At 42.8% G+C, this 144,179-nt stretch overlaps 1 long non-coding RNA gene across 1 annotated transcript; it reads left to right on the top strand.

Annotated features, from left to right (window-relative positions):
* The first annotated feature begins 35,234 nt into the window (after window positions 1-35,234).
* LOC115096275 lies at window positions 35,235-112,922 on the top strand. The gene is made up of 3 exons (XR_003858014.1): window positions 35,235-35,337; window positions 110,456-110,541; window positions 112,604-112,922. It is a non-coding gene; the product is annotated as an uncharacterized LOC115096275 (long non-coding RNA).
* The last annotated feature ends 31,257 nt before the right edge of the window (window positions 112,923-144,179 follow it).

Consider the following 144,179-nt stretch of genomic DNA (forward strand, 5'->3'; position numbering starts at 1 on the left):
CATTATAGCAGGGTAATAATTCTACAGAAAATATGAGAAGGGAGCAGTAACCAGTGAGGTGCGAAGAGCATTAAGGTTAAATGTAATATTTAGAAGGAATATGTGAGCTATTGAATTTTAGATCCATGCTGTAGTTTTACTTCAGACTTGGGAAGCCTGGCGAGTTGGCCCCTGGCTTGCTGATGCTGCAGCTTTTTGGTAGTCCCCTGTGCAGAAGTCATTCTGTCCCTTCCCTGTGATGTTATATGAGCGAGACTCTTTAAGTGACCTGCTGCAGGGACAGGTTTCTTCCGAAGAGGCAAACCTAAGGGGGTTGCAACTTTGGGAGCTCTTTAGGGAGCAACTGGGGGACTAGGGGCTAGAGGTGTTGGGTGGGATATTCTGGTATTAAATGGATATTCTGTTAGCTGGTTTACGGCTTAGCCTCCCTAGTGAAAGTAGATTCGGTTTATGTGTGATAGTAAAGATTGTAATTTTTTTAACCTTTTGCCATATATTGATGGTAGAGGTTTTGTGTAATTCACCCTGTGCTATGTAGGATTGGTCATGTAAAAAAAAAATAAATCGGATTTAATAAATTAAATAAATAAATAAGTTGTTTTCATGTTGGGATATTGATGTATGTTGCACTCGGGGGTGGACCCTTGTCCTGGGGACAGAGATGGAACGCCTCCTGAAAGGGAACAGGAGGTAACTGCCCCCAGGGGGCGGAGCACTGGAGGAGACAGAGGCTGGGAAGAGCTTCACCACTGGAAGCCTGAGGTCCCCTCGGGAGGAGCCCGTAGGGACCCGGGCCACTTGGACTTAGGTGGGCCTCGCAGGATCTCCTAAGAGAGTGAAAGTCCGGCGTGCTGACGGAGACAGGGGGAGCGCAAGCAGGTTCAAAGGTGGCTGCTGTTTGGAACAGGGAGAACCAGAACAGAGTTGGTGATGACAAGGCAAGGAACAGAGCCAGAATCTGGAGACGAGGTCCAGGCAGGCAAAGGTCAATGTCCAGAGGTCAGTCCGAGGAATGGTCAACAGAGCAGAGGTCAGGTACTGGAGGTCAGACGAGGTCAAAGGCAGGCCGAGGTCTTGAGGCAGGTGGCAGGCAGGCAGGCAGGTCAGGAACAGGCTGAGGTCTTTGAGGCAGGCAGCAGGCAAGCAGGCAGGTCAGGAGCAAGCTGAGGTCAGTACCAGTAAGACAGTCTGAGGGTACTACCCGAGAAGACAGACAGACGAACACGGGAACAAGCAAGATGCAGGAACAAGTCAGGAACAATACTGGAACAGAAGGAGCCTAGAACGAGACTAGGAACAAGCAGGAACAAGTACAAGCGCAGAGGCAATCTCAGAACAAACTGACCCGATTGCCAAGGCAAAGAAGTAGAGACAGGAACTTTATTATATCGAGGAATCAATCAGGGCGTGCCACGGAGCTAGACACGCCCTTCGCCCTACATGATTCTGGGCAGTCTGCGTGCGCATATGGGCGTGGCTAACATGGCCAAGGATGCAGAACCTCGGCGAGAGGCCTGGTGCGCAGTGGAAGGCCCGGCGACTGCCGCTGCAGGACGCCAGGGCCTAGCAGGACTGGCAACTAGAGATGTGAATCGTGTGATCGATCGTCTTAACGATCGATTTCGGCTGGGGGGGGGAGGGAATCGGATCGTCACGGTTTTGTTTTTGTAAATATCGTGTAAATCGTAAATCGGGGGAGGGCGGGAAAACCGGCACACTAAAACATCCCTAAAACCCACCCCGACCCTTTAAAATAAATCCCCCACCCTCCCGAACCCCCCCAAAATGCCTTAAATTACCTGGGGTCCAGAGCGGAGGTCCTGGTGTGATCTTCTACTCTCGGGCCTGCGGTGCGTTGTAGAAATGGCGCCGGTGCTACCTTTGCCCTGGGTCAAAGGTAGCGCCGGCGCCATTTTGTTTTTTGTCCCCCGACGTCAGGAACGTAGGAGATCGCTCCCGGACCCCCGCTGGACCCCCAGGGACTTTTGGCCAGCTTGGGGGGGGGCCTCCTGACCCCCACAAGACTTGCCAAAAGTCCAGCGGGGGTCCAGGAGCGACCTCCTGCACTCGAATCGTTTTGCCGTACGGCCGGCGCCATTTTGCGCAAAATGGCGCCGGCCATATGGCAACACGATTCGACTGTAGGAGGTCGTTCCCGGACCCCCGCTGGACCCCCAGGGACTTTTGGCCAGCTTGGGGGGGCCTCCTGACCCCCACAAGACTTGCCAAAAGTCCAGCGGGTATGGCCGGCGCCATTTTGTACGGCAAAACGATTCGCGTGCAGGAGGTTGCTCCCGGACCCCCGCTGGACTTTTGGCAAGTCTTGTGGGGGTCAGGAGGCCCCCCCAAGCTGGCCAAAAGTCCCTGGGGGTCCAGCGGGGGTCCGGGAGCGATCTCCTACGCTCCTGACGTCGGGGACAAAAAAAAAAATGGCACCGGCGCTACCTTTGACCTGTCATATGACAGGGCAAAGGTAGCGCCGGCGCCATTTCTACAACGCACCTCAGGCCCGAGAGTAAAACATCACACCGGGACCCCCGCTCTGGACCCCAGGTAATTTAAGGCATTTTGGGGGGGGGTTCGGGAGGGTGGGGGATTTATTTTAAAGGGTCGGGGTGGGTTTTAGGGTTGTTTTAGTGTGCCGGTTTTTCCGCCCTCCCCCTTCCCCCGATTTACGATTTTTGACGATAAATCGGGGGAATTCCTATTGTATCGCGCTTCTAACGATTTTTGACGATTTAAAATATATCTGACGATATTTTAAATCATCAAAAAACGATTCACATCCCTACTGGCAACTACCGCGAGGGAGGTCGTCCCGGGACCCGCTGTAGCACCATGAAGGTGAGTAGGCCCACGCGTAACAATATATTACCTGATTATGTTAATATAGTTTACTGAGATAGTTTCTTGATTAATGATATATTAATATATATTATTATTATTGTATTGTTTTATTCTTTGTAAACAGCATTAAGTTGCATGTTAGTACAAGGAAGGTGGTCTAGAAATATAAATTAACAACATATTGCTGATGAGACAGGGGCTGCTAAAGCAGCAATCAATAGCCAGCAAACTTTATAGATTAAAATTAGAAACATGCATGATAGATTTTAAGAAAGTACAGCGAAACCTGGACTTGAAGACAATCTGAAAATGCATACTTTTAAATTTTTGTGAAGTACATCTCTAGTGTTCATTGTAATTAAAAGTACAATTAAACAAAGTATATCAGGGTTCATATTTTTGTGAACTTGTTGCCTTTCTTCCTGAGAGCTGTTGCCTAGGTAAAACGTCACATTGCATCTAGCACATAGAAGCAGAGCCACCTACATAAAACCTGACATCACTCAATGTCCTCAGACCTATGGCTTCTTTTGAAAAATGTAATTCATTTTGTTTTTAAATAAATGTTTGCTAATGTTTTTTTTATAAGAACATCGATCAAAACAAAGCCAAGCTACTAAGATTAAATATGCAAACGTATTTACAGAGAGACATGTTCAGTATGGCTGGTGAATCAGAAAAACTTAAAATGGTGATATCAGGGCAAGTCTGCCTTTCCATGTTTAAAGCATACTATCAGGTGAAAGCACTAGGCCTCTGGCACTTTAAGTGAAGTTAAAACATCCCTGTAGGGATTTTTAGGACAGCAAACAAAACTAGTTTTTGATTCCTGATCAAAGGCATGTCTTTAGCACAGTCCCTTTGGCAACCATGTACAGACGCTAGGCCATTCCTTCTCGAAAGAGCTGTTCTTCCTTTGGAGTAGTTTTATTCCTCCCTTTCTGTTAGTAAAAACCCTTTTAAAGTTGACTGTTTTCCCTTTCAGATGTAAATATCTGTTCTGGTCTTTAAAACCAAGCCCTGCAGGCTTCTCTTGGAATTTTTATATCACAGCACAGTATAATGTTCACACTGAATTGATCTGCTAGTTTCTAAATCTCTCTTCCAGTTCATAAGCTGTTTTTGTAAACCCTTTCTTCCTCTGATTTGATGTACCTGAGGCCAAAGGGGGTAGATACTGTGGCCACTCACATCCCAGAACTCTGCCCCAGTGACCCTTTTTGCTTCTGAGATGGAACTACTTCAGTCAAGCTGATTAGTTTGTTCTACACTTGTACCTGCTGACTGCACTCCCTACAATACCAGCAACCTTGCTTAGGTTTAACCCCTGGCTTCCCGTTTAGTCTTTAAATGCAGGAAATATGCACCTCATCGTAATGCTAAATTTATATAATTTAGATTCCATGACCAAAAATGCTAAAGACATACTATTTGGTCTAATGAATGGTCTAGGACAAGATTTAATATGTCTTAATTTATAGAAAGGTTATATAAGTGATTTAAAATAGCATGAAAAGGAGCCTGTCTGATAACTCAGTTGTGGAGGCCTAGATTCAAGTTCCAGGACTAACTCCTGTTCATCAACCCATTGGAGTCTAGGAGTGTTTCAGAGGCCTTGATCACGGCCATTGAGAGGCAGGAAGTCCAAAGCAAAGCACAGAAGTGATACTAGCAAGTAACATTCAGGATGCAATGTAAACGGTATTAGGGGTTTGGGAACATGTCTGCTACTATGCACCTCATTTCCCCCTCCCCTACACCTAACGGGGCCAGCAGTGCTACAGACAGTTCATTACCTCCTATACTTACACAATCCGCAGCAAAACGCAGCGGCCAGGATCCTTACAAACACACGTTGTCAGGACCACATCACACCTATTTTAAAAATCCTTCATTGGCTACCCATCCAATATAGAATACTATTCAAGACTCTCACCATCATCCACAAATCCGTATACCAGCAATCCACACTCCAACTCTCCATCCCTCTTGAACTACATACTTCTGTAAGGCCGATCAGATCTGCCTACAAAGGTTCTCTCAAGGCCCCCCCTAACAAATCCTCGGTCAACAACTCCATTCATAAGCTAGCACTTTCGACTGCGGGTCCGCTCCATTGGAATTCGCTTCCCCCAGATATACGCCAGGAACAATGCCATCTCTCCTTCAGAAAGAAACTGAAAACCTGGCTGTTCACTCAAGCTTACCATTGAAGGAACTTTTTAGCAACCACAGTGACTCTCACCCTGACGGCTTTCCTAACCCCCCCCCCCCCGTCCCTGCCCCGCCACCCCCCCCTGCTTACCTCTCCATGTTTCCCCCGTCCACAAGATTTATGAACAATTGTGAATAATTGCCTAAGATTAACCTACAGCCGAGCTTAATCTAGCTGATTAGGTATCGCTTTCTTTTGTTTTTCATTGTTTTCAATGACCATTTTACCACTCTTCAGTTGTTATCGTTTTAAAATATCTTTCCTGTCCTCCAGCTCCCATGTTTTTCGCTCCCTGTTTGATGTAACTTTTACCTTCTATATAGTTGTTAATTGGTTTCCCCTGTTCTATTGTAAACCGGTACGATAAGACCGCGTATTGAGTATCGGTATAGTAAAAGAATTTAAATAAAATAAAAATAAAATCCGAATAGTTCAGAAAATACCACTTGTTTTATTCACAGATTTAGATTTTTATTTGTCAGATTTTATAGGATTAGCATTTAGAAGAAAATAAAAAAGTTCATGTCTCTGAAGCCTTTGCTACTTAGCATTGGTTTATATTAAATAAATCTATGCATCATTAGTGGATTGAAATGTGCTAAACCTTGGCCTGCTTAGAGTATTAATAAAGACAACTTTGGGAGACTCCCTTTTGTTTACCTCTTGAGCAGTCTCTGGCTGGAGATGTCGGGGACCGTCTCAAGGGAAAGAGCTTGCTTCCTTGATCTCCATACTGGCTGGGCAGAGGAGGTACCTCTCAACTCCAGGGCCGTCTCTGGCTTTGTGGCCAGTAGCTAGATATCAGGCAAGACTTTCCTCTCTCCAGTCTCCTCAGACACTCCATGTCCATCAGGTGTTCCTCCCTTTTTTCTTGTTTGCCCTTTCTTAAAACAGACAGCTGATGAATATGAAAAAAGTTCATGCATAGTCAAACAGTGGATGGATGGTGTCATCTCTGCATTTCAGATCACTTTTCCATAGGGGGAGACACTGCTCCTGCTGCCCAGCAATTCTGGACTGTGTATGGTTACATAAGAACTTAAGATATTGTTGCAACCGTCCCTTCCCGACGGCTTCACTCCACCTACCTTTCTTTCTTTGCACCTCCTCTTGCTGTGAATGGACATCTGGCTGCCACGGCGTCTGCCTGCCGTCCTCTACGGCGTCCCCGGACCGACTTGGGCGCTGCTTCCTGCCATGCTCCGCTGGTACCTTAGGGCGCGTGCGCTGCGTGGCCCTCACTCTTATTTCCTACTTGGCGTGAACCTCAGGGTCGTCCCCCTGTGATGACGTCACGCTGCCCGGATATTTAAAGCCTACAATGTTTGCTAGCCTTTGAGTTAGCAAGGGGAATCTTATGGATGGGATTCACTATCCATACACAGCTACTCTGCCTCCAATCTTCTATTGGACTCTTAATGCTAACGGGGTACCCGCTCCTCGGGGGCCTCTCTTGCTTTTCAGGTCGCTATCAGGAAACCGGTACTCTCGCCTTGAGGGCCCATGTTCCCTGACTCGCTGCCTGCTCCTACCTTCTCTTCTGCCTGGAAGGATTCGCTATCTTCAACACCAGTGAGTACTACCATCTTCACCTCAGAGCTGTTCCCTGGAACCAGGTACTCGCTCCTCGAGGGCCTGCCTCTGTTCCAGCCCTGGTGCCATCTCCTACATGGAACCACTGTGTGAGTACAACACCTTCAAGCCTCTCAGCTCTCAGGGATCAAGTACTTGCTCCTCGAGGGCCTGTTCTCCCTGTCCTGGGATTCTCCATACTGGGGCTTGTGCATATTCCACTGTACTCTTTATTCTCAGTTCTTTCCACTATAGCACTGCTACCGGAGGAGTCGCTGTTCCAGCACCTGAGGGATTCTAGCCCAGCCAGGCTACTTCTACTGCTCACCACTGCCACCTCTGGTGGCTTCACCACATTGTCTAATAAAAGATCAATCTCTGTGTTTGTGTGTCCTAAGCTGAGCCTGACCTGTGGCCCCTTGCGGGACTTCCTCCCGTGGGAGTGGTCAGCTGCCACAGTGTCCAAGGGTCCACCCAAACCTCACTAATTATAACAGATATGCCGTACTGGGTCAGACCAGGGGTCCATCAAGCCCAGTATCCTGTTTCCAACAGTGGCCAATCCAAGTCACAAGTACCTGGCAAGTACCCAAATCTTGACCAGCACTGTTTTGCCATGTCAGCAATTCTCTTAATGCAGAGGCAGTTAAACTTAAGATTTACATTATTTTTTATTTGATTCAAGAACATTTATCTGACTTTTTCCTGTATTACAGAATCATGGCTTCTGTCTTCAGATTTGGTATTGCTTAATCAGCTTTCTCCACTGGGATACACTGCCATTTCCCAATCCAGAAAGAAATGGCGTGGAGGAGGCCTCTTGAACATTTATAAAGATGAGTTCAAGACAGCTACTGAGGACTTAGGTGCTGACCCTCCATATGAATCTTTGATTCTATTCTCTAATGTGTTTAGCATATGCTTGGTTTACTGTCCTCCTGCCTTGCTTTCTCATGACTTATCACTGTTCTTCAAGCAACAGGTTTCGTCTAAAGCTAATTTGAACAACATGATCATCATTATAGGGGACTTTAATCTGCAAGTTATAGGTATTTCTGTTTAAGCTCAAGGTTCTATTTTCCTCAACATTCTCTCCTGTTTGGGGTGGGATCAATTGATCTCTTCAGCTACACACAAACAGGGCACTACTTTAGATCTCATTTTTGATAACAAAGCTATCAAAGACAAATGTGCCAAATCTCTTTTAATTTCTGCTGTCCCATGGTCAGATCATTTCTTGATTTACTTCAATTTCCCCATTCCTTCCACCATAACTATTTTGGATAGTAATCCTTGCGAAAATATTCTTCATAGAGGTTACATTGATATGCAAAAACTCACTGATTTAGTGAGCTCTAATTACAATATGTTTCCCCCTAATGATATTGAGGAGGGAGTTGCTCATTGGACATCCATCATGGTTGACTCATTAGACAAGGTTGCTCCGTTACTATCCAAACCCAAATTCAAGATGAAGTTTTTTCCTAGGTTTTCCCTCTCCATTAGATCTCTCAAACAACACTGTAGCAAGCTTGTTTTTGAAGAAACATTTGTACTAAGGACTCTTGGATTTTCTTTTTTTTTCATTTATTGTTTATTCAATTTTATAATTACAAACAAAGATAACTTTGCTTAGAAATTCAGCAGAAAGTTTATACAAAAGAAATATATTCCACCTAAGCAAACAGATACAGGAAATACAATAACTTTCACATTTTTCAGGTAATAATGTGAGAGAGAGATGGAACGCAAGAGGAGTATTAATTGAAAAACTATTAATGAAAGCAAAACTCTCCTGTAATACCATATCTTAATTCTGCGCGAGCATATCTTTTAATTCGTGGGGGTAGCCATCCTGGCGTTTAAGAACTCCCTTAAATGCTCTGGATTATAAAAGACATAAACATTCCCAGAGTATTTTATTACGCATCTTGCAGGATATCTCAAAAGAAATTCTGCACCGAGTGCACGAGCCTCTGGGCGCATTTTTAAGAAATCTTTCCTGCGAAACTGCGTTAGTCTGGATAAATCAGGAAATATACGGATTAAACCTCCGAGATAGGTATCATTTATTGCTTTAAAGTAATACTTCATAATTAATGCTTTATCATGCTCAGAATATAATGAAACAAAATAGACTGGTCTTTCCAGAACTCCAAGACCCGAACTTTCTAAATACTCAGACAAGTTCTCAAAGTCTCCCATATCCCCTATCAGGGATATCTGAATCTGGCTTTGTCTTTGTTTCAGGAATAGAATCTTCTTCAACGTTGGTACTTGCTCTTCTGGGATCTTTAAAATGCCCTTTAGATATCTTTAAAATATTATTAATGGTAGTTCCACAAGATTAACTAACTATGAACATTGCCACAAGTCATATCTGGATTAGTCATAAAAACCAACTTTATTTGAAAAATTCGTTTCTTTAAAACATTTTTTATTTTTTAATTTTTATTATGTGATTTTTTTAATTTTTTTAGAGACAGAAACCTCAGCACTGGTAAAACAGGTTAATTAACCAAGTTTTTTTTGAAAACCAGTATTTTCAATCACGGGTTTCTATTTGTCTCTCTATTTTTAAAATTCTGGTTAAGAATTTTTTTCTTATGAAAAGTGTTTTCAATTTTCAATTCCTGATGCAGTGTGTCATGAATAACTACCACATTATATTGCTTTAATGGTAGAGCAATTTTGCATGTGATTTTCACTGCTAAGAAGGCAATAGATTTTCACTAGTGCGGCAATAATAAATTCTGAACCGCTAGCCAACTTCTTATAAATTTCTTAGCGGCAAGGGATTTAAAGCCGCTAACCCACACACTGCTTATAGGGATTTTATCCAGAAATAATTTGTTGGTTTGAAGCCCATCATAACTTATTTAATCAAAAAAAGGACAAGACTTTTTCTTGAATTCTGTGTCCTAAAAATAATAGCACTTATCTTTTAGACTCGTGGCCATTTCTTTTTTTGTGCCTGAAGCGAGTCTGTGCCGAAAGTCCCCGCCAACGTTAACGTTTCGCTTAACGCTTCCTCAGGGCGAGTTCTGTGAAATGCAAGATATAAAGTCAATATTTCATCAGCGTATTTTTAAGCTGTCTTTACAAAATGTCATACTCAGAATTTATTATTGCCGCACTAGTGAAAATCTATTGCCTTCTTAGCAGTGAAAATCACATGCAAAATTGCTCTACCATTAAAGCAATATAATGTGGTAGTTATTCATGACACACTGCATCAGGAATTGAAAATTGAAAACACTTTTCATAAGAAAAAAATTCTTAACCAGAATTTTAAAAATAGAGAGACAAATAGAAACCCGTGATTGAAAATACTGGTTTTCAAAAAAAGAACTTGGTTAATTAACCTGTTTTACCAGTGCTGCTGAGGTTTCTGTCTCTAAAAAAATTAAAAAATCACATAATAAAAATTAAAAAATAAAAAATGTTTTAAAGAAACGAATTTTTCAAATAAAGTTGGTTTTTATGATTAATCCAGATATGACTTGTGGCAATGTTCATAGTTAGTTAATCTTGTGAGACTTAATTGGAAACTAGCTGGCCCCTATTTTTGTTGTCATTAATGGTAGTTCACCAACTGCCTTGGGAAAATTCAAGACCCTTATATTTAATTGCCTTAGATAGTTCTCCACAGTTTCTAGCCTCCGCATTGAAACTGCTTGTTCTTTCACAGACTCCACACTTAATTCAGTAAGTTGTTTTAAATCATTTTTAACTTGTGCTAGTTCTCTAGTTTGTTCTTCATTCTTTATCTTAACTTGATTTTCCAGGGAAGTTATTTTCAAGGAGTTTTCATCCGTTTCTCGGATATATTCATTAACTACCCTGGTCATCTCCACTATCAAATCCCAAAGGGACTCCATAGTTATTACAGCCAGTCTTATTACCTCAAGGGAGCATTTCAAGCCTCCCATTACCTCACTTTCTCCTTCTCCCGCTGATGATCTCTGCGGTGCTCTCTCGGCGCTCTCTCCAGTTTCCACCAGATTCCTCGGCATCGTGGAGGGAGGTAGAGAACGCTCCTGGTCCACTGCCTCATTGAGACATCCACCCAGTTGATTTGACACTGTGACACCATCCGCAGGCGACTCAGCATGCTCGGCATGGCTTGGAGGGGTAGCTCTCGGCTGTTCTCGCGGCTCTGGTGGGGTCAATGATATCTCCCCAGGCGGCGACGGTACTCCTGCTCCAGTCCCGCCAGCGGGGCTCAAGACCCCCAATTGTGGTATAGGCATCGCGAACTGCAATATTACATGCTGTCTGACTGGAAGTGAGGGCACGGGTGGGTATACCCTCACTTTACCTTTCCTCTTGTGAGGCATTCCAATTGTTTTTAGGAAAGGCAAAGAAAAACAGGAATATTTGGTAGCGTCTGCATCTGCGACCGCTCAGGAGCCATCTTGGATCTCTCTCCTGTGATCGGACTCTTTGCTTTTCTATCGATCTTTACTAACCTAGTATCATTCATCAATACAGGAGGCTAAGTGCTTTTTCTACTCTAAGCAGATTCATGATATTGGTTACAACCCAAAAGAACTTTTTAAGATAGCCAAACAATTGACTAACAATTCAACTTACTCAGTAGGTATCTCCATCAGTTCTTCTAATGGTCTTCATTGTAACAGTTTTCTGGATCATTTTAAGAACCAAGTTGACAAACTTTCTGCTTCTTTTTCTGCAGTACCTAACTGTAATTCACCTTCCAGATTTGAAGCTGATTCTTTCTGGAGTGAATCTGAATCGACCTTGATGTTAGAACTTCATCAAGTGATCTCCAAGTTGAATCCTGCTTACTGCACCCTTAATCCCTGTAGTATTTCCATCATGAAGATTATCAAGGACACTGTAATACCATATTTTAAAACTTTGGTCAACCTCTCATTATCTAAAGGTGTCTTTCCTAAGTCTCTAAAGAAAACCTCAGTTAAACCACTCTTGAAAAAATTCAGTCTTGACCCATCAGATCTAAATAACTATCAGCCTATTTTTTCACTTCCTCTTTTGGCCAAACAGATTGAAAGTGTTGTTCTAATCCAATTGACTGATTTAATTGAGGCTAAGCAATTACTAGATCCTCACCATTTCAGTTTCAGAAAGTCATTCAGTGCAGAACTCCTTTTACTATCTCTGCTAGATACTTTTAGAAGAGGTCTTGATTCTGATAACACTTACATCCTAGTCTCTTTAGACATTACAGCAGCCTTCGACACAGTAGACCACTCCATCTTGCTTTACCATCTACGTGAATGCGGTATGTATGGCCCAGTTCTTTCTCTCAGATCGGTTCCAACTTGTTGAATATGATCATAAATACTCACACTGGTCTGAAATTTTGATGGGCTTGCCACAAGGGTCAGTTCTTTCAGTTATTCTTTTCAATATCTATCTAGCTCCTCTATGTAAAGTTCTGGCTAGCCTGTGTGATGGGTATAAGCTCTATGCAGATGATATTCAATTCTTTGTATGAGTCTGCCCTTCCTGGAATGACTCTGTGGAGTTGGTTAACTTGTGTCTATCTACCATCAAGAGAAGACTGCTTTTCAATAAACTATCCCTGAACATCTCTAAAACTCAGTGTTTTGATCCAATGCACTTACTCCAAGATCTCTTGATCGTCAATTGTTGTTGAGAATACAATGTTTCCACTTCACTCTTGTATACGTACTCTTCTGCTCCCATGTCAAAAACATATTAAAGTCTGGCTTCTTCAAATGTCAAGTCCTGTGCGGTCTCAAACACTTGTTGGAAAAGTCTGATTTCTGGACTGTAGTCCAAGCGTCCATCCTTCCTATTGTCGACTTCTGTAACAATGTTCTCTTGGGATTACCTGTAGTAACTTTAAGACCCCTTCAACTACTGCTCAATGCTGCCGCTCATCTTATTTCTGACATCAAAAGATGCAATCACATTACACCTGTACTTATAGACATACACTGTCTACCTAATTACCGAATGGATTAAGTACAAAGTTGCAGTTATCACTTACAAACTAATTTCAGCCTCCATTACTCCATGGTGCAATGCACTGTTATATTTGTATTGCCCCACATGGCAATTTCGCTCCTTGAAAAGGGGCCTTCTTGACATACCCCCACCAGTCCACACCAGATTGTGCAGAACCAGAGACTGTGGTTTCTCCATTTTGGCCCCTGTTATCTGGAACACTTTTCCAAATTTTTTGTGCTTAGCGCACAGTTTAAAAACTTTCAAGATGCTACTAAAAACATGGTTGTTTAAGCAGGCCATTTATTAGACTTTTATTAGGCTATGATATGGTTGCTATGACTATGAATGCCTTCGATTTAAGACTAAGAATTTGCCTGCTGTTTTTTGTACTTTGAACTCTCCTATCTGTGTATATAGTTGGTTTACTCATATTGATTTATATTTATATCTAGTTTTCACCCCCCTGTTTAATGTACTCTATTGGTTATATGTAAGGGCCCCGCCCAAAAGTTAATCTTGTTCCGCTGTTATATGTAAGGGCTCCGCCCAAATGTTTTTGTTTTTTGTAAACCGATGCGATGTGTCAACGGATGTCGGTATAAAAGAGACCTTAAATAAATAAATAAATAAATAAGCATTTTCCATCTGGCCCTCGATTGTCCTTGTTTTTTGTTGAAAGGTTTACGTCATGTATAATCAGCATTTTATATATGTTTTTATTTGTACATCACCTAGTCCTATTTTAGGAGATTAATAAATGTATAAAAGATTAAGATAAACATTTTATTGATTGCTATCTCCCTCTCTCCCATTGAGGGGGGGGGGGGGGTCACTGCTCCTGTTTCATGCTGTCCTTGGATAGGCTGCTTTTCTGCTCTGGGGAATTAATTTTTTTTTTAGTTTCTGACCAGGCTGTCCTAGGGCCACTTACTTTTTTTTTTTTTTTTTTTTTTTTTAAAAGAAGGAGCTTATAGACCTTAAATTAACAAGCTGATATGATAAACTGGGTAGCACTGTTATGCTGGTCAAAGTTGTTATCGTGTTTCTCTTTGCTGAGACAATGTTTCTTTTTTGGAGCATATATGTCAGCATCCATCTTTTAAAGTTTGTGTCCCTTTGAGGTCAGTATTCATAGAAGGTAGAATTCATATTTTGTTGTATACAATGGTAAAACATCTGGTATCTCCCTTACAGCAATTATACTGTGTTCTGAAGGGAGTCAGGGTCTGAAGTAAATTGACAACTGTCATTGCAATGACTGGGTTGTAGAGGAAAATCAATAGGGCCTACGCAGGGAAATATCTCTGGTTGGCATGCTCAAAGGCTCGTAGTACCTCAGTTTTGATACTCCCATGCCATAAGTGGCTGTGAGCAGGGTTAAGACAGATTTGGACTAAGCTGGAAATTTAGATGTGAAGGATGGCAAGCTAGGATCCAAAAAATCATGAATACAGCATAAAAGCAGAAATGCAGACTACTGTAAATTTTAAAACATTGAAACCATTAACTTAGAATATTAGTTTATGCATATGTTTTTAATACAGAAATGTGTACAAAATTAATAACAATGGATTAAATTCAATAATAATTAACAGTCAAAAAAGGTAGCTAAATTCTACTGTGAAAGATGGCAAGGGATTCTCTTTCCTAAAATGAGGGCATGCTTGGTTAATTCTTATAATAAAATGTTGCATGAAAAAACATCTCTTAGGAATATCAGAAAATACTTGCCTCACAGGGAAGTAGGTCATATTTATAATACCTATCCCATTACAATATTTTAATAAAATCTTTTTATGCTAATAAATTGTAGCAAAAATGTATCCAAGAATCCATGCAATGAACATTCCCATGCAGTTGTATATCAAAATTTTAATGTAAATGTGCTGCCCTTGGAATGCAGTTTCTTAGCTTGTGTTCCTAGACAGCCAGTTAAACCCATTTTCACAGCCTCAGATACCACAGAAAATTCAGTTTTTGAATACCAAACATTTATTAGTATGATGAACAGTTCAACAATCACTGTGAATTGCAAGGAACTAAGAATAGCTGTACAGACCGCAAAGGCTGATTCAGCTGTAATAAGTCTCTGGAAGTCTGGTAGTCAGAGGAAGACAGTTTCAGCTCTAGTAGAAGCTGTGAATGGTGAAAAAATGATTCATCTAGAAGCTGGTAGGCAGGGCCAGTGGAACCACTAGGTGGCTGCCTAGAGCGCCATACTCCTGGGGGCACTGGTGATGGAGCCTTGTTTTTTCTGCCTGCACCAGCCTGAAAAGGAAGTGGTAGTGTGCCTGAGGGGTGAAATGTTTGCCTCATATGACTCAACAGAAATAAGGCACAAACACAGAGAAATTGGCAAAGGAATAAATATGAGCTTTATTCCTACACAAGAACTAGCAGTAATTTAACTCACAACACACACTTCCTCAAAAATTATAGGCAATGAAATCAGCAATATAGCAGCAAAGCATTCAGGTTTTATCTTAGCCTAGCAGATAACGGAGTATATAAATGCAATACCTTATGAAGAACATATATACAAGACCATCTAGGAGAATAGTGTAAAAGAATATTTATAGCAGGTACTTCCCTGAGTGATGACTCCCACTTTTCATCTTCAGTGATGTCTACAAAGAAAGGTGTTGGTGAGGGAGCTGGTGACATGTTGGCACTGTGATCATCATAGACAGATATCGGGTTGGTTGCCCACTGAGCGCAAAGAGCTACTGCCAAACCTCTTATATACCTCAATTGTGGAACTAATATTGGACTACCATCCAATTTTGGGATGATAGCCAAGCCTAGGTTAAAAATCTAGGGCTCTCTGACTGCGTGGACACAGTTTAGTTCCCTCTGTTCTCGGCCATTGTGACATGTGGGGTCCATAAGATATATGTTAGATATCACATGCACATAGGTGCCTCATCTCTCACTGAAACAGAAAGGTACTTCCTCATTCCTGAGCTGTTTGAACTTACTATAGTTACTTCCTCCTTTGAGGTACTGCAATATCTTCTTAATATCTCTTCTAAATATAAGGGAAAATATTTATATTTTGTTAAATAATTGGAAAGAAAGTATTAAAAATATGATTTCAGAATAGTTTCTGTATTTTAATCAGAATATTGCAAGCTATAGAAAGTCTTTTCAAGCCTATCTGGGCATGTGTTAAACTATAAATGGGCATTTCCTCTTTTCTAGGACCTCAGCAGGTCTAGGCAAAAGTCCAGTTCTGGGCATATAGCCAGGGATGGTCTATTTCCCTAATCTGGATGGTCTATTTTCCTTATCTATAGAGCCAGATGGGCTTTGGTGAGACTTGTTATTTCCTAGCCATCACAAGACTGTATGGTTCTAATGCCTACATGTCTCATTTTGGATCTGAGATGGTTGCAGAGATATCTTTTCTGTCATGGGAAAATACCTCTACATCATCCTAATATCACAAATGCAGTTTCATATGGCTAACACAAACTATAATATGTCTAATATTTCTGTATGAACCCTAATGAATGCTGTGTGTCTTTCCGCAACTTATGGTTTCTTACTAAATAAAACAATAAGCGATAACATTTCATTGTATATAAGCAAGCAGTATATATGTATGTGGTCCAGTGCAGTGCCTAAAGGGTTAATGCTTGATACAGAAATGGGGAAAAGCCTGTCTATGTTTAAAGAATGCTTAATCGTGCAAAGAGGAACAAACGGGTTAAATTTGATTGTACCCAGAGGAACAGTGTTTAATGTAAAGGGACAGAAAAAACCTCTCTGTGTTTTGAAGCTGTGAATCTTTCTGCTTGCTTCATGTTATTATAGTGATTAGTGCTTCCTGCTGCTTTGAAACTCTGCGTAAAACCTGAATGGCTATGTAGGGCATTTAATTATGTATCACCAACAATAAAAGGGTAAGACACAGGGAAAGAGTGCAAAGAAGAGTGATGCAAAGGGGGGGTGCTAGGGTCAGGGTGATATGCCCACCAAGTATAAAAGGCTATAACAAAGAATAGGAAATCAAAGAGCTAACACCTGTCAAACCAAAAAGACAGCTGGTGCCTGAAAGCCTTCCCAGCACTGCCCAAGATCCTCACCCCTGGGCAGTGACCACGTCTCTTGCTTGACAAGGCAATCAATTCAGAGATTTCTCAGGGAAGTAGACTGCCATTGATTTTGTACATATATATAGCTCAGTTTAACTTTTTATGCACTTAAGAACATAAGAACATGCCATACTGGGTCAGACCAAGGGTCCATGAAGCCCAGCATCCTGTTTCCAACAGTGGCCAATCCAGGCCATAAGAACCTGGCAAGTACCCCAAAACTAAGTCTATTCCATGTAACCATTGCTAATGGCAGTGGCTATTCTCTAGGTGAACTTAATAGCAGGTAATGGACTTCTCCTCCAAGAACTTATCCAATCCTTTTTTAAACACAGCTATACTAACTGCACTAACCACATCTTCTGGCAACAAATTCCAGAGTTTAATTGTGCGTTGAGTAAAAAGAACTTTCTCCGATTAGTTTTAAATGTGCCACATGCTAACTTCATGGAGTGCCCCCTAGTCTTTCTATTATCCGAAAGAGTAAAAAACCGATTCACATCTACCCGTTCTAGACCTCTCATGATTTTAAACACCTCTATCATATCCCCCCTCAGCCGTCTTTTCTCCAAGCTGAAAAGTCCTAACCTCTTTAGTCTTTCCTCATAGGGGAGCTGTTCCATTCCCTTTATCATTTTGGTCACCCTTCTCTGTACCTTCTCCATCGCAATTATATCTTTTTTGAGATGCGGCGACCAGAATTGTACACACTATTCAAGGTGCGGTCTCACCATGGAGCGATACTGAGGCATTAGGACATTTTCCGTTTTATTCACCATTCCTTTTCTAATAATTCCCAACATTCTGTTTGCTTTTTTGACTGCCGCAGCACACTGAACCGACAATTTCAATGTGTTATCCACTATGATGCCTACATCTCTTTCTTGCGTAGTAGCACCTAATATGGAACCTAACATTGTGTAACTATAGCATGGGTTATTTTTCCCTATATGCATCACCTTGCACTTGTCCACATTAAATTTCATCTGCCATTTTGAAGCCCAATTTTCCAGTCTCACAAGGTCTTCCTGCAATTTATCACAATCTGCTTGTGATTTAACTACTCTGAACAATTTTGTATCATCTGCAAATTTGATTACCTCACTTGTCGTATTTCTTTCCAGATCATTTATAAATATATTGAAAAGTAAGGGTCCCAATACAGATCCCTGAGGCACTCCACTGCCCACACCCTTCCACTGAGAAAATTGTCCATTTAATCCTTCTCTCTGTTTCCTGTCTTTTAGCCAGTTTGTAATCCACGAAGGGACATCGCCACCTAACCCATGACTTTTTATTTTTCCTAGAAGCCTCTCATGAGGAACTTTGTCAAATGCCTTCTGAAAATCCAAGTACACTACATCTACAGGTTCACCTTTATTCACATGTTTATTAACTCCTTCAAAAAAGTGAAGCAGATTTGTGAGGCAAACTTGCCTTGGGTAAAGCCATGCTGACTTTGTTCCATTAAAACATGTCTTTCTATATGTTCTGTGATTTTGATGCTTAGAATATGTTCCACTATTTTTCCTGGCACTGAAGTCAGGCTAACCGGTCTTTAGATTCCCGGATCGCCCCTGGAGCCCTTTTTAAATATGGGTGTTACATTAGCTATCCTCCAGTCTTCAGGTACAATGGATGATTTTAATGACAGGTTACAAATTTTTACTAATAGGTCTGAAATTTAATTTTTTAGTTCCTTAAGAACTCTGGGGTGTATACCATCTGGTCCAGGTGATTTACTACTCTTAAGTTTGTCAATCAGGTCTACCACATCTTCTAGGTTCACCGTGATTTGGTTCAGTCCATCTGAATCATTACCCATGAAAACCTTCTCCAGTACGGGTACCTCCCCAACATCCTCTTCAGTAAACACCGAAGAAAAGAAATCATATAATCTTTCCGCGATGGCCTTATCTTCTCTAAGTGCCTCTTTAACCCCTCGATTATCTAACGGTCCAACTGACTCCCTCACAGGCTTTCTGCTTCGGATGCCTTTCAGAATTGCTGTATATAAGTTACCTTGTTTGATATAGTTTTAAAGAATTGCTGTATTTTAGTTCTACTTTTACCTCCGTGCTTTCTCTCTCTCTCTCCTTTCTCCCTTCTCCTCCCTTGCCCCTTCTTCTCGCCTGCTCCTCTCCCCTGCCCCCCGTTCATTGTAATTTCTTTCTTTCTATGTTACTTGTAAACCGGTGTGATGTGTCTTACAAATGCCAGTATATTAAAAGTTATTAAATAAATAAATAAAAAAGTTTTTACTGTGAGTTTTTGCCTCTATGGCCAACTTCTTTTCAAATTCTCTCTTAGCCTGTCTTATCAATGTCTTACATTTAACTTGCCAATGTTTATGCATTATCCTATTTTCTTCTGTTGGATCCTTCTTCCAATTTTTGAATGAAGATCTTTTGGCTAAAATAGCTTCTTTCACCTCCCCTTTTAACTATGCTGGTAACCATTTTGCCTTCTTTCCACCTTTCTTAATGTGTGGAATACATCTGGATTGTGCTTCTAGGATGGTATTTTTTAACAATGACCACATCTCTTGCATACTTTTTACTTTTGTAGCTGCTCCTTTCAGTTTTTTCTAACTATTTTTCTCATTTTATCAAAGTTTCCCTTTTGAAAGTTTAGTGCTAGAGCCGTGGATTTGCATACTGTCCCCCTTCCAGTCATTAAATCAAATTTGATCATATTATGATCACTATTGCCAATCGGCCCCATCACCGGTACCTCTCTCACCAAATCATGTTCTCCACTGAGAATTAGATCTAAAATTGCTCCCTCTCTCGTCAGTTCCTGAACCAATTGCTCCATAAAGCTATCATTTATTCCATCCATGAACTTTATCTCTCTAGCCTGTCCTGATGATACATTTACCCAGTCAATATTGGGGTAATTGAAGTCTATCCAGAAAAGACCGAAGCAAAAAAAGCCTTGCACATACGCAAGTAACAGAGTACACTGGTGCAAGAAAAATTGTATCACCACCAAGAATTCCACAAAGTCTTTTATTGCACTTCAAAGCAAAGTCAGGTGAAACAGTGTTGCAGTGACGGCAACTCCATGAATTAAAGGACACATACTTTAAAGCGATCCCCCGACACGGACCGTGTTTCGCTAGGCTGCATCGGGAGGGACCAGCATGTACATTAAAGTCTAAAATATAAACACAATAATATACAGTCATTTCACGGGGTGGTGAAAAATGGCCAAACAATTTTCTAAAACAAACTTACATACCTTCTCAGATGTACAATGGAGCGCAAGCGCCCTCGAAACTGACAGCCATTTAAAGCTAGGAAAAGGCGCGAAAGCTGACATTCTCGCGTGAGCTGTCAGAGTTGATTGCTGACACTCTCGCGAGAACTGTAAAGGAGGAATGCTGCAGCCAAATTTGCGGGCTCAGTGAAACAAATGCCACTCAATATCCTTGTTTAAAACCTTTAGGGTAAACTGTATCCAAAGTGAAGATCCATTTCTGTTCCCTCCGACCCAGCACCTCGGGGTAGTTACCCCCCCGAAGGGGACGGCAAACCACTTCGAGGACCGAGAAGGAGAGGTCCGAAATGGAGTGGCCGTGTTCCAGCCAATGTGTGACCAGGGGTTCGTCTAATCTACCCAGACGGATGTTCGAGCAATGCTCGATAATACGGGTCTTGAGCATCCGAGTGGTTTTCCCAACATACAGAAGAGAGCAGGGACATTTGATGACGTAGACTACACCTTTTGTGACACAGTCGGATGGGGTGCGAATCTTAAACAGCCGACCCGTGGAGGGGTGAATGAACCCTGTGGATAATTCAGTGTGGCAACACATACTACAATGTCCACACAGACTATGGGTAACAAGCATAGAAGAGTCAGCCGTGGAGTGGGTAATGTGTTGAGAAGAGGCTGCGTGCACAAGCCTGTCACGAAGATTGGAGCCCCGGCGAAAAGTGAAACGCAGGGGACTTTGCAATAGCTCCGACAGTGCCAGTGAACCCCAGTGGCAGCGAATCATGGTGGCGATAGTGTTCCCCAGAATGGAGAAAGGAAGAATGCAATTATTCACAGCTTCATCCGACTCGGTAGGGGGAAGGAATAACCAGTCCCTATGTGTATAAAGAGCTCTCTTAAAAGCCTTTTTGACCACCCGAGGAGGGTAACCCCGTTCCAGAAAGCGAGCCGTGAGACCCTGTGCCTGTGTCAAAAATTCCTGTCGAGAAGAACAAAGGCGGCGGAGCCGCAAAAACTGTCCCGTGGGGATATTATCTTTTAAGGGTCTAGGATGACAGCTCTGATACTGAAGAAGGGTATTGCGATCAGTATTTTTTCTAAATAACGTGGTATGGAAGCGGCCCCCAGCTACCGATATCAGGACATCCAAAAATGCAATTTCTAAGGCATGTAGACAAAAATTAAATTGAATGTGTGAATGGAGGGAATTGAGCCAGTCTAAAAACATATAAAATTGAAGATCAGTACCCTTCCAAATGAGGAACACGTCATCTATGTACCGACGCCATTCATAAATAAAGACAGCCCATTCCGAAGGATATAAGAAATCTCGCTCAAATTTGTCCATAAATAGACACGCCAGGCTAGGGGCCATTGTGGCACCCATAGCCGTGCCTTTAATTTGCTGATAAAACAACTCTTGATATTGGAAAAAGTTGTTTGTCAATGCAATCTCACAGAGCTCAATCAAAAAGGATGTCGAGATACGGTGTGGCGAGGGGCACGTGTCCAGTATTTGTAAAATAGCTGACAGTGCCTCATCTTGCGGGATATTGGAATACAGGGAGACTACATCTAAGGTCACTAGAAAGAATGGTTCCTGTGGAATCTCCAATTGGTCAAGGATAGTAATTAAATGTGCGGAGTCACGGACATAGGATCTTATCAGGGGAACAAAGGGTTTCAAAAACACGTCAACAAATTGTGACAGTGGTTCCAGAAGAGACCCTATGCCCGAGACAATCGGGCGGCCAGGGGGTTGTTCCAAAGACTTATGAATCTTTGGAAGGGTATAAAAGAGTGGCATGACCGGGTGTGGTGTCAGTACGAACTTGTATTCCTTACTAGTGATCATATGTTGGTCAAAGGCCGCCTCAACAGTCATTTTGATAATGCCTTGGATAGACTCAGTCGGATCAGTGGCTAATAACCTATAATAGGAGACATCATTGAGCTGACGGAGGACCTCGGCATGGTAGTCCTTACGATTCTGTATCACAATCGCACCCCCTTTGTCGGCTGGTTTAATGACAATAGTGGGGTCTCTGGCAAGTGTTTCTATATTCTGTATTTCTATACAGTATTATCGAGCATTGCTCGAACATCCGTCTGGGTAGATTAGACGAACCCCTGGTCACACATTGGCTGGAACACGGCCACTCCATTTCGGACCTCTCCTTCTCGGTCCTCGAAGTGGTTTGCCGTCCCCTTCGGGGGGGTAACTACCCCGAGGTGCTGGGTCGGAGGGAACAGAAATGGATCTTCACTTTGGATACAGTTTACCCTAAAGGTTTAAACAAGGATATTGAGTGGCATTTGTTTCACTGAGCCCGCAAATTTGGCTGCAGCATTCCTCCTTTACAGTTCTCGCGAGAGTGTCAGCAATCAACTCTGACAGCTCACGCGAGAATGTCAGCTTTCGCGCCTTTTCCTAGCTTTAAATGGCTGTCAGTTTCGAGGGCGCTTGCGCTCCATTGTACATCTGAGAAGGTATGTAAGTTTGTTTTAGAAAATTGTTTGGCCATTTTTCACCACCCCGTGAAATGACTGTATATTATTGTGTTTATATTTTAGACTTTAATGTACATGCTGGTCCCTCCCGATGCAGCCTAGCGAAACACGGTCCGTGTCGGGGGATCGCTTTAAAGTATGTGTCCTTTAATTCATGGAGTTGCCGTCACTGCAACACTGTTTCACCTGACTTTGCTTTGAAGTGCAATAAAAGACTTTGTGGAATTCTTGGTGGTGATACAATTTTTCTTGCACCAGTGTACTCTGGTAATTGAAGTCTCCCATTATTATTGCACTACCAATTTGGTTAGCTTCCCTAATTTCTCTTAGCATTTCACTGTCAGTCTCACCATCTTGACCAGGTGGATGGTAGTATACACCTATCACTATAGTCTTCCCTGACACACAAGGGATTTCTACCCATAAAGATTCAATTGTGCATTTAGTCTCGTGCAGGATGTTTATCCTGTTGGACTCTATGCCATCCCAGACATAAAGCACCACACTGCCTCTCGGGTGCTCCTCTTTGTCATTGCGATATAGTTTGTACCCCAGTATAGCACTGTCCCATTGGTTGTCCTCCTTCTACCATGTCTCTGAGTTGCCAATTAAGTCTATGTCATCATTCACTGCTATACATTCTAATTCTCCCATCTTACTTCTTAGACTTCTGGCATTAGGATACAAACATTTCAAAGTTTGTTTTTTGTTTGTATTTTCATTCTGCTTTTAATTGATAGGGATAAGTTAGAATTTTTTAGCTCAGGTGAATTTTTAGTTACAGGCACTTGGACTACTTTTCTTATTATTGTAAGCTCACTGTCGGGATGCCCTAATTCTAATGCATCATTAGTATCCTTTGAAGTACCTCTCTCCGAACCATGTGCTGCTGAGTGACTGTCGGCTTTCCCCTTTGTTCTAGTTTAAAAGCTGCTTTATCTCCTTTTTAAAGGATAGCGCCAGCAGTCTGGTTCCACCCTGGTTAAGGTGGAGCCCATTCTTCAGAAGAGATTCCCCCTTCCCCAAAAGCTTCCCCAGTTCCTAACAAAATTGAATCCCTCTTCCTTGCACCATCGTCTCATCCACGCATTGAGACTCCGGAGCTCTGCCTGCCTCTAGTGACCTGCACGTGAAACAGGAAGCATTTCAGAGCATGCTACCCTGGAAGTTCTGGATTTAAGTTTTCTACCTAAGAGCCTAAATTTGGCTTCCAGAACCTCCCTCCCACATTTTCCTATGTCGTTGGTGCCCACATGTACCACGAAAGCCGGCTCCTCCCCAGCACTGTCTAAAATCCTATCTAGGTGACACGAGAGGTCCACCACCTTCACACAGGTAGGCATGTTACCAGGCGATCCTCACGCCCACCAGCCACCCAGCTGTCTACATTCCTAATAACCGAATCACCAACTATGATGGCCGACCTAAACTTTCCCTCCTGGGCAGTAGGCCTTGGGGAGATATCCTCGGTACGAAAGGACAGTGTATCACTTGGAGAGCAGGTCCTTGCTACAGGATCCTTTCCTGCTACACCAGGTTGATGCTCTCCAATCATGAGACCTTCTTCCTCCAAGGCAACACCAGGACTGCCAGTCTGAAGTTGGGACTTGGCTACTATGTCCCTGAAGGTCTCATTATATATACTTCTCTGTCTGCCTCAACTCCTCCAGATCTGCCACTCTAGCCTCCAGAGATCGGACTCATTCTCTGAGAGCCAGGAGCTCTTTGCATTGCATGCACATGTACAACTTCTCACCGGTGGGTAAAAAATCATACATGTGACACTCGATGCAAAAGACTGGGAAGCCCCCCTCTTGCTGCTGGACTGCTGCCTTCATCTCAATTTTGATCAGTTCCTAGTTAAGTTTTAGGTGGGAGTAGGAATATGTCTAATTAACGTCCTTTAAATGTATTAGTGAAATCGCTATATATCTGGTAGTGGCCTACAGGGGTCTGATCAAACTCTCAATAAAGTTTTTGTTGTTTTTTTTTTTTTTTTTTGTGAAAGTGGCACCTGCCTATAAATTAAATGATGAGCTAGGGTTGGGAAATACAAACAGTCTAACTTCAGTTAGTCAGCCAGAGTGACTCACTGCTCTCTTGATTAACAAATGTTGGTACCTATTCAAACCAAATCACACTGCCTCAACACCTTTCCAAGGTGAGTAACTGAACTGAACTTTTCAACCTTTTTACTTAGGTATACACTGCTCCTAGCTTATTTTTAGCTTCTGGCTACCTTTTGTGGTTTTTTTTGTGTTTTTTTTGTTTTTTTAAATACAAACACTCAATTCTGCTTACTAGTTGCTTTATAGACTTTTAAAAATAAACACACTACCTACTGCTTACTAGCTGTCTTATTGACTGACTATTTAAAAATACAAACAGTCTAACTTGTTTATTCACTGCCTTACTGACTATTAAAAGCACAAACAAACAGTTAAGAGAAGGAGGAACAGCATGGTCCAGAAGAAACAGCATCATACTCCCTCAGTCTGGAGCAGTGGGGCATGCTGGGTCAGAAGCAGTATTGGCTTCCCATCCCCTTTCCTTCCTAGCAATCAGTTGCAGGAGGGGCAGCATGGCCAAGGGGGAGCTGAGAGACGTAGCAGGGGCCTTCTCTTTCCCCTGTAGTCAGAAGCAGTGTGGTCTGCAGGGCCAGAAAAAGCAGCATTAGCCTCCTGTTCCTGCACTTGGCAGTCATGAGCAAGAGGGGCAGTGTGGTCTAGTCAGTGGGAAGAGGCATTGTCTGGTGGGCTGTGGGGCTGAAGGAAGAGGCTGCTGCTACCCCTTTTGCCTTCAGAAGGGGAAAAACGTGAAAGAACAGGTATTTGTATGAACGAGTTTGTGTGTGTATGTGTGTGTGAGAGAGAGAGCATGTACATTTGAATAAAAGCATGTGTGTGTGTTTGTGTTGTGCGTGTGAAAGGAAAAAGTTTGTATGCAAAATCCTCCTTCCTCTTCCCCTGTTAATCCATGACAATCTTAGGACATCTGGAAATCAAAAGTTCCCAGATATGGAGAACAAGAGATTTGTTTCCAATATTAGTTTTAATTACTGGGTGTTATTTCATGTAACTGCTGTGCTGAAATATTTTACTAGAATTTGGTAAAGTTTTATGAGTTTTTAATTATTGGATGTTGCTCTATTTTTCAGCTCTTTTGAAATATTTGTCTTTTTATTAGTAGGGTTTTATTGTTACAATTGATGTTTTATATTTTTTAGTCTTATTTTTTATGTTCTGTAAGGAATAATAACATATCTGTATTTTCCATTATTGCACTGCATACAGAGTCTGGCTTGTCACAGTATCTAGTTCAGTTTTGTCTGCATATTTCCATATATATTTTATGGTCTCTTTATTCTTCATTTGGTGAGGGTCTGTTTGTGTTCTACATATGTGTCTAAGATGAGGTATTCTGTTAGCATGTCGTTTCTGTGTAGGGATATAGCACCTTAGCTTGTTCTGTTTTCCTAATAGGAGTTGTATTGGTATTTATGGGCTTGGTGTAATATTTACAGTGTTGCCTTTTCATAAGTAGGGTTGTTACCACCATCTAAGTGCTGGTAGTTAGTGCTGTTTTGGTATGGGAGGTTTACTATATTGTAGTTCAGTTGACTCATGGCTTTCTGATTGCCAAGTCCATACCTAATAGGGATGTGCAGACCAAAAGTCTGGCCAGCTTGGGGGGTCAGGAGGCCCCCCCAAGCTGGCCAAAAGTTCCTTTTGGGCCCAACGAGGGGTCCCGGAGCGAACCCGAGGGGAATCACGTGATGCTGCGTCACGCCGACGTCAAGTGATTCCCCTCGGGTTCGTTCCCGGACCCCTCGTTGGGCCCAAAAGGCACTTTTGGCCAGCTTGGGGGGGTCAGGAGGCCCCCCCAAGCTGGCCAAAAGTGCCGTTTGGGTCCAACGAGGGGTCCGGGAGCGGAACCGCGATGGACCACGTGACGTCGGCGTCACGTTGGAGTGACGCGGACGTCACGTGATTCCCCACGCGTCTGCTCCCGGACCCTCACAGAACTTTTGGCCAGCTTGGGGAGTTTTGGTAAGTCTTGGGGGGGGGGATTAAGGAGGGTGAGGGGTTTAAATTTTTATTTAGATCAACAATCGCGATTTCCAACGTATTCAACATAGCTATGTTGAATACGTTGGAAATCCGATCGTTTACGCCTCATCATTTTTTTAAGTTAAAAAAAAAAAATAAGTTGCGTTTTCCATTTAAGTTCAAAACGAATGCACACCCCTAATACCTAATATGCTTTACAGTAGGCCTAATACCATAGGTTCCAAGTGTGCCTCTTCATAGGGTTTTCTGGTTGGCACTGAAGTAGTGCAAATAAATATGATATACATGTGAAGGAATGGGGCAGGTCTGGAGGAATGGGGCGCAAGGCAGTAAGATTCACTTAGAGCAGAGGTCGGCAAACTATGGCTTGTGGGTCAAATTCGGCAAGTTACTAAGTTTTAACTGGCCTGCCTATATGTAAAAAAAATGCATTATGTGCAGCCCATGCTGTGTGGGAGGTAAGAAGAGAGCCTGTCCTGCACTACGGCGCCATGGAGTGACTTGCTGCAAGGTTCCCAAGCCACCAGCAAGAAGACAGTGGTGCAGTGGAGATTCCTGCCTGCGGGCTTCCCAACTCCCACCAACAAGAAGAGGAGCGGCGCTGTGGAGATTTTTGCCAATGAGGTTCCCAACTCCTGACAGCAAGAAGAGGCTCTGTAGTGCCATGGATATTCATGCTGGCAGGGTTCCCCACCCCACCAGCAAGAACAGGCCTTGTTAACCTGCTTGTGGACTTCCAGCACCCAACTGGCAGGAAGAAGACCATGATGCCACCAGTAGGAAGGGTGAATCACATGGTGGGAAGGGAAGTGATATAAGGAAGAGAATGTAAGGTAAGGGGGTGAGGGAAGGAGTTATTGAGGGGAGAGAAGGGAAGGGAGTGAAAGGGGGATGGAGAGTGACTGACAAGGAAAGGAATGAGTGGGTGGAGGGAGCATGTCTGACAAGGAAGGGAATGAGTGGGGGGGGGGGGCAGGGAGCCTTCACTGAGAAGGAAATGAGTGAGTAGGGGAGGGAACTTGACAGAGGGAAGTCAGGGAGCCTAACTGAGAGGGGCAGGGGGTAAGAATGAGGGAGGAAAGGGATTGAGTGCGTGGGTGGGTGACAGAGGGGAGAAAAGGGAGGGGATGAGTGACACAAAGAGAAGGGATTGAGGGGTGAATGACAGAGGGAAGGGAAGTGAAGAGGGCAAGTTGGAGTGAGGGGATTGAGTGTAAGGGTGAGTGACAGAGTGGATGGAAGGGTGATTGAGGGATGAGTGGAGGGGAGGAGGTCAATGACTGAAAGATGAGTGAGAAGGAAAGGGAAGGGAGAGTAGTGAGGAGAGAGAGTAGAAGGGTTTGTGAGTGTGAGTGTGTATATGAAATAGGAGAAAGTGTGAGTATTCTCCCTACTTCCCCTCCACTAATTTACTACAGTCTCAGGGTGCATGGAAATCAAATGTTCCTAGGTATGGAGAGGGTGAAAATTTTATCCTTATTGGTTTTAATTATTGTGTGTTTGATATGTCTGCTGTTTTGAAATATCTAAATGATTTTTGTGAAATGTTTGACATTGTTTATCCTTATTCTTCTTAATTATGATATGTTCTATTCCTCATGTTTTGAAATATTTTTATTAGTATATCATAATTGATTTTATATTTCTTGATTTTGTTTTATGAGGAATAGTGATATTTCTATGTTTGCATTATTGCACTGGCTTATAGTGATTTACCGTTTATATTTTTGTCTGCATCTTTCTGTTTTATACTTTATGGCCTTATTCTTATTTGGTGAAAGTCTATGTTCTGCATTTGTGACAGAGGTGAGATAGTCTGCTAGCTGGTAAAAGACCTTGCACCTCTAGAATTTAAGGTCTTGATGATTTTGTTACAGGCCCGCCCCCTGATTGGACGGGGCTCCTTTGTTGCTAAAATTATGGAGCTTAATCCTGTTGGATACCGGAATGCCTGCAGCAAATATTGGGGGTTTGGTTTTTGTATCAAGGCAGCCCGAGGGGGACCCCCTTGAAGCTCCAAAAGGGACTCCCCCCCCCCCCCCCCCGCCCTGCCCTTGTTGCAGTTAATAACTTTTTTTTTTTTTAAATTCTTTATCAATTTTTTTTTATTTATACAAACAGAAAATTTTACATCACATCTTAACTCTAATACTCTTAAAGAACAAAGAAAGAAAGAAAAGAAATTTAACAAACATATTTCTAAGTTTGTTTCAATAAACTTATTTTCCTACTTAGTTAATATAAAGAAACAAAAAGATCTCTGGAAAAAATGGAACAGCATCTCAAAGATATTCAGTAGACAAATAAAGAGGATATTACCAGCCTTTATCTCTAATTGCACCTGAATGGTTTAGGGAATGCTAGCTTCTCCTCTACATTTATCATTTGTAAAGGATCATAAAAGATGTAACTTTTTCCTTTATGCTGCAACAAACATTTACAAGGATACCTAATATTTACTTGGGCACCTAATAATCTAGCTTCTTGGCACAATCCCACAAAATGTTTCCTACGAATTTGGGGTAGATTTTATAATTTTGCGTGAGCGTGTATCTTATAAAATCCGGGGTCGGCGCGCGCAAGGGGGTGCACATTTGTGCAACCTGCGTGTGCCAAGCCCAGCGCGCGCTGCCTGTTCCCTCCGAGGCCGCTCCGAAATCGGAGCGGACTCGGAGGAAACTTTCCTTCCGCCTCCCCTCACCTTCCCCTCCCTTCCCCTACCTAACCCACCCCCCCGGCCCTATCTAAACACCCCCCCTATCTTTGTTGGCAGATTTACGCCTGCGGAAAGCAGGTGTAAATCTGCGCGCGCCAGCGGGCTGCTGGCGTGCCATCACCCGACCCGGGGGCTGGTCCGGAGGCCTTGACCACGCCCCGGGCCCACCCCCGAAACACCGCATCACTCGTGGCCCGCCCCCGAAACGCCCCTGACATGTCCCTCCATGCAAGCCCCGGGACTTACGCACGTCCCGGGGCTTGCGCACACCGCCGAGCCTATGCAAAATAGGCTTGGCGCGCGCAGGGGGGGTTTGGGGTAGGTTTTCGGGGGAACGCGCATATCATACGCGCGTATCCCTTTGAAAATCTACCCCTTTGTGTGTCTTTCACAATGTCTGGGTAAATCCAGAGCTTTTGTCCATCATACAATTTATTACAATGTTTTAGGAACAATCTTAAGACTAAGGGGGTCATTTACCAGACGGATCGCACGCGATAAGGAACGTTTCGCATGTGAAAAGTCCCTTATCGCGTGCGATACCAAGATCGGGGCGGAGTCTGCCCCGGAAGAGGAGGAGTTGGGGCGTCACCGGGGCCGACTCCGCAAAGACGCCACGGATGACGAAAAGGTAAGGGCCTTTTCGCGTCCTACTTCGCGTCCAATAGCTATACCTTCTATGGTGGCGCTATTGGGTGCGAAACCTGCAGCGATCACAGCGCGGCGGTGCGATCGCTGCCGGCTAGCGCAGGACTGCCCCCCCGTTTCGGCCCCTGCCCCTTATTACCTAAAGTATCGCAGGCCTGTGATACTTTAGAAAATGAGGCCCTAAGTCTCTATGTGCCGGATAAGTAAATGATACTAATAAGGTTCCCCGATGTTCTAGCTGTTCTTCAGTTGGAGCTTCTAAAAAAGCAGTGAGATCCGTTTCCAGATTCAAATTTGGAACACCTGTTCTCACCTCACTCACATTTTTTAATGTTGGGGCAAAATAAAATTTTGATATTATTGGTAATGTATCAGAGGTTAACAGTAAAATATCCTTAAGATATTTTTTAAATTGTTCTTTAGGGGAGATTAACTTAATACTTGGAAAATTTAAAATTCTCAAATTTAAATACCGCATCTTATTCTCCATATTTTCTAGTCTCCTCCTCAACATAGTGTCTGACTGAATCAATGTAGTCTGTACCTCTTGTACTGATGTTATCTTATCTGACATATCCTTAATTTTTTCCTCGTGATTATTTACCTTAGGTTCCATAACTTCCATAATTTATACTCAGTCCTGAGTATAAGTTATGGAAGTTCCATAACTTATACTCAGTCCATAACTTATACTCAGTCCCATAACTTTTAGTTCCATAAAGTTATACTCAGTCCTGAGTACAAGTGATTATTATAGTCCTAAGTATATGATTAGATATTATTTATTTCTGAGACTAGATATTATTTATTTCTATGTTAGCCATGACTCTGGCTTTTCCTCCTCCCAGTTCAAGTGCCCCTGTTTTATTGTAACTTTCATTCACTTTTTCTCTCTTCGCCTATTGTTCACGATGATGTTAATGTTATTGCACAGATGTTTATTGTAAACTGATACAATATGATTGGTATCATGAGTGTCAGTATAAAAAAGCCTTAAATAAATAAATAAATAAAATAATAAATAACTTGTATCATGTTTTGTGAAATATTAATTGAGCTAGCTAGTGATGAAATTGACTTCTCCAATGTTGTTATTGCTTGCCAGATCGAATCTAAGGTGATTATATTAGGTTTTTGTATTGTGAAGTTAGCATTCACCCCCCCCCCCCCCCCTGCTCGGCAGGCTTCAGAAATCAGTTGGATTTCACCTGAAGATTCAACCCCCTCTCATGTTCATTCACATTATTAGATATTTCAATTTTTGCATGTTCACTTAACACTATTTATTTTCTCATTTACATTAACATTGATCATTTCAGAACCATTCACATGCAAAGAATCCCTTGCACCCCCCTCAAGTCCTCCCTCGGCTTCTAGGGCTCCTCCGGCAAGTAGCCGAGTATCCTGGATGAGTTCTTGAGGGTTGCCTTGGGTAGGAGGGGGAAGAATTTCAGGTGTACCTGGACTCAAAGATGTTTGATTGTCCTTGAGGGACAGGCTATGTTCCCCTCCTGGTCCCTCTGCGGACTTTCCGCCAGGTGTTGAGGCTGCAGCCGGAGCAAAAAAACCTTCAATGCACAATTGTGAAGGAGAGTTTGGAGCTAAGGCAGAGGACTCAAGCTGTAAATGCCCCTTTCGCTTTGTATGAGGCATGCTTAATCTTGAAAATAAATAATAATTGAAGGCTTACCAGCACGGCCTCTCCTTTAAAGAACCTTCGATCCTTTTGGTGGAGGATTCAGAGAAGTTTCCTTCTTACAAAGCAGTTACATCAAAATCAAGATCAAAGTTGGGAGCAAAGTTGGAGCTAAGTCCGACTTCGGCGACACACCGGCTGACGCGACACGCCGCAGCAGGGCCAATTTTAAAGGACCCCGCCAGTCCAAACGCTGACATCAGCAGTTAATAACTTTTAATGTGGCCCCAGGACAAAAAGGTTTGACAACCCTTGGCCTAGAGTGCCTAATATCCTTGCTCTGGCCCTGCTTGTAGGTGGGTTCGGGATGAGTTGTGGGCTTGAAGAGCCTTTTCCCCAAAATGAAAATCCCTCCAGGCAGTAAACAGGCCAAATAGGAAGTGGAGTGGATACACACACATGGAGAGAGAGAGGAGGGGGAGGGGGTGGGGGGGGGGGTAGGTATGGACAAGGCAGGAACAGGTCCAATAAGGACATTTACAACATTAAAAAAGCAGCTAATAATCAGGAAATGACTGAAAAACCCTCAGAAAATCGAAGCTGTGCAATATCACAAGGTGACACAGGGTGGCAGTGTAATAAAGGAACATGTACCTATACTGTGGAGACAGAACACTCCCCACTTGTTATCATAAATACCACTACCATGAAACATTATATCACATCAAAGAAATATCAGACATGCAATGGTCCATAATGTTCAAGTATTTTCATGAGGCATAAGGAGCACTGTCTTAGTGACAGGTCTGATGATTGTGTCATTACTGTTTCTTGCTATGTTATCTTGATTTTAGTTTTGCAGACCTTCCCATCATTACTTTGCATGGTCCATGCATAGCATTAGCCTTATTTTCACCACCCCAAATCCACACAGTTGATGGCAGAAAATCCAAGGTTATCCAATGCATGATATAATGCAGTGCAGTGAGCCACTAATGGCGCTTCCATGAGATGATTTTTAAAGCTGTTTATTTCTGTGTTCTCGTCTTTGCACCCTAAAGATGATGGTGATTTTCTGCCAAATCATACCAGGCCACTAAGTCAGAATCTTTGTGAACTTGCTTCCTTTTCTCCATTAGAAAATCGTGGAGGGTGGAGATGGCCGTGAACCCAATACCTTTTTTTTTTTTTTTTTTAATTCTTTATGTTCAAAAATTTTTCAAATTACAAAGTCAAATCTTGACATTTATGAAATATCGAACTATGAAGAAGAAACTAAAACAAAACAGTGATTACTGTTATTCAAAAAGGAAAATTGAAGCAATGGTTCAAATGAGACCTCAATTAAGAGGGGCTGAGCAACAAATGAAATTACAAAAAGGAAATATGACCAGAAAAAACCCCAAACATTATAATACCACTATGTCATGAACACTATTACCAATATGAGGTGGAAATAGAGATGGGACCCTCTCTATTCTGCAAAAACCCATCTAACTGATCAGGTTTGAAAAAGATATACTTAATGGTGCCCATTTTAACTAAGCATTTACATGGATTATATTAGAGAAATGTGGCTCCAATATTTAACACTTGCTGCCTTTTTTGCAAAAAAACTTTCTGTCTCGTCTGAGTGGTTTTTGCTAAATCAGGAAACATGGCTAGCTGTTGGCCACAAAACCTTTTGTCTGGGATTCGAAAAAACATTTTTAGAGTCCAAATTTTATCAGACTCCAGAGCAAATACTACCAAAAGTGTGGCACAATCCTCAATATCAATCTGTGAATCATTAAGTAGAGCTGTTTTATCTAATGCATCAGGCTGTAAAGGAGGATTACTTAAGGATTCATTAACCAAAGGTTCAACTAGTCTAGAGGAAATATAGAATGCCTTAGTAATAGGGGGAATAGTATCCTGTGGTACCTTAAGTAACTCCACATAAAATTTCCTGAGCATCTCTATGGGTGAAATAATGGAGGACTTAGGAAAATTTAATATCCTCAAATTCAATCTCCTTGAGTTATTTTCTAAAGCTTCTAACTTATGCTGGTTTAATTCTTGCCCTATATCACATTTTCCTAATGCTGCACATTGTTTTTCCAATTTTATAACGCGTTCTATATTATTCTTAATATTTTCATCATGTCCCACAACCTGAGGTTGAATAGCACTAACAGCCTTAGAAATATTTTCAATTTTGGTCCCAAGGGATATTTCTAAATCCTTAGTAGCAGTCCACAATGTTTCCAGAGTTATCTGCGTTGGTGTTTCCGGCAAACTAGGAAGTACTCCAGAAGAAGGTATCACTGGGGAGTTAGATATTTTTGACCTTGCCAAAGATTCCAAAGGAACAGGTTCCCCCACCACAGGAAGAGCCTGTGCAGCACTGTTAGGTTGCAATTGGTTCTCCTGTGAACCTGTTGAGTACGCAGATTCCATCTTGGGTGGTATCCGAATGTCAGGGCTAAGGGAGGTGGAATTCCCTGATGTAGAGGGCCCCAAGGTCCCCATGCCTACATGAGGCATCCCTGTAGGAGTACTGGTCCTCATAGGCTGTAAAAACCCGTCAATCGTTGACTGGGATACGGAGGAGGGAGGAACTGTAGGGATGGAGGGGAAAACTTAACAGTCCCCTTCCTCTTCTACCCCATGCGATAAAGGTTAAAGCCCCGAAGAAATACAGAGGAGAGAGAGGACTTACTTGAAGGAGGCTCTGAATCAGCTGCCACAGCAATCAGATATTAATCTTGTTCTAAATTGAACAAAGCCGCACGCCCTTTGGCGCACACGGCTTCGGTGACGAGCTGGCGGCGGCTGCGCACCGCTGCAGGGCCGGTTAGGAAGGCCCCTCTGAGGTCCCTGGCTGATGATGTCAGGGGTGGGTTCAGGCTGCCCGTGGCTGGGGCTCCATTGGAGCCAGTTCCAATTCACTCCCGGTAGGAAATCAGGGCCTCCGTTCGTCTCTCTCTCTCTCTCTCTCCCAGCCCCGACCCACTACCTTTAATTTTAAATTTATTTTTAATTACCTAAAGGACCTGCTGGTTTTACCCACTTACAAGAAGTGACGCAAAACCACTTACAGCAACCCCATGGATCTACAACAGTTTTGTTCTTGAGTTTTATTTTTCATTGTATTCCAGGCATCATGAAGGTCTGCAAAATCATTGCTTATGGGCACATCAAACACTTCCCATACGAAAAATGGCCTCTTCCTCCAAATTATTTTGTTACTGTGTATACAAGAAGAGTTGAGGAAACATAAGCCGATGTTTTTCCCTTTGAGAAAGCAATCATAGGCCTTTCCATAAAGATGCTATATGGTTGGAGTAAATGCCAATGTTCAAAAATGATGCTCTTGATGTCTTGTGCAAGAGGTGAAAAAGGTATCACATGCCTACTCACTGCTTTGGGCAGAAACACCATTCTCTGAGAAAGCGCTGCACTGGTTTGAATGCTGTGATGGTTATTATATCCCCCGGGGAAGGTTGGGGAAGGAAACCTGGGCAGAACCCTCAAAACCGAAGAAACCCCAGGTTAGGGGAAGAGATCCTACTCTGAAAGGTACTGAGAGAGGGAGGAGAGGTGAACCAAGAGAGAGGGACTGTACAGCCTGCACCTCATCAAGAGGGTGAGAACATCCAGGTGGACTGGGAGGAGCCAGGAAGGTGGCCTGAGAAAGGGGCTGGACAGGAACAGGAAGAAGGACTACTAAAAAGACAGAGGAAGACATGGAGGAGATGGAGGCGGACTTGCTGGAGAGTCCAGACCTAGAGCCCACTCCAATGGAGGAAGAAGAAGACTGGTTGAAACCCCCTTAAGGACACAAGGACACTGAACAGGTTAGAAGCTAAGGAAACTGCTGTGGGTGGATGTAGCAGTAGGTGGGCAAGATGCAGTATTTAATTGTTCCCTCCTATAAGATATGGTGGGTGGAGGCAGTAGGGTTTGGTTGTCCCTAAATCAAGCCCAAAGGCACTAAATTTAAAAATTTAAACCAGAGATAAAAGCCTTGAACTGTGCCTGGAGATTTAAGGATTTAAACCAGAGATAAAAGCCTTGAACTGTGCCTGGATATCTAGGCATTTAAAGCAAAGGCAGGAGCCTTGAATTAGGCCTAGCAAAGCAAGATACTTACTACCGGAGGTTGAGCTCTTTGCAGATTAACAGCAACCGTTCAAGCTGTCACTGAGTCTCTAAGCAGTGATGTTACATGGGAGAGTTCTGCAGCGGGGAATGAGCTTACAAAGAGTTGGCTGAGTTGGAACATTGAACATTGCTGTTCTGTGCACGAAGAAAGTGCATGACAACAATGCTCAGTGCATAAGGGATATTCGGTGCAAACATGAGATATGCATGTACGAGGCCCATGACTAAAATACCATATATTTTATATAGGGTTCACATACACATCCATACGTCTGTGTGTGAGAAAAATAACGCATGAAGAAAATGAGCAGACCAGGGTTCCTGGGTGGGGCCAACATTTACGCATAAGGGGTAGATTTTAAAAAAGAATGTGTGTGCATCCATGTGCACGCACTACCCGGCGCGTGAAAGGGGGATAGACATAGGTAAAAATCGCACGGTGACACATCGTCCGGCTTCCCCAGTTCCCTCCCAGTCCGTTCCAATTAAGGAGCGGACTGGGAGGGAACTTCCCTACCCTAACCTCCCTTCCCCAACCTCCCTTCCCCTTCCCCTTCCCACCCCTGGACCTACCCTAGGTATCCCAATTTTTTTACCTTTTGCTTCTACAAAGGAGCTGTAGCAAGTGCTGCCACGTGATCCCCTAGCACAGCAGCAAATGGTCGCTGTACCAGGCACCTCTAACCCTGCCCTATCCCCGGACTGCCCCTCCCCGCCCCTCTGCCGAGGCTCAGCTCTTGTGCGTGTAACAGGGGTTACTCACATGCCCGGGCCCCTTTTAAAATGCATGCGGCGTGCGCAAGGCCCAGCAGCGCGCGTAACCCCTGTTTTTTGCGTGCTTGGGCCATTAAAAATCGGGCCTATAATTTGCTGTTTATAAGAGAGAATAAACGTGTTTATTGCTAAATAATGTCTGTGTGAGGGGTATGGGTAAACTGAGGGGGAGTTCAGGCTGAAGAACCAAGAGGATATCGATGACCTAGAGATGGACTGGGCAAACTGGTGACCAAGGTAATTTCCTTCACACGCGCATGTTTCAAAATTCACAGACTTGAGCGTGTTAAAGCCAAGTGCTACGTAAAATATATGTATGAAATCTCAACACATAAATGTTTAAAATTAGAAGCACAAATACACGCATATAGGAGATACACTGCACTTATTTGGATATGTTTCAACTTCACTAGCTAAATGGTGGCTTTGCCGCTACATAGCTGGATAAATCTTAAAAATTGCTACTTATCCAGCTAAGGCCTGGATTCATCATTTGTTGCTGAATGATGAATCCAGCGAAAATGGGGGCAGATTTAGGCTCCTAAGCACACTATATGTCTGATCTGTTAGGTCATAATAAAGCCACTTTTAGTACCACTCCATGAATGACCAAATCCTGTAACTAGTGTAACAGTAAAATATGCTTAATAGACTCAAATGCTGTGCTTATAGCAAGGGAGAAAATGAGCACATATTTTCCTGTACCTTGGTCCTAATTTCATTAATCAGTGCTATCAAGGCTGTTTTCAGTACTAAAACCAGATCTATATCCCGACTGCCTCCTATGATGGACTTTGGTTTTGTTGACAAAATTCTCTACTTGAGTATAAACCACTTTTTCAAGAGGTTTGGCAAAAAGGAGAGGTTGTAATTATTAGGTACAGTAAGATGAAGTTTATCCACCTATATTATAAGTCAAATAAGGGCCTTCTTTAAGGATGATTGACTGAGCCTTGCTCCAAACTGTAATTATAGAGGATAAAACGAGGTAAGACCAAGTTTGGGTAACTTATTTAACTTGGTGGGAATGGGGTCCAGCTCAGATATAGATTTACTGAGGAGCTTGTTGCTTGTAAGAATTTTTGTATATCTACATCTCAGATTTTGTTACAGGGTGAAAACTTACTCCAAAAATTCTAAAGAAATATCATTGCACACTGGACTTGAAGAAAATTCATCCTTGTAGTAAAAATGTTTTTATTAACATATTTGGCAAATATTGCAGTTATTAATTCCTCCTTTCATTAGAGGTCTGGTTATTATCACTCCCTGAGAACTCACAAATTATATTGTAGAGTTGCCATAAATGATTGTCAGACCATCTTAAGTGCTTCACAAAATACTCCTTCTCCTGTTTAACTGAAAATGTCGATGCATTAATAGAAAGTTGTATGTTTGCAAGGCTTTTATCCTTGTGCTTTTATCCTTGTACCTGGATGTACCAGGGAGGCATTTTCTTCTGAGATATTATGTAGCTAGGCAATGGTGTAAATGTTTCTATAGCTTTTTGAGCAATTGAGTTCCAAGTAGAAACTCGAGACTGGAGAGGTAACTAAAAAATTGGGGAGAAAGTGATCTAAACTGGAAGCTAAGTCCTCAGAGTTAATGTCCTGAATTTTCCTCCTTTTCATAGTCTATCTATTTAGACCATGAAAAAACTTTTATACATAATATGCAGGAAATTACATAATCATCAGACCATGGAAGTGATTTTACCTTAATAGAGTTTTGCTGAAGCACACATTTATCCCTCGTAAACAATAAATGGAAGATGTGTCTGCTTTGTGCATTTGTAATTGAATTTTCTGTTAGTCCCAGAGCAGCCATTGATGTCAAGAACACTTTATCTATGTTTGTGGGGGTCATCAACATGAATGTTGAAATCACCAGGCAATATAATATTTGAATAAGAAATCAAGACTTCAGAAATATAATCAACAAGTTCAAGCTTAGAAACGGAGTCCAGAGCTGAAGGGAAATTATTGTTGCAATTCAGTTTGTACAATTAATTTATTATTAGCTTAAATTTTCTCAGATAGATAACTCATTTGTGCTGCCACTGTCATCAGCATTATGAATCTATCAGGCTCTCATCTTTTTGAATCTTGTAACAGAACCAATCATCTCTGAGTTACCAGGAAGTCCTTTAGAGATGATTGTCAGTGCAGTGAATCAGCACATTGAATTTATCATCACTTCATAACTCTGAAATGAACTAATATCCTCTGGACATTAAACGTTTTATTGACCTGCTAGGTTTCCTCCCACTCCTTTGTACTTCCAGCTCCAGATCCCAGTCCTGGCTCTAACACAACTAAGCAGGAACTTTTTCCTGTTTTATATCACTCCCCCAACATATCTAGTCTGGTCATTAAAGTGATGGTTTCATGGTCAGATGCCATACGACAGAAGCCTGCAATCATGGGCCTTAGATCAGGCCACTAGGTGTCACCCTTAAGCAAAGAACACAACTTTCTTCTCCCAAGGGGATGTGAATGCTGCTTCTTCAGCATCTCTAGCCCCAGCCAACTGTGGGTGGTATTGATCCACTGTTGGGAGCAGGGGTACTGACTGACTGACATCATTCTCATACTTAAATAAGAAGTACCATCCTGGGTGAGACTAATGGTCTATCGAGCCCAGCATTCTGTCACTGCCAGTGCCTAATCCAGATCACTTGAAAATGCCAGGCAGAATTTAATGGGACGATTCCTCCCCTGTTGCTCATTTCTAGTAGTAAGAGGTGATGATTGCCACACCATCCTGGCTAATAACTGTTACCGGATCTATACTCCAGAAATTATTTCAACCTTTTAAAACCTTCCTGTTTGGAGTTCAAAAGGATTTATTGAGAAATGTGGCTAAATTGTTTAGATAAGAGGACACTTGTTTATGGACACAATGAAGGAAACACTTTGAAATTTGTTTTTTTTTCATTAGTAGCATTTTGATATACAGTTGCTTGCTTATGAATTTTCCATGTTTGCATATGATTTTGGATGCGTTTTGGTGTAACTTTATTAGCATGTACATTATTTTAATAAAAATAATTTTTTTTTGCGGGGGGAGGGGTAGAACATTATAAATGTGACCTGTTTTCCTATGATGCAAACATTTCCAGATGCCCCTATGAGATTTTTTAATGAGAGATTTTGTTGTAAGAATTAGCCAAGAGCCATGCATTTCCTCATTTTAAGGAAAGAGAATCTTCTGCCATCTTCTGACACCCAGGGCAGGACTGGAGTGACTGGGAAGCATGGGAAGAAGGAACAGTTGTCTCTTCTCTCAGTGATGAGAAAGGAGAAGGGTGTTACACCCCCCCCCCCTCCTAAGAGTGAGGTAGGAGTGGGGAACCCATTTGAAGTGGCTCAGGCACACGGCCCTCAGGAACTGGGAAAAGGCTCCTTTTTGGCCCAAGTATTTGGTATCTTTAAATGTTGATACCAGAAGTAGGTGTTTATGTTGCCTATGCCTAAATCTGGCCTACCTGATGCTAGAAGTGATCTGCCTATCATTATTGCTCATTATATTGACAGGTGTGGATTTATGCCTTTTTGATGATTTGTTCAGTAATAAATATACATCTGATTTTTTTTTTCTAACTTTTTACTGAAAATAATCTTTTAAAATGCACTGCACATTAATAACAAGGAAAAAGGAATGTTAATCAACCATGAAAAGCTTGTTTTACATTTAAAATATGAAACCAGCATAACTGAGGTCATCGCATATTTTACAAACTGGTTGTTAAAAAGTGGAACTATGCGGAATAACTTAAGATCGGCTGACTGATATTTCATTGCTGTCACCTTCTCCTTTCCACTTGCCATTATCAGCAGGGATAATTTGCTTGTAAAAGTTCTCTTATTACAATCTGGTTGGTTCCCTTCAAGTTATGCATTTTTTCTATAGCATCATCTAATCATTTACCTCTGTTGCTTTCCATATTGTGACAGTCTATAACCATAAAAGAACTTGCCAGATTCCTTTAAATATGCAGTTTTATAAAATAATATCTGGCAATGATAAAGATCAAATCCTTAGGGATTTGTTCAGCTATAAAACATTTGCTCTTGATGCTGAGCAAAAGAAACAATTTTGATTTACAGGAAAGTGAAATCTTGATTCATCTACTGGTTTGTTCTCTTTGATTAGAGGGACTGTACAGCCCAATATCCAGGGAACCAGACTGAACCAGTCCTCATTTTATCTCAAGGAATGAAGGAACTTAATAGTTCTGCTTTTCATAGGGTCCTCAATTGGGAAATTAGAACTACAACTTTTCCTTGCACGCAACGAGGAGCAAGACTGGTTCACCTTGTCCCCGGAGCAGGGCACCATATGCTCACCTTAATGTTCTCTTCTTCCTTTCATCATATGATTCAGCAGGCATAAATAACACCTGTTTACCTTCCATTTACAATCACGTGGTGCTTTGCCCTGGATGACCAACCACTCCAGGTGGTTGAGAATGTGGGATTCAAGCAGTTGATGAACCTCTTAGCCTCAAATTACAAAGTGCCTCCACCCCCCTGGACAGGTGATCCTCAGTGCCATACAAGATGCAGGTAGAGATGGATAACTTTTAGCCAGATACATTTTCCACTTGCCGTGCTGCTGAATGAATATTGATCTCTAACAGCCCTATATGTTAGACAGCGAGCTCCTACGGTTTAATCAGTAGAAGAGCAGTAGATTGCAAGCTGTAAGAGTGCAAGAGAAGGAGAAAACGTTTTAAATCACCTCTCTTCCATTAGATGTGCAGGCAGAATTCCTTGGTGTTCTTAGACAGAACAACTGTTAGCCTACTTAAGGAGGCTGGAAAGCTGGTTCTCCTTTTTTGTATTTTTCTTCTTTTGGGAAGAACATTCTTTGAGCATTCTTTCCTACAGAAAGAGGAAAAATAGTTGCCCAAGAACTGCACAGAAGCCTCATTCCTTTAAGGTTTTCGTCCCTTGCAGAAGGGAGGCCCAGTATCTGAACTTTTGATTGTTGTGGCTGGGGTTTTTCAGTAGGAGTAGGAACTTTTCAGTTTGCTCCCTTGTGTTACTCAGCTTGAGGAGCTCAGTGACAACCATTTGGAGGGGAGGGTGGGAAAAGACGGTAGAGGGCCACCAAACAGTTGCTCATTCAGAGGCGTGAATAGTCATTGCCTACTTTGTATATCAAGGAGGTAGCAGCAGATATCTAGCAGCAGATCGCAGGGAGAAGGGAAGTCCTGTATAGAAAAAAGTAACTTTTTCATCTTCCTCGGAAAGAGCCCTAAAACCCAGAAAAGAACAAAGGGAATTCCAGGGAGTTTTCAAAGGGAAAAACAGATTTACTTATGAAATTTCATTGTGCGTTATGGCTGCCACACTAAAGAAACAAAAGATGCACCTGATGTTGTTGTTTTTGTTGAAGACGTTAATCAGTAATGTTTGTGATTTGTTGGAACATCACCAATTATGAAGATTCTTTATTGGAAAGAAGGGATTAGGTGGCCCGAAGCAGAAACTCACCCCCATGATTGAAAGAAACCTGGGATGCAGTTAGTATAAGGGGTGTGCATTTGTATGAAACAAATGGGTAAAATGTGATAAATGATGCCATTTTTGCTTAATATGTGACCCGCCGCGAATCGTTTTCGTACGGAAAATGGCGCCAGCAGGAGATCGACTGCAGGAGGTCGTTCAGCGAGGGTTCCGGCGCCTCGCTGAACGACCTCCTGCAGTCGATCTCCTGCCGGCGCCATTTTCCGTACGAAAACGATTCGCGGCGGGAAATCGCTCCCTGACCCCCGCTGGACCTCCAGGAACTTTTGGCCAGCTTGTGGGGGGCCTCCTGACCCCCACGAGACTTGCCAAAAGTCCAGCGGGGGTCCGGAAGGACCTCCTGCCGTCCAATCTTTTTCGTCTATGGCCGCCGCCATTTTTCGGCGCCATTTTGGAAAGTGGCGCCGGCTGAAGACGACAAGATTCAAGAGCAGGATCCCGTTCCGGACCGCTGCCGTTCCGGACCGCCGCTGGACCCGCAGGTTATTTAAGTTATTTGGGGGGGGGTTCGGGAGGGTGGGGGATTTAATTTAAAGGGTCGGGGGGTGGGTTTTAGGGGGTTTTAATGTGCCGGTTTTTCGATTTTTCGATTTTTAACGATTTTTTAACGATTTTTAACGATTTTTCACGATATTTTACCCCCCCAAATGGCAACAATACGATTCCCTCCCCCTCCCAGCCGAAATCGATCGTTAAGACGATCGAGGACACGATTCACATCCCTAGTAGCAAGCAGGGTGCTAGTTGATCCAGTGCCTGGTACAGTGCTGGTAAGCTTGGCTGCCCTGAATATCAGGCCAAGGCAGTGGCAGCACTGGGGCTGGACTGGCTGTGCTGGCTGTGCTGGCTGTAAGGTGTAATAGTGACGGCATTCTCAAGATACCATCGCCTGGGCACCTCGGTGGGTGATTTTGACCCTCCCATGAGAGGTGAAAAAAGAAGACATCTCTGCCATTGGCGCAGCATCTCTGGAAGTGGTTTGTAAACCGGGATTGACTTGGTATGGTAATCCGGAGCTACTTATTTATTTATTTATTTAGCATTTTTCTATACCGACCTTCATGGTTAAATACCATATCAGATCGGTTTACATTAAACAGGGGAACTGTAACAGAAAACCAAACTTTTTTATATAAATGAAGAATCAAAGTTACATTCAACAGGGATGGTAAACTTGGAGGCTTAAGCAGCAGGAAAGAAAGGCCTAGGAAGGTAGAGGTTAAGAATATAATATCAACACGGTAACATGGTTAGTGCTAGTTAAGTGGTTAAAAGAAACTAGCGCTTGTAGAGAACTTAGAGGAAGACAAAGTCCATATATCTTGGGAAGTGTTAATCATCTAATGAATATCAGAAGGATCTGGGAAGGCTTGGCGGTACAGCCAAGTCTTGAGTTTCTTCCTGAAAGTAATGAAGCAAGGTTCCAGCCTGAGGTCTGAAGGGATGTTGTTCCACATTGCTGGGCCTGCTGTCGAGAAGGCTCGGTCTTTGGTTGACATGAGGCGCGTGGCTTTGGTAGGAGGGGCTTGAAGAGAGCCTTTGTAGATTTCCCTGATCGGTCTGTTTGACGTATGAAGTTTGAGTGGGAATTCGAGGTTGAGTTGTAGGTGGTTGTGAATGGATTTGTGTATTAAAGTGATTGATTTGTGTAAAATTCTGTAGTTAACTGGTAACCAGTGTAGATAACGGAGGATGGGAGTAATGTGATCTCTACGTTTGGTGTTGGTCAGGATTCTGGCTGCCGCGTTCTGTATAATCTGTAGCGGCTTAATAGTTGAGCTGGGTAGGCCTGTGAGAAGAGCGCTGCAATAGTCTATTTTAGAAAATAGCAAGGCTTGTAGAACTGTCCTGAAGTCGTGGAAATATAGTAGCGGTTTGAGTCTTTTTAAAACCTGGAGTCTGTAGAAACAGTCTTTGGTTGTGGTGCTGATCACATTCTTTAGGTTGAGATGATTATCGAGTATTACTCCGAGGTCTCTTACATGAGAATGGGTGAGATGGGAGTTGCTGTAGGTCTGTGGGAGGAGGTTGTCCTGGTTGGAAGAGATGAGGAGGAGTTCGGTCTTTGAGGCATTAAGGACTAGGTTTAAGCTGTTGAGAAGACTGGTGATATCTTTTAGGCAGTTGTTCCAGAGCATGAGTGATTTAGCGATGGATTCTGTGATGGGAATCAGAATTTGCACATCGTCTGCATAGATGTAGTGAATTAGGTTGAGATTTGTTAGCAGTTGGCAAAGGGGGAGGAAGTAAATGTTGAAAAGGGTGGGTGATAGGGAGGATCCTTGGGGAACACCCAGAGAAGAATTTGTTGAAGGTGATTCTTTATTGTTGATTTTGACTTTGAAGCTCCTGTTACTAAGGAAAGACTTGAACCATCTGTGGACTGTTCTGGATATGCCTATGTCTGATAGGCGATTCAGGAGGATGGAATGGTTGATGGTGTCGAAGGCCGCCGAGATGTCTAGGAGGATTAGAAGTAAGGAGAGGCCTTTGTCCAGTCCCATGATAATATGGTCTGTCAGAGAAATGAGGAGGGTTTCCGTATTGCGTGATTTGCGGAAGCCATATTGGGATGGATATAGGATATTGTGTTCTTCTAGATAATCAGAAAGCTGGGTGTTTACCAATTTCTCTGTGAGTTTGGCTAAGAATGGTAGGTTGGAGATGGGGCGATAATTAGCTAATTCACTGAGGTCTAAATTGTGTTTCTTGAGAAGGGGTTTAAGGGCCACATTTTTTAGACTGTCTGGATACATTCCTTGAGTTAAGAAGGAGTTTATGATGTTGGTCAGAGGTTCCAAGATTGTGTTAGGGATGAATAGCAGAAGTTTGGAAGGGATGTTGTCTGCTGGATGGCTGGAAGATTTCTGTCTCTTAAGAAGGGATTCGATTTCCTTGGGAGAGGTGAGTTCGAAGATCTCAAGCTTGGCTCCCATGAGAGTGTGAATATTGGTGAAGGTCGCAAGGGGAGTAGTGTTGGTTGGAAGGAGTGCGATAGTCTTCGAGATCTTCTGTTGGAAGAATACAGAGAGCTCGTTAGCCTTAGCTTGAGCTTGTTCATCTGGGATTGTCGGAGGTAGTGACTTTGTGATTTGTGATACATATGAGAAGAGAGCCTTTGCATCAAATTGGAGATCGTGGATTTTATTTGTGTAGTATTCTCTTTTTGACTTTAGAATTGAGGTTCTGTAAAGATGTAAGGTTCCTTTATATGTTGATAGAGTGGACGGGTTGGGGGCTTTGCGCCATCTGTTTTCTTTTTGTCGTAGTTCTAGTTTTAACTGTTTGAGTTTGCTGGAGAACCAAGGTTGGTTTCCTTTTTTTGATGGGTTAATTACTTTGGAGACTGAGGGACATAATTTATTTGCTACTGCTTCAGTGATCTTGTGCCAGGAGAGCATCGCCGAGTCAGGGTTGGAAAGATCCAGGTTTGTGAGTTCCTTGGAGAGATGCTCATTGAGAATGTCTGAAGTACATGATTTCCTGAAGTGAATAGTGGAGAGGTGATGAGGGGAGTTTAATTGTGTTTTTATGGAGAAGGTGGTTGTTATCAGAAAATGGTCAGACCAGGGAATTGGGGTACATGATGGTTCTGTAGTGCAGGAGAACTTAGAATTGATGAACATCAGGTCCAGGGTGTGTCCTGCTTTGTGTGTTGGCTGGTTGACAATCTGATCAAATCCCATTGCATTGAGGGTGGTGAGGAGGGCTTCACAGTTGGAGGAGCGGGGAGAGGCATCGAAGTGGAGGTTAAAATCTCCCATGATCATGGTTGGAAGGTCTGTGTTGATGTGCTTCACAATGGACTCTATAAGGGAGGAGGCGTCTGCTTCTAATGAACCTGGCGGGGCATATACTAGCATTACTTGAAGTTGATTCGATTTGAATAGACCTAATTCCAGATTGGAATTGGACTTGATGGTATGTGAAGTTAGTCTGAGTTCTTTCTTGGAGGCTAGTAGCAGGCCGCCCCCTCGTTTTTTGTGTCTGTGGATTGAAAAGATGTCATATTTGTGAGTGGGTAGCTGGTTGATTAAGGCTATATCTGAGTTTTTTAGCCAGGTTTCTGAGATGGCACAGATGTCGGGGTTAGAGTCCAGGAGATAGTCGTTGAGGATGTGAGTCTTCTTTGTTAGAGATTGTGCGTTAAATAAGGTTACCGAGAGGAGGGTGAGACCTAGAAACTGGGTCAGGGGGGTGATCATAATTGGGATGAGAGATCTAGGAGTTCTTGTCGGTGGTTCTTGACCATAGAACATGCTGCGAAGGTGTCGGTAGTATCTGATCAGGATCTGTTGGGTATGCATTTCTTCAGGGGTTAGGTTGAAAAAGAAAGGTGAGTGAACTGGGCCTTAGAAGCTGGATCGGAGACTATCTATGTAAAACTCGATAAAGTTTGGAATTCCAATGCAAGATAGTAGGGTAAAAGGTATAGCTATTGCTGAAGGCAAGTCAGGTACCGTGAAGGTGCCGTTAGAGATCCGAGTAATAAGAAGTAAGAGTGTGGTAACTGTGGTTGTTTGGCCCTATTATTGGTTGAGGTAATGGACTCGATAGGGTGGGCGGGCTTACCACGCTGGGGGAGGCTGGTTGACAATCTCAATGGTTATCAGAGCCACAGGTTGAGTGGTGGCTGCTGCTGGTTCCAGAACGGCTGAGCTGGCCATGACGGTTCAATCCCTGAATGCAGTGTCACTGATGTAGTCACTTGCCACACCCACACTCACTGCATCACAGTAACTGCGCTCCACACAGGTGGTGCTTTGGGCAGAAATGCTTGCATGATGACATTCTGCTGAAGTATCAGTATGGTTCTGGCATACAGTAAAAACATTCACAGACAAATCGAAATCTTGAAAAAGGTTTTGGGAGGGAGGTTAGGAGAGTACAGCCTGACAGGACCTAAAGTATCATGCTTTGTTTGGGGGTGAGAGGGGATTAGCTCTCTGTACCTTTATTTTGTTAGGTAATGACAGCACTACTTAGCCACTCAAGGCCTGATAACTGAGCCGGATATACCTGCCCCTCCTTGGAATGCCCAGGAAGCACCCCTTTTTATTCCGGTTAAATTAGGGCTGGTTATCTAATTATCTGGCTATAATTTAGATGAATAAGTGGCTGAATATGCCACATTTGCCCTTTAGATGGATAACTTTTGAGTTATCCACCTAAATGTCTTTTGAAAATCTACCTCCTAGTAATCAATACACATAAAACAACAAATAAACCATAAAGAATCAAATAAAATAACGCATAACAATACAATAACTACATTTATTTATTTATTTATTTATTTATTTATTTAGCATTTTTCTATACCGACTTTCCAATAACAAAATTATTGATCAATTCGGTTTACATTTTAAACAATAACAACAATGACAAGTAAATGTCTTACAATGAACAGGTCGAATTAACTTGGATTAAGATATAAGGGGGTAATAACAAAATTAACATGAGCGGTGCCTAATATAGGCTAGAGGCTGGGTTTTAATGATAGACTGCCAAAGATAATAGACTGCCAAAGATCATGTGATTTCTAGAGAAGATCTATATAGTTCTCTAGCGTGTTACCACTGAGGGGATATTGGCAGGGATATTTCGCAGGTTGATGTTATGGGAAAGAGGCATTTCAGAACCACACCCCGACATTCATTTGGACTCCTTATATTTTAACATAAGAACTCAATCATATAATACTTATTCTCATAAAGAAAACTGAGTACAATTTTAACTGTGTTATACACAGTGCTTTATAGGAAATGCCATTGAGGTCAATTTTCAAAAGTTTTCTTTGGCTAACTTTTGGAGATAGCCATTTAAAGCTGGCCAGTTAAAAATCTGCGTATCTAGTTAAAGTGCAAAACATATAAACTTAGCTGGGTAAAAAATGGACGGCATGAGAGGCATTTTTGGGGCACATTTATGACTTAGCCATTTATGAAAGCCAGATAGTGCTGAGGTTTGAAACATAGGGGTGCAATATGATGCTGTTATTATTTGAACCTTATACCTCTTTGATAGTGAGGAAGATTTTTATAAGATTAAGGCAGCTGAAGAAAATTAGAGGTTGGGTGAGCTTTGGCTATGACAATATTTGATTACTGTAATGGGGCCTTGTTAGGGATAACCATGAGGAATATGCATCGACGTGTGTGGGGGTTATTTTCTCCTGAACTGTTTGCATGGGTGCGCCAGAAAAATCCTTAGATTGTTCCTTTTCTCCCTGTATGTTTGACATCATTAATTGTAATGTAAGGTGCATTTTATGCTATGAAAACAGCTTACTAAATATTATGTATTGAGCTTTCTAGCTCACCAATGGTTTTAAATCCTCTGGCATTACCATTCTGTGTAGGAAAATTCTTACTAATATTCTAAACAGTTATTTAATTTTATTTAATCAGCAGTTGCTGAGACATGTATTCTGCAGAGGGCTAGAATATTTTTTATATGCATAGGTCTGCCATTGGCTTTTTAACTTTTGCATACCACATACAATTTTATGGACCAAGTATGCACATTCATCTTCAGTATGTCCACTTTCCTTGTAATAACCTAAACGTTTTTTCAAATTACCTTTCATTTCTTTTCTATTGAACTGCTGTTATGAGATGTTGAGGCTTATTTAAATATTATTTGTATACCTCCAGGTAAAATAATGTTATGTTAGGAATCTCCTCACCAGTTGCTATAGTGACTCAAGCTAATGCAAAAATTATAGCTGAAATTACTGAGATACATCATGGCATCATGCTACCAAAGCTGCAGAATCATTATATTTAGAAAGTCAGACTTTATTCTGACCATTTACTTTTGGCAACCAGAAGCCCAGATGTGATCACGAGAAATAATTATGCACAGTTTAGATCAACATGCCAGACTAGTGAGTCACTGTATCCTGCGGCATTAATAAACTTGACTAGTACCAACCTTAGGAGAGAAAAAACTGACTGATAAATGCAGTGTAATTTTTATCAGGTTAGAACAGTTCTCCAAAGCTATTCTAGGAGCTTTCACTGGCATATACAAAGCTTAATCAGCTCTACTATTTAGTTTCTGAGAGCAGGCGTTTCTAATTTGTGCCATTAATATTTTTAAATTACCTTCCATTACATTTATTGTTAAATTATTTTCTAAAAACATGTCTTGATTCCGTAGGACTGGTTTTTTTTTTTTTACTTCCCATGATGCAATAAGATTTAGCAGCAGCATTTATTCTCTTTTCCTCTAGTATTTCCACTCTTTTCTCTTGTGCGAGTGGCAGCTTTATGGGAAGAGCCCGCACTGAAACTAAGGAGGGGGTCAATTAAAATGATACTTGCCTGAATGACCTTCACTCACCCCCTTTCAATGGCTCTGAGGAAGAACCTGTCAAAAATAACAATGGAAGAGTAAGAAGAGGAGCTACCTGTTCAGAATAAAAGGGATCAGGGAACAGGCTAATAGTATCTTTTGTGAACAATTTCCCATTGGATACCACTCATTTAGGGCATGGGTCTAAGGAATCAAGTAGCACTGGGGAACTGAAGGAATTTAATGTCAAGCAAACAGAATAGCAGGGTAGTTGGAGACCTGAGTCAGTGATAGCTTTTGCATCCAAAGGATAGCACTATTGGGCTCTGCTAAGCAGAGATAAACTAATCAGTACCACTGCAGTAAAATTAATAATGTTAAGGAAAAGGAGGGAGGGGAGAATATCAGGAATTCATGAATCTGAATATGGGAGCGGATGATGCTCAGACCTCAATTTATACAGAGGGCTTATGATTTATTTATAAAATAGAAATATGTGTTTATTGTTTAGCTAATTCTTAAAATCAGTGGTTTTCAATGTTTGCTTTAATATTTTTTGGATTGATTTTTTGGTTATTTCAAATTATCAAAACATATTTTACACTCATTATCAGAACATGTACTTACAATGTTGTATCCCATACAGTAGGAATGTGCATTTGTTTGAAATGAATGGGCAATCTGAAATGAATAGGACCCTATTTGTTTCATTCATGAATCCCCAAAATGAAATGGGAGGGGTCCCATGGATGAAACAAATGTTATTTGTCCCATTCATTTTCATCCCCCATTGATTTCTATCTCACATTGACATCTATGGCAATGCTCGTGCATAAATTGTACTGGATGAGTGTGAGACAGATAGTTCTCCACACTCAGTAGAGTGATACAAGTGGGGGTACTATTATGGTACCAATAAAGAAAACATTTTTGCAATATCCAAACCCCAGTAGACACTAGGCAGTGACAAATTCCATCATGTTAGGGAAAGGCAGAGGAGAAAAAGGGAATGTTGGCAGGGTTGGCATCTATAAGAAAGGTAGTTCTGCACCTAAACTGAAGAGGGACTTCTTCAAATCCAGAATGGAAGTAGAGGTAGAGGAAAGCAGCTCAAATCAGAAGAAATTTAAATTTGGAGAGCATACACCACCATCACCTCTTTCTTTCCTCTTGTTTTGGAGCAGAAGAAAAAGGTAGGAGAGTCATCTAAAGCAAATAGTAGCAGGGCAGAAAAGGTAGGAGAAGAGCAATGCCTAAAACTACCAGCACACTCTTTTTACTTACTACCACTGAGTTTGTGAAGGCAGTATTCTCATTAACTGATTCCAAGGAAGAATCTTGTATTGAATTTCATGAATTGCAAGAATATGAAGAGCTACTAGAAGATGAAAATTTGGGAGATGAAAACAGTAGCATCTTAGAATCCAGTTCATTGATGGGGGAGATAGAGGAAACTGAGGATGGTGAAAAATAACAGGCAACACAGGTAGAGAGCATGAGTGAAGCCTCTGGCATTGTTCCTCAAGGTCCATCCTCTACTTCAATTCCAGTGCCAGCATCTGCCCCCAAGGATTACCTGGAGAAGTAGCATCCACTAGCATTGGCATCACAGGATGGTGGCAGTACTAGCTTGAATCATTGTCTACCACTCCAGATAAAAGCCAGAGGAAAGGGGCTGAAAAGGGGAAGACTTTTCCCTTAACTGATCCCATGGCCTCTTCCAGCAGCCAGATGGCAGTTCAACAGCCCCCTGCCATGCATCCAAAGCGGTAACTTATCATGGAAGAAATGGGGTGGTGTTTGGCAGCACTATCCTGGAGCAAGAGGTAGGCAGTATCAAAAGTTGTAATGCAATGCATCATGGAAATAATTGTCTTTGATGACCAAACCCTGCAGGCAGTGGCAAACATGGGTTTTAAGTATCTGCTGCAGGTATTAATCCCAGATTACAAGTCCTCTCCAGGACTATATTTACTAGGAAGGTCATCCCCAGCCTGTACAGCCAGTGCTGTAGTTGCTTCCAGGTGCTGCTGGTTAAGGCAGATGGAAGTATCATGTATTTCATGAGCAATATCTGAGGCAGCATGAATGATATACATGCTTACCTCTCCACAACAGCTCAATGATGGAATCTGGCTGAGTCAAAGGTAGGCAGAAGCTCTGGCAGGGATGGAGCATCAGGGTGCAGGTGGATTTTGCTGCATGTCCAGTTGATGTATGGACTCCATACCTCACTGAATATTCTATTAGCCATGCTGAAGGATTGACAGCTAGACCAGAGAGCAAGAATTCTAAATACTGGTTTCTTTGACACAGACAATGCTGCAAATATGATAAAGGTGATGAGTTTTTCAGGGTATCTGTTGTTTTGCACACTTGCTGCATCTGATAGTGAAGGATGCCCTGGAGCTGGGGTCCAAGGACCACAGGACTGTATACCTATAGAAGCTGATAGAGAAGTTAAGGAAAACAGCAGGGCACTTCCACAGAAGGTGAAGGCAGGGCAGCTTCTCCATTAAAAGCAGGAAGAATTCTGGTTGCCTTAGAAGCATCTCATTCTAGATTTGGCACTTGCTGGAATTCCACTTACAGTATATGATGCTTCAGAGGTTAGTAGAGCAGCAGTCACCCCTTCATGATTTATCTCTGGAAATAGATATAGATGTTCCTTGTCCCTTGAGGTATCATAATTGGGTAGTCATAAGAAAATTGGTAGAAATCATAAAGCCCTTCAAGGATATCATGGAGGACTGAGTTCCTAAAGTACCATCTTGGGTGGGGAACATCCCTATAGTAAATACTCTGGAGGAAAAGTTGAAGGGCTTCCATCATCTAGAGAGAATCAAAGCATAGGTGTTTTGGTTTCTGTGCTCTTTGCAGGAGCAGGTAGAAGAAAGGCTGAAACCTCTCACGGAAAGCCATATTTACATGTTTATTACTCTTTATGATTCATGGGTGAAAAGGAATCTCACCCGCCAATGTCAGCATTTCACACTGATGAAGGAGATGCTGGCAGAGAAGGTCTGTCAATAGGAGAATCAGAGGCAGAGGCAAAGGCAGAAGCAGAGTGGAGATGTAGCACAGGAAACAGTGGCCACTTCAGAAAGTAATGCAAGCAGGAGGAATACCTTCACAGCTATTACTTCCTCTCTCATCTCAATATGCCAAAATCACATTGCATGGCAAAGAACCATCTCTCCTGGCACAGGCCATAGCTAAAACAGATGGTAAGAAAGACCGTTGGCCTACCCTGCAAAGAAGACCCCAGTACAAATGTCTGTGACACTATCTTGCAAAGCCCATCGAGGACATAGACACAGATGTGCTGGCATATTGGGCATACAAGTTTGCAGACTGGCTAGACCTATCCAAGATAGCTCAGCATTATCTTTTCTGCCCACCAAGTAGCGTGCACAATGAATGTGTCTCTTCAATGGTAGGAGATATCCTGAGCCATCATCACTCAAGGCCGGCGCCAGAGTTATTTGAAAAGCTGGTCTTTCTGAAAATCAATCTGCCTTTGCTTGGGTTTCCAGAATTTACATGTGATTGGCAAAATTACTGAAAGTACCTTGAGGACCTTGTTTCCATTCTGCTTACCTGCCATATCCCACCTTAGAAGTCTTTTTGCTGCTACTCTGAATTCTTACCATGCCCCAAATGTACCACCTTATGGGTGTTACTGCTACCATGCTGCCTACCTGTCATGACTCTTATACTACCTTAGAGGTCTTTCTGCTTATCACTTTGTTCACCCGTCATGCCCCAGATGTACCGATCTTGGAGTTTTACTTAGGGGACCCTAAGGTCAACCTTAGGGGAATTGTTGCTACCACTCTGCCTGCCTATCTAATAGGCCCCACATGTACAACCTTAGGGGTCTTACAGCTACCACTCTGCCTGCCTACATGAAATGCCCCTTATACCACTATAGGGGACACTGCTACAACTCTACCTGTCTATATGCCATGCTCCTTATACCACCATATAGGATGTATTGCTAACATTCTACCACCTTAGGAATCTTGCTGCTAATGATCTGCCTGTGTACCTGCCATGTTCTTTATACTACCACAGGAGTATTACTGCTACCGCTTTGTGTGGCCCACATGTATCACCTTAGGGGTCTTACAGCTACCACTCTGCCTACCTAGCTGCCATGCCCCCAATGTACCATCTTAGAGGTCTTTCTGTTACTGCTCTGCCTATCTGCCTTACCAATGATATACCACCTTAGGAGTTATGCTGTTAATTTGCAACCTTCCATGCCTAATATTTATCAGCATGGGAGTATTGATTATTCTGTGTTGTTTGCTGATGTTAGTTTGTTGGTTATATTGGGGTTTTTGATTTGTCCCCAGAAAATGTTGTGAAAAAAATATTTTAAAAATTCAAGTTTTCCTCCCCGTTCACCTGTTTTATGATTCTTAATTTTGTTCTATCCCTCTACAATCCCATCCTGGTTCTCCCACTCCATTTGGTTGTTGGTTATACTGGGATGTTATGTCCACAAAAATCATGCCATAAGGAAGCAATACAAAGCAGAACAGCACACATACAAAGAAGAGATCTTTTACATGTTCTGAATATAGTAAAAGTTTCAGAAGGAAACCCCTTGCACGCGCAGACCCTGGATTTTATAACTTGTGCGCGCAAGTTATAAAATCAGGTGTACATGTGTGTGCGCCGGGTAGCACATGCACATGAACGCCCATGCGCAACCTTTTAAAATCTACCCCAGTATGTGTTCAATGTCCATAGGGTCTCTGTGAGGATGATTGAGCAAAATCTTGTGGGCTGGAGCAGGAACCACACTGACTCCAATCTTTTCTCATGCAACTTCAACTTTTACTAACATAAACAGCAATTCAACAGAACAGTAGACTGCCTACCTTTGCAATGTACTCACAACACAACTTCTCATAGAGAGTCAGGAGAAGGGCCTCCTGATGCCAGGTGGGCTTAAACTCTTATCCCCATCCCAGCAGGGTCTCACCCATAGAGTTCTCTCTGTAGGATTTAAGGTGAACAAGGCTAAGTGCCTGGTCCCACACAGGTTAAGGAGGGAAAATAGGGTCACTCCGTCACTGTCTCCTATGATAAAAAAAAAAAAATACAGAAAACAGATGTTGTAACAGGAAAGTCAGAAGGTTGCATTATATCCTCAATCAAAGCTGCAGCAGATGAGTGATAAGTCGCTCACTGAAGGAATGGCTTTTTTTTTTTTTTTTTAATTAATGTAAATGTAAATGTAGTCTCTGTTCAAATCTTTGTTGCCCTTGCTCAGTATTTCTGTTTCTGATGTGTGGTCCACTGACCCAAGGGCTCTTGTGTTGCATGGATGTGGTGGAACAGGGGAAGTAGATTTAGTTGATGGGACATTCAATTGCTTGTTTAATTGCCTTAGTCTATCATTGCAGTGGTTACTTTGTCAAAAAAGCCACACTGGCATTCAGAGATATGGAGCATTACATCAGTCTTGTTTTGTTTGGCTTCTTTCTGGTTGACAATTGCTTTGATACAATGTCGTGTTTTTTCATATTCTTTTAAAGCTTTCACAAACAGTGTCATTCAAACATTCTGGCCGAAATGTATAGGGCCTTCATTACCTGTGGAGATATGTAGAGGCTGATATTCAAAAGTCATTTAGACTGATAACTAAAATGTTATCCAACTAAATGGAAAAATGGTGTGGCTGCTTTCTAGCTGCTTAATGAGTTATGCATAAATAAAGTTATGCTTAACTTATTCAGCTAACTCTAGTTGCATCATAGGGCTATCCTAAAGTTCTCTTTAAAATCATGAGAGGTCTAGAACGAGTAAATGTGTCTCAGTTATTTACTCTTTCGGATAATAGAAGGACTAGGGGGCACTCCATGAAGTTAGAATCTAGCATATTTAAAACTAATCAGAGAAAATTCTTTTTCACTCAATGCACAAGTAAACTCTGGAATTTGTTGCCAGAGGATGTGGTTAGTGCAGTTAGTGTAGCTGGGTTTAAAAAAGGTTTGGATAAGTTCTTCGAGGAGAAGTCCATTACGTGCTATAAATCAAGTTGACTTAGAAAGTAGCCACTGCTATTACTAGCATCAGTAGTGTGGGATATATTTAGTTTTTGGGTACTTGCCAGGTACTTGTAGCCTAGATTAGCCACTGTTGGAAACAGGATGCTGGTCTTGATGGACCCTTGGTCTGACCCAGTATGGCAATTTCTTATGTTCTTATGTTCTTACTTATCCAGCTACCTTTTAGAAAGACAGGACTGGGGTAGGCCCGATTGCTTCACTGTATGTTGCTTTGTAAAATTTTCCCTCTCCGCGTGTGAGTCATGGGCCACCCGTACATGCACGCGTGGGTTTTAAAATCCGGCACACATGTGTGCGCCGGCCTGTGCATGTTAAAAAATTGGCACATCCATGTGTGTGCACCGGGAACTGTGCGCACATGGACGCACATGCGCACCTTTTAAAATCAACCCCTTATTGAATAAAACAAAAACATCTGTTGGGAGGGTTATGCCCTTGCCTCTCGAGCAGTTTGTGCAACCTCAAACTCTAGTACCTCCTGCTTCTCCTCATCACTTTGCTCTCTGTTTCTCTCTTACTGTGGTTCCTGAAGCATCCAGATTGCCTTCATCTGTTTGTTGTTCTTTTACCTCATCTTCAGGTGTCCAGTAGCACCCCTGCTTCTCTCACTCAGCATTGGGTTGACTTTTATACATTTTTAAAGCAAAAGAGTGGAGCCAAGAGGAAAAAAGTCCTGAGCTTGTTCCGTTTAACGTTTACATACTATTTTGTGTAGCATCCAAATGTTATTTAGCACACAAACCTAATAGCACATAGCTGCCGTAATTTTTGGGTTAGTATGCATGCTAGTAAAATGCACATATTATTGAGCCTATTTTTAGTGCATGTACTAAAATTTCTAGCTCATTGCACATTAATGGCCATTATTGTATGCATTAAAGTTAGCCAGAAAACTTCTCCCATATATTCAGTGGGATAAATGTCCCCCTGAATATACTTTCCTAAAGTGGGGGGAGGGCGTGGGCTAGCATGAGGCTTTGTTCTATGTAAGAAAGCAGAGGAAGGAGAGGTTGGGAAGGCGGGTCCCCCTCTGCTGACAGAGAACTATTAAAACATTTAGGAAGTCGCATGGGCCAACAGGGCCATCGATGAAATGTGATGGGGGGGAAAAGAAGAAAGTCAGGCCAAAAGCCACTTTACATCCCTTTTTAAAAACAAATTAGCAGCTCTGCTTAACTGGATCCCTTTTGAAGATATCCAATTAAGTAGGAAGTTCTCTGGCCACACAAGGCTAGATCATTTTACACCTGCTCTGAAGCGGGTCTAAAGTTATGTGGCTAACGTGGCCAGATAGCACTGAAAATCAGCTAAGATAGCCAGATAACTTATCTACTCCCTGAAGTGCTCTTGGAACGCCTCTTTTTTTTTTATCCAGCTAGATTTTAGCTGGACAATGACTTATCTGGCTAAAATCTAGCTGAATAAGTGGCTCGATATTCAAAAACTTACATGGAAAGCTTGTCAGCCCTCCATCCAAATGCCTATGAATATTGACCTCAGCAGTTTTTAGCAAGCAGGTGCTAAAATACTTCTGGCACGTGTTTTAGTGCAGAGGCCTCAAAATATGGGAGTAGGTCTGCGGGAATAAAGAAATACGATATATTTGTCTGTCTCAGATTTCCTTAAAATCAGATGACATTTTCTCTGAGAAAAGTATACATGTGGATTAAAAAAAAGATTTCTAAAGGTTGATTCCTGCCATTCAGTGAAGTTGCAGTTTAGAAAGCAAATGATAAGACAGAAGAAACATCAGTTTTACTAGGATTATTTTTTCTCATCGTAAAAATTGCTGAATAGAAAAATCAGATGCAGAAAAAAAAAATATTACCATAAGATCTCTAGCATCTCTTTCACCTCTTTTTGGTAAAACCACTCACTTTAAGCTAATACTGAAAGGAGATGAAATTTACTTTACTTCTTCCTGATACAGAATAAGATTGATCTGCTTATATTGGACTTTATTTTAGATTTGTAGTTAAGTAACTTGTAAATTAAGAAAAATATTCATTCACAATAAACACAATTTTTGCAGAGTAATTAACATTCATAGGCAATGACATACCTGTTCATGATAGATTCCTTACTTTTTATCAACAGATTTGGACTTATATGTCACTATTGAATTACTGAAAAATAGAAACATAGAAATGATGGCAGAAGAAGACCAAATGGCCCATCCAGTCTGCCCAGCAAGTTTCACACTTTTTCTTTTCTTCTCATACTTATCTGTTACTCTTGGCTCTTAGTAACCTTTTGGTTCTATTTCCCTTCCACCCCCACCGTTAATGTAGAGAGCAGTGTTGGAGCTGCATCTAAGTGGTGAGTGGCAGGTTGATTGATACATTTTTCAATTATGTATTATATTGAGTATAAAGACATGCATGTCTGTTGAAATCATGTTTAGTGGGTATGACAGATGGGGAATGTGTTAAATTATGTCATTTGACTGACATGGGCTATCAGATCTGTTTATGAATGAAACCTATTATCAGTAAGAACTCATCTACAGAATTGGTGATGCCACCGACATGGTGTTTGATTATTGAACAAGTTTCTTTTATGAATAAATTGAATAAGAGTACTGTGATAAATCCTCCTGATTGGTAGATTAATACCATGTGGGCAAGTACAGAGTTATTTGTTAAGACACACATGGGCTGGCTTGAAGACACCATTTCTGAAAATGTTGGACGTTGATGTATGTGTTCAATTGCAATAGCATGAATATGATACAATTTCTTATTTATATCATCACTTATTCTTTATTTTTATACATTTGTACATACAGTTTTGAAGTGATGTTGTTTTTGACCAGGCCAGTCAATGACTGGATGAACATAAACAAATTTGAGAGCTGAATAATCAGGATATTTAAAAGGAAACTGAGTCATCATCCCACAGATCAATTTTCATTCTAGTAGGCGGAAGAAACTGTGCCTTGCACTTGAAAATGATGAGATATAATATCCTGAAATGGAAAAGTCATGTTGTATAGCTAATTTGTTGAGACATATGTTATCCCTTAAACAGATAGATTTCTGATTCTGTCCAACTTGTAAAAGCTGTGATTGGGAATTCACAAGGTTTTTTTGTAATTGTTTTGTTATTCATTTTCATTGTCTTTTTGAAGTTCTGTGGTAGTAAATATATTGTGTGGAGGCCTTTGCTGTGTAGCTGTTTATTTTGTTTTATGGTCCATGATTAGAAGATTTACATACAGTGTCTCTTTGGAACACAATCGATATGTCAAGAAAGATTATTTGAGTTTATGAAACACCTATTTTTTACAGATTTATAGATAATATACTTTTAGGTAATTACGTTTTCTAATTTATATTTCATCTAGAGTAACAACATGAACTGTAAGCTCTTTAGTAACTGCTCAAGAAAATCAGCTTGCTCAACATGTAGCTGAATTATATACCATGTATGAGGCTAATGCTGCAGATGTTTGAGCAACATGTGACTGGCATATTGAAAAGGTGGGAGCATCATCCAACACACAGAAAAATGGCATAATACAACCTTTTTGTATACCTTGCAGACACTATATGAAATCAAAGCCAGTAGAGTTGAGCTATTTGTAGCCTATTCCTGCTCTCAGGGGGCAAGATGGCTTTAGGTCAAGAGGGTAGGATAGGTGGTAAGGAGGCTGCAGCCTTTCAAATTTGTTGCTGAATCTATGGCAAAAATATACCATCAGTGCTCATGTTCTACCTCCTCCTGGGAGATCATATCTTTATTCTAGGTCCCATGTTTTAGGAAGAAGGTCATGACTTATGCCTGTAGGGGGAGACAGTCCTCACATCCATAAACTCAGTACTTTCCTATGCACCCCTCATGCAATCTTCTTCTTGGGTCACCCTTGTTTTGGAGTTGCTAGTCTTCTTACAGCAGTGTCTCTTTACATGATTGAATTCTATAGCAATTAGTAGCAGTACTTGTGTATCAAGAGAGAGAGAAGTCATGTATGTCTTGAGGAGCTATACCAGCTTGGAAGCTGAAGTTATTTTGTATGCTCTCTATATACCAAGGTCTTCCCTGTAACAATGACAGTCATTGTTGTTAAGGACATGTTGAGTGGCATGTTTTTCTCAGGGAAACTGTGTTTCTTAATGCATAGTACTTTCCCAGCCTCCAGTTTCCTGCAGAAGCTTAAGGGCAAGAATTAAAAAAAAATGTCTTTGGCACAGTTTCTGTAATTCTGTAGCAATTATGTGACACCTTTGTATGCATTTACATATTAAATAATATAAATTTGCACTTTATAAAAATTATGTCATTTTCTCATATTTTTTGTGTGTCCAGCTAATTTACTTGGTTCTTTATTTTGGGTGAAAAAAGGGTCTTAGTGATTGGTGCAGGGAAGAGAGGAGGAGGAATATAGAGAATAGGGGTAGAGAAAGGGATTTGATGGTTGCAGGAGAAAAGAAAGGAAGGAAGGAAATGGAGAAAGGGCAGAAGGATAAGAGATGAAGGGGAGATCAGGGCTAGGGGTGGAGAGGGAGATCTAGGTACAAAGGAAAGGAAGGAAAAGGATATGAGGAGCAGAGGGAGGAGATAAAAGGAAGATGAGGGTAGGAATGTAAGGGAGGATTGGGGAAGGGGAGAAGAAAGGAGTTCCTGAATTGTAGAGGGGGAGGCATGAGATGCAGGGAAAGGGAGGTGGAGGATCCACTTCTACCCCTACCTGATGCTTATCCCTTCTTTCTTTCACACACACATGTCCCCTTCTAACCTCACATATTCTGATCCTCTAACTCACTCACTCACACTCATACTCACTTCTCCAACATACCTCATACCCTCTCCAGTCTTCTCACACAGCCCCTTCTGATCCCCTTAATTATATCCTGCATACACCTTAAACCTTTTCTTCTTCTTCACACTGATTTTCTCCATCCACCAGTCCTCTGCAGCAAGAAAACATCAGCATGGTGCTTTGGGCCATATCCTCCTCCTCTGCTTCTAGGATCAGAAATCTTGTGATTTGAACTGTCTAACACTACAATGTGTCCTGTAATTTAAATAGCCACATTGCAACCATGGGCAGCAGAGGAAATGAATGTGGCTTAAGGCACCATGCTACCACTGTCCTTCTCTTAGATCAGCCACAGGGACTGGCATGGGATGAGAAGATGAGTGGGTATCCACTACCACTTCTGCTTTGAACCAGTCCTGGTTTTTCATAGCAGTTCTGTAGGGAATAAAGAATTCTGTGACAAAGGGTCAGATTTTGTGGAGACCAGTGGCCCTGGGAGCTTTATATGCAGCTCTAAATTGATGTTTACACATGTGATAGTTGATATTTGCATTTCACAAATGACTGTGCTTGCAGAAATGAGTATAGGTTTTTAAGGAACTGCAGGACTAGAATTGGTGACCTACAAAAGGGAAGACAGGCACTTAGATAAAAAGCCATTAAGGAGGGTGGAAACAGCAATGAAAAGTTGAATGTTGGCAGACATATTTAAACCACACCCTCTGTATAGAAGATTGGTTGGTTTAGAGGTAGAACTCTGATTGATATCGGTATTTAAGCCTAGTTGAGACTGACGTGTGTTGGTACAAACTGCTCCTGAGAAGACGTCTTCCTTGCCAGTTTGTTCTCCTGATCCTGGACCCTTTACTTTTGAAACTCTCACTCTTATCTGCTCCTGGAACTCAAAATTCACTTGCTTCAACTACCGTTACCTTAGGAACTCAGGTTCCTGCCAATTCCAGCCCTGCATGGCTCCTTGGCAAGCTGCACCTGGAACTCCTACTCCTAAACTCCTGGCCACTGTAGACAAATTCTAGTGGTGCCCCTACATGGGACCTACAGGTATGGCTTCTAATCTCAACTGCCCATGACTATATCCAGCCCTGACAAAGTTTTATATGTTGCGTCCCTTTGGCCCGAGGCTAGCCGGTGCCATTTTGAAAATGGAGTCGCTGGCCCTGAATGTATAAGGGGTGCCTCAGCCTTCTTTACTAGACCACCAGGAATAAAAGTAGGTGGACTGGGGTACCAGGGGTAGGAGGCCAGATGGAAGATGGTGAAGCCTGGATACTGTTTAAACAAGGAGAGGGGCTTGGGAGACAAATAAGGGGCTATCACTGGCTCACTTGTAATCTGGTTTTTAAACTTTTGACACCTTATACTTTGATAAGGGGTGGGTAGGGTAGGGGAATAGGGGGATTTCAAAAGATCCCCAAAAGGTTTCTTCACTCAGCTGGGCCCCTTTAAGGCCTGAGCCTGGGAGCATCAGGACTTGTGTTAATGTCCCCTTACTCCTGGGGAAAATTAGCTACACCTTTTGTTCAAATAATATGAAATGTGGAGTATGGCACCACCCTCTGATACAGAGCATTCTCATTCAAAACATGGTGATGTGTCAGTATTCTTTTGATATATAATTCTTTGCTGACCTCTATATTTATTCTTTTGATGAGATGCTATATATATATATATATATCTATATACATAGATATATATATATGGCAGTGAATAGATGTACAGGAAATTATAGCTGTATTTAAAACTCAGTAGAAGAAACAGACTTGAGGATGAAACATTTATTTTTATTTATTTCAAATATTTATAACTTGCCCATCCAAATCCCAGAAGAGTAAAATTCTCCTTGAAAGTGATTGCTAATATGGCACAACAGTAACTTCAAAGCATAATTAAAACTGCATCAAGGTTTTATGCATTATTTTAAATATCAGGTCTCTCACAGTTCCCCCTCTCCCATCCTCCCCCTCTAATGATTAAAATATAGTGAATCTGCATTTTTGTTTTGTGCAGAACATTTTGTCTCTTAAATACTGCGTGAGCACAACTGTGAGACTGCAAAAAAAAAAAAAAAATTATAAAAGGTAAGATTTTTTTTAGTCTGCATTGTGAACCAACATTAGTTTACAGTACAATTATTTAAAATGCATTTTAAAAATATTCAAATGAAAATCACAGTGGTACAAAAGGTCAATTTGTCATTTTAATATACATTACTTTTGCACATGTGCAATCATACAACTACCTTGCTTAATGAATATATTTGATTTCATAGAAAGGCACTCACCCAGAGTATAAGACATACAATGTTTTATTTTTTTGTTGTTAAATATGGGGTATGAGAACTAAAAATACACACACCCAGAAATATTTTGTGCCTAGGCAATCTTTGAAATTATTTCTATGTTAATATCTTTCATTTTTGAGAGCCAGTAGCTAACCTTGATTTTTGTTGAATTTCGTTGGCCTGCACTCTGCCCAATTTGTCATCACAATGCCTATAAGAGTATAGAATAGGTCACTGCCTAGGCCTACTCAAGGACAAGGCTTTGGGACCAGCTGGCCCCGACACCTAGGCCCATGACGATGTCTCGGCCTTGTTTAGGCTTAGACTGCAGTAGGTTGCAGCCTAAGTCTATGCAGTCTAGGCTTAGGCCTAGGCCCTAAGCAAGGCTTCATTTGCGGATCTCCCTTGGACTGGGTAAGTGGGGGCTGGGGAGGATCCTAGCCCTGTCATTTTTCTGGGTGGAATTGGTAGGGCACACTGGAGGCCCTGGGAGGCCATGTTTCTTTTTATTTCCCCCATTTCTTTTTTTTTGTGGGGGTTCAATGTTTGTTTCATTTTTTTAAATAAAGAAATGAAAATCATGGGAATAAAGCCCCCCCCCCCAAATGAAACAAACATTTCCCCCCTTCCCAACCATATGGACAACTGTTCAAGTGGCAGTTAAACTTTTCAACAAGTCATTTCTGTAATCTCTGGGTTCTGTTTTGAAGATCTAACCAGTTTTCAGGCATGTCGCCAAACACACACAGGTGTGTCGCTACTCTTCCCGGTCCCCCTCTGGCCCAGCTGCTCCCCCTGCCCCAGAGAAATAGGAACTCTTCTTCCCCTCAGGCTTAAAATGCTGATAGCCCGGGCATAATGCGGCAGCAAAGTTGGAGTCAGCGGCACTAGCATGGTCTCTTCTTCCAGCCCCCCCGCGGCCCGAAAGAGGAAGTGGTATGCAGTTGCCATGTGCGCATGAAGAATTGATCTTGCCAGTATAGGCAACATCAGCCCGAAAAGAGCAGCACGGCCCAGAGCAAAAGAGAAGCGATGTTAGCTCCCGCGGCTGACGAGACTCCTTTCTCGAGGTCGCAAGGGCTGAAAGTGGAGGAGGCTGCTGCTGCTGCTATTCAGTGGAGAGCAGGGGCAGCTTAAGGCAATCTGCTGCCTGAGGTGAGGGATGCGATGGCGCCCCCTCACCCACCGCTTCTCGCTCTGCCCCCCCTCTTGCTCCGCCCCCTTCTCCCTTCAGCCGCTGCTGGCATATGACCGGCCTGACCTCCGGTGGCTTTTGGGTCTAGGCCTCCGACAGCATCCGTGTCCCTCCTCCACACCACCAGGCCGGCCTCCGGTGGCGGCAGCATCCCTCTTCCACGCTGCTGGTTTGGCCTTTGGCGGCAGCGGTGTTCCTCCTCCACACTGCCAGCCCAGCCTCTGGTGGCAGTGGCGTCCCTCCTCCCTTCAGCCGCTGCCAGCCTAGCCTCCTGCAGCGGTGGTGGCCCTTGGCAGTGACCCTCCTCTTTTCTGCCACAGCAGGGGCAGGCAGGGTAAGGTAGATGCCACAGTATTGTTCTGAGAGGGGCATATTTTTGCTGCCTCAAAATTCTGTCGCCTGAAGTGGCTGCCTCATTATAGATCCGCCCCTGGTGGGAAGAGAGAGAGAGATAATGAGTGAGTGAGAAAGCATATGCGTTTGAGATCCTGTGTGTGAGTGCATGTGTGACAGCATGTGTGATAGCATGTATGTAAGTGTGCGATTGAGATCCTTTGTGTGTGAGAGAGATAGCATGAATGTAAGTGTATGATTGAGAGCCTGTATTTTTAAGTGAGAGAGATCGTGTGTATGTATCATTAAGAGAACATGTCTGTCTGTGTGTGACTGAGAGCTGGTGTAGGTTAGAGAGCATATGAATATGAGACTGTAAGTGAGAGAAAGAGAGAAAGCAAGTGTGTAAGGGTGTGAATGAGAGCCTATGTGTGTGAAAGGGACAGCATGTATGCAAGTATGTAATTGAAAACCTGACAGACAGCGTGTATGCAAATGTGTAATTAAGAGCCTATGTAAATGAGAGAGAGAACATGGGTATATGTGTGCGATTGAGAGCCAGTGTGAGAGAGAGAGTTTATTTATGACTGAGAGAGAGGAGAAAGTTGCAAGCAAACCATCCCGCCTCCTGCTAATTCAGAACAATCTCAGGACACCTGGATATCAAATGTTCCCAGGTATACAGAGCAAAACATTATTTTATCATTATTTTTAATTATTTGGTCTTTGTGTCTGCTGTTTTGAAATATTTTATTGGTGTCTGGAATTTTTTTTTGAGTTTTATAATTACTGGATATTCCATTTATCAACTGTTTTGAAATAATCTGTTCTTTTTATTAGTTTGGTTTTACTACTATTGATTTTATATTTCTTGATTTGTTTTATGAGGACTGGTGATGTTTCTCTTTTTCCTTTGTTACACGGCATACAGTCTCTCTGGCTTTGTGGCTTGTTGCAGTGTACAGTCTCTCTGGCTTGTTTCAGTTTCCAGTTCAGTGTTTGTCTGCATTTTTCTAGTTATGCTTTATGGTCTCTTTATTCTTTGTTAGGTGAGGGTCTGCACATGTGACTGAGGTGAGGTATTCTGCTGGTGTATAGTTTCTGTGTAGGGCTCTATAGCAGCCTGGCTTGTTCTGTTTTCCTAATTAGAGGTGTATTAGAGTTTTAAAGCCTGGTGTAATATTTTCAGTGTTGCCTTTTCTCAAGTAAGGTGGTTACTGTTTTGAGTGTTGGAAGATGGTAGTGTTCTGGTATGGAGGTATACTGGGGTAGATTTTCAAAGGGTTATGCGTATAAGATATGTGCGTAACCCCTGAAAACCTACCCCTGCCTCCCCCTGCGGGCGCCGAGCCTATCTTGCATAGGCTCGGTGGCGCATGCAAGCCACAGGATGCGCGTAAGTCCCGGGGCTTGGAAAAATGGGGGTTCCGGGGGCGGGGCGGGGATGCCGGCCCGGGGGCATTCCGGGGGTGGGAACGAGGCCTCCGGAAAAGCCACCGGGCCGGGGGATGGAGAGCCGGCGCATGCAAGTTACGCCTGCCCAGAGGCAGGCATAACTTCTTCGACAAAGATCAGGGGGGGGGGGTTAGTTAGGGCTGGGGGGTGGGTTAGATAAGGGAAGGGAGGGGAAGGTGCTCCAATTTTGGAGTGGCCTCGGAGGGAACGGAGAAAGGCTGCTCGGCACGCGCAAGTTGCACAATTGTGCACCCCTTGCGCACGCTGACCCTGGATTTTATAACATGCGCATGGCTGTGCGTGCATGTTATAAAATCGGGCATAGATTTGTTCACACCGGGTTGCGCGAACAAATCTATGCCCGCGCACATGTTATAAAATCTGGCCCACTATATTTATGCAATTTCTGTTCTGTTGGAGTATTTATCTTTCCCTTGTGTCATTCTTAACAATAAAAATACTACCTGACCTTTATTTTTTTATTTCTGCTGCTAATTGTAATGAGCAGTGTGTCACACATGTCAGCATGGTCTGTCAGGTGTGTCATGATGGGAAAAAGGTTGAGAACCACTGGCTTACAGAAACCCATGATTGTAGAGAGTAGACAAAACAAACAACAATCTAAATCAGAGTATTTGTTGAATGGTGGAATTGCCATCACCTGACAAATTGAAGGTCTAATAAGTCAATCAATATTTTGGCCCTTATTAACTTTGTTTTACAAAAAGTAGTAATGAACTGGAAGGGTGTCCTAAGTTTTGCACATGCTATATTCACTGTTAAAATCAGCCAAATAAATAGTAATTTTGTATTAAAATTGCAGAAAGATGTTGTGTTTAACTTTCTCACTAACAAAAACTCAGTTGAAATTATATTATGATCTTTGGCAGACTCAAGCTAATGTGAGAATCAAATAAACAATTTACACCGCATTTATAAGACCATTATAACACAGCATAGATTAGATAGCACCTTGCCAATGTTTAAATTTCTACCATTTAGAAATTCATTAGAATATATAATTTGACCAGGGGTGTCTTAATGTTTTCACACAACTGCATATTTGAAGTGAAAGACCAACAGCCAGACAATGTCCTTGTACTGTTTTGGTCTTCCAACTCATTTTCCTGAACAAGAGTCCTTGGCGAGGGGACAAAGACCATGGATGTCTTTTGGATCCCAACACACACGAACTTTGAATGTGGCCAGTAGATGTTTCTTTTCAATGCTTCAGAATCCCTCTCTCTTCCGGAAAAACAGGATACAATTCACAAACATACTGTGGATAAGTGGTGTTAGCTAGATTTACTTTACTGATAACAACATAGCTATTATAAGAAAGGGTGTAACTTATGGAGGAATAGCCAAGTGGCTAAAGCAGTAGGATAAAACTGGGGTTCAAATACCACTGCTGTTCCTTGGGACCTTGAGCAATTCACTTTATCCTCTGCTGCCTCAGGTACAAACTGAAATTATTAGCCCTTTGGGGATAGGGAAATACCTACAGTACCTGAATGTAATCTACTTTGAGGTGTCAAAAAGCAGAATAAAAATCAAATTAAAAAAACAATTAAAAAAACCAATCAAATACATTTTTTTCCACATGGAAGTTATATAGCTTCATAGCTGCTAGACTGAAAAGTCCTTTGTCAGTCATGGTCCTCTGAGTTTATTGTAGAGGGGCAGTAATAAAATATGCCTGCATGGGTGCAAACTCTGCAGGTACTTTTACCAGTGGTGTTTGTACCTGTAATCATAGCAAACAGTTGCACAGGCTTTTGCTTTTATTATAGACCCTGGAAAAATTATCTGCAGAGATGGCACCTGGTTTCTCTGCAGGCAGTTTTCTGATGGGAAACAATAAACATATGTTTGCATAATCAAACCTACACATGTTTCTCTGTCCAGCCTAGAACAACACAATTTATATCCTAAGTTTTAACCAATCTTCCAGTTGTGTTTTGCTTGTAACATGTTTGTTAGAACATAAATGTTTTCACTTGTAATAAGTTGTTTCACCTGTAAACCGGAGTGAAGGCTTCTAGCTAAATTTCGGTATATAAAAGAGTACAAATAAATAAAAAAAATAAACACACAGACCTGGTAAAATAAATTTTATCCACATAAAAGGCTTTGAACATTGCCCTCTAATTTTTTTATGAAATAGATCTTTGTGCCCTTTAATATTGTTATGTGAGGTCTAATCACTGGAAATGGCTTGGGCCAGAGAATGGATATCCTGACTGGTGAACTAATATGAGAACAAAGGAAAAGGCCTAAGCTCCAAAGTAAATAGCTTGAAGGAAACATGCACTCAGATTGATAAAAGGATCAATGAAAAGGGATTTTTTGGGGGAATAAGGAAGGTAAAAACCAGATAGATGCTTGGCTGCATAGGGAGAGGAATGGTCAGCAGGAAAAGGGAGATGATATTGCCCCTTTATAGGTCCCTGGTAAGACCTCACTTAGAATACTGTGTACAATTCTGAGACCGCAACTTCAAAAGGATATAAACAAGATGGAGTCTGTCCAGAGGGTGGCTACTAAAATGGTCAGTGGTCTTCGTTCTAAAGCGTATGGGGACAGATAAAAAGATAAACATGTATACCCTAGAGGAAAGGCAAAATAGGAGATATAGGATAGAGATGTTCAAATATCTCATGGGTTTCCATGCACTGGAGGTGAGCCTTTTTCAATGGAAAGGAGGCTCTAGAATGAGGGGTCATGAGATAAAAGAGGATAGAATCAGAAGTAAACTTAGGAAATATTTCTTTATGTAGAGGGTGGTGGATGTGTGGAAGAGCCCTCACTGGGGATTTCTAAGGAAGTGATTAAAATTATAAGCCTAAATTAATTGGATGGGATGGGCAGGCTGATGGTACCTATGGTCTTTTTCTGCCATCATACTGGTGAACCGGTAGATGTAGTATACTTGGATTTTCAGAAGGCGTTTGACAAAGTTCCTCATGAGAGGCTTCTAGGAAAAATAAAAAGTCATGGGATAGGTGGCGATGTCCTTTCGTGGATTGAAAACTGGCTAAAAGACAGGAAACAGAGAGTAGGATTAAATGAACAATTTTCTCAGTGGAAGGGAGTGGGCAGTGGAGTGCCTCAGGGATCTGTATTGGGACTCGAACTTTTCAATATATTTATAAATGATCTGGAAAGAAATATGAAGAGTGAGATAATCAAATTTGCAGATGATACAAAATTGTTCAGAGTAGTTAAATCACAAGCAGATTGTGATAAATTGCAGGAAGACCTTGTGAGACTGGAAAATTGGGCATCAAAATGGCAGATGAAATTTAATGTGGATAAGTGCAAGGTGATGCATATAGGGAAAAATAACCCATGCTATAGTTACACAATGTTAGGTTCCATATTAGGTGCTACAACCCAAGAAAGAGATCTAGGCGTCATAGTGGATATCACATTAAAATCCGTCGGTTCAGTGTGCTGCGGCAGTCAAAAAAGCAAACAGAGTGTTGGGAATTATTAGAAAGGGAATGGTGAATAAAATGGAAAATGTCATAATGCCTCTGTATCGCTCCATGGTGAGACTCCACCTTGAATACTGTGTACAATTCTGGTCGCCGCATCTCAAAAAATATATAATTGCGATGGAGAAGGTACAGAGAAGGGCGACCAAAATGATAAGGGGAATAGAACAGCTCCCCTATGAGGAAAGACTAAAGAGGTTAGGACTTTCAGCTTGGAGAAGAGACGGCTGAGGGGGGATATGATAGAGGTGTTTAAAATCATGAGAGGTCTAGAATGGGTAGATGTGAATCAGTTATTTACTCTTTCGGATAATAGAAGGACTACGGGGCACTCCTTGAAGTTAGCATGTGGCACATTGAAAACTAATCAAAGAAAGTTCTTTTTTACTCAACGCACAATTAAACTCTGGAATTTGTTGCCAGAGGATGAGGTTAGTGCAGTTAGTATAGCTGTGTTTAAAAAACGATTGGATAAGTTCTTGGAGGAGAAGTCCATTACCTGCTATTAATTAAGTTGACTTAGAAAATAGCCACTGCTATTACTAGCAACAGTAGCATGGAATAGACAGTTTTTGGGTACTTGCCAGGTTCTTATGGCCTGGATTGACCACTGTTGGAAACAGGATGCTGGGCTTGATGGACCCATGGTCTGACCCAGTATGGCATGTTCTTATGTTCTTAGTTTCTTGAAGGCCACCCAGCTTCTTACTACAGAATTTCAGACCTATATTCTGACATTAGATTAGACCTGCTTGCCTTCACTCTTACTTGCTCCACTGTTGTCCTGGGACTATCTGCCTTGGTTTGAGACTGGAGACTTGGTTTGAGACTGGAAATATTGATTCCCTATTATAATGTAAAAGCTGACTTGTTTGTATTGTTCTAGAGCATAACCTGAAGTAAATGCCTTGATTTCTATCAATTCACTTATCTGTCTGATCTCCAGAAATCTACAAGGGCACCCCGCAGGAGATCTGACAGATTTTCTAGAAATCTCACTCCACCCGGCAATGACTTTCTGCAATACCGGGAACAGCACAACAGGGACATGGAGGGCCTGACCCCCTCTCAACTGATTAATTCATGCGAGGGTAGAGGAACATGTTGCGCCGGGAGGTGGACCCTTGGCCTTGTGCAGGATTGTTAGGCTCCCTGGTCGGACCCAGAAAGCACCTGCCACTGGGAGGAGGAGCACAGGAGGAGACAGAGGCTAGGTGGAGCTTTACCAACAGCAACCCAGGGTTCCCTCAGGTTGAGCTCTTGGTTACCTGGGCCGCCTGGTCTTAGGTGGGCCTCGCAGGATCTCCGAGAGATAAAGTTCAAGGGTGCATGATCTATGTTCAGGTCAGGCAGTCCAGGAGCCAGAGAAGGCCAGAACAGAGTCTCTGAATGAAGAGCGAGGATCAAGGCCAGAGTCAAGGATAGCATGGTCAGCCAAAGCAGGGGTCAATAGCAGTGGTCAGTCCGAGGATGGTCAGTCAGGCAAAGGTAAGGTTCCAGGTGGCAGGCAGATGTGGTCAGTTATTAGGCAGAGGTCATAAGAACATAAGAACATGCCATACTGGGTCAGACCAAGGGTCCATCAAGCCCAGATTTTGTTTCCAATAGTGGCCAATCCAGGCCTTAAGAACCTGGCAAGTACCCCAAAATTAAATCTATTTATTAAGATAGAGTTCAGATTTTTTAAACACAGCTATACTAAATGCACTAACCACATCCTTTGGCAACAAATTCCAGAGTTTAATTGTGCGTTGAGTGAAGAAGAACTTTCTCCGATTAGTTTTAAATGTGCCACTTGCTAACTTCTTGGCGTGCCCCCTAGTCTTTCTATTATCTGAAAGACTAAATAACTGATTCACATCTACCGGTTCTAGACCTCTCATGATTTTAAACACCTCTATCATATGTCCTTATGTCCGGGATGGCATAGAGTTCAACAGGATAAACATCCTGCACGGGACTAAATGCACAATTGAATCTTTATGGGTAGAAATCCCTTGTGTGTCGGGGAAGACTATAGTGATAGGAGTATACTACCATCCACCTGGTCAAGATGGTGAGACTGACAGTGAAATGCTAAGAGAAATTAGGGAAGCTAACCAAATTGGTAGTGGGGTAATAATGGGAAACTTCAATTACTCCAATATTGACTGGGTAAATGTATCATTGGGACACGTGAGAGAGATAAAGTTCCTGGATGGAATAAATGATAGCTTTATGGAGCAATTGGTTCAGGAACTGAAGAGAGAGGGAGCAATTTTAGATCTAATTCTCAGTGGAGAACAGGATTTGGTGAGAGAGGTAATGGTGGTGGGGCCGCTTGGCAATAGTGATCATAATATGATCAAATTTGTTTTAATGACTGGAAGGGAAACAGTAAGCAAATCCACGGCTCTCGTGCTAAACTTTCAAAAGGGAAACTTTGATAAAATGAGAAAAATAGTTAGAAAAAAACTGAAAGGAGCAGCTACAAAAGTTAAAAAGTGTGCAAGAGGCATGGGCATTGTTAAAAAAATACCATCCTAGAAGCACAATCCCGATGTAATTCCACACATTAAGAAAGGTGGAAAGAAGGCAAAACGATTACCGGCATGGTTAAAAGGGGAGGTGAAAGAAGCTATTTTAGCCAAAAGATCTTCATTCAAAAATTGGAAGAAGGATCCAACAGAAGAAAATTGGATAATGCATAAACGTTGGCAAGTTAAATGTAAGACATTGATAAGAGAGGCTAAGAGAGAATTTGAAAAGAAGTTGGCCATAGAGGCAAATTCTCACATTAAAAACCTTTTTAAATATATCCGAAGCAGAAAGCCTGTGAGGGAGTCAGTTGGACCGTTAGATGATCAAGGGGTTAAAGGGGCACTTAGAGAAGATAAGACTATCGCAGAAAGATTCAATTATTTCTTTTCTTCGGTGTTTACTGAAGAGGAAGTTGGGGAGGTACCCGTACTGGAGAAGGTTTTCATGGGTAATGATTCGGATAGACTGAACCAAATCACGGTGAACCTAGAAGATGTGGTAGACCTGATTGACAAACTGAAGAGTAGTAAATCACCTGGACCGGATGGTATACACCCCAGAGTTCTGAAGGAACTAAAATTGAAATTTCAGACCTATTAGTAAAAATTTATAACCTGTCATTAAAATCATCCATTGTAGCTGAAGACTGGAGGATAGCCAATGTAACACCCATATTTAAAAAGGGCTCCAGGGGTGATCCGAGAAACTACAGACTGGTTAGCCTGGCTTCAGTGCCAGGAAAAATAGTTGAAAGTATTCTAAACATCAAAATCACAGAACATATAGAAAGACATGGTTTAATGGAACAAAGTCAGCATGGCTTTACCCAAGGCAAGTCTTGCCTCACAAATCTGCTTCACTTTTTTGAAGGAGTTAATAAACATGTGGCTAAAGGTGAACCTGTAGATGTAGTGTACTTGGATTTTCAGAAGGCATTTGACAAAGTTCCTCATGAGAGGCTTCTAGGAAAAATAAAAAGTCATGGGATATGTGGCGATGTCCTTTCTTGGGTTACAAACTGGCTAAAAGACAGGAAACAGAAAGTAGGATTAAATGCACAATTTTCTCAGTGGAAGGGTGTGGGCAGTGGAGTGCCTCAGGGATCTGTATTGGGACCCTTACTTTTCAATATATTTATAAATGATCTGGAAATAAATACGACAAGTGAGGTAATCAAATTTGCAGATGATACAAAATTGTTCAGCGTAGTTAAATCACAAGCAGATTGTGATGAATTGCAGGAAGACCTTGTGAGGCTGGAAAATTGGGCATCAAAATGGCAGATGAAATTTAATGTGGACAAGTGCAAGATGATGCATATAGGGAAAAATAACCCATGCTATAGTTACACAATGTTAGGTTCCATATTAGGTGCTACTACCCAAGAAAGAGATCTAGGCATCATAATGGATAACACATTGCAATTGTCGGTTCAGTGTGCTGCGGCAGTCAAAAAAGCAAACAGAATGTTGGGAATTATTAGAAAGGGAATGGTGAATAAAACGGAAAATGACATAATGCCTCTGTATCGCTCCATGGTGAGACCCCACCTTGAATACTGTGTACAATTCTGGTCGCCGCATCTCAAAAAAGATATAATTGCGATGGAGAAGGTACAGAGAAGGGCAACCAAAATGGTAAGGGGAATAGAACAGCTCCCCTATGAGGAAAGACTAAAGAGGTTAGGACTTTTCAGCTTGGAGAAGAGATGGCTGAGGGGGGATATGATAGAGGTGTTTAAAATTATGAGAGGTCTAGAACGGGTAGATGTGAATCTGTTTTTTACTCTTTCAGATAATAGAAAGACTAGGGGTCACTCCATGAAGTTAGTATATGGCACATTTAAAACTAATCTTTTTCACTCAACGCACAATTAAACTCTGGAATTTGTTGCCAGAAGATGTAGTTAGTGCAGTTAGTATAGCTGTGTTTAAAAAAGGATTGGATAAGTTCTTGGAAAAGAAGTCCATTACCTGCTATTAATTAAGTTGACTTGGATAATAACCACCGCTATTACTAGCAACGGTAACATGGAAAAGACTTGGTTTTTGGGTACTTGCTAGGTTCTTGTGGCCTGGATTGGCCACTGTTGGAAACGGGATGCTGGGCTTGATGGACCCTTGGTCTGACTCAGTATGGAAAAAAAGAAAATCCCCCCTCAGCCGTCTCTTCTCCAAGCTGAAAAGTCCTAACCTCTTTAGTCTTTCCTCATAGGGGAGCTGTTCTATTCCCCTTACCATTTTGGTTGCCCTTCTCTGTACCTTCTCCATCGCAATTATATCTTTTTTGAGATTTGGCAACCAGAATTGTATACAGTATTCAAGGTGGGGTCTCACCATGGAGCGATACAGAGGCATTATGACATTTTCCATTTTATTCACCAAAGCAGAGGTCAGTTCTGGGCAGCGTTCAGACATGGTCAATGGACAAAACAGAGGTCAGTACTGAGAAGACAGTCCAAATGGTACTACCTGGGTAGATGTAGAAACAGGAGGACGCTGGAGCTGGAGGACACTGGAGCAGGAGGACGCTGGAACAGAAGACTGGAACAAGACACTGGATCAGGAAGGCAAACTAGCTATCACAACGTGATCGACCCAATTGCCAAGGCAAGGAAGTGGGGTCAGACAAGGCAAGGAAGTGATGCAGCGATCAATCAGGGCGCGCCATGGAGCTGGGGCCTAGGGGCGGGGCCGACACCAGAAAGGATGCCGAGCCCTGCTGTGAGGCCTGGTCCGGAGTGGGAGCGCAGGGGGACCGGACATGCCACGTGCTGGGAGTGGCTGTGGAGGTGACGTGCCAGGAGCTTGTAGGTGGTGTAGCGAGGTGAGAAGGCCCGGCCGCGGAGCATACACAGCCGGGAAGCCAACAGAATATAGAGAATCAGGCCTTATATCACTAAGTTACCCAGCTGCAGACAGAAAAAGAAATCCTTGGTGTGGCTGCAACCTCGGGGCCACTTCAGTATAGAGAGGTTTTTCTGTCTCCATGATTTATTGTGTTCATTTCAAACACTATTTTTTTAATTTGTTTGTGTCATTCATTTCCCATGAAAGCCAATTGGGGAAGCAATGCATCTTATTTTGGGGTTTTCTATTCAAGTTAGTCAAATTTGCAAGCAGATTGCAGCAGAGGGAAGAGCAGTTCAAGACAACAAGGGGCAGATTTTAAAGGGGTCACACGCGTAATATACACGCATAACTCTTTTAAACCCGCTCCTGCGAGCGCTGAGCCTATTTTGCCTAGGCCCGGAAACGCGCAATGTCCCGGGGCTTGAAAAAAAGGGCAGGGAGTGGGCAGGGGTGGGACCGAGGCCTCCGGCACAGCGGCCATGCCGAGGGATTGCACGCCGGTACTCGGCCGGAGCATGCAAACTACGCCTGCCCGGAGGCAGGCTCAACTTATAAAATAAAGGTAGGTGGGTGATTTAGGTAGGGTTGGGGGGTGAGTTAGGAAGGGGAAGGGAGGGGAAGGTGGGGGGAGGAAGGAACGGGAAAAGCAATTGAGGCTCCCCTAGGGCTTGGTGCGTGCAAGGTACAGAAGTGTGCACCCCCTTGCACATGCCGACCCCGGATTTTATAACATGCGCATGGCTGTGCGCGCAATGTTATAAAATCGGGCGTAGATTTGTGTGCGCCGGGTTGCGCGCACAAATCTATGCCCGGGCGTAGCTGCTAAAATCTGGCCCCAAGTGTGGGGCAAAATGACACAAAGAATGGCAGCAATAGCTCAAGGCACTCTGATGGAGAAAATCAGAATGAACAATGTCATGCGTAGACTAGGGCACCATGACAGGGCTAAAAAGCACAGACAAGAACCCTCCAAGGCAACAAAAGAGGAGTAAAGGGCATCAACAACAGTGACATAAATATCCCAGGGCAGCAAAAGAGAAGCAAAGCAGTGACATGAACAGCCCAAGGCACTAAAAGACCAGTAAAGCAACACTACCAATGGCATAAATACTCCAAGGCATAGAGAGCACAGTAGTATCAAAATAGTAAGGAAAAGACTGAGGGGTAACGAAAACAGTGCAGACCCCATGGTATAAGAGCATAAGAAATACCATACTGGGTCAGAACAAAGATCCATCATGCCCTGAAACCTGTCTCCAAACTAGTCACAAATGCCTTGTAGGATCCCAAAGAATTGGAGCAATCCTTCTTGCTCATAACTAGGGATAAGCAGTGCCTACTGTGTATATAGCTATTAGTGGATTATGGGCTTTTCCTCCAGGAACTTGTCTAAACCCTTTAAAACTTAGCTACTTTAACTGCTTTTATCACATTCTCTAGTGAAAATACTACAGTCTAATGGTACACTGAGTGAAAAAAAATACACTTTCTCCAATTTGTTTTAAAAGTGACAGGAGAGGCAACTAGCAACAGTACAGCAAAGTGATGAGGGCCAAACCTGTGGGCACTGGTTCACTATAGCTGTGCATTTCATCCTCCTCCCATCAAATGAAAGTTTAATGAAAATCAACTTTTGAAACAACTCTGGTGTCAGCTGGGAATGATGTGGACTCGTGCTGATTGGTGGGTAGGAGAGGAAATGCAGGGGGGTCACCTTGGCAAGGTTTGACTAAACCATGCTCTTTTGTGCCTAACATGCCAATGGATCTGTGGCCATGTCTTTGAAGAGCTCTGTGAAATAACATATAACTGATATTTGTAATTGGTAATATAATCTTCTTTGCTGCCAGCAACTGTAGTTATGGCCTGTGTCAGGAGAGCTCTTTCTTTGGTGGCCATGGGATGAAAGAGAGGGGGGACTTGGTACATAAAGGTGTGGGAGGAAATTGTAGTTGACAGTACAGTTGGGTGCCCACTCTTTCCTGTGTTGCATCCCCATTGTTCTTCTCCCTTTGACAATCCCATTGCCATATCCAAGCCTCCAACATCTCCATCCAGTGACTTTGACTGTTGGACCAGAGGGAGATACTCCCTTTTACCCATGGTTCACATAGCATAGCTAGTATGTAATAATACTTTCAGTGAGGGATTTCAGCCTATCATGCACCTGCTGCTGGAGTCCATGAACAGCAACATGTTTGGTGCCAGATGCTGTTTCTGCCAGAAACCATCTAACTTCTTTAGCATATTGACTATAGGGATGACCTCTCCAAGGTGGCTCTTATTAAACTAAGATCTTGTGTGGCATCCTTGAAGGATTTCAGGACTTGTATCATCTATGTAATGTGTAACCATTCTTGATGCCCCAGGGGTCAATACGCACCTATTTCAATTTCCAGAGAAATGTCATGAACGGCTGGCTGTTGCTTCACTAAGCTTTGCAGCATTAGATTAGTGAAATTCTAACTGGTACCTACATTCTGAATGAGCCAATGGAGAGGTTCCCTGGATGCTTCTTGCTTCTCATGTTGCTGCTGCCCACCCTTCAAGCTCTGATGAAAATACACAGTTATTTTCCTGTAGCTCTTTATCAGTTCCTTCTTGGCTCCAGGAATGGAGGGGGTCCCATGAATTTGAGCAAAAGTTTTTGTGTCATTCATTAATTTTTCCCATTTAAGTCTCTAGCTATGCACTGATGAACAAATAAACAACTGGTAACTATAGCAATCAACGTTTTACCTGTATGACATCACAGTCTTCTTGGAACTGAGGCAGGACAAGTTGGCAAGGAGACCAGACAAAGGACAAATCATTTGCAATTGCTCCATTCTGGCTTTAAACTTTTTCCTTGAGCAGAAGCCTTTTTTTACATTTAATTGAACCCAGCTGCTTCAAAGTCATGGAGAAAGATGGTTTCCTTTTATTCCAACAACAACAAAAAAAACTAGCCTGTCTGGCTCCAACTTACTTTATTTCCATGTCTATATGGGCAGGGCTAGCCCCCTTAGCCCTCTGTACTTAATCTCTGGGCTGCCACTGCATCAAGGCCCCTCCCAAAAAATATTTGTGCAGGCGCTTAGACCAGAAATCGCATTGCTACTAACATAGTGGCTCTTGGTGTGCTGGAGGGCAGAGTAGTCTGGACTCTAGCTTCCTTCACAAAGGAAATCCTTTATTATGTATATAACAAAAGCAGAAAAAGACCTGCATACCTCAGTGGCCTCTTTAAAGAAAATTCACAGTAATAAAACATAAGCAGTCCTGACATATTATCTGTTTGCTTTTCTTGTCCGGGGCCATGCCTTTCCTTTCTAGGTCTGCTCACTAAAGCTCTTGCTGAGGGGAATGTCCTGGGTCCACGATTCCCTTCTGGGCTGTGTTTTAATGTGGATGAGGCTAAATGTCTGGTCTTTTAAGGGGGGTCCTGATATACGCTCCTTTACAGTCATCCTGCCTTCACAGTTATCTTACACCCTTTTCTGGCTTCTGAATAAGTGACCTGACCCCAGTACATCCAAATATAAAGTTTTATACATGGACTCTATTGTACCTCCACTAGTCTATGAGCCAATCTTAAGATCAAGACCAGCTATTAACATGGTGATTGTTGGCAAGAATCAGACAGTTTGGTGACAGTATCAGTTTGCAGAAAAGCACAGTCAATGTTTGCTTAGCACTAAGGAACCTATGTATTAAACATTTTTACCATAGATATTGAATGGGAAAAAAGGTTTAGTAAAATCAGGCTGCAAATATTTAAAATTTTTAGTACGTAAACATCTAAATGAATTATTTTATTAATCACAACCAGAATGATACTGTTGATAAAAGAACTCTAAAAACATAAAAGCTTATCAGCCAGCGTGTACATGCAATGGAAGTCAACAAGTTATTCATAGATATTTATATTCTAGAGGTATTTATTTATTATTATTATTATTTTTAATTTTTATATACCGAAGTTCTTGTAGGGACTACAAATCAATCCGGTTTACATAAAACGAAGAACTGCTCAACAGAGAGCGGAGCTTTACATGGAACCGAGGAACATATGGAACAGTATAACTGATTGACAATTTAACATAGTGCTAAATAAAGTAATAATAGTTTAACTGGAAATAAATAAAGCAATATAATATTTTATAAAGACAGTTTAACTGTTTAACGTATCAATAAATATAAATATAAGCAATGCCAAATATATATATAAAATATAGTAAATTTTTGAGCTTAACGGTAATTGTCCAGTAGCAGATTCTAAAATTAGTACTTGATGCCGTGTTCATAATTAGGGTAATTAGGATACTTAGGAATTGTGAAGTCTGTTCGTCACCGTAAAATTAATCGTCTGGGAAAGCTTGTTGGAAGAGAAATGTCTTCAATCTTTTTTTGAATTCTTGATGACTGGGTTCTAGTCTAAGATCTGGGGGAAGCATATTCCACTGGTGAGGGCCTGCTGAAGATAGCGCTCGTTTGCTCAATGATGATTTAATTTGTGGAGCCTGCAATGTTCCTCTGTATGCGCTTCTGATTGGTCTGGAGGAGGTGTGTGGTTGTAGTTGAGAGCTTAATGAGATGGGAGCTAGTTTATTTGTCGCTTTGTGGATGATAGTGAGTACCTTATAGAGTATCCTTTGTTTAATGGGGAGCCAATGTAAGTTCCGAAGGATTGGGGTGATATGATCTTTTTTGTTGGTGCTAGTTAGAATTCTAGCCGCTGAATTTTGAACCATCTGTAATGGTTTGATAGTGTTGGCGGGTATACCTAGTAGCAAGGAGTTGCAATAGTCGAGTTTAGAAAGAATGATGGATTGTAGTACTAGCCTGAAGTCGGAGAAGTGAAGGAGGGGTTTAAGTTTTTTGAGGACTTGCAGTTTGTAAAAGCAGTCCTTTGTGGTATTGTTTACGAACTTTTTTAGGTTTAGATGATTATCAAGCCATGCTCCAAGGTCTCTGACGTCAGATGAGAATGAGTTGTTTGTGTTTAGTAGAGAAAGGCTGGAAGAGATTGTGCGTGGATCCTGGGAGACAATGAGCATTTCAGTTTTATTAGCATTCAATACTAAGTTGAGGCTTGAGAGTAGGTTTTTGATGGGCTGTAGGCATTCGTTCCAGTACGTGATGGTTTTTTGAAGGGATTCTGTAATCGGAAGGAGGATTTGTATGTCGTCTGCGTAGAGGTAATGGGTGAGCTTAAGGTTTGAGAGTAGATGGCAGAGAGGGAGGAGGTAGATATTGAATAGGGTAGGTGAGAGTGATGATCCTTGTGGGACTCCTTGCTCTGTTAAGATTGGATGCGATTCTTTGTTGTTTATTCTCACTTTGTAGAATCTGTTGCTTAAGAAGGATTGGAACCATCTAAGGGCTGTGCCTTTGATCCCTATGTTGGCTAGTTGGTCTATTAGAGTGGAGTGTTTTACCGTGTCAAATGCAGCGGAAAGATCCAGAAGAATAAGCAGGTAAGATTGTTTATTCTCCAGATTAACGAGGATTGTGTCAGTGAGAGATAGTAAGAGAGATTCGGTGTTTAAGCGTTTTCGGAATCCATATTGGGCTGGGGATAGAATGTTATGATCTTCCAAATAATCTGATAGTTGCTTGTTGACAATTTTTTCCATCAGTTTAGCGATAAGTGGTAAGTTTGCTATGGGTCTAAAATTGAATATTTTGAATAAATTGAATAAATTGAATAAATTGAATAAAATATTTGAATATTAAACGTGGTAGTCCCGTTAGGAACAACAGTATTGCCTTTAAACTATTTTATTTAGTGATTGTTTCCATAATTATTTTCTTAATTGAAATACACTGAAAAGAATCAGAACTTTGGGAAAATGTTCAGCCTCAGTATGTACTGAGTTTATTGTGGATTGGTTGAGCTCTCTAACGAGATATATTTTTTAACTATATTAGGCATGCATTCTTAATTATTCTCATTTGCATAAAACCATGGCATAGCAGAAGTACAATAATAGAAAAGCAAAAGGGGAATGATTCATGTTTTTGTTAGCATATACAGGGCAAAAGTAACAATGGAGCCAACAATGGAGCCATTGATGCAGCATGAAACCAACAGCAGCTCAAATCCCAAACATTGAGCCAATGTAACTGTCACATCGCGCTGCTGTCTCACACTGTCACACTGGAGGATCAGACACCTGCATCTATTCTATTGCACCTGCTCCTTGTGTACTATTGATTTTCCAAAAAGCAAATAATGTATAATACAATACATTAGTACAGGGGAAGCAGAACTGTTGAATTTGCCCTTGGTATTTTAGCTTTTTATGATGTAAGTGATCCAAGGGTAGCAGCAGATTAGTGGAAATGTTGAATTGCTTGCTGGTACCATATGCAGCTTCCTTTTTCTACAGGATTATCACTATTGTAGTTTTGCCAATATTAGTTACCATCTTCTGTTATTTTTTTCTCTGTAAACAAGTTGGCAGATATTTCATTTGTTTTGTTTACACTTTATTATTTTGTGCTTTAAGAGAAAGTTATCAGAACAAATACCGTGGACATCTAGAACTATAATTTAGGTAAAAGATATATAAGAGCTCATTTACAAAGTGAGGGTTTGCACAATGTAAAATAGCATTGCACTGTGCCACTGCTCTAAAATGTGTACCCTCACTGATTACAAATAGTATGCAAATTAATTATATGCAATGCACTCAAGCACTATTGCAACACAATTGGGTCCAGTGCCTGCATTCTCTGTAGAGCCAGTATCTGCTTTAGCCCCATGGATTAGATCTTGGTTCAACAAACAACACCAGTATAATTATCTCATCTCCTGCCCACATATTCCCCAACAAGGGATTTTTAGTCTTCCTAACAGGCCCTTCTATCTGCTCCTTCATTAGCTACTGCATGGCTAGCATGCATGAGGCTTTGTGTATTCATTTGTTCCCAACTTATGGAATAGTATACCACAATACAAACCTGTATTCTTTCTTCTGAAACAGAATCAAAACCTAGCTATTCAGCCAAGCCTTCACCAGAACTGTGCATTTCTACCTATCTTACTGCTAAATATCCTCTCTTAACTATGAAAACAGTATTCCATTTTTATGTGCCCTGCTCGTTTACCTTATTGCTAGGTATCTTCCTTATACTATGAAATCAGAGTATAGTACCCCATAAATTGCTACCTGTACAGTTTTGTATTTTCAGTTCCCAGATTTGTTATGTCCTCTCTTGCCCAGACATATATACTATAATTCACATCTTTCTTTTTTAATCCAAGGTGAATATCAAATGAAAATAAATAAATAACTGAAGTAGCTTTTCCCCACCAATGTGTAGATAGCTAGGAAACCTACCTAACTCTCTCTAATGTATAACCTGTAAGATAAACCTCAAACTTGGAAAAATAATATATTTTTCAAAATGGAGGAAAATTTTTAAACATTTGTGATCAAATTTACCTTGGATTTGAAGCACATTGAGGGTTAAGGTGTATTACACAAAGTGCTTTATACATAGGGCTAACAGTGTTTTAAAGCCTTTAACTTTTTGCACTGGTGTTATGCTATCCCTGTAATATTGGTGTTAAGTCTGTTGCAAATGAGCCCCGTGGTGTATTACATCATTCAAATATCTAAGATTCATGACTTCCGTAGCTTAGCTTTATTTCATTATTAAGAGGGGAACACATTACTGTTGTGTGCTAATAGCAAACTGATATTTCATTAGTAGAAAATAATTCTGCTTAGGGTGGATAATATGCATTTTCTTAAAGTCTATAAAATATTACCATGGAAAGAAGCTTACTAATTGTGCTGCTACTGAGCTGAAGCCTGAATTCACAAAAAATGGATTGGCATGTCATAGGATGGTTGAAACCTTTCAAAATGTTCATTTCTCTGAAGTATTATAAGCGAATATACTTGCGCTTACAGGTTTGCATGCAATGATGATGGATGTACGATGAAAAAAACATACTTTTTTTTTCAGGGATATATATAGTGAAGGTCTTCAGTGACAAGCCCTTGAATGCAGTTCCAGCAAAATCTGCTGTTCTGTAAATGGGTCCATGACTGTCTATCTCCTTTACAATCTTCCATTACAGTGCCAGTCACTAGGAAGAAATTAGATTCTTTTTCTGTATTTTATGCCATGTAAAAATGATGCCGATTTTCTATAGCTTGCAATGGCATACAGATTATACAAAATGCCTTTTTCTATGCAGCAATGTCTGGATACTTTAAGTGATGGGCTATAAAATATCAGATTACGTTTTTAAAGAATTCATGTTCAGTTTTTTAGCTTGCTCATGCAGTAATTAGAAAAGACAGTTAATGCTCTCTCCCCATGAATTATTATTTTTTTAACAGTCAGAGAGAGGATGAAATAAGTGTCTGCTCTGTTGGCAAACTGAACAACACCTGCTGTATTTGTTAGTGTCTGAATTATTTTTGGACACTGTGACCCCTCAAGAGATCTGGCATAATTTAAACAGACATGCTAAGTGAGATTCAGGCAGAAAAGCTGAAATGGAAATTACACAGCTTGGAAGAAAACAATACAATATTTTAATTACTATTGCATTATTCAGTGGAACTCCATTCTACAATTCTGTTCCATCAAAACCACTGCCAGTCCTGATTTTCTCAAGAAGTTTTTCTTTTGGCCTCAAATTCAATTATTTTTCATAGGAGATAAAACTATATATTTAAACTTAAGGTAGTATTTAGAAACTAGCCCTACAAAATCAGATATTTTTCCTAGATAAACATGACATTCTGACCTCTTACATAGACAGCATGGTATCCCCAGCTGCTATTAATTCGAAAGCTGTAGTTTTATCCATCTTGCTTCTGATGTTTGCATATACAGCAGAGGTAATTTTCAAAGGAGTTAAACATGTAAATGTAACATACTATCATAGAAATTTTCAAAAGCCCATTTTTGCACTATTGGGTACATTTTCAAAAGATGTGTGCGTGAAAAATAGCACATGTGTGCATAAAATGGCATACGAGTACTCAGATACATGCTATTTTAAAAACCGCAATATATGCACATACATTGGGGACTGTGAAGAAATTTGTGTAAATGCGTTCTCGGGAGGAACCAATATTTATGCACATAAGTTGCTATTTTACAATGTGCCAAAGTGATGCGCATAAGTCTTTTACTTGCTTATATTTACTTTTACTCAATATTTGGTGTAGGTGATCATAAACATCTTAAAAGTGGAAAAATGATAGGGTAGGGGGTCTGGATGAAATGGGGGGACTTCAGGCTGAAGAGCCAGGAGGGTCTTCATGAATTGCAGAAGGACTGGGAGAACCGGTAGACTAATTGGAGTTAGGGGCCACTTTCACATTCAACGTGAGACGTACGAACAGAACAGTAGTCTCTTGTGAAGATTTGATGACCTACGGAGTGAGGAAACTCACTCAAAGATGAGATTTGTGCAATGTTCTCTCCACCTAGCTTGTTGTTACCCAGGTAGAGAGTCCATCAAGCTAGGTGGAGAGAACATTGCACAAATCTCATCTTTGGGTGAGTTTCCTCACTCCGGAGGTCATCAAATCTTCACAAGAGACCACTGTTCTGTTCGTACGTCTCACGTTGAATGTGAACGTGGCCCCTAACCCCCTACACTAATACTTAACCCTCACCTCGAGTTACTTGGTAGGCCTCCCATAGGGATACAAATACCTGTCTAGGGAGGAGGCACTATGATAAGTCTCTCTCTCTCTCTCTCTCTCTCTCTCTCTCTCTCTCTCTCTCTCTCCCCTGATTTTGCAATACACATAGCATAAGGTACACCCCTTTTTGGTATCCAATGCAATATTGGAAAATGAGGCCCTAAGTGCTGCTACTTAGCTGCATAAATCAAATTTAACTTGATAAGAGCCTCTACATTTTGGGATAAGTCCGAACTCGTGAGGCCCCAATTTTACATTTGCGAATTTTGGTACTTATATTTTATAACCTATGCATATCATTTGTGTGCAGATTAGAAAATACTATAGTAAATTTGCGTGTGCCCATATACACGCATATATGGGCGCACACAAACAATTTTGAAAGTTAACTTCCCTAAATGCACTTACTTGTGTAAAACCTATTGACAATTCAATGGCATACTGTATATTGCAGCAATTTTCAAAAGCCCACTTACATGTTAAAAGTGCATTTACATGTGTAAAACCCAGTTTTAAATGCATACATTCTTTTTAAAATTACCCCCTTTTTAAAATGTTCATATTATGCAGATTCCAGCTGGCAACACTTCTTTATTGACTTCCTGTTTTCTTTAAACAGTCCTACTGATTAATGCGCAATCTGTTGTTAAAAAGCTTCCAGTAATTATAAATTTATCGGATGAATATGCACCAGCACTTTACTGTATTACTGAGACATTGCTTAAGGCATCTGACTTAGTTTTAATTAACCAATTTTCTCACCAGACCTACATGGTTTATTCGGTTTCCTGAAAAGAATGGAAAGATGGTGGTATCATGGTTTTCGCTAAAAGAACCTTAAATTTGAGGCAAATACAAATCTCTATTGCCCCAACTTTTGAAATTGCGCTATTTAAATTTAAACATTTACAGGTTTGTGTAGTATACTGTCCTCCAGGGTTACTTCAACATAATAATTCTTCCTTGATTGAACTATTAGCCAATAATTTGGTTAATTATGTACAGGGTATTATTCTTGGTCATTTAGATGCTATTACAAAGTCTCCATCGTGTGAAACATTTCTAGACACAGTTTTAGATCTAGGATGGTCACAAATTATACAGGAACCTACTCACAAAACAGGGCATACACTGGATCTGATTTTTGTGAACAATGATGTTACTAGTCAGCCCGTACCAGTCATTAAACCAGTACCTTAGTCTGATCAGTTTATGCCACCATTCCATATATGTCTTTTTTTTTATTTATGAATTTTCAGTATATAATACAGGAAATAACAGATCTTGTCATATGTAATATTATGAAAACATAAATGTAGGTAATAAACACATACAATCACCTTTTATAGGTACTTGAATAATAATATTATCTCATATGCAAGTCTTTTACCAAAACAGAAGATAAATCTAAGTGATAACCTCAAATATAGAGCGATTTATACTTATATAAGGAAATCGGTGAAGAACATACGTCAGCTCCGGTAAAATATGACTGTGACTGTTGAATATAGAAAACGTGAAAAGCAGCGATAATAGTTGGGATTTATTGAGGTAAATAAAGAAGATGGTTATATTATGAAAAACATGGAGATTTAAATACAGAAGAAGCATAGTAAGATCGGGTTGGGTTTCGTTGGAGAGTTATCATCGAGTGTTTGGTATTGAAGTTAGTCCCTGAGGAAGCCCTTAGGTACAAGGGTAAAATGAAGATATCTTTGGACTAGAAAGAAGATAAACGAATAAATTATATTTCATATAAAGAAAATACCATGAGAAATAAAAGTAATGAAGACATAATTAAAATTCATCGTGCTTTGAAATAAAATGACTTGATATTTAAATGTAATAATTTTTGGAAATGTGCAATATTGTTTTTAATGTGGATGAATGAGGTATGTATGTGATAGTGAGAATTTTTAATGTTTAGATAGGATTAAGGATTGTTGGTATAATAAACACATAAAAAATGTGGTGAAGTTCTAGTTTCTCTTTTTGTATGGTATATATATTGTGGTAGAGAAAACTTAAATTTACCCTCTGTTGTGTAAGTACTGCTAGGTCATATTTAAGGTTTACTTTCCTGTTATAGTTGAGACATGAGAAGGTTCACTGTAATATTTTTCCTTCATTTTGAAAGAGGAAATGATTCACAGTAGGGAGTGGACTAAATGTCCTTTTAAAAGGCATAAAAAATACAAGTAAGAGTCCCATTTTTATTTTTATTTTATTTATTAAGGCTTTTATATACCGAATTTCTTGATACAAATCAAATCAATTCGGTTTAATGAACTAAGTAGAATATACAATTAACCAATCAACAAGAGATACAGAGCATACAGTTACATTATAACAAGGAAGCCTTAACTTGGAGTAGGAAAATAAAGACATGACTTGGTGACTTTATGACTTGGTGACTTTATGACTTGGTGGCCATGGACATGCTGGCTAGGGATGTGAACATAAGAAGTTGTCATACTGGGTCAGACCAAGGGTCCATCAAGCCCAGCATCCTGTTTTCAAAAGTGGCCAATCCAAAACACAAGACCTGGCACGAACCCAAACATTAAATCTCAAGCTACTATTCCTTATTGATTATAGCAGTTTATGGGTTTCTCCTTTAGGAACTTATCCAAACCTTTTTTAAACCCAGTAACACTAACTACCATAACCACTTCCTCTGGCAATGAATTCCAGAGCTTAATTGTGCGTTGGATGAAAAAGAATTTTCTCCATTTTGTTTTAAATGTGCTACTTGCTAACTTTATAGAGTGCCCTCTAGTCCTTGTGTTCTCTGAGAGAGTAAATAACCAATTCACATTTACCTGTTCAAGTCCTTTCATGATTTTGTAACCTCTTTCATATCCCCCCTCAGTCGTCTCTTTTCCAAGCTGAACAGCCTTAACTTCTTTAGCCTTTCCTCATAGGGGAGCTGTTCCATGCCCTTTATCACTTTGGTTGTCCTTCTCTATGCTTTCTCTAGTGCAACTATATCTTTTTTGAGAAGCAGTGACCAAAACTGCACACAGTATTCAAGGAACAGGCTCAACATGGAGTGATACAGAGGCATTATGACATTCCCTTTCTAATAATTCCTAACATTCTGTTTGCTTTTTTGACTGCCACAGCACACTGAGCCAATAATTTCAATGTATCTTCCACTATGATACCTTGATCTCTTTACTGGGTAGTAACTTAATATGGAACCTAACATTGTGTAACTATGGCAAGGGTTATTTTTCCCTATATGCATAATCTTGCATTTGTCTGCATTAAATTTCATCTGCCATTTGGACACCTAATCTTCCAGCCTCACAAGATCCTCCTGCAATTTATCACAATCTGTTCGTAATTTAACTACTCTGCATAATTTTGTGTCATCCACAAATTTGATCACCTCACCTGTCATACCTCTTTTCAGATCATTTATAAATATATTAAAAAGTACCGGTCCAAGTACAGATCCCTGAGGCTCTCCACAGGTGACCCTTTTCTACTGTGAAAACAAACCATTTAAACTTACTCTCTGTTTCCTGTCTTTTAACCAGTTTGTAATCCATGCTGGATGTGTCCCATTAAACCATGTCTTTCTGAATGTTCTGTGATTTTATTCTTCATAACAGTTTCCATGATTTTTCCAGCACTGAGGTCAGGCTCACCGGTCTATAGTTTTCTGTATCACCTCTGGAGCCCATTGGCCACCTTCCAGTTTTCAGGTACAATGGATGACTTTAATGATAGGTTACAAATTAATTGTAATAGGTCTGAAATTTCATTTTTGAATTATTTCAGAAGTATGGGGTCTCTACCATCTGTCCAGATGATTTACTACTCTTCAGTTTGTCAATCCGGCCTATTACATCATGCAGATTCACCGTGATTTGGTTCAGTTCATCTGAATCATTGCCCTTGAAAACTGTCTCCAGAATGGGTAGCTCCCCAACATCCTCATCCATAAACACCGAACAAAATAATTAATTTCGTTTTTCTGAGATGGCCTTATCTTCCCTAAGTTCCCCTTTAACCCCTCAATAGTCTAATGGTCCAGTCAACACCCTTGCAGTTTTTTATAATGAGTTTTTGCCTCTAGGGCCAAGTTCTTTTAAAATCTTTTCATAGCCTCTTATCAATGTTTTACATTTAACTTGCCAATAATTATGCTTTATTCTATTTTCTTCAGATGGCTCCTTCTTCCAATTTTTGAAGGAAGATCTTTTGGCTAAAATAGCCACTTTCACCTCATCTTTTAACCATCCCAGTAATCATTTGGCTTTCTTTCCACTTTTCTTAATGCTTGGCATACATCTGGACTGCACTTCTAAGACTGGTATTTTTTTTACAATGTCTATGCCTGCTGCACACTCATATCCTTTGTAGCTTCACCTTTCAGTTTTTTTTTAAACTATTTTTCTCATTTTATCAAAGTTTACCTTTTGAAAATTTAGAGATAGAACTGTAGATTTACTTACTGTCCCCCTTCCAGTCATTAACTCAAATTTGATCATGTTATGATCACTATTGCCAAGCGGCCCCACCAACATTACCTCTCTCACAAAATCCTGCACTCCATTAAGAATTAGATCTAAAATAGCTCCCTCTCTTATAAGTTCCTGAACCAATTGCTCCAAAAAGCTGTCATATATTCCATTCAGAACTTTATCTCTGTAGCATGTCCCGCTGTTACATTTACCCAGTCAATATTGGAGTAATTGAAATCTCCCATTATTACTGTACTTCCAATTTGGTTAGCTTCTCTAGTTTCTCTTAGCATTTCATCATCCATCTCATCTTTTTGGCTAGGTGGATGGTAGTATACTCCTATCACTATACTCTTCCCCAATACACAAGGGATTTCTACCCATAAAGATTTGATTGTGCATTTAGTCTCTTGCAGAATGTTTATATAGCTGGACTCTATGCCATCCCCAACAAGGGAATGGCATGTGATATAATTTGTACCTTGGTATAGCCCTTTCCCATTGCTTTTCCTCCTTCCACTATGTCTCTGAGATGCCAATTAAGTCAATCTCATCATTGACTGCTATACACTCTAACTCTTCCATCTTACTTCTTAGATTTCTGGCATTAGCATACGAACATCTCAAAGTGTATTGTTTTGTTTGTCCTAACATTTTGCTTTTCAATTGACAGGGTTAATTGGGAATTGTTTTGCTAAGGTGGTTCTTTAATTATAGGTCTAGGATTCCCTGCTACATTAGGTTTAAGGTAGACTGGGCCTGTTCTCTGGAGCTGGTCTCTTAAGGTGTTCTGGAGTTGTCTCCTGTATACCTCTTCTCAAATCCTCCCCCTCATCTCAAACTTGTCAGGTTGAGTGCTTGCCTTTACTAGGCATATACTCTTGAAACAACATATGTTCCTATTTTCATTCCCCATCATATATTATAGCTGTCCAACTGCCCTGGATTTCCCTTCCCTTTCCTTACCTAAACTGGGTAGTCAGTTAAGGGTTCCCCTCTTTTGTTTTCTTTAACTTGGTTAATCCAGTTATAAGCCAGATCCAAAGGGACTTAAAGTGGGGATAAACATACTCTAAAACCACTGGTAGGGGAGCTCGGGAAGCACTCTCATCTATATCCTGGCTTGATCTGCCATAGTTGTCAATACCACCTGGCAGATGGGGTATTGTTGTTGATCCCCATGTATACAGTGAGTGTTGCCTTCTTCTCTTAGGGGCAGATTTTTAAAAAGTACTCACACACGTACTTTTGTTCGCGCGACCGACGCAAACAAAAGTACACTGGATTTTAATAGATACGCAAGGCTGTGCAACATCGGCAGCCTGCGCGTACCGAGCCGCGCAGCCTGCCTCCGTTCCCTCCGCTCGCACCTTCCCCTCCCTTCCCCTACCTAACCCACCCCCCCAGCCCTTTTGCAACCCCCCCTCCCTTTATTTGAAAAGTTACGCCTGCCTCGGGCGTAACTCGTGCGCGCCGGCCTGGCCGCTGGCACGCAATTCCACGGTCCGGGAGCAGTTTTGGAAGCCTCAGCCATGCCCCCGAAACACTCCCGGGCTGGAACCACGCCCGCGGCCTCACCCCAGGATGGCACGCCCCAGGGGTGGGGCCGTCCCGGGGCTTGCGTGCGCCACCGAGTCTATTCAACATAGGCTCGGTGCGCACAGGGGGAGCTTGGGGCAGCTTTTCGGGGGGTACGCGCATATCTTACACGCGTACTCCTTTGAAAATCTGCCCCATAGTTAATATACAGTCTCTGAACTAACCCTTTCCTAATGAGTGTCTTGCCATACCCTGAATCTATCAAGGCTAGTATAGGACAGTACTCCACTTTGACTGGGATCACAAAATTCAAAAGCCCCCATGTGGACCATCTACCAAATTACAGCATTGCATTTTCACAAAAGTATTCACCCATTCTTGCGCCCACTCTTCTTTTGTTCCACAATGAGAACATGTCTGTGGAATTTGTTCCACTTTGATTTCAACAGTTCCCACAAAAGGTTTAGCACTCCCTTCCTTCAAGTGGCTGCATTCTCTCTTGCACTGCTTTGTTAACTTGTGCTCCCATTTTATGTCATCCAGCCATCGGCAGTCTTCATCAGTATGGTCATCCATCTTACAGAAAGAGCATGGCTGCATGCTTGCACCATTTTAAGTTTACCCTGGGCTGGCGAGAGCATTAGGCATACTAGGAGGCTACTTAGGTTGCTAGAAGTGGGTGGGGTATGTGTATCGGATGCGAGGGCATAATATTTTAAATAAGTGAAGCAGGCTGAGATATCAGGGAGTGGTTGCAATGCAAATAGAGGTATGTTTGATTTGGGTGGTTTTAGAGAGAAAGAGTGAGAGAGAACACAGTCACCTAGGGTGGCTCAGCTCCTTGTACAGGCACTGAATTTACCCCTTCTTACCAAGGGTTCTTCATTTTTTCTCTATCATAGGGACAGTTCTCTTCTTCATGCCCATTTGTAGTACCAAGTGAACAAAAGGAAAAATTGTCCACACCCTTGCTAATCAGGAAGGTAGGTGTTTACTATCCTGTCCGTGGATCCCATCCTGCGGACAGGCCCTCACCTTCTCTCCTTGTCGGCCCAGCGCTGCTGCTCCTCTTCATGGCCTTGGGCTGCTGCCAGCGCTCCTCTGAGCGGCCTGATGCAGCTCTCCTCTTCACGGCTGAGCCATGCTGCCAACTCCTCCTCCAGCGGGGAGGCCCCACTGGGAACTCCTTCTGCAGCATAGAGCCACCACCACCTTCCCTTCCTCTTTGGGGCTGCTGCCCGGCCCAGCGTGGCTCCTCTTCAGCGCTAGGAGCCGCCTCTGGCCTGCTACTTCCTTCTCCATGCAGCAGGACACTGCTGCAGGCCTCAGCTCTGCCCACCTGCCTCCGGGGCTCCCTCTAGGCGCAGGAATGCACCTCTCCTTGCTTCTTAAGCAGCAGTTTTTCTCCAAGTTCTGAACTCACGTTTCCTGTTTTTAAACACATTTGCCTACTTCTTGGACTCATGTTTCCTGTTCTTAAGCAGGATCTTTTTCTCCAAATTCCTGGACTCATGTGTTCTGTTTTTCACTCAGAATGTTGTGTACTTAGTCACTTGTCTCTTTTCAGTATGTCTGGTTTCCTATGACCCACAGGAAGCGCCTGCATCCAGACTTCTTCAGTTCCTGTTATGGATCACTCCTCGAGATGGGAGGAGTTAGCAATCTGTTATGAATCTGATGTCGGATGGGCGGAGCAATCAAATAGGAATTAGGAATGTTAGGTATACTCCTGTAGAGGGGAGGAGTTCGCAATCTGTTACGCCTTGCTCCTGTAGAAGGAGGAGTTAGCAATCTGTATGAGCTGGCTCCTGTGGAAGGAGTAGATAATCTATAATCAGCGGAGTGCTTGGAGAGAACACTCAGCTGTAAAGGAATATAGGTAGCTATAAAGGAATGTGGGCGATGGCAGATGACAACGCCCCCAGAAGGATATCCTGAGAGGGACCACCGGCTAGGCTTGGGTATGGAGACAGACACAGATAGTTCTTTTATTAGACAGGATAGTAGAACCACCAGAGGTGGCAGTAGTGAGCTAAAATGCCCAACAGGGCCGAAGTCCCTCAGGTACTGGAACAACGATCCCAGGGTTGCTGAGCTGTAGAGAAACTATAGATAGTGAGTAGACAGGGTATGCGGTGTACATAGCCAGTAATAGATGACAACTCACATACGGTCTTAATGAAGCTCAGTAGCTGGAAAGGGTTAGGCCCTCGAGGAGCGAGTACCTGGTTCAGGGAAAGCTCTGAGAGCACGATAGTAACTCACAATTGTCTGTATCTGTGATAGCTTCCAGGCAGTAGATTCTTCAGAGTATTCAGGAACATAGGCCTTCGAGGAGCGAGTACCAGTTCCTATCTGCAATCTGAAATAAAGAAAAGAGAGCGAGGCCCCCGAAGAATGGGTACCCCTGGTAAGTCCAAGGAGGCAGAGTAGCTTGGACGAATCCTTGCGAGTCCGTTCCTTGCTAACTCGATACTATAGCAAATACTGAGACCTTTTATGTTGGAAGTGGATGACATCATCTCGGGGGACGCCCCCAAGGTTTGCGCCCTTGATGGTACATCAATGGGAGCGTGCGCACACCCTACATCATCAGGAAAACATGGCGGATTCACAGCGTCGTGCCGGCAAGACGCCGAGGCAGCCAGCCAAACATCAGGCCTGGAGGGAGTCACCACAGAGGTAAGGAGGGCGGAGTGAGGGCATCGAGCAGCGATGGATGCAACAGTTCCTCCAGTCCTGGAACCTTCTTGACCCGCAGGTGGCGCCTGCCATTGTTCCATGGACCATCTTTGTTCTTTCCACTGCGAAGTTCTTTCTTCCTGGGTTTCACACGACCTGCAGGAGGCGCCTGCACCCAGACTTCCACATCCAGTATCAACTCTCCTACAAGCTTCAAAGAGTATACTCTATAGCAATGCCAGGTTCCTGAGGTAAAACGACCTGCAGGAGGTGCCTGCACCCTGGACCTGGTTCCGTTAATCTTGCTCACCTCGCTCCTTGCTGGAATAATTACTAGCTGAGTTTTTTCTCCAAACTAGAAGTTCACCGCAGAGTTTCTCATCTCCTTGATTTCAACATGGCTAGTTCACCTTTGATCCTGTATTGCTCTGTACAGTGGGAAGTTCTACCTTTTCTCCATTGCAAGCTACTATGCTGGTATCCTGTGGTTCCTTGTTGTGCCAAGGTGAGCTGTTTTGAATCCAGCATTTATTATCACTCTCCCCCAGCATCCTTTCCTGCAGCATTCTGAGCTGGTAAATTTGAAATGAACTTCATGAATTCGCTTCATCTGCTCTTCTGGTATTCATCGGTTGCCTAGTAAAGGACTATAAATGCCATTTTGGCTTGCCTATTGCCTACTGGAGTCTTTGCTACCCTTGAGCCTCATCTATTTGTCTCTATCCTGAGAGATATTCATCCATACTCTTATATGGAAAATTTAATACGCTGAATCAATATCCTGCCTGAAGTCTCGTAGTGATGTCTGTTGACTTCCACACTCCTTTGAACCTCTTCTTCACCATACGGGAGCTTGCATTACTATAAGTAGTCTTACTGAGAGACATTTTTTTCTCTGCAACAATTTGAAAGGAGTCATTTTTACCATTTGATCACCTTAAAGAATGGAACCAGTAACTTTGAGCTTCCTTCCACTTGACTTCTTCACTTATGCCAGCCTTTCAGGAAAGGAATTTCATACCACTACGACAAGCCTTCCAGCCTTGGTACCATGTTCTTTGGACTTCTTGTTTCATCGAGTGTCTGGTCTCTAGTTCAGGTACCTGCTCCATGGGGGCCTGCGTGTGCTCTCTTTGGAGACTACCTCCAGCTCTCCCCACTCCTCGGGGTAGTGCCAACCTTTTACTCCAGAGAATGTTTATGCTTCCCAGCTCCTCGAGGCAGTATTTATGTTTACTTGGATCTTCCTTCTCTTAACTTCTTCTGTGTATGTCAAGTCATCAACATTTTGTTCGTCTTTCTTCAACTCCTCGCAACATTGAAGACCTGTGTTCAGATCCCCAGTATTCCACCTGACATTGGAGTTCCACCCTCAACCCTCAGCCATTGAACAGGCTTTGGGGGGGCTTCAAGGAGGGTACTGTTATGATCCTGTCCTCTGACCCCATCCTGTGGACAGGCCCTCACCTTCTCTCCTTGTCGGCCCAGCACTGCTGCTCCTCTTCGTGGCCTTGGGCCACTGCCAGTGCTCCTCTGAGTAGCCCGATGCTGCTCTCCTCTTCGTGGCTGAGCCATGCTGATGACACTGCCTCCAGCGGGGAGGCCCCGCTGGGAACTCCTTCAGTGGCAAGGAGCTGCCACCACCTTCCCTTCCACTTCGGGGTTGCTGCCCGGCCCAGTGTGGCTCCTCTTCAGTGCCAGGAGCCACCTCCGGCCTGTTCCATCCTTCTCCATGTGGCAGGACGCAGCTGCAGGTCTCGGCTCCACCCACCTGCCTCCGGGGCTCCCTCTAGGCATGTGCGTGCACCTCTCCTTGCTTCTTAAAGGGCTAAAGACAGGAAGCACTCCTCTGCCCTCCAGATGACGTCTTCAGGGCTCTTCCTGATCCTGCCCTATAAAAAGGCCCCGCTTCAGTTCCTCAGGGCCTTCGGATGGAGTTACACACTCCATGGAGCTTCTCCTTTGTTTCTTGGAGTTCCACTGCTTCCATCGTGGTCCATCTTGCTGCTACTGTCTGGAAGAAGTCATGTTCCATGTCTTCTTTTTCCTGATGTCTCCGTCCGTCGCTCCAGGTCTCGTCCCTTGTCAGATCATCTATGTGGTATGTTCCAGTCCTTGGCTTCCCTTCCTGTAAGCCTTGGGGTTCCTCGTCTGTACCTTGATGTCCTAGACATCCCTGATGTCCAGATACCCAGATATCCAGATGTCTACTCGCTCTGTGATTCAGATGTCCAGGTGTCCAGACATCCTTCATCCTGACATCTGTTCATCCTCTTGTCCAAGACTTCCAGATCTTTCTCGTCCAGAAGTTCACGTTTCCTGAAGTCCATCTGTCCAGATGTCTGGGGGCCCAGGTATCCAGATGTCTATTCACTCTGAGATCCAGATGTCCAGGAGTCCAGATATCCAGATGGCTTGCGCCTAAGTACATCCCTCTTGTGTACCATTCTCCTTCACTCCTCATCTTGATCCTGAAGAATCCATCAGAAGCCTTGCCAACCCCCGGACTTCGTCTCCAGCCAACCTTCTTAGGAGTAAATCCGTCTCACTCTGTGTCCGTCTTCAGGTGACTGGAATCCTCTTCCGGCTGGACTTCTCTCAAGTGCTGCCAGGACCCTCTTCTCCGTTCTGTGCATGTCCTGCTCTCTGCGTGGTACGCGACCAGCCTTCCAGGTTGTGTAGGGCGCACAGCAGGACAGGGTGGTCTGTGACCAGTCCATGTTGGGCTGTGTAGGGCACCTTAAGGGACAGCACCTTCCAAGTTCCAAGAGCCTCGTCTCTTCCTCATCTCCAAGAGCCTCGTCTCTTCCATGTCTCCAAGAGCCTCGTCTTGTCCACGTCTCCAAGAGTATCGTCTCATCCAAGTCTCCAAGAGTCTTGTCTCGTCCAAGAGTCTCGTCTCATTCATGTCTCCAAGAGTCTCATCTCGTACATGAGTCTCGTTTCGTCCACATCTCCAAGAGTCTCGTCTCATCCAAGTCTCCAAGACTCTTGTCTCATCCAAGTCTCCAAGAGTGTTATCTCGTCTACGTTTCCAAGAGTCTCATCTCTTCCACATCTCCAAGAGACTTGTCTCTTCCACGTCTTCTAGAGTCTCGTCTCATCTTGTCCAAATCCAGGAATCCTCATCTTGTCCAAGTTCCAAGAGTCCTCATTCTCCTATGTACTCTGACTCTTCTACACTATCGGATCTGGAGTTTTCTGCTCTGATTCCTTGTCTCATAGTCTCCAGCCCTCTGCCTCCATCTGACCTCACTGGTACGTGTTGGCTCAGCGGGGGGCTGACCCTGCTTCGTCCTCCTCCTGTGTTCTTGCTCCGCCCATGCTTGCGCTTGCTCACCTCCCTCGGGGTGTGTCTTGGGGCTCCTCCCTGAGCTGCTTCATGGGCCAAGGGCTTACTCTCTCTCCCAGGAGCAAGCAATTGCGCATCTACGCCCCTTCCCAGCACTCGCTGGGCACGTTCGTAACAGTAGGTACCTCCAAGATTCCTTTTTTCTTTCATCTCTTTGGTCATCCGTGCTTTGAAGGTCCTCCCTTGTCAGTGCACATAGCCTTTGGTGCTGTCTGAGTTCCCAGGTTGATGTCCTTGGCTTCATTTCCTTGGTATCAGCAGCCAAATGTCCTCGCTTCCCACTGTTGAAACACGCAGAATAGGCTGATAGCTGTGCTTTGAGTACAGAAGTAGAGTTGTCCTGATCCAAGGACTATTGTTGGGGTCCTGTAGTCTCACTGACATGATAGGGTGCCTCTGTAGGTTGTATCTACAGTATTTGCACTACTTCTCTGGAGCTGGTCTTTTAAGGTGTTCTGGGATTTTTTGTATACCCATTCAGAAGAAGTAATATACTTATGCAAATTGGTGCTTGTTAACACTCATGCCACAGAATTTTGCATGATCTGCAGAGGTCTGATAGCAGATAATCCAAAGTAGAGGAAGTTATAGTAATCTGGTCCAGTTAATACTAGGGCCTGAAGGATCAATTGAAAACTTTCAGCTGACAGGAAGGGTATCAAGCACCTTAACATATGTAGTTTGAATAAAGCAAATCTAGTGACATTTCATATGTGTGCCTACATTGATAAACTACAGACCGGTTATCCTCACTTCGGTGGTGGGAAAAGTAATGGAGTCACTGCTGAAAGAGAGAATAGTGAACTATCTACAGTCCGGAGAATTGATGGACCAGAGGAAACATGGATTCACCAGGGGAAGATCCTGTCAGACAAATCTGATTGACTTTTTTGACTGGGTAACCAAGGAATTGGATCAAGGAAGAGCACTCAATATCATATACTTGGATTTCAGCAAAGCTTTTGATATGGTTCCGCACAGGAGACTGGTGAATAAAACGAGAAGCTTAGGAGTGAGTGCCGAGGTGGTGACCTGGATTGCAAATTGGTTGACGGACAGAAGACAATGTGTGATGGTAAATGGAACCTTCTCTGAAGAGAGAGCGGTTTTAAGTGGTGTACCGCAAGGATCGGTGTTGGGACCGGTCCTGTTCAATATCTTTGTGAGCGACATTGTGGACGGGATAGAAGGTAAGGTTTGTCTTTTTGCGGATGACACTAAGATCTGCAACAGAGTGGACACGCCGGAAGGAGTGGAGAGAATGAGACGGGATCTAAGGAAACTGGAAGAGTGGTCGAAGATATGGCAGCTGAGATTCAATGCCAAGAAGTGCAAAGTCATGCATATGGGGAGTGGAAATCCGAATGAACTGTATTCGATGGGGGGGGGGGGGAAAGGCTGATGTGCACGGAGCAGGAGAGGGACCTTGGGGTGATAGTGTCTAATGATATGAAGTCTGCGAAACAATGCGACAAGGCGATAGCAAAAGCCAGAAGAATGCTGGGCTGCATAGAGAGAGGAATATCGAGTAAGAAAAGGGAAGTGATTATTCCCTTGTACAGGTCCTTGGTGAGGCCTCACCTGGAGTACTGTGTTCAGTTCTGGAGACCGTATCTACAAAAAGACAAAGACAAGATGGAAGCGGTACAGAGAAGGGCAACCAGGAAGGTGGAGGATCTTCATCGGATGACGTACAAGGAGAGATTGAAGAATCTAAATATGTACACCCTGGAGGAAAGGAGGAGCAGAGGTGATATGATACAGACTTTCAGATACTTGAAAGGTTTTAATGATCCAAAGACAACAACAAACCTTTTCCGTAGGAAAAAAATCAGCAGAACCAGGGGTCACGATTTGAAGCTCCAGGGAGGAAGATTCAGAACCAATGTCAGGAAGTATTTCTTCACGGAGAGGGTGGTGGATGCCTGGAATGCCCTTCTGGAGGAAGTGGTGAAGACCAGAACTGTGAAGGACTTCAAAGGGGCGTGGGATAAACACTGTGGATCCATAAAGTCAAGAGGCCGCCAATGAAGAGTGGGTGACTCACCATAATGATGGCTACTGCCTGGAGACAATACCCTTATTCAATAAACATACACATGCTTACTGTGAATCCAACATCGCTCTAAGCTTCAACAGCAAGAGGAAATGTGGAAAAAAGGATTTGCACTCACAAAGAGGGGAGTAGCTGGCTTGTTACGGCGGTTACTACACCAAACCAAATGTGCCTGATACTTCACTTTCGATGCATATCCAGCATGGCTCTCTGCTTCAACGGCATGGGAGAAAGACTGATACATCACGCATTTCCAGCATAGCTCTCTGCTTTAACAGCAGGAGAAAAGAAAAACTGATGCTTCACGCATATCCAGCATAGCTTCAACGGCAGGGGAGAAGAAAAAAGGATTCGCACTCACAAAGCGGGGAGTAGCTGGCTTGTTACGGCGGTTACTACCCCAAACCAAATGTGCCTGATACTTCACTTTCGATGCATATCCAGCATGGCTCTCTGCTTCAACGGCATGGGAGAAAAACTGATACTTCACGCATATCCAGCATTAGGGATGTGAATCGTGTCCTCGATCGTCTTAACGATCGATTTCGGCTGGGAGGGGGAGGGAATCGTATTGTTGCCGTTTGGGGGGGTAAAATATCGTGAAAAATCGTGAAAAATCTAAAAATCGCAAAACCGGCACATTAAAACCCCTTAAAACCCACCCCCGACCCTTTAAATTAAATCCCCCACCCTCCCGAACCCCCCCCAAATGAGTTAAATAACCTGCGGGTCCAGCGGCGGTCCGGAACGGCAGCGGTCCGGAACGGGCTCCTGCTCCTGAATCTTGTTGTCTTCAGCCGGCGCCATTTTCCAAAATGGCGCCGAAAAATGGCGGCGGCCATAGACGAACACGATTGGACGGCAGGAGGTCCTTCCGGACCCCCGCTGGACTTTTGGCAAGTCTCGTGGGGGTCAGGAGGCCCCCCACAAGCTGGCCAAAAGTTCATGGAGGTCCAGCGGGGGTCAGGGAGCGATTTCCCGCCGCGAATCGTTTTCGTACGGAAAATGGCGCCGGCAGGAGATCGACTGCAGGAGGTCGTTCAGCGAGGCGCCGGAACCCTCGCTGAACGACCTCCTGCAGTCGATCTCCTGCCGGCGCCATTTTCCAGTACGAAAACGATTCGCGGCGGGAAATCGCTCCCTGACCCCCGCTGGACCTCCAGGAACTTTTGGCCAGCTTGTGGGGGGCCTCCTGACCCCCACGAGACTTGCCAAAAGTCCAGCGGGGGTCCGGAAGGACCTCCTGCCGTCCAATCGTGTTCGTCTATGGCCGCCGCCATTTTTCGGCGCCATTTTGGAAAATGGCGCCGGCTGAAGACAACAAGATTCAGGAGCAGGAGCCCGTTCCGGACCGCTGCCGTTCCGGACCGCCGCTGGACCCGCAGGTTATTTAACTCATTTGGGGGGGGTTCGGGAGGGTGGGGGATTTAATTTAAAGGGTCGGGGGTGGGTTTTAGGGGGTTTTAGTGTGCCGGCTCATGATTCTAACGATTTATAACGATAAATTGTTAGAATCTCTATTGTATTGTGTTCCATAACGGTTTAAGACGATATTAAAATTATCGGACGATAATTTTAATCGTCCTAAAACGATTCACATCCCTATCCAGCATAGCTCTCTGCTTCAACGGCAGGAGAGAAGATAAACTGATACTTCACACATATCCAGCATAGCTCCCTGCTTCAATGGCAGGGGAGAAGAAAACCAACCAATTAGGGCTGTATAACATAGTCTGGGTAAAACAAATAAGCATGGGTGTAGCTTGCTTATTGCGGCGGTTACTACCCCTACTACCCCTAATTAATCAAGCTAGATATTTCACTTGGATGCAGCTCCATCACTGCTCTCTACATTAATGGTGGGGGTGGAAGGGAAATAGAACCAAGAGCTAAGAGAAACAGATAAGTATGAGAGAAAAAATGTTTGGAGCTTGCTGGGCAGACTGGATGGGCCGTTTGGTCTTCTTCTGCCGTCATTTCTATGTTTCTATGTTTCTATGATAAATCAGGATCTAACATGATTCTAAGATTTCAAACCTTTTTGTACAATGGGCAGAGTATAACCCTCAAATGACAGTTCAATAGATTGGCCACAGGATACCTACTTAGAATTATGATATCAACTCCATCTTACTTTCATTTAAAGAAAACTAATTATGATCAACCCATTGCTTAAGTGCAACTGCACAAATTACAACAAATTTAGGATAGCAGACCAAGAGGAATGAATGGGAACAAAAAACTGTGGGGTAGATTTTAAAAGACTTATGTGCATAAACCCAGGCCAATTTTCAAAGGCCTGGCCGCGCGAGTAAACCCCCGGGATGCATGTAAGTCCCTGGACTGCCCCTTTCACCGGGTTGGTGAAAGGGGCAGTCCAGGGGATAGGGCGTTCTGGGGGGGGGGGGGGGGGCAGGATGGGAAGGTCCAGGGTGGGGCGGGGATGGTGCCAGGGAACGCATGCCAGCAGGGTGCCGGCGCGCGCAACTTGCACCTGCTCGAAGAAGGCGCAAAAGATAAGACAATGCAATTGGGGGGTTTTAGGGTAGGGATAGGGGGAGGGCAGGATAGGGGAAGGGGAAGAGAGTCAGACTAGGGGGTTGGGAAGTTCCCTCCTAGTCCGCTCCTTAATTGAACTGGGGAAGGCCCCGATGCATCGCCACGCGTAACCGTGAAAATCCTCTCCTCTTGTGTGTGCTGAGTCGGCATTTTATAACATGCGGGTGCCAGCGCGCCCATGTTATAAAATCACCCGTCCATGTTTGTGCACCAGGTAGTGTGCGCAAATAGATGCACGCGCATAATCTTTTAAAATCTACCCCTGTATGTCTTCTGCATAGAGCTTGCAGCAGATTCCTAGACCAGCAAGTAATTTGCAGAGAGGAGTTAAACAGATGTTGAATAGCACTGAGGACAGAGTTGAGTCCTGAGGGACTCCTGTAGCCACGACATACCAAGAGGAAACATGTCCAATTCATATTTGTTGTATATGGTTGGAAAAGTATTAAGAAAACCAACAATGCACTGAACCAGATATGCCAATTTCATTTGGCCGAGCAAGCAATATACTATGATTTAAGGTGTCAAAAGTGGCAAATATGTCCTAAAACAGTGGTCCCAACCCTGTCCTGGGAGCCCACCAGCCAGTCAGGTTTTCAGGATATCCACAATGAATATGCATGAGATAAAATTTGCATGTACCGCCTCCATAACATGCAAATTTTTTCTCATACATATTCATTGTGGATATCCTGAAAACCCACCTGGCTGGGGGTCCCCCAGAATAGGGTTGGGGACCACTGTCCTAAAGGACTAAGAGGTAACTTCAAAACTCTGTCAAATAGTGTCAGATGTAGTTAATTATTAATAAACTATTTTTTTTTCTCATGGAAGTAAATTGCATTTAGTGTTTTTTGTTATTTTTGACAGGAAGAGTTGGATAAAGTAAGCTTTAAAATAACATTTATATATTAACTAAAAATTAAAATAAACCAATCTAGATTTAGGTGCATATGATTTTTTTTAAGCTGAGTTATAGAGAATAAACGGAATAACTTGTGATTTTATTCAAAATAGAGAGGGATTTTTAAAATGCAATTATTGGTGAGAGTAGGCTGCTTCTCCGTAAATTAAATCAATGTTTTAGTCAGTCTGAAATGCACAAAATTCAGTGTGATGTTTTACAAGTATCCAGAAACTGTGTCATTGCCCAAGGAAAGCAAAAAAATTCATCTGAAGTATTTGGGAAACATGTAAGATTGAAATGAGAAATCACTAATTTCTGGTCAGAATTTCACTGGGGACTTTAGGGACACACTTTAAACTTCATTAAACAGAGAACTGAAAGGGAGTCAACAGTTTTCTCTCTATAAGTTGCAAAAAACTAATTTTCTATTCTTTCTTATGACTATAAATTCTTCTTTTATTATAAGAACATATGTTTTTGTCTCCTATAGATTATGAGTATAAATGTGTAATGTAAAAGTGAATGTATTTTTTTGTTTTCATTATTTGTCTTATTTGTAGTAGTATGTTTCTCTACAACCTTCCTTCCCTATATCTGAGAAACTCTTTAGCCATGTTTATATATTTTCAAATTATAGAGCTAGGCCCAACTACTATGCGGCTGTGCTAGTTAGCTGGCTATACTTAGCTGACTAACCAGCAGGGTATATTCAGCCGCAGAATATCAGAGTTGCAGGCCGGTGGAGTGCACTGTTAACCCGCGTTTGGACACGCGTTTTCGACGTGGTAGCTTTGAAACATGCTGATGGCCCTATTAGTTATTCCTGCGCGATTCAGTAAGTAAAATGTGCAGCCAAGCCGCACATTTTACTTTCAGAAATTAGCGCCTACCCAAAGGTAGGCGTTAATTTCTGCCGGCACCGGGAAAGTGTACACCCTCCGACTTAATATTGTGGCGATATTAAGTTGGAGGTCCCAAAAGTTAAAAATAATTAAAAATTAAAAAAAGAAAAAAGAAAATCGGCCCGTGGCTTGCAGGTTGAAAACCGGATGCTCAAGTTTTCCGGTGTCCAGTTTCCGAACCCATGGCTGTCAGCAGGTTTGAGAACCGACGCCCGCAAAATTGAGCGTCGGCTGTCAAACTCGCTAACAGCACCGCTCCTGTCAAAAAAGAGGCGCTAGGGACGCGCTAGTGTCCCTAGCGCCTCTTATACCACGGGCCTTCATTTGCATGAGGGCCGATACTATATAGCACGCAGTCTTGGCGCAGTCTTGGCTTGCCTGGGAAGGACCCTTTGCCAGTATAAACATGTGGTCAGGTTTCTCAATACTCTAAGGAACTGGGTTTACTATCCCCACCTTTCCTCAACAAATTTTACCTTCAGGGTATTCTGACCCTTCACTGCATCCATAAGGGTATAATGCTTCCTTATCAATACCCCCTCCAATGGCACAAGCTCAGTGTAATTATACCTGTAATTAAAACCCCTTTCCAACCTTACAGGGCATTTCCCTTCATCTGGCTGTCCTGTTCCCTACAGGCTTCTACCTTCAATAACCATTTCTATTACATTTATTTCAGCTTCCTCTTGAAGAGAAAAAAACACCTTAAACCACCTTCATTTTTTTTCCTTATTAATCCTTTATAGCACATGATATAATCAGGGCTAACTGAAGCATTAGGCAGGGCAGACAGTGCTCTAGGGTACTGAAGTAGGTGGGGCAGCAGAGTAGCTGATAAGGGTGGCAGTTCTGAAAGGACAAACGAGATGAGAAGGGGCAGGGGTGAGGCACAGAGCTGGAGGGAGTTTTCCGTTTTTGAGTTTGTATTTCTTTGAGGAGCTGGGGTCATTTGTCATGTGCAATTTGAGAGAGAGAGATTGAGGTCTAGTGATGATATCATCATCTAGGAAAGCTGGACACCCTTCCACCAGTACTGGATACAATCCACAATATTCTTATCAATAACAACTTTGCCCTCCTTATGTCTCCACATTTAAGGATTTATTACATTTAGAACAGTTTCAATGTTTCATACAGTCCCTGGTTTTCCCCAAACAATATACACATTTTGTCTTTTAAACATTATAAACAGAAAGCATTTACTAGCTATTGCTGAATTGCTAATAATGGTGCTAATTCTCTGTGGTTTCCCCTGTAACCTTCTCCACTTCCAACAATCAATTAGACAAGAGCAAAGCTCCTAACTAAATTAATTCTCCTTCAACCTATTTTAGGGGAAAAAGGTACAGCTGACAAATCTGAGGCAAATCTTTAGTGCTCTACAGAATTTCAATGCAGAAGCTTTCACACTGCAGCATCTCCAGTGGTGTTTCTTTTTTTTTTTCAATTCTTTATTTATCATTTTCCATTACAAAAATTCATCATTTTTGCAAATTCGAAAAAACTGAGATAAACATTCACAATTTAAACCATAGAAACTGCCTTTTTTTTTAAGGCCAATTGCTTAACATATATTTCTCATAATCCAGAAATCAATAATTTCTATATTGGACCCCACGCAATTCAAGGAGAGTATATTAAAAAAGAAAAAAAAAAAGAAAATTCAGAGAAGAGAAACATGGTACGCTGACTATCAACATTTTTACTTCATGCATTAATGGGCGTAGATGTAGCTGGCTTCTTCGAATCTATAAAGGTCTTTAATTGTTCAGAGGAAAAAAAGATAAATATTTCTCCACCCCTTTTTAGGACGCACTTACAAGGAAATTTAAGCATAAAAGAAAAACCTAAATCAATAACCTCTTGACGAAGAGCTAAAAACCCCCTTCGTCTAGTTTGTGTACTTGCGGCCAAATCAGGGTAGATTTTAATATTGGCATTCATAAATGATATAGGAAATTTTCTAAAATATTTTCGCATTACACCTTGTAAGTCAGATAAAGAAATGAAAGAAACCAGGAGCGTTGCTCTTTCTAATATTTCAAAACAGGGAGAGAGCCTTCTCCATTGCGGGCCCTACCCTCTGGAACTCCCTACCCGCCAAACTCCGCTTAGAACCATCCATGAGCCACTTCAAAAAAGGAATCAAGACATGGCTCTTTAAACAAGCATACCCCAATTCCACCCAATCCTATCCAATGTCCTCCTGAACCACCTCAATCCCAACCTAGCCCACTACCTCTCTCCCATCCCCCCTCTCCCACCCCTCTCTATCTCTCCTCTCTCCTTTGCCTACTCCCCCACGCCACCATCAATTCCTCCCTGAAAACTATCACCGTCTGTACCCGGTTCCCACCACCCCCGTCTCGCCCCCCCCCCCCTTAATCGTTCCTACGTGCACCTGCCCATGTCCTACTGTAAATAAGTTTCATATACTAAATATCCCAAGTGCACATGCCAACTAACCTTGTATATTGGTTCTTTTTGTAACGCTGCCTGTCTGACTCTCCTCTCCTCTACTTTGTATATCACCCAGTTAACCCCTCCCCTGTTTATTGTAATTTCCTTTCCTTTCCTTTCTCAGTTATTTGTAAACCGACATGATGTGTCCTACGAATGCCGGTATAAAAAAGTTTTAAATAAATAAATAAATAAATAGTGGAGTTCTCAATTATTTCGGTGAGATTCTCTTGCCAATTTTGACCAGCGCTTGTTGCAGCTGGTCTAAGGAGAAAATAGCACTTGTTAATCGATGGTAATTCTTCTTGCGTATATTCCAAAACTTCCACAAAAAACTTTTTCAAAGTGGTAAACGGGGTTTCCCCAATAACTCTAGGAAAATTCAACATCCGCAAGTTCAATTGCTTGGTTTTGTTCTCCAATATTTCAATTCTTTTTGCAAGAATTTCTCTATCTCTAACCGTGGCCACTTTGAAATCTAATGTCCCAGATTCTTTCTCTTCTAATGCAACAACTTTAGCTGATAATTTATTTGATTCTGCATTTAAGAATTTAAGTTTGTATTCTGCAATATTGAATGCTCCATTTTAACATTAAGAGCATTTAAAGCATTAGTCATTCCAGCCATCATGTCCCATAATACTGCAAGAGTGACAACTTGAGGCTTTTCAGGGACTACTGGGGGCACAAAATAAGGAGTTCCCCCACTAGAACTTGGCAGCGAACCTCCAGTGGCATCAGCCCTTAATGTGCCCGGTTCCAGCCCAGTACCTGCTGTTCCTCCGCTAATCCGAGTGCCGGACTTCCCCGTTCCAGTTTGTCCTGCTTCTCCTGAAGCCACGGGCATCGCTGTTCCGTCTGCACACAGTCCAAGAGCGGTGCACCCAGTTAGCGGTCCGTGCTGCAACACTTCCCCAGTCCTCTGTGTCGGAGCTTGCCTAAGATCAGGGCTCAAGGATAACTCCTCCGCAGGCACAAACGAAGCTCCCTCTTCGTTTGGCACATCGGGATCCTCATTCCTTGGTTCTTTTGTTGAAGTGTTGAGAAATTTTGTAATTTCCAGCTGTACTGCAGGTGAAGGTAAGGAAACAGCAGGGAAAACTCGTATTTTCCCTTTTCTTTTAGGAGGCATTGTTTAAAGAAGAAAAAAATCACTGCAGAGCTAGAAACACACAGCTTCTCCCAACGTTCAGCGTGCCACCATCTTGGAGTCCAGCTGTGCTCCAGTGGTGTTTCTATGGAGGAAATGAGTTACCAGTTTTCCTGTCCTCTGGCTATTACACCTGAGCCTCTTAAGCTTCAAGCAGCCACACTAACATTCTCTTCCTGGAGGTATTATTCCTTTATACCTGTAGTCACATTTATTCAAGTAGGTTTTAGTATCTACACAGAAACAAACAAACCACAGTCTATCTTAGTAATAGAAACATAGAAACATAGAAACATAGAAATGACGGCAGAAGGAGACCAAATGGCCCATCTAGTCTGCCCCGCAAATTTTCTCTCTCATACTTATCTGTTTCTCTTAGCTCTTGGTTCTATTTCCCTTCCACCCCCACCTTTAATGTAGAGAGCAGTGATGGAGCTGCATCCAAGTGAAATATCTAGCTTGATTAGTTAGGGGTAGAAGCCGCCGCAATAAGCAATCTGCACCCATGTTTATTTGTTTTACCCAGACTGTTAGGTGTTATCCTGCTGAGCAGTTGGTGGACCCTTGGGCCGAGACGAGGTCGGTGCTTCCTGTAGGAGGGCTTCTCACAGGCCCTCACCGTTGGGAGGTGGACCCTGGAGATGGAGACCCAACCAGACTTTTACATATACCAGCCCTCGTTCCCCGCAGGTTGAGCCCTTGGGTGCTGGGGCCGGCAGGACTTAGGAGTGGGTCTCCGGACTAAGGCAGGTCTGAAGATGAGAGGAAAAGGCAGAGTTGAGCATACCAGGGGTCAAGGCTGGCAGCGGGCAGGAGGATCCAAAGACGGGCCAGAGGTCAGGGAAGGCAGCAGACGAGGCAGAATCCAAGAACGAGCCAAGTCGAAACCAGAGAAGCAAGCCGAGGGTCTTAGGAAGCAGGAACACACGAAGACGGAGTTGGAAGTCACGGAGGCAGAAACTGGAAGTCACGGAGCTTGAAGACACGGAGGCAGGAACTGGAAGACAAGGAGGCAGGAACTGGAAGACACAGAGCTGGAAGACATGGAGGCAGGCACTGGAAGACATGGAGGCAGGCATTGGAAGACACGGAGACAGGAACTGAAGAGCAACTAGTGACTCCGGAGAGCGAGACCTGTTGCTGAGGCAAAGATTGGGCAGCAGGAGCTGCCTTAAGTAGTGCTGGGGCTGAGGATCACATCCAGGACTGCGGGAGGCCTTTCCTGCCACGGCCCCTTTAAGTTGGGGAATGAGCTGTATGCGCGCGCCTAGCAGGAGCTTGGACCGGTGGCGCAGCAGCGGCATTGTTGGCTCCCCACCATGTTCGGAGAGGGCGGAGGTGGCTTGGTGAGCCATGAAGAGAAGCCAGACTGCTCCGGGGGGTAAGCGTGGCCGGCCTCATGGCCGGCTGCCGTAACAATAGGTGCTCAGCTTTTCCAATACCTAAAGGCATGTTCCTCAACTGTGCTGTGCATCCTGTTTAACCTTATTAACTCTCAGATTCTCATGATCCACTATAGCTAGCTTTTAAACACAGCACAACTTTTCTAACCTTATAGAGTTCTCAATATTGCCAACTTCACTTTTACTTTGTTTACCCTACTCCTACACACAGGGTCTACATTGAATCCATTTCTTTGTCCCATACTCAGGTCCCATACTCAGGGCAAAAGAACCCTGATTCAGTAATAGAAGAAAGTCTCTCTTAATAGCAGTCAAAAGGAACTTTCTGTAGCTTAAATGCTGGCAATGTTCATAAATCAGGCTCTGGCTCATCATCCTCATCAGCAGAGGGCTGGAGCTGCTGCTGCTGTTGTTCCTTTCTTCTGGCAGTAGAACTCCACTCCTGTTATAGTACCTAACAGCCAACAGCAGCCATACTGCTAATTCTACATGCTTAGCTGATTGCCGTTCTGCCAGCTGCTAGTCCTCTGGAATTCTGGGCAATGTAATCTCACTGGCAGCCATCTTAGCTTTTTCCCAGCCTGCTTTTTCCCATTAGCTCCTGTCTAACCATACTATATGGCCTCCTTCGGTGCAGGGACTAACCAAAATATTAGCATATCCATCACAGTAACATCTTTCCTTAGCCTACCCACTGGAGAACCACCAGTCTTCCCCTTCTTGTATGGGTACTAGTGGTAAAGGTGGAGGTCTTATGCTTCCTTTGATCTCTTATATCCCCTTTAGTGCACAGAACAAAGACTGTGAGTTGAGTGAGGAGTGTCTGTCCAAGAGATCATACAGAAACTTCACCTACTCCTTCTCATTCTTTTTATGTATTTATTTATTTTTTTAATACATATTAGCAGCTTTTATATTCTATCTTTTTGGCTACACTCAGATGTGATCGTGTTAAAATGTATTACTTTCAAATTGCCATGGTCAAGGGGGGTTTGCATAATTCAACAATGAATTACAGTGCATAAATATATTAAAAAACAGAATACTATGTTGCGGTTCTGGCCGCGGGCACCGCAGCCAGGCCCTTACCTCTGAGCTCCCGGACCTGCTCCCGCTTCCAGAGGCCTGGTTTGCGACCTGTTTGGCTGCGTCCCCGCTGGGGCTGCGCTGCTATAAAGTCTCCCATGGATGCCCGGCTCCTAGGCACGCGCGCGCCACTTGGGTGCTTTTCTAGGCCATTTCCCGCCAGTGGTGACTCCGCCCAACTCCTGATGTCAGACGCCGCAGCCTTGATAAGCCGGCCGCGGTCATCCAGTCTTTGCCTTGCAACGGGTTAGCCTCCCGGTTTCCTGTTGCGCTGTGCCCCGGAGTGACTCGCCTTGCTTCGTCGCTCCGTTCCTGCTACAGTACCTGCTTGGTTCCTGCCTGCCTGCTACGGTACTTGCTTGGTTCCCGCCTGCCTGCTACAGTACCTGGTTGGGTCCTGTCATCCCGCTACAGTTCTTGCCTGGGTCCAGTACCTGAGTCTTGCTGCAGTTCCTGCCTGGTTCCAGTACCAGAATCCTGCCACAGTTCCTGCCTGGTTTCAGTACCCGAATCCTGCTACAGTTCCTGCCTGATTCCAGTACCCGAGTCTTGCTTCAGTTCCTGCCTGGTTCCAGTACCTGAATCCTGCTACACCTGTGCTGGTGTCTCCTTTGCTTGGGCGGGCTGAGAGTCACTCATGCCAGCTGCTTTCTCTCTCGCCAGTTGCACAAAAGATGCATTTTTATGGGCAACATGCCTTGGGCGTTCTGACGTGGAGGAGAAGGTACTATCTGTCGCTGACACAGTGCTACTCCTGCTTGGGCTAGCAGCACAACTCTCTGAAGTGCCCGCTGTTTCCCCCGCTGTTTCCCCCTCTGCTTCAAGCCTAATCTGTCTCTGCCTATGGTGCTCCTGTTCACGGACTTTTGCTAACAACTGGTCCTTCACCAATATGAGACAATTGGACTGTAGGGCCAGTTTCCCTTTCACACGGAGATCACAGACTGTGGCAAGCATGTATGTGTTCTGTTCTGTTAAAGGCCTTAATCTCTCTTCCACCTGCTGCTGCAAAATGTCCAGACAATGCAGCACCTCAACTGTCATTCCCTCTTCCTGTTTAAAGGCCTCCAAACGTTCATCCAGGAGATGAACTATAGGGATGATGTCAGCCAAGGTGGCACTTCTGGAACTCAGCTCCTCCGTGACATCCTTGAAGGGCTGCAGGATTTTTACCAGCTGACTCATGACTAACCAATCATGATGCCCTAGGGGATTCTGCACACCTATGTGCAAATTTCAGGCTTGCAGTCAAGTAGTAGATCGTTAAGGATTGGGGTTTTTTTAGAGAGAGATTGAGCATTGAAAAGAACTATAAATAGGGTTGCAAGTCCTAGTAGCTGTATCAGGAGGGAGATGAGGATGGGGAGAAGGGATTTGTGATGAATGGGTGAGTTGGTATGAGGGAGAAATGGGGATCTGTGGGAAGGGTAGTGAATGCGGAGGATTGGGTAAGTTGTCGTGATAGGACCCGGGAGTGGGAGCAAAGAAACGACTGTGAACAGTGATAGCAGTGATAGACAGCCAGGGGTGGAAGAGAAGGGACAAAGTAGGGGGGAAAGTTGAATTAGTAGAGGTCCACTTAACAATAATTAGCTGGGTTACCTTAGGGATGGCAAGTACAGTAGTAAGAAGGAGGTAAATAACAGTGGTGCAAGTATGTAACAGAGGAGAGGTAGTAGTAAACAATAGTGGTGCAATGATAGTGGTTTGACCACAGTGGTACAATTAACAATGGAAAGCTGGATTACCTTAGGGAAGGCGAATACTGTAGTAAGATAGAAGTACAATTAACAGTTACAATGGTTTAATCAGATAAGCATTAAAAGGTTAAAAGGCTATAAGGTTATAAGGGACAAGAAGGGAGAGGAGGGAAGTAGCTGGGTGGTAGGGAATGAGGGGTAGTGGGGAGCAAGAGGGGGAGCACACCAAGGGGCGAGACGCTGAGGGCTTGCTTGCTTCTTTAAAGGGCCTTCTACGCCAGGAGGGAGGTGCCGTGATTGGGCAGGAACGTGGCTTGCGACGCCAGGAGTCACAGCTTTACTTTTGTTGCAGGTAGGTGGATCGCTGAGCTGTGAGGTCACAGGGGGGGCCATCCGACTAGATTGGGAGGTGCGGCCTCGTGGCAATGGGATGAGGAAGGCAGCGGCCTGCTCCAGACCCCAATGGGTCTACCGCCGATCGTGGGGAGCGCAGGCCAGGGTCGTGCCGGTCGGAGGTGCCGTCAGAAAGAGAGCGCAGTCGGGTCACGGCCTTACTTTTGTTGCAGGTAGGTGGGTCACCGAGCTGTGAGGTCACAGGGGGGCCGTCCAACTAGATTGGGAGGTGCGGCCTCGTGGTTGACAGGATGAGGAAGGCAGTGGCCTGCTCCAGAACCCAATGGGTCTACCGCCGATCGTGGGGAGCACAGTCCGGGGTCGTGCCGGTCGGAGGTGCCGTCGGAAAGAGAGCGCAGTTGGGTCACGGCCTTACTTTTATTGTAGGTAGGTGGGTCGCCGAGCTGTGAGAACACAGGGGGGCTGTCCGACTAGGTTGGGAGGTGCGACCTCGTGGCGACAGGATGAGGAAGACAGCGGCCTGCTCTGGACCCCAATGGGTCTACCGCTGATCGCAGGGAGCGCAGGCCAGGGTTGTGCCGGTCGGAGGTTCCATCGGAGGTTTCATCGGAGGTGCCATTATTGGGTAGTTTTTCAAAGATGCACGCACGTGTCCATGTGCGTGCGCTACCCGGCATGCACACATGGACGCCTGATTTTATAACATGCATGTGCAGGTGTGCGAATGTTATAAAATCAGGGGTTGGTGTGCACAAGGGGGTGCACACTTGTGCATCCTGTGCATGCCAAAGCCCACGGCCTTCCTCAGTTCCCAGTCCAATCCAATTTCAGAGCGGACTGGGAGGGAACTTTCCAACCCCTTACACTATCCTCCCTTCCCCTTCCCCTAACCTACCTGTCCCCTAGCCATAACCTAGCCCCCCCAAATCTTTATTTTACCTTTTGCGCAAGCTGGCAACCTGCCGGCACACGATCTCCCAGCACAGTGGCAAATGGCCACTGTGCAGGGGGTCTCTAGCCCCGCCCCTTTCCCGAGGCCCTAAGACTTATGAGCATCCCGGGGATTTATGCGCATAAGCGGGCCTTTGAAAATTGGCCCGGTATGCGTAAGTCCGGTCACGCGCGTAAATCCCCGGAATTTACAGGCGTAACGCTTTGAAAATCTACCCCATCCTTATATTGTGCTGAAATATTTGGAGATGAGAAGTGTTTTCTATCATATAGGTTCTTTTCTCAAAATAGATAGTAGATGTCCCAGGCCCTCTCAGGTGACATACAGTATAAGAAGGCATAGTTCTTTATTGGAAGACATTACTGCTGGGGATCCTCTTTGTGGAGTCCTGTAGGGTAGAAGTGCCTCAGGTACCCACTTGAATTTTAAGCTGTTCTCAAAATGAACTTGTTTCTGAATGTGATTCATTGTATAGTGCCCTGGTTTAGAGGGTTATATAGATACTAAAATAATAACATTAAAGAATGAAAGCAATTTAATTTAATTTAGATATAGGAAAGGTCTATTTTGCCAGCTGAGAGACGAGTGCTGACCCCTAGTGGATAGGAAAGCTGTTATGGTGAAGGAAAATAGTTACCCAGATAAAACTGACGGGAGATAATTTCCTTCCCTCTCAGCGAGTAAAAACACCCTTGCTTGTTCCCCTTTTATTCATACCAAAAAGGAGTAGCCCAGGAGTGGGGAAGGGCTCACTACAAAATCAAATCCCATGTATAATTCAAGGTATGGATTTTGTGCCAGCTGCTCAGCAGGTTCCAAATCCAAGACTACTAATTGGTCCACGGTGCTGGCCAGCCCCAAATTTTCAAAAGGAAACTCTGCGAGGAGTTTTCCTTTGAAAATGTGCTTGCCAAATTGCCCTGTCAATGGCATAGATTTTAGTTAAATGACTGCACAGATAGTAAAAGATATTTTATAGTGTTTTTACACATGCTTAATTTCCATGCTTTGCACCTTGACAATCTGAGCTCTGGAAGTGCATGATATAAATTGAATTGATACATAAATAAATACTATGTTGTGATTGTTTTTTTGAACTCTGAAACAGGATTTTCTGTATTTGATGTGGTGCTGACTTTCTCCCAATCATGGCCTAAGGACCTAGGCCACAGACATGTTCGAGAGGATATTTAAATGAGACAGAGTTGGGATTGAAATGTAGGCAAACCTTTTTGTTTTTTTGTCCTTCGATTGTGCCAACATCACACTCTGGGCTTCCTCTACCCAATTCCAGATGATATCGGAGCAACTTCATGGAATAATGAACTTCATGCTTATCTGAAAAAAGAAATAATGAACTTCATGCTTATTTTGAGGCAAATAATGTATTCAGCCCTATGGAAAAGGACATATGTAAAATTCCTCATTATAAAGCTAATTATCTGCCTACCTGCCTCTATTTGTGCTCTCAAAGAATCTCTTTTCAAACTCAGGTTAGCACATAAGAAATTCATCCAGTCCTCTTGAATAGCTATTCAGCTCAGGCTCTTTGCCAGCTCTTATTGGATGAATCAACTGCATAGGATTTATTTAGCATAAAAATCAGAAAACTGCAGACTATTAACATCCCTCAAACTGTGGAATATATGTAGCATAAAGGTGGGTGTTTTTTTTTGTTTTCATGTAAAGGGTCTCATGTGTGTGTGGGGGAAGAAACCAAAAAGCCTTTTTTTCACACTTTTTGAATATATTACTGAGGTGTAGTAAAATTATGAAACATGACTATTTCTTGTAAGTAATTTTGACTTTTGGCTCCATGCCTTTCCTCTGCATATTTAGCAGTTGGGACTTGTTCAGCAGTATCCCTCCACTCCTATTCCAGATGTGAACGATGTCTTTACAGGTAAATGTAGATTCAAAAAGGGAGAGTGCATATTGGAGAGAGTGTAATGCAGCCAATAGTTTATAGACAAATTGAAAGAAAGGCAAGGCTTACAAGCCAAGAAAACATCAGTTACCACTTCTTAAGAGACAGACAGCACCTCTCTGGTTCTATTTCTGAACATGGAATGCAAAGTATTAGAATTATGCTTCATCCCCCAAATATCCCTGTGCATAATTTTTCACACACTGCCGAACTGGCAGAACTGAGCTCTGAACAATTTAACAGGAGCAATGAAGGAGAATAGCAATGGATATTCATTGCTTTTTAATGGGAATAAGGATCCTTAAGGAGTGTGTTCAAATATAATTAATTCCCCCCATAAATTGGAAGTCATCTCATTCCAATTTCAAATATGACTCCAAATATTCTTCAGAGGTCAGATACCGTAGATTGGATTTGTACTTTTGAGACATTGAATTAAGGAGAAAAGTAATATTAGAACGTCACATTTCATTGAGTTTGGTGATCTCTGGGGTGTTAACAGTGACAAATTTAAAGTGGAACTTTCATCCTTAAAATCAGAGTGCCTTATTGGAACAGTATTCACCTGACTGGAAATTTTTAGACCAAGTGGTCCAGAGGTTACATAGCTCAACAGGCGAGCCTGCAGCTGCTGGTAGCAGCCTTTTCATGCTGCAGTAGCAGAGCAGAGACTTGATGCAAATGGAGGCAGCTCCATGCAAGAAGTTGAATTGTTTTCAATTTGTAGTTGGTTTCAACCTTATCTATCTTTAGGTTAAAAGCTTTGCCAAAAACTTTTTTCATTCATACACTTAGAAATAAAGGACAACAAGCTAACTGTAATTAGAGTCTTTTTTTTTTTTTGTACTGGACTAACAATACATTTCTGACTAGGTTTTGAGAATTATAATCCCTTTATCATGTCAGTGCAATGGAAATATAACTTTTGAAAGCTAGCCATAAATGTATTTAGTTTAATAGGAAGGTATCACCTTCCTCTGACTTGATGACCTTTATTTGTTCAGAGTCAATTTTCAAAGGGTTTAGACCTTACATTTGGGAGGAGGAGCTTAATTTGGCACTGTTGATAACTGACAGGTCCCTAAATTTAGGTACCTAAAAAAATGGGTAGGGCCATGAATGAGTCAGGTCAGTGAAAGTAAGTTAGCTGTTTAGCAGTCATTTTAAGCACCAGTCGCCTAACTGGGCGAGCCTAATCTAGGCAGTGCACTAGCAGGCCAAGATCTGGCCAACCAGTGCTCTCTAACTCTCTTCCTCCCATCCATCCAAAGTGAATCCAATCCTCTCTGCACCCCTAGAACCCCTCTTCCCAATAATACTCCCCAAGATGAGTTGGCTACAAGCATTGTCAGAGCAATATTGGATGCCAAGCGGGAGGAGGTCAGCCTGTGTCCTTCTCAATGATAGATTTCAGACTTTCCTCTCCCCAGAAGGCACAACCCCACAGTTTCCTGCAGCAGGAATTAGAAAATTCTAATGCACACTGGGGAACATTTTCATCTTTTATATTGCATTATAAAAATTGTTTCTCAAACTTTTCCTGTATAATTTATTTTGTTTTAATTACATAATAGAAATGGATCTCAAGTAGCAGCAAAGAGAGGAGATTTATCTATTTATTTGATTTGAGGTCTTGAGGATGGGGAGAGGAAAGGAGAGAGAGAGGAAGATTGAAGGAGAAGGAAAATAGTGAGAGGATCAGGAATATGGGATGTGGAAGAGCTATGAGGGGGATCAGAGGAAGAGGGATCTGGGATAACACATTGGAGGGGGTAGATCCAGGATCTGGTAGAAGGGAGAAGTAAGATGGAAGGGTGTTTCCAATATTTGGGGTCTCCCCTAATCTCCCCAAAATGATCCCCTTTGCTCTGTCTGCTCCAGGCCCATCCCCTCTCCTCTTGTTCCCTGCAGGCTGCATGGGAAGGGAAGGGCAGGGCTGGAACAGGAATCAGAAGGCTGTGCTCTGTAGAGTGAGATTCAGCATAGCTGGAAGGCAGCACATTTTCAGCCAGACCCCAGGATCCTGCCACCCTAGGTTCAGGCCTAATGTTCTTATTGACAAATCCAGGCCTGATCCTTCTCCCAGATCAGCTTGCAAAGTGTTTGGGGGGCTTTTGAAGAGTGTGGGGGGCTGGGAGGGGGGTAGCTGTTGGCCCCCTGAGTTTTTAATTCAGGTGGGTGAGAAGAAGGATAGGGTGGCTTTTGGCCCTGCAGTTTTCTTTGAATTCATGCAGATCAGAGCAGAATGGGATTCTGCATATATCTTTTTAGTTGGGTAAAAGGGAAGGGGGATCAAAGGGGCTGAAAAGTTATTTGGGTGGTTAGGAGAATATCTAGCTGGCCAGTGCTGATTTTTTTTCAGTAGTGGCTGGCTAAATTTAGACATCCATGGGCTAAGTGCCCTTATTCTAGCCAGCTACATGGGTAGTTTCTCTTTGAACATTTCCTAAAGGTTATATGGATAATAAAAATTATCCCCGTACTTTGCATATGCTATTTGCACAGCAGATATTTTTGAGAGAAAGGACGTGAATAGAGTTGAAAATCCAGTTCTATGTGGATAATTTCTTTCTGACCCAAACACTCCCATGGGACCTCCTAGTTTTCCAGCTGCTAAATATAGCCATGTTGTGAAACTTTCAAACCCAGGGAACTAGGCATCTAACTGCCTGGTTAGGCACTTAGATCCCTTTGAAAATTGTCTTAGGGCAATTTTAAAAGCTGTTTCCACAAATAAAATAGGGGCAGATTTTATAAATTTGCGCACACACGTACTTTTGTTCGCGGGATTTCAATAGATACGCGCGTAGCCGTGCATATCCATTAAAATCCGGGGTCGGCGCGCGCAAGGCCACCCAAAATCGGCAGCCTGCGCGCCGAGCCACGCAGCCTGCCTCCGTTCCCTCCGAGGCCGCTCCGAAATCGGAGCGGCCTTGGATGGAACTTTCTTTCGGCCTCCCCCCACCTTCCCCTCCCTTCCCCTACCTAACCCACCCCCCCGGCCCTATCTACACCCCCCCCTACCTTTGTCGAACATGTGATTATGTTGCCTAATTTATTTGCATAAATCTCTTATAAAATAGCAACTTCCAGTTGTATCTACTGTCCCTGCCCAGGAAAGGCCAGTAGACCAGGGGTGGCAATTCCGGTCCTCAAGGGCCACAAACCAATTAGGTTTTCAGGATATCCCTAATAAATATGCATGAGAGAAATTAGCATGCACTCTGCCTCAGTTGTATGCAAATATATTTATGAATATTCATTAGGGATATCATTAAAACCTTATTGGTTTGCAGTCCTCGAAGACCGGAATTGCCCACCCCTGCTGTAGACAACCCCTTTTTGTGTGAGTAAATGTGTACATGACACCGAAAATATACGCATACCTGTATTTATTGTTCCTGCCCAGGAAAAGCTACATGGTAGGGGTCTTTGGCACGCACTTGTGCGCATAAATACTTATGTGCACATTTCAAAATAACTTCCCAGAACGCCAATGTCCCACCCATGCCCAGGGGTTTATGGGCATTTCCTGGGCAGGAACAATAGGTGCAAGTGGAAATTGAGGTGATTAAATTTGACAATGACACAAAATTATGCAAAGTTGTTAAATCACAAGAGGATTGTGAGAAATTGCAAGAGGATATTGCAAAACCTAGAGACTCAGCATGCAAATGCAAATGAAATTTAATGTGGAGAAGTACAAAAGGATGCACATGGGGAAGATTAACCCAAATTATGACTATACAATGTAAGGTTCAACAATAGGAGTCACCACTCAGGAAAATGATCTAAGTGTCATCATTGAAAATACGTAGGAATCTTTTGCTCAGTGTGCAGCAAAAGCCAAGAAAGCAAATAGAATGCTAGAAATTATTAGGAAAGGAATGGAGAATAAAACAGAGAATATCATAATGTCTCTGTATCACTTCATGATGCAATCCCATCTTGTGCAGTTCTGGTCATCACATTTCGAAAAAGATATAGCAGAATTAAAAAAGGTACAGAGAAGGACAACCAAAATGATAAAGGGGATGAAACAATTCCCCTATGAAGAAAGGTTAAAAATGTTAGGACTCTTCAGCTTGGAGAAGAGACAGCTGAGAGAAAATATGTTAGAGGTCTATAAAAGAATGAGTGGAATGGAATGAGTAAACATTAATCAGTTGTTTACTCTTTCGAAAAGTACAAAGACTAGGGGACATACAATGAAGTTACTAGGTAATGCATTTAAAACTAATAAGAGAACATATTTTTTTACTCAATACAAGTAAAATCTACTTACACACACATATATGCTAATTTTATGTGCATAACTCCTTTGAAAATTTAGTCCATACTTTTTAAAATGTATGTGCATAAGTCTCACCTCATGGAACTCTGCTCCCTATTGTACATTAAAGTCCACGTAAAATTGGTTTAGATGTATACTGTTCCTCGTACTAAGCCCAAAGCAATTTTATAACAGCTACTTACTAGCATAAAACCATGTACTGAAAGGGTAATTTTCAACAGTGTGCATAAGTCAGCACATACACATACAAGTATGAGTACACAAAGTTATGCCTGTATTTTGTAAACAGTGTGGCAAATGTCATATAACATTCAGCACAGCTTGACCCGAAAGTATGCGTATGAATGTACGTGGAGGTCAATATTCAGTAAGCCAGCTAGCGTTGACTTAGCCAGTTAGAATTATGCAGACAAAAAACAGCTTGAATATTCAAACAAACAATACATATCTAGATAAGTTTAAATATCCGGCTGTAGGCGAATAAAATTATAGACAGATACCCTTGCATGTAAATATTGCCAAATTGCTGAATAAATGACTTCTCCGGCTATGGGTGAATATCGCTACATAGCTGGATAACTGACTCATGCAGCTATGTGCAAATCTCACCACATAGCCGGCTAACCTTTAACCCATTTGTCACATCTTACAGGGAAGTATGCCCTCTAGAGGCTGTGTGCTCATCATTTCACAAAATTGGCAGGAAGGAGCAGGAAACCAAATTTCCTGCTCGAGCATAAAATGCTTCTGGCCCACTTGGTGCTGCCAGAAGAGGAGGTGATCTGTCTACCTGACCCCTGCAGGGGCAATCTAAAGGCTCAAACCACCATCTGGGATGGAAATCAGTGGGCTTTTAATCAGTAAGCATACATATCTTTCTGTTCAATCCCTGAGGAAAGGCTGCACGTCAAACGTTGGGGATCTATATTACTGCACTTATGACCTCACCCTTTTGCAGTAGCTAATGGTTGAGCAGTGCTTGTGAATGGTTCCCATGTAAGGATGCAGTGGCAACAATGAAAAAGGCAATGAGGGGTTAATAGGCCGGAGTGTGAGCACAGTTCTGACAGAGACAGAGACAGTTGGCAACTGCTCCTATAACATCATGTTTCCAACAGCCAAGCCTCCTGTTGAAGAACTGCTGAGGAACTGAAGGCAAAATTCCACCAGCCCAGACCGCTGGAGCCATGCCTTCTGTAGGGGATTCGGGAGGAATTCCAGGCTGCAGAGGGTGTTACCATATTACAAAAGCTGTTACAATATGTGCCCAAGTCTGAGTGTAACTTCAGACTTGGGCACATTGTATGCTGTGCTTCCAATGACTACTACCACTTCCACTCAATATATATGGGAAGGTTATTTTCTGGGTAAAGTGTACATGCCAGTGCTCTATGGAAGGAATTATCACACTTCTACATAGAAGATGACATGACAATTCTGTTCAGTCAGACTTGCATTGCTGCAGAACATACACAACAAGGTGATTACCTACAAGCTGAATATGATATTGCAATTTCAAACCAAACAGACTGCAGTGGATGCAACATTCTTTTAACAGAGGCTTCTCCAAGATGTTTCTCATGAGATCTTTTAAGCTTCTAATGTTTGCCGTCCTTTATAAATAACTCTCTTCCATTGTACTAGGATTTAGCAATTCCCATGGCTACTCCACTATTGTATCTTTCATAAATCATACATGAGACTCATAATGCTGCCTATTCCTTTAATAACGTATAATAACATACTCAATATGGATTCCCCTGTGCTCCTCATTTCAGGTCTTCACATACTTCCCTGAGCTCAATATTCAAAGCCATTTAGGTGGATACCTCACTAGTTATCCATCTAAATATAAGTTATGCATTTTAATGTTTAGTTTTCAATATTGATCTCTCTGTGATTTCAAGTTAGAGCTGGGCTTTTAAGACTTATGAGTTATGCATCAAATTATTGATAGTGCATATCACGTTACTTGTACATTACAGCCAGGAATCTTAAGGTATTAGATTTCTTTTGATGTTTGGTAAACTTTCACCGGTTATTTCAATCGTGAAGGTGAATTAAAGTATTGGAGATTGTTGGAATGTGCATTGTGCAGGTTTATGAGCTTCCCTGTTCAGCCTGTTCACCCGAGCACTTGCACAGGGTGGTGGTTCCAAGGAGGCAGCAGTCTGGGTCCACCAGTGGCCGAGATGGAGTGGAGGCTGCGGTGGCCGCCCAGCCACCCTGTAGGCAGCCGAAGTGAAAAAAAAGTTGTACAATGCATAGCAAGCTTGACAAACCCCTGCCTGATCTGATGTAGGGGGGGAAAAAGCACATTCTCTATGCAAGCTGGCAATGGGAGCAGTGGCAGCTTTTGAGTGGCATTGTCTCCTGCTGCTGCAGGGTTAGTCTTGTGAGAAGAGCAGCGAGATTTTGCAGCTCCTACCACGAGACTGGCTCTGCAGCAGTGGGGGGTGCTGTCACTCGGGTGCTGCCCCTGCACTTGTTGCCAGCTCGTGAGGGATGAGGGAGAAGCCCGACAGTAGTTGACTGTGTTGGGGAGTCCCTGCACTTGGAGTGGAAGGAGGAAGAGCCTGAGAGTGAGGGGGGGGTGGGGGTGGGGGTGGGGAAGGTGATGGAAGCATAGCAAGAGGAGGAAAGAACAAGGGAAGGAGGAAGAGGGGGAAAAGGGGGAGGAAGCTGAGGTAATGAGGAAATAAGATGAGAAAGGGGAATCATATAGTTTTACATTTACATTTTTCATTTTATTAAAATGTATAAATCGCTTAACACTAAAAAATAGGTAAAAGCAAAATACAAGAAAATCATAAAAATAATACATACGGTAATTACAAAACCTAATACAAATATAAACTAAAAAATAATACAATATAAAACAATCATAAAAATCATACATACTCTAGTACAAATAAGAAATAAAAAAATACATATGAAATGAAATAAAAATGTGAAATGATAAAAATAAACATAAATAGATGAGTAAAACAGTGAAACCTAAAAATAAGCATATTTAAACAGAAAGCTCTTGACAAGCTTTCTGAAATTCTTTACTGAGTCATATTGCCTAATTTCTATTGGGAAAGAATTCCAGAGAGCAGGTCTGACCACTGAAAAAGCGTATTCATGGGTGATGTGTAAACATGCAACTCTGGGTGATGGAACATCTAGCAATCTGTGCTGAGAGGAACGCAGGGTTCTAGTAGGTTGATAATATTTTAAAATAGCATTAGCCCACGGACAAGTTTGGTCTTTGAGTAATTTGAAAATTGTCATTCCAAGTTTATATTTGATTCTCTCTCTTATAGGGAGCCAGTATAACTCGATTAATGTTGGGGTAATGTGGACCCATCGCTTCAGTCCTGATATTAAGCGAGCTGCGGAGTTCAGCAACAGTTGCAATGGTCAAAATATTGTGATTGGTATGCCAGAATATAGGCTGATACAGTAATCAACAATAGGAAAAATCGATGCTTATAACACTGTGTGAAATTCAGGATCATTGTAGAAAGTTCTTGAGGCCTGCAAGAACATGAGATATAATCTGTTTTTCTTGGGGGCGAAAGAGTGTGTTGTCTAATGTCACTCTGAGGCATTTAATATGACTTTTAATTGGGAAAGAAGAGTTTTCTAGAATAATAGTGCTTTCATTGAAGAATGAATACAGGCTATGGATAGCTAAGAACTCTGTCTTGGATATATTTAATGAATTGTATTTTAGCCAGTTGTTAATCATGGAGAAGCAAATATTAAGATGTTCAATAGCATCTTGCCATGATGAACTTACACAAAGAATGAATTGTATATCATCTGTGTATAATTTGTAACAGTCAGTTAAACTGGAAAGAATTTTACAAATTGGAGCTAAATAGATGTTGAAAAGGATGGAAGAAAGTGCAGATCCCTGAGGGACACCAGTTTTAAATACAGAAACAGATGACAATTTGTTTTTAAATTTAACAGATTGAGAACGGTCAGAGAGGTATGAGCGGAACCAAGCAAGAACTTTACCTGATAGACCATATTCTTGTAAACGGAAAAGGAGAATATTGTGATCAATAGTATCAAATGCAGTCAAAAAAGCAAACAGAATGTTGGGAATTATTAGAAAGGGAAAGGTGAATAAAACGGAAAATGTCATAATGCCTCTGTATTGCTCCATGGTGAGACCCCACCTTGAATACTGTGTACAATTCTGGTCGCCGCATCTCAAAAAAGATATAATTGCGATGGAGAAGGTACAGATAAGGGCTACCAAAATGATAAGGGGAATGGAACAGCTCCCCTATGAGGAAAGGCTGAAGAGGTTAGGCCTTTTCAGCTTGGAGAAGAGATGGCTGAGGGGGGATATGATAGAGATGTTTAAAATTATGAGAGGTCTAGAACGGGTAGATGTGAATCGGTTATTTACTCTTTTGGATAGTAGAAAGACTAGGGGGCACTTCATGAAGTTAGCATGGGACACATTTAAAACTAATCGGAGAAAGTTCTTTTTTACTCAATGCACAATTAAACTCTGGAATTTGTTGCCAGAGAATGTAGTTAGTGCAGTTAGTATAGCGGTGTTTAAAAAAGGATTGGATAAGTTCTTGGAGGAGAAGTCCATTACCTGCTATTAAGTTCACTTAGAGAATAGCCACTGCCATTAGCAATGGTAACATGGAATAGACTTAGTTTTTGGGTACTTGCCAGGTTTTTATGGGCTGGGTTGGCCACTGTTGGAAACAGGATGCTGGGCTTGATGGACCATTGGTCTGACCCAGTATGGCATTTTCTTATGTTCTTATGTTCTTAGAGATGTCTAGTGAAACAAGGCCTATATCAATGCCTCTCCTTAAGGTGTCTGTACGAGAGAGTAGGAGAAGTTCAGTACTCATGGCATATCTGAAACTGTTTGGTGAGGGTCCAAGATCAAGATGATCAGTTAACTGACTGAGTACAACAGCCTCAAGAACTTTTGAAACAAAAGGCAAGACATATAGATGTAGGTCTATAATTGCTAGGGTTTGTGGGGGTCTAGATTGCTTTTTTTGAGAAGTGGGCAGACCACAGCTTTTTTTTTAGGCTGGTGGGGATAATATCCTTGCTGAGTGACAAATTGATAAGGCGTGAAAAAGTGGAGTATAATGTATTTATGGCAACTTTGAAAAGGGAGGTAGAACAATGAGTTGAAAGGCATATGGTATCATTAGATTTAGCAATACAATTATCAACTTTTCTGGAGGACACAAAGTCAAAAGCCTCCCAGACAGTTGTGATTTGAGAAACGGCATTAGTATGCCAATTTGGGATAGTAGAAAATGAAAGATATAATTTTTCAATTTTTAAGTTGAAAAAGATAAATGATTCTGCAGACAGTGAATCGATGGAAAGAGAGTTAGGTAGGTTTGAATTAGTGAGTCTTTTAGTGATAGTGAATAGAACTTTAGGGTTATAGCCGATTGTTTGCATTTGCTGCAAATAGTATTCTTTTTTAGTATGATTAATTAGAGATTGATAGTTTTTTAAAAGACAACGGAAAATGCAAATGTGTTCTGAAAAAGGAGATTTTCTCCAGAGACATTCTGCTTTCCTAAGAGCTTGACAGGCTATCTTGATAGTGAAGAATATGCCTGATCAGACAACCAATATTGAGAAGGAAAAATATCCAGACGCCTCTGCTGTCCTGTGGCCTGTCAGAGCTGAATGAACTCTGAGTGCCTTTCTGAGCATGACTTGCAGAATGTCTTTGAGCAGATAGACAAGCTGGCACCAAAGGAGGTGAGCCTATTCAATGGGTCACACAGAAGGAACCAACGGCGGGAGCTTCAGGCACTATTCTGTTGAAACCTCACTGGACAAGATCATTTACAGGACAAAAGGATTATTTGGAGAGTGGGAGCAAATGAGCTACACCTGGGGAAACCTGTCAGGGCAGTTCAGAGGATAGGTTGTCATGACAACAGCATGATGTGTCTCTGTAAATGAGTCTTTGGGCAGTCACGTAATTCTAGAAGTTTCGGCAATACTGTATGTTTAACTATAAAAGAAGGGTCACGTCCTGTATCCTATGAGATGCTGGTGATTTTGAAAGACAAAGGGCACCCAGTATGCAGCATCTCCCAGGAACACTTTTAATGCCAAATAAAATTTATGTTATACCTTTTACTGAGTCTAAGTGTTCTTGTTGCCCTGGCCCTAAGTACAGAAAATTATGTACATTTTCTTTTTTAGCATGATTAATTAGAGATTGATAGTTTTTTTAAAAGACAACGGAAAATGCAAATGTGTTCTGAAAAAGGAGATTTTCTCCAGAGACATTCTGCTTTCCTAAGAGCTTGACAGGCTATCTTGATAGAAGAAGAATTTACCCAGGGCGCGGATTTAGATTTTTTTTGTTGGCGATTTTTAATGGAGCAATTCTGTTAAGGACAGATTCTAAAGTCGAGTTCCATTGTGATAACGTGTCAGAGATATTACTGTAAGATAAATTTGCAAGCAAAGAAGCAATGTTCGAAGTAAAATGACTCATCAATGATGCCTCATTGAGGAAACTGAGAAGATGTCTGTGATGTGTGAGAATGTAAGTGGGAGATATGAATATGAAACGTGATTAAAAAATGATCAGGCCAAGGAGTGGGAAAAATGTTTAAGGTTTGAGAACAATACTGTTGGAAGGATTTGTTAGGTAGGGCTGGGGATAGATAGGGGAAAGGAGTGCAGGTGGGGGGGGGGGGGGGGGGAGCGGAAGGAAAGATCCCTCCGAGGCCACTCTGATTTCAAAGTGGCCTCGGAGGGAACGGGAAAAGCCATTGGGGCTCCCCTAGGGCTAGGTGTGCACAAGGTGCACAAGTGTGCACCCCCTTGCACCCTGGATTTTATAACATGCATGTGGATGTATATTTTAGGGATGTGAATCGTGTCCTCGATCGTCTTAACGATCGATTTCGGCTGGGAGGGGGAGGGAATCGTATTGTTGCCGTTTGGGGGGGTAAAATATCGTGAAAAATCGTGAAAAATCTAAAAATCTAAAAATCGCAAAACCGGCACATTAAAACCCCCTAAAACCCACCCCCGACCCTTTAAATTAAATCCCCCACCCTCCCGAACCCCCCCCAAATGAGTTAAATAACCTGCGGGTCCAGCGGCGGTCCGGAACGGCAGCGGTCCGGAACGGGCTCCTGCTCCTGAATCTTGTTGTCTTCAGCCGGCGCCATTTTCCAAAATGGCGCCGAAAAATGGCGGCGGCCATAGACGAACACGATTGGACGGCAGGAGGTCCTTCCGGACCCCCGCTGGACTTTTGGCAAGTCTCGTGGGGGTCAGGAGGCCCCCCACAAGCTGGCCAAAAGTTCCTGGAGGTCCAGCGGGGGTCAGGGAGCGATTTCCCGCCGCGAATCGTTTTCGTACGGAAAATGGCGCCGGCAGGAGATCGACTGCAGGAGGTCGTTCAGCGAGGGTTCCGGCGCCTCGCTGAACAACCTCCTGCAGTCGATCTCCTGCTGGCTCCATTTTCCGTATGCGCCATTTTCCGTATGAAAACGATTCGCGGCGGGAAATCGCTCCCTGACCCCCGCTGGACCTCCAGGAACTTTTGGCCAGCTTGTGGGGGGCCTCCTGACCCCCACGAGACTTGCCAAAAGTCCAGCGGGGGTCCGGAAGGACCTCCTGCCGTCCAATCGTGTTCATCTATGGCCGCCGCCATTTTTCGGCGCCATTTTGGAAAATGGCGCCGGCTGAAGACAACAAGATTCAGGAGCAGGAGCCCGTTCCGGACCGCTGCCGTTCCGGACCGCCGCTGGACCCGCAGGTTATTTAACTCATTTGGGGGGGGTTCGGGAGGGTGGGGGATTTAATTTAAAGGGTCGGGGGTGGGTTTTAGGGGGTTTTAGTGTGCCGGCTCACGATTCTAACGATTTATAACGATAAATCGTTAGAATCTCTATTGTATTGTGTTCCATAACGGTTTAAGACGATATTAAAATTATCGGACGATAATTTTAATCGTCCTAAAACGATTCACATCCCTAGTATATTTGTTTGCGCCAGGTAGCGCGCACAAATGTACACCGCGCGCGCAGGTTATAAAATCTGCCCCTAAGAGTTTTTATATATAATGAGTAGATCTCCACCTCTTCTTTTCTAGCAAGGTTGTGAGACAAATGAATAACCTGGAGGACAGACTTGATTTAGAACAATAAGATCAGAATCTAACAGCAAGGACTGACACTTGCTCTTTATGGATTGCACATTAATTAAACATAGTGAAACATCTGAAAAGGGGGATTCAGAATGCAATGTGGTCAATGGAACCTGCTTAAGACAAGATGGCCGACAAGAGTTTTTATGAATTTGAAAAGAGGGAAGAACCACACATCTTCCTTGACCAATGATAGGTTGAATGGCAGAGAAGAAGATATTGTGTCCATTACTCACAGTTGTAGTATTCTTGCTGGCACTTGGCATACACGAAGGAGTGCACAAAGGAGCTCCTTTGTTGCACTCTGTGTATATAGCACTTCTAGTGTGGTACACTGGATCCTCACCCCCCACGATCAGGTGATATCGTGGGCGGGGCCCAAGGCCATTAATGGTGAGGGAGCCGATGGGAGCATCTAGGGCACATGACTTGCTCTCCCTGAGGAGCTTGAAGTTGACAGACAGCTCAATGTGCTAGGGAGAGCAGGATGAGCAAAGAGAGTCCAAAACCCACGTTACATGCTGGCTCCTCACCCCCTGATCAGGTGATTTCATTGGGGGGGGGGGGGAGGCAGGGCCCAAGGCCGTTGATGGTGAGGGAGTCAGCAGGAACATCAAAGGCTCACAGCTTGCTCTCACTGAGGAGCTTGAAGTTGACAGGCAGCTCGATGAGCAGGGGAGAGCAGGATGAACAGAGGAGAGTCAGGGGGAGGGGTGAAAGGGAGGGGAGTCTCTAAAGGGATGGGGGAGGGAAAGAGCTGAGGTAGTGTGAGAAGGGGAAGAGTGGGAGCCTCTGGAGGGAGAGGAGGTGAGGGAAGGAGGAGGAGTCATGGGGGAGAGGGAGGATGAGCTTGGGTGGTAGGGTATGGGGATGAGAGGTGGGGGAAGGAGCCACGGTAGTGGAGCCACGGTCTGCCTGGTGGACCCTGTCCATTCGCCAATGGCCTAAGTGGAGAAGAGGCTTTGGGCTGCTGGTGGACTGCATCCCACCAGCAGCTCAAGTGGAGTGGAGGCCACCTTGTGATCCCGACCCAATAGAAGACAAGTGAAGAAATGGGCCCAGAGCTCCAAAGGAAAGCAATTGGAAGAAAAGAAAAGGTGAAGTCCATGTGTGTGAGACAGCATGTGTGTGTGTATGCATGCACGTGTGGAAGAGAGGGAGTATGTGTGTCTGAGAGAGGAAGCATGAGTATGTGTGGGAGAGTGAGAGTTTGTGTGCATATGTGAGAGAGAGAAGGGAGAGGACTTGTGTGCCCTCTAATCCCCAGGTGTGGAGAGTGGGATTTTTTTTTTTATCCTTTTTGGTTTTGGTTCTTGGGTGTTTTATGTGTCTGCTGTTTTGAGGTATTTAGCTGGTGTTTGGGATATTAAAAAAGACAATTTGAATGAGTTTTTAAATATTGGATGTTTATTCTTCAGCTGTCTTGAAATATTTCTTTTCTTATTGGTATGGTTTTACTATTATGATTGATGTTTTATAGTTTTTGATTTTGTTGTTTGATGTTTTGTGAGGAATGGTGATATTTCTGTTTTTGTACTGTTGCACTGTGGACAGGGTCTGTCTTATTGCAATGTCCAGTTCGGTTTTTGTCTGCACATTTCTGTTTCTAATTTGTGGTCTCTTTGTTCTGTATTTGATGGGGGTCTGTCAGTGTTTTGCATGTGTGGCAGAGGTGAAGTATTCTTCTGGTGTGTGACTTCTGTGTGGGGTTGAGTGGCAGCAAAGCTTGTTCCGTTTTCCTGGTGGGAGGTTTATTGGTATTTTGGGAACTGGTGTTGTATTTGCAGTATTACTTTTTCATGGGCGGGATTGTTGTTGTTTGAGTGCTGGCAGTTGGTGCTGTTCTGGCAGTTCTTTGCTCATGTTTTTCTGGTGGTCGGGCCCACATTCAACATGCTTTGTAGTGGGCCTGGTGGCATGTGGGTGTTTTTGCAGGGTTTTCTGGTTGGTACCACAGCAGTGCATGTAGATGTAGTGTTCAGGTTGTTGTGGGGATATTTTTGCCTCAGAAAACTGTACTCTGAATGTTATTTAAATGCAAAATGTCAGATTTTATGGTTTGGATTGCTGGAGAGTGATAAGTGAATCACAGGGAGGGGGCAGTGTGCTACTTGTTTGCACGGGGCAGCAAAAAATGTTAGCACTGGCCCTGTCAGCTGTGGCCTATGTTGACTGGTGGCCTACCACACTACACTTCCTATTCAGGTACCATCCCATAATATGTAAATAGAGGGTGGTACTACAATTTTTGTATATACCATATTTTCTGGTGTATAAGTCACGCTTTTTTTTTTTTCAAATTTTCATTAGTACGTCTCATGCAACACTACAACTTATATGCTGTTTTTTCTAAATATTGCTGGATATCTCTCTCTCTCTCTCTCCTGTGCAAGGCCTCTGAACAGTGTTTCTTTACCGTAAGACTGTACGCGGCACCTATGACCGCAACCCTCTGTGCCACCTCTCCAATGCCACTAAGCAGACTTATTTTCAGCACTCACCTAATACAGCTGATCTTCCTGTGCGCCATAACTGTGATTAGCATACTGACCCTACGCCGTTGCTGTCTCTTTCTGAGTGATAAGGAAAATTAAGACTTTCTGAATCTGATTAGGCAGTGATATCCAAGCATAGAGTAGGACATAGCAAAAACACATCAATCTCTGTACAAACAGGTGCATCTTAAGTAAAGGTGCGACTTATGTACAAACTTTTTCATAAAAATGGTTGTTTATACAAGGGTGTGACTTATGCAAGGGTGTGACTTATACATCAGAAAATACAATATTTCAGAGTTTTAGGTTTAGTAAGTAATCCTGAAAACTGCATAGCTTGACTTAAGCATACATCAGACTGTTTTTCATAGACTTTTTTTTTAGTTGATCGTGTCCTTAATACCTGTTCAGTTGTATCTTCAAGACATCTTGTGCATGGCTCCAGAAATTTATGGTATTCCTGACAAGCAAGATGTACAGCCTGCAAGAAGCAGAACAGAGGTCAGCAGCATCCTTGGAACATGGGAGAAGACATCATATGCAGTCATCCTTACATATCACAAATAAACTCCAGCATACATCACCGCATAAAGGCTTTTCAGGTGACCCTTTGCAGGAGCAACAGTTTCTCTTGTTTCTTACTACTCCTTCTGAAATATAGCTGCTACTCAATGGCACACACATGGAAAGCTATAAAGAAACAGCTTATCAACCAATATATAACAATGACTCCTTATCACAAACAACAAGACAAGGGATGGATGTGATAAAACAGGAGATATAATAATCATAAAAGGAGGAGATCACTACCAGGAAAGTGGAATGAGAAGGGTTAATTTATCACCCTTGGAAATGTTTACCACTCGTACGACAATTCTGTCCAGACCATGTACGTTCTACATTAAAGTTGAAATTTTAGACACTCTTCCTGATGTGGTAATCAAGAAGGGGGTAGAGTTCCCCAGAGTTTGTTTTTCACATCTGCATTGTCCATCTCTCTATGGCAGTACAATCATGCAAATGGAGTCCTTATACCTTGAAAAGTCCAACCTTCAAAGTGGTATAATGCATACAGGAGAGTGCATAACTTAAAGTGCACTATATATTACACCATTAACACACAACTAACAAAGTAGATTCCCCTGCTTAAGACAATATATCAGCTATCTGTAAATCAGACTCGTATCGGTTAGCTTGCAACTTCACTCTATACAAATCAATATTGTAGAACATAGTGTATAACATGAGAGGTTCATAAATAAATACAAATCTATACCCTGGAAGAAAGGAGGTGCATGGGAGATATGATATAGAGCTTCAGAAACCTGAAAGGTTTTAATAATGCACAAACTTCAAACCTTTTCCATTGGAAAGAAATCGGTAGAACCAGGGGTCATGAAATAAAACTCCAGAGGGGATGACTCAGAACCAACTTCAGGAAATGCTTCTTCATGGTGGTGGATGCCTGGAATGCCCATCTGGAGGAGGTGGTGAAGACGAAAACAGTCAAGAATTCTAAGGGGCATGGGATAAACACTGTGGATCCCTAAAGGCTAGAAGATGGAAATGAAGAAAAGGGTACATGGAGATAACTTGCTGGTGCAGCGGTTACTACCCTTAACAGAAGACATGGGATTACTACCCTTAACCAATAAGCCTTGATGCTTTTAATGAACCTGCAACATTGCTCCCCCTTAAATGGCTAGAGGATGGAAATGAAGAGGTAGGTAATTTGCTGGTGTGGCAGTTACTACCCTTAACATAAAACATGAGATTACTAACCTTAACCAATAAGCCTCTGACACAACTGCAATATCACCTTCCGCTTTGACGGTGGAAGTAGGGGGAGGCGAGGTGGAAAGAGGAACTGGATTCGAACAACAACCAACATGGGCCCTGACTTTTACAGTCTGGGTTACTGATATGCAGACATAAGAGAAAAAGCACAGGACTGCTTCTACGGCTAAGAAGTGCACATCAAGCAGCACTGTCTGAATTTTCAAGAAGGCTCATCACCTAGTAAAAAAGAAACATGAGGGTACCCTGCACAGTGTGGCAGATACTATCATAAGAAGCTTACTGGGCAGACTGGATAGACCATTTGGTCCTTTTCTGCCATCATTACTATGTTACTATCTACCTTATAAATGGGCTCTGACCGACGGCCCGCAAATGTGCAGTAGAGAGCAGCTCTACCTCGCATGCGCGGGCGAGCATGTCGGTCAGAGCCGAGCGTGCCCGAAAAAAAATGGCGCTGGGGCCGCAGGAGCGGCGGCGGCGAGAAGCAGGAGTGGGAGGAGCAGTAGTGGCGGCAGCGACGACGAGCAGTAGCGGCAGCGCGCACGGGAGCCCCCCCCCCCCCCCCGGAGATCTTCCGTCTGCCGGTTGTGGATGATCTGAAAGGGGAGGGGATTGAGAGAGGGGGAGTGACTGAGGAGAGGGAGGAGAGAGTGAGGGGAAGGGGAGGGGAGGAGGAGAGAGTGAGGGGGGGAGGAGGAGAGAGTGAGGGGGGAGGAGAGAGTGAGGGGGAAGGGGAGGAGAGTGGGGGGGAGGAGAGAGTGAGGGGGAGAGGGAGGAGGGGGAAGGAAGGGGAGGGGGGAGAGGGAGGGAAGGAAGAGGGGAGGGAGAATAGAGGGAGAGGGGGGAGAGGGAGGAAGGGGGGGAGAGGGAGGGAGAATAGAGGGAGAGGGAGGGAGGGAGGGAGACTAGAGGGAGGAGGGAGAATGAGGGGGAGGGAGTGGGAAGGAAATAGACCAAAAAAATTTTTTTAAATGTAGCCCGTTGTTACTGGCTTAACGGCTAGTGTTATATATAAATCCTCAATGTTGTCAAATCACAAAACCAGAAGCAACCTCCTCTCAATACTAACACTCACACAAAGAACACCAAATGAGAGGGAACAGAATTAGATTCTATTACCACATTATAATTAAACCAAGAGACAATATCATAAGCACGTGCTTAAAGATTTTAATCTACTGTCTCTCGCCCACAATGGGCCCCAGACAGTCTCAGCCTTATAAGCACTTTTCTTATAATCATTTATTGTCTCTTGCTTGAAAACCATCTTCTCAAAATTTATTCAAAAAAGTTTTTACTTATAGTTTTTCACCATCTTATTAGGCATCTACTTTTTAATCCAAATGACTTTTGTTAAAATGGAATACTTAGCCAAATCAGACGTTCACCACTCAAAATTATGACTTGAAATTCTGTTGAATTCTGTTGCGCAGGAGGTGGACCCTTGGGCTGAGGTGGGGTTAATGCTACCTGTGGGGGAGGCCCTGTGGGTCCCCACCATCGGTAGGCGGAGCTGGATGACTGGCGGAGGCCGGCTGGAGCTTCGCCAATACCAGCCCTTGTGCTCTTGCGTGCCGGGGCTGGCTGGAGTTAGGTGGGCCTCCATCTGAGGTCTTCTGGTAGATGAGGAGGAGGTCAGCCAGGGACCAGCAATGTTAGTAATGGAGAGTCTGTACTGGATGAGGCGGAGTCCCAGAGTCCCGGGCGCTAAAAGGAACAAGAGTCAGATGGGGGTACCTGGGTAAAAGCAGGCCGAAGCCTGAAAGGCCAACTCCAGAGTTGAGAGTATAGAGGCGTCGTAGAACAGGCTGAAGTCAGGGCAGGCAGCAAGCAAGAAGCAGTGGCAAAGCAAGATCAGATCCAGGAGACAATCAGAAGCATGATCGGGCAAAGCAGAGGTCAGGTCCGGGAGATGATCAGTAGCATGGTCAGACAAAGCAGAGGTCTGGTCCAGGAGATGATCAGTAGCATGGTCGGGCAAAGCAGAGGTCAGGTCTAGGAGATGATCAATGGCATAGTCAGACAAAGCAGCGGTCGGGTAAAGGAGAAGATCAATGGCATGGTCAGGCAGAGCAGAGGTCGGGTCCAGGAGAAGTCAGTCCGTAAATCAAGTAGAGTAAAGATGAGGCACAGGAACTAGGAGAAGTGACAAAACCAGGATCAGGAACACGGAAGGAACAGGAACCAGGAACATGAGGAAATTACCAGAGGAGGCAACGAAGTCTACATCCAGCGTGGAGATCTGTTGCAAAGGCAACTAACTGAGGCTGGGCCCAGCCTTAAATACCGGAGCCCAGTGATATCATCATTCGGGGCTGCGGGTTGGTTTCCTGCCGCGGCCCCTTTAAAAGGAAAGGAGATGCGCATGCGCCTAGGGAGGAGCGCGGCGCGGGATGGCAGTGTCTCTCCGTGGACCACGTGGAGAGGCCCGCCGCGGAGCACAGGTGTCCGTCGTGGAGACAGGAGCACCGGGGACAGACCAAGGGAAAAGGCGGTGGCCCACAGCCGCAAGGGAAGTGGAGCCAGACACTGGAACAGGCACATGCAACACTCAATCTATCATCTCATTTTTACACAGAACTCCATGCAGACTAATAAGTTTTATGAGTATGCCTCAGGTACCTCAAATATACCATACACAGTGTCTGTTGAAGAGACAGTTCTTTGCAGCCTGAAGCACCTTTGCCTATGATTATTCTGAATAGACTTTCAGAAACTGTGCAAACTCTGGAACTGGTGATTTGCAGCTAGCACCTCCATTTGCATCTATGTCACAGAAAGGCTACCTTTGAAGCACTGCTACATCATAAAGTCAAAAACAAGCCTGCATGTTTCTGAAAGGGTGCTTTGAATCGCAAAACCTTACCAGCTGCCACTCCTCTGTGCTTCCATCTGGTTTCCTTGACATCATATTTGCTATGTGACAGAGCAATGTATTGTATATAGCCCTAACAAGTGACCTTTGAGTCTAATGGGACAAGCTTGTTATTATGCACTTTCACACACAGCATGCACATTGCTTTGGGAAGGATGGGCCAACCTACTTAGTATGGTGCCCTAGTAAATAGGTTTAGCCATTGAAGGAAAGCAAAGAGTGGCATATGAAAACCACCTTGCCAGCTACTGTAACTAAAAGACCTGAAAAACACACTAGGAAATCTGACACACTAGTACCAATCTGACACATTAGTACCAATCTGACACAGTTCAACTTCTGAATGCTTCTTGTTGAGAGATGCCGCTAATTGTACAAAGCTTGGTGTTTGAACTGCGGACGGCACCATTACCTCCTGAATGTTTAATGCAAACAGCTACAATTTTAACACTTTCACAGATAGTAGTGCACAGTTCTTCATAACATTGAGCCCTGTGGCAACTGCCTGTGCAGTCTCTATGAAGAGGAAGAGTCAGAGTGTGTTCACACTGCGCCTCATATTGCAGCTCTGCCCCGATAGAACACTGTCATGCATACTAAAGCCTCTTCATTCAGTCACTGCAGGATGTTGCAGAAAATTGTATACACTAAGCAGTTCTGATTGCTTTCCTATGCTATAGCCCTAACCAGTGATTCATACATTTTGGATCCATTAGTTATATTTGCCTATGCAGGCTGCACATGGCTGATTATGTATATTCATGTGTGCATACATCTCTCCACAGGAAAAACATTTCTGTATAATCAAGTCTAGTGCCCACCATTAAATTGCCTTACGAACATCAGCACCTGAAACAGCTAGATCACATACCATGTAAATGACTTACTGCAGAGCTCCAGTTTCACATAGCTCCATTAACAGGAGGATGATTTTTCTGAATACATTTACTAGTCACTCATGGATTTAGCCAAAAAGACTATTAATACAGTAGTTTCTACTATTCAAACATCAAAAAACATGTTGAATATACCTGTCCGGATAAAGTTTCAATAAAACTGGCTAAGTGCCAAAACCGTCTAAGTGGTGTGAATCGGCATAAACTATATTGCATTTCAAATTTCTAACCAGATAAATATATCCAAATCTGTGGTGAATCTTTATCTGGCTATCATCTCATTGAAAGGAAGATAGCTGTCCATTTTACAAAGTTAGACTCATATATATCTACTTGCTTCCCCGAGGTTGGCAGTTTGGCAGCATGTGGTGGAAATGAGCCAATATAAATTTTTCAAAACTTATAGTCTGCTGGTGACTAAATTCTGTAGCGGTAACACACTAAGATCCACATGTGTGTGGGGAAGGAACCATTGTTACATTTTGAACACTGTTCCTATCTTTGTACCTTTTGCATTGTCTTACACTATCATTATGGAATTCACATTTACCTAGAAATTTTCCTCTATTAAGTTTTGTGTTACATTTTGGCCAGCAGCTGGTGCCTGATTCGGTTCATTCAATGATAGAGCTGGTGCGTCAGTGAGACCTATTATACCTTTCTTGTGCTGGAGTCTGTGGATTTCTAAGGGAGGTAAACAATCAGTTTTTTTGTGGGTAGCCTCTATCACTTGTGCAGTGGAGAAAAAGATAGATCACAGCGTCTAATATTTTATGGAGACCAACATGTCTGAATGTATGATGTGGTGTAGATAGCAGGAAACTCCTTCATAGATCAGAGGTGACTATGGGCCAGAAGCTACGGTAACAATACATATTGGTTGTGCACAAGCCAAAAGAAGCTCCTGGGGTTTCATGCTAAGGAGAGAGTTGTATATCTTGGATTTTCTGCACTATTCCCAGTGTCACTTGCCAAATTTGTACATACTACGCCATTAATCATATTTGACATTTTTTGGGGGTGATCTCCGACGGCCAGCAAATCTTCACTAGAGACCACTGTTCTTTCCGTACGTCTCATGTTGAATGTGAAAGTGGCCCCCAACCCCCTACGCTCATACCTAATCCCCACCTCGAGTTACTAGGTGGCCCTCCCATAGGGATACAAATACCTGTCTAAGGCATAGGCACTATAGCAAGTCTCTCTCTCTCTCTCTCTCTCTCTCTCTCTCTCTCTCTCTCTCTCTCTCTCTCTCTCTCTCTCTCTCTCTCTCTCTCTCTCTCTCTCTCTCTCTCTCTCTCTCGTTGTTTTATCGCAGTGCACGATGCTTTTGTGATTTGCGAATCCATTTCCGCAAATGGCGAAAACATCGCGTGGCGCGATGTTTCCCCGCTGCACGAAAAATGCCTTATTTGCATGGGACATGCCCCCTCATGCGTTACCACTGCGATATTGGAAAATGAGGCCCATAGTTTGCTTGTTAAAACAATATCTAGTAAATACTTGCTCTTCTGAAAGATCAAAATGGTTTTATTCTGCACCCGGGGAGCAATTTTAAATCTAATTCTCAGTGGAGTGCAGGATTTGGTGAGAGAGGTAACGGTGGTGGGGTCTCTTGGCAATAGTGATCATAATATGATCAAATTTGAATTAATGACTGGAAGATGGACAGTAAGTAAATCCACAGCTCCAGCACTAAACTTTCAAAAGGGAAACATAAAATGAGAAAACTAGTTAAAAAGAACCTGAAAGGTGAAGCTACAAAGGTTAAGAATGTGCAACAGGATTGGACATTGTTAAAAAATATCATCTTAGAAGCGCAGTCCTGATGTATTCCACACATTAAGAAAGGTGGAAGGAAGGTCAAACAATTACTGGCATGGCTAAAAATTGAGGTGAAGAGGGCTATTTTAGCCAAAAGATCTTCATTCAAAAATTGGAAGAAGGATCCATTAGAAGAAAATAGGATAAAGCATAAGCATTAGTAATTTTAATGTAAGACAGTGATAAAACAAGCTAAGAGAGAATTTGAAAAGAAGTTGGCTATAGAGCAAAAACTAATAATAAACCTTTTAAAAATATATCTGAAGCAGAAAGCCAGCAAGGGAGATGATAGAGGGGTTAAATGGGCACTTAGAGAAGATAAGGCCATCACAGAAAGACTAAACAAATTATTTGCTTCAGTGTTTACTGAAAAGGATGTTGAGGAGATACCTATTCCAGAGATGGTTTTGAAAGGTGACGATTCAGATGAACTGAACCAAATAACAGTGAACCTAGAAGATGTGATAGGCTAGATTGACAAACTGAAGAGTAGTAAATCACCTGAACTGGATGGTATACAGCCCAGAGTTCTGAAAGAACTAAAAAATGAAATTTAAGACCTATTTCAAAAAATGTGTAACCTATCATTAAAATCATCCATTGTACCTGAAGACTGGAAGGTGGCCAATGTAACCCTGATATTTAAAAAGGGCTCCAGGAAACTATAGACTGGTGTTGGGAAAAATTGTGGAAACTGTTATAAAAAAAATATAATCTCAAAACATTTAAATAGACGTGGTTTAATGGGACACAGCCAGCATGGATTTACCCAAGGGAAGTCTTGTCTTATAAAGCTCCTATATTTTTTTGAAGGTGTGAATAAACATGTGGATAAAGGTGAACTGGTAGATGTAGTGTATTTGAATTTTCAGAAGGGGTTAGACAAAGTCCCTCATGAGAGGCTTCTAAGAAAACTAAAAAGTCATGGGATAGGAGGTGATGTCCTTTTGTGAATTGCAAACTGGTTAAATACAGGAAACAAAGAGTAGGATTAAATGGTAAATTTTCACAGTAGAAAAAGGAAAACAGTGGAGTGCCTCAGGGATTTATACTTGAACCAGTGCTTTTTCATATATTTATAAATGATCTGGAAATAGGTACGATACAAAATTATGAAGAGTAGTTAAATCTCAAGTGCATTGTGACAAATTGCAGGAGGACCTTGGGAAACTGGAAGACTGGGCTTAAAAATCGCAGATGAAATTTAATGTGGACAAGTGCAAGGTGATGCATATAGGGAAATATAACCCTTGTTGTAGTTACACAATGCTACTTTCTATCTTAGGAGTTACCACCCAGGAAAGAGATCAAGGTGTTATAGTGGATAATACATTGAAATTGTCAGCCCAGTGTGCTGTGATGGTCAAAAAAAGCAAACAGAATGTTTAGGAATTATTAGGAAGGTAATGGCAAATAAAACGATGGATGTCATGATGCCTCTGTATCGCTCCATGGTGAGATCACACCTTGAATACTGAGCACAATTCTGATCGCCGCATCTCAAAAAAGATATAATTGCACTGGAGAAAGTGCAGAGAAGGGCGACTAAAATGATAAGGGGCATGGAACGGCTCCCCTACAAGGAAAGGCTAAAGCAGTTAGGGCTGTTAAGTTTAGAGAAGAGATGAGTGAGGGGGGATATGATAGAGGGGGAATATGATAGAGACAGATTAATGTAAATGGGTTATTTACTGTCTCAGATATAGAAGGACTAGAAGGCACTGCATCGGGCCGATGCAATACTATGAGCTGGCCGCAATGCACAGTTCAATGTGTGTCCATAACCCCTGATGCAAATGGGGGTTAGTGCTTCCAAAACGCACGTCCAATTGTGCGCTTAGGTAATAGCACTTATCACATGTAAATGCATGTTGATGAGGCTATAACCTATTCCCTCGATGCAAAAAAAAATGTACGCCCGACACACACATATTTACTCACTAAAATTAATGCCTGCCTGCTTTTCTGTACTTCCTCCGAGTTAATATCATGGTGACATTAAGTCGGAGGAACTAAAAAATTAGAAATGTGCCCCCCCCCCAAAATATTTTTAAAAGGGTGCTAGCGGTGAGGTTAGGAAAAGGGACACTCAATTAAGGAATGTCCCTTTTCCTAACCGGCTGACAGCCACCTCACCCGGGCGCCTGCTGCCAAAGAGGCACTAAGGGCGCGCAATTTCCCCTAGCACCTCCTTTTTACTTCGGCACCCAATTTATATATTAAATCGGGTGCCTGGGAGAGGTGGATCGGCGCGCATTAAGGGAGTAGACGCTGAATCATGGGCACCCGTTTAACATCCGCCGATATTGCATCGGTCTGCATATAGTTGGCAAAAAGCTCATTTAAAACAAATAGAAGAAAATTCTTTTTCATGCAGCACATAGTTAAGCTCTGAAATTCATTGCCAGAGGATGTGGTTATGCCAGTTAGTCTAACTGGGTTTAAAAAAGGTTTGTATAAATTTCTAGAGGAAAAATCTATAAACTGCTGTTATTTAATATGCAATAGAAGCTTAAGATCTATTTAATGTTTGGGTAATTGCCAGGTACTTGTGACTTGGAATGGCCACTGTTAGAAACAGGATGCTGGGCTTGATGCACCCTTGGTATGACCCAGTATGGAATATCTTATGTTTCTATGTACACTGCTGGGACGATATCTCCTTGGTTGCTGCCTCTGCTGCCAAGCCCATCTCTTTTTCTGTTTACGGCGCCACCACCACAAAATGGGAAGCATGTTGCACCCTATAAGCCAAAGATACTCTGCTACAGATGCTTAAAATGCTAGCCGAATAAAGTTCTTCAGGTATATTGAAAGGCACGACTCCTAAGTAGCTGTCCTAAGTTTAGTTGGATATATATCAGAGTTAAGGTCCTCACTAAAACTTTCTTATCCAGCTAAATGGTACTGCTCTATTTGGATAAGTCGAGGCCGCTGAATATACCCAGTAGCTATTTATCTGGCTAAACACCGATTTTATCCAGCTAAGGATAACCTATTTTTTTGAATATTGAACTCATGGTTTTTAATGCAGGGAACTGCATATGTTCTGTATTTATTTTGTAAAAGTATATGCACATATTTCATGCTCAGAATAATTGTAACATGAGCTCATTTACTGCAGTTTATGTGCAAAGTCATGTATTTTAGAAATTATGGGCCAGATTTTAAAAGGGTTACGCACATAAGTTATCTTATCTTACACGTATCTTATAAAATCCTGCGTACTTTTGTTCGCGCCTGGTGTGTGAACAAAAGTACGCGCGGGCGTAGATTTATAAAATCTACCCCTATGCGTGTACTCCACTTATAAAAATACTTGTGCATGCACTTTTAATCACCAGTTTGGTGACCCTTCTACCAGATCACCCACGTATATTCACCAATTCACCTAAATCCTCAACCATGTCACTCTGACCCCTACCACTTAACCCAGACCTCCCACCCAGAAACTGTATAAAAAAAAAAGGTGTGTGATTAAATTTCAGCAACAATTAGCAGGCAAAGAAGCATGCTTATATGTTTGGTAATGTATACATTAGGAGTATTCTTGCACAGGGTTTGGTCAACTACCAAATCCTGTGCTAAAGTACCCCATAAACAGGCCCTTTTTTAAATTTATGTGCGACACTGCTAGTGCACACATATGGCTGGATTTTAAAAGGGTTACACGCTTAAGAGAAGTGCGTAACCCTTAAAAAAAAACCCTGCGAGCGCGGAGCCTATTTTGCATAGGCTCGGCAGCGCACGCAAGCCTCGGGACGCGCATAAGTCCCGGGGCTTTGCTAGGGGGGCATGTCGGCGGGTGTGTTGGGGGGCGGCGTGTCGTTCGGGACATTCCGGGGGGTGTTCCGGGGGGTGTGGGGCAGGCCTGGGGGCATTCTGGGGGCATGACCGAGGCCTCCGGACCAGCCCCCGGGTCGTGTGATGGCGCGGCAGCGGGCCATCGGCGTGCGCAAGTTACGCCTGCTTTGAGCAGGCGTAACTTGTGCAATAAAGGTAGGGGGTTAGATAGGGCTGGGGGTGGGTTAGGTAGGGGAAGGGAGGGGAAGGTGCAGGGGGGGTGGTGGGAACGGGCAGCGCGCACAGGGCTCGGCGCGCGCAAGTTGCACAAATGTGCACCCCCTTGCGCGCGACGACCCCGGATTTTATAAGATACGCGCGTATCTTATAAAATCTGGCGTACTTTTTGTTCGCACCTGGTGTTTAAAATGTACCCCATACTTCTGGCTTTTACAAAATTCTACTAGCACTCATAGGTTGCATTTGTGTGTCCATGCTACTTGCGTTTGTAGCTTACAGTTTTACATGCTGAAACCTTTTGAAAATTATCCTATGTGTATAAATGTCATTGAAAATTCAACATTTTGTTTTTCTTAAACTTACTACAGTTTTATCTTTCTAGGCTTCTAAACTGAGCTTGCTACATCATACTTAAATTTCATGTAATATTTTATGTTACATATATAAGGTATTTAATAACGTTAGCCAGAGAAAAATTTTATTATGCACAGACAGCCCTAAAATTAACATCAGTACAGGTGATTTCATGAATATTCATATGTACAGTTTAATCATCTTCTGTTCATTATCAGCATTTGCATTTTATGAATGTTCACTGAATATAAATAAAGATTTCAGAGGTAGATGGCCAGAAGTAGATGTTATACCATTAACTTTCCTTTTTTTGTTTTTACAAATGTGAGTTAGTATTGTTCATTTTAATCTAAAAATGGTGAATGATGCAATGGCTTTTAAAATTCCAATTGTATTTTGCTTAACACCAGCATTGCATATCAATCAGGTACTGAAATTTTGTTGTTGTCTGGAGTGCATTTTTTATTTGTACTTTTCTAAAAGGAAGATGCCATGAGATAGATATTCAAAGAATATCCAGATAGGAAAGTTAGCTGGATAACGTGTGTGACAAATACAGCATCGCAAAATGCATATGTAAATTAAAAATTAGTATTCAAGGGGGAGGAGTTTGGGCAGAATAAATGGAAATGAAGGTCTGGAAGTGTGGCGTGCGATAGAGTAATGCACAATATCGCGGGATATAACGCCAGAAATAGCTATGCTTTTTTTTTTTGCAGTATGTGAAAAAAAGTATTTATCATGGGTGAAATCGCAGATTGCAGATACTATCGCAGTGATTATCATTCGTGATAAAAAGAGGAATGATAATGGACATTTACCAGGCCTTCCTGGCCCAATAAAAACACCTGTTCTTACCTGGTCTAGCTTTTTAAAGCCATAATTTGGTGGCAAGTTTAATAGTTGGGGGTCACTGGATGATTTGGGATGCTCGCTGCAGATAACAACAAGCAGAACAACAATTTCAAGAACAGGAAAGGCCTATCCCAAGTACTCCTAGGGAATTGCCTGTACTGGAGGCAGAGGCACGGGACCCACAGTGTCAGGGCCCCAGCAGGCAGTCACAGCAGAGGAGATACAGAGAGTGCATCTTTCCTCCACGGACATCCTTGCTGGGCTTGTCAGAGGACTTTGTGGTTTGCAGGTATCACTTCAGCTCTCAGGCTATCCTGGAAATATATGAAGAGGGGATTTGGATCCAGTAACCGCAAGGTCCCACGCTGTGCCTGGTCTCACCAAACTGTTGGCCACCCAGCATTTCATGGCAAGTGGCTCCTTCCAAACGACATTAGGGGTCATGGGGAGAATGACCCAAACCACTTTTTCATGCTGACTGAAACAGGTCTTCACAGCAATCTCTGACCGCATTAATCACTACATAGAAATTTCCTTGGGACAGGCAAGACTTGATGGACTTGAAAAGAGGCTTTTATGCCTTTGCAAACTTTCCCAATGTTTTGGGAGTTATCGACTGCACTCACATGGCCATCATTCTATCCCATGACAGGGAGGAGATATACCGCAATAGAAAGCTCTTTACTCCATCAACGTGCAAGTGGTCTGTGACACTCAAATGTGCATCCTTGATGTGGTGGCTAGGTACCCGGGAGCCGCACCTGATTCTTTATACTTAGGCAATCAGGCCTCTTTGAAAATTATGAGGGCAGCCTGTACAGTGATAGTGGGCTTGTAGGTAACAGAGACGCTTCTTTCTATATTCCATCTCTGGCTCTGAATTTGTGGCAAATGGCATGGAAATGAGGTGTGGCTGGGAGGGGGAGGAAAAGAATCACTGCTTCGATAAGTGGCTTGTACAGTTACATCTGCAGGCCATTGGTCCAGGGCCTGGCTTTTTCACCCCATTCTGCAGAGTCCTGCAAATGTTGTGAGGACAAACAATGCACCTCCCCTAAAGCTTGGTGTATGAGCAGGCCCTATACACTTTCCACGTGTTCTTTTTCAAAATGACCCTGCTCCTATCCTCCCATTAGGAGCTATTAAAATGTCACTGGTTAATGACAAGCTTGAATTGTCCACATTGCAGATACCGTCTGATCACGTGTGGCTGGTTAGTGAGGCATCATCCAGATTGTCTGCCACAGTTTGTCTTGACCCTCACTTACTTCAGCCAGAAGCAGTGTGCTGTGCATGTTGGTGGCGTGGCATATTCCTTGTGTCAGGGCTCACAAATTGGTTTCTATGGAAGACATACTGCAAAGCCAGCAGGGACATTTGCAATCGCATCATGAGGTACTATTTTTGCAGCTGTGGCAGCTCTTATGTATTGATTCAAGGCTGGCAGCCTGCTACACACCAGTAGCCTTAGTTCAATTGTGAGGGCCTGGCATGCAATTGTTAGAACATCCAGATGTGATTTACTAGTCCTGAAGAGCTGAGCTACTTTTGGCTACTGCTATCCTGTACATATACTGGCACAGAACAATGTTATATGCATTTCGGCTAGGCAAATCGCCCTTTAAGGTTCAGGAAAATGTACAGACTACTTTATACAGTCTTATAGGATGCTGTGGTTTGCCATCCAGATCTGCAAGTGACAATGCTATGATTGATGGCTTAAATCTTTCATTGCTGCAGGAAATTCAGGGTATGGTTGCAGGACCTGGCTTCTCACCCTCGTTGCCATTCCCAACATGCTGGCAGAGATGAGGTACAATGAGGCCTTGTGTGCTACCTGCTATGTCATTGAGCATACCTTTGGAGTTCTGTTTTACTGTTTGGGCAAAACAGGTGAGGCTTTAATGTATGCCCCACCCAAAGTTGCAGATATAGTGCTGCTTTGCTGTGTCTTCCATAAACTCGCTCTACACCATGGACTACAAATGGAGATACATCTGGACCTCCCCTAAGATTCCTCATGTGTCCCCTCATGAGCCGAGGATAGCATGCTAAGTGGCAACCAGCTTCAGCAAAACCTTATACAATGCTACTTTGCCTGATAGGCCTTATGTACCACATCCCCTTCCATGGAAGGGAGGCCAGTAGAGTGTTAGCTGCTGCTCTCCTCTCTATCATCTTTCTTTCTCTCACTACTTCTCTGTCTGGGTCAGTGTGTAACAGAAATCACATATGCCTACTCAGGAATTGTCTTGACAATGGAACAGTAGACTGTACTAGGGATGTGAATCGTTTTTTGACGATTTAAAATATCATCCGATATATTTTAAATCGTCAAAAATCGTTAGGGCCACAATACAATACCAATTCCCCCGATTTATCGTTAAAAAATCGTAAATCGGGGGAAGGGGGAGGGCAAGAAAACCGGCACACTAAAACCCCCTAAAATCCACCCCTGACCCTTTAAATTAAATCCCCCACCCTCCCGAACCCCCCCAAATGCTTTAAATTACCTGGGGATCCAGTGGTGGTCCAGAACGGCGGCGGTCCGGAACGGCCCCCTCAATTGAATCCTGTTGTCTTCAGCCGGCGGGGGTTCCGGACCGCCGCTGAACGATCTCCTGCAGTCGATCTCCTGCCGTACGGAAAACGATTCGCGGCAAGAAATCGCTTCCTGAACCCCGCTGGACTCCCAGGAACTTTTGGCCAGCTTGGGGGGGCCTCCTGACCCCCACAAGACTTGCCAAAAGTCCAGCGGGGGTCCGGAATGACCTCCTGCGTCGAATCGTATTTGTCTATGGCCGCCGCCGTTCTGGACCACCGCTGGATCCCCAGGTAATTTAAAGCATTTGGGGGGGGGTTCGGGAGGGTGGGGGATTTAATTTAAAGGGTCGGGGTGGGTTTTAGGGGGTTGGCTCACGATTTTCACGATAGTTTACACACCCAAACGGCAACAATACGATCCCCTCCCCCTCCCAGCCGAAATCGATCGTTAAGACGATCGAGGACACGATTCACATCTCTAGACTGTACTTGAAAAACAGTAGTCAAAGTAAAGATACCATCAAATACATGTGGCTGCCATAATGTGTTCTGCCTGATAGTGACACTAAAAGAGGCATCTGTGGCATGCGAGTATGTGTATGACTGCCAACACTATGT

This window comes from Rhinatrema bivittatum, chromosome 7 (assembly GCF_901001135.1).
Source record: "Rhinatrema bivittatum chromosome 7, aRhiBiv1.1, whole genome shotgun sequence".
NCBI lineage: Eukaryota > Metazoa > Chordata > Amphibia > Gymnophiona > Rhinatrematidae > Rhinatrema > Rhinatrema bivittatum.